Source organism: Tauraco erythrolophus, chromosome 4 (genome assembly GCF_009769465.1).
Source record: "Tauraco erythrolophus isolate bTauEry1 chromosome 4, bTauEry1.pri, whole genome shotgun sequence".
Classification (NCBI taxonomy): domain Eukaryota; kingdom Metazoa; phylum Chordata; class Aves; order Musophagiformes; family Musophagidae; genus Tauraco; species Tauraco erythrolophus.
In genome coordinates, this window is record NC_141468.1 from 75,722,321 (window position 1) to 75,844,216 (window position 121,896).

The window sequence follows — 121,896 nt, forward strand, 5'->3', positions numbered from 1 at the left end:
TAACTGGCCCTCCTGAACAGCCTCTCCCCATCTTTCCTGTAGGCCCCCTTGAGGTACTGGAAGACCGCTATAAGGTCACCCCGGAGCCTCCTCTTCTCCAGGCTGAACAGCCCCAACTCTTTCAGCCTGTCCTCATAGGAAAGGTGCTCCAGCCCTCTTATCATCTTCGTGGCCCTCCTCTGGACCCTCTCCAACTTGTCCATGTCCTTTTTATGTTGGGGACTCCAGAACTGGACGCAGTACTCCAAGTGAGGTCTCACGAGGGCAGAGTAGAGGGGGAGAATCACCTCCCTCGACCTGCTGGCCACGCTCCTCTTGATGCAGCCCAGGACGCGGTTGGCCTTCTGGGCCGCAAGAGCACATTGCCGGCTCATATTGAGCTTCTCGTCCACCAGTACTCCCAAGTCCTTCTCCTCAGGGCTGCTCTCGATCCAATCACCACCCAGTCTGTATTTATGCCTGGGATTGCCACGACCCAGATGTAGGACCTTGCATTTGGCCTGGTTAAACTTCATGAGGTTGGTACGGGCCCACCTCTCCAGCCTGTCAAGGTCAAAAATTTGAAAAAGCCACGTGGCCACATGAACAGGCACAGAAATCCATAGTCTTGCTTGGCTAGGAACAAAAGTAACGTTTGTACGGACAGTAAGTATATAGGGTGAGGATATAGCCCTGAGCACTGGCACGAAATTATCCATCCACAATTAAGTTGTCAGTACAATTTGTTGCATGCTTTCAGCCCAGACCAACAGCACTCCCTCAGACATTACAAGCAAGTTAATGCAGCTCAGAGACCATTCCCAGTAGGGAAATTTGGAAGTTCCCATACTTAAGTGGCAAGAGTATTTAGCTTTGAGTGCAGACTGTCATAAAAATTACCCAAAAAGTAGACCCTGACCTTTTTTATTTACAAGTATAGACATAGCCAGTAAGCCCCAGAATCCATAAGTCTTTGTGTACAAAGAAATCAAGGGGAGAATAAACTCTAAATTGTCATAGCCTAGGTTCAAAATGTTGGATGTTTCCCTTGGCTGTTGAACCATCTTGACCCATGAAGTTTGCTTTTTTCCTTACTTAAGTAGCTTTGGGGTAACCTTTTCTGACCCTACTTAAAATCAGAAAATAAAACAAACAAACAAAAAAACACAGGCAAAACTTCAGAACTTCACAAAGTACTCAGTTGAATATAGACAAATATTTCATGATATGTTTCTTTTTCTTGATAAAAACTAAGCATTTGGAGTTAAAATCACAGGAGGATTTTTGCTCACTTTCCAGAGTCACGTTGCAGTATTACATATATTCTCTGGCCCTTTTCATGAGGAAACCATGAAACCAACGTCCCTAAAAATCACTAAATTCACAGGTGTTTGGAAGGTAATTTTGTGCGGTTGCACATTAGAGACTCTACTCGGACTATCACCATCACTAACAAGGGACCTTATGTTGCATCTTTGAAGGACACAAAGGGAACTGTTTCACTTTTTTTTGATCAGAACCAGACGAACTCTAGTCCTTGCTGCTTTTTCCTATATGAGGGAAAAGTAAAAGATGACTATTCAGTGGGTTTTTCTGCCACTTTCTTCTATTTGCGGCCATCCTATTGACAGATTCAAGTCACCCAGCTTTTCTGATTTCATATTCGCACAGTCAACAAGGTCTCCCGCTCTTAGCCTCTTTCTATCCCTTGAACTTTCAGGATTTGCCAGAGGTTCAATCACTCATTTAAAACTCTGGAGCATGGAATTGCGAACACTGCAATGTCTGTTAAAAGGTCTACATTTAGCATCATTCTACTTAGGCCCAGTTGATTATGGCAATGTACATTTGACAAGGTAAGGGCTGAAGACCATTTCTGCTATCTACAGAGCTTCATGTGCTCAGGAGCCACATGAAATTCACTGTTGTTTAATCTCACCCTTAAAGTAGTGACTGGCTTGATTTCTTAAACATAGTAGATACTATAGGTTAAAGATGCTGTATCTTCATAGACCTGTTAGGACAAACTAATTCCATTACCACACTGTTTCCTGAACATAACCAGACCAGAATTACCAGTACTTTCTTTGCTCTTGTATTATGTGCTAGGTAGTGGGCCAACATGGGAAATCTGAATAGTCATGCATCCTGAATACCAAGGCATTTCAATGAAATTAGTATCACAGGTGCTGTGCTCATTTCTTCTGTTTCTAAAGTCTTCCTCATTACAGGAGTGGATACTGATGGATGATAAATAACTCCCAGGTCTTCTACCTCAGAATAGCACTTCTGCTGTCAACCATTTTGGAAACAAGTGGAAATACCATTAGTGTGATCCACTCTTGACTTTAGAAATGGCACGAGACATCTGGATGCAGTTGCCTAATATCATTAACATCACTTGTCATTCTGACCAGATTGTAAAGACCTAATATAAAGGCAAAGCTTTTTTTTTTTTTTTAATACGCTTTTGACAGTGCAGTTCCAAATCACGTATTTATTGGCAATGGAAGGAGCCAAGGCCTACTCTACTGCTGGGCTGAGAAGCTAGATTATTTTCTGTCACTAGATTTGTCCTTCCAGACCAAGATTTAGATACATTAGGAGAAGTATGGGAAAGCTTGTATTGAATTTCTGCCATATGTATCGTTCACTGCTTGAAATAGGGAGCTTCCTCCTTTTTAGTATTACTATTATGGCGCTGCCTAAAGGATCCACCATGCTACAAGATCCTCTATGCTAGGCCCCATATGTGTGAGTCTCCTGAAGGGGAGAAAAAAATGGATCACTGCTTACTGTCTATACAAGTTTGAGACAGAAGAGGTTGGAAAGGGAACAGGCACACTGGTCTAACTCATTCAGGACTGACCAACATGTCAGTGGCACAGCCAGGAGCAGAATCTAGATTTCCCACATTCCTAGCTTGCGAAGGTATTTCTGATCTTTGCCACACATGGATTGCAGAGCCTCGTTACCTTCCTACTTTGCATTACAGTAATCATAAAACACCCCGCAGAACAGCACATGCTGCAGGGTAGCCAATAATACCTTTGAGGACTAGAAAATTGTCTATTGCTGCAACAAGCGCCAGCATTATGTATGGTTGTTTGGAAGGTGGAGTTCCTGCAGATTTAACGAGGAACAATCTATGAATTCATCTGCCCTGAATGTTCGTTTTTCAGCCTGTGCTAATGACCAGAGACTACCTGACAGCAACTGCAAATTCTAGTATAGACACTTTTGAATGTGTTGTCAATGTTTCTGTAGTGTCCATGCTACCGTTTTTCATTTTGCTATGCTCTTTTCGTCTGTATCTGTTAATTTTCTCTTAGCTTTGTATTTGTAGAATACAAATTCTTTGAGAAAGAGTTTGTATTTCTGTTCTGTTTGTACAACACTTAGCATAAAAAAGATCTGGGAATAATAATAAAAAAATACCATTATTATGGTAAAAATGACAGCATTTTTTCATTATAGCCAGGAAATAGCCTGTTGTTGCTCACAAAACCATCTTTTTGTCATTCTTTTTCCTTTCCTTCGCCATCTCATTTTCCTTACACAGTCAGCCATTTTAGTCGCTTATAAAGGAGCCACAGTTATCTGTCACTGTGCTGGGTTTACATGATGGGGTTTTGGTAGCACGGGAGGGGCTGCAGAGAGAGCCCCTGTAAGTAGCTGTAAGAAAACTTCCGCAGCTCCAAATCTGGTCAGATGGGCCTCTGGCCAGGGCCATGCCAGCCAGAGCCTCTGCGAATGCCCTATTTAAGAAGGGGACAAAGGAACCCAAACAGGGCTGGACCTACAGTGAAGGGAGGTGCGAGACAGAGGGCTGGCAGCTCAGCCTCCCAGTCGGGCAACTGCCCACACCTGGCCACCACCACTCGACTGGAGATGGCCGCAGCGGCATTGCTTGGAGGGCTCTGAAGTACCCCTTTCCCAGGACAATCACTGGGCCGGGTTCAACGTGCCAGGACTGCCAAGGTGCATTGGGCTGATCACCTGCAGCAGAAAGAGGACTGAAATTTGAGAGAAATGGCTCTGCAGACATCAAGGACAGCAAAGACGGAGTGGGAGTTGGTGTGCCGGAGCTGAGGTTTCCCTGCAGCCCGTGGGGAGACGGCAGCGGCCCCCCTGCAGCCCGTGGAGAATAACGGTGGAGCAGAGATCCACCCACAGCCTGTGGTAATACCGAAAATTTGAAATAGTCCACTTGTATTCTTTTTGTATATGTCCATCCATATTCGTTCTATATCTAAACAACAGATTATTCAAGAATGTTAACAAGCAGAAAACTAATCACTTTGAACTCAGAAAACTAATCACTTTGAGCTGAGCATAGACCAGATCAACCCTGAATACTAGCCAGAACTGGTTAACCATTAAAATCAAAATAAAGGACACCTGGATTCTTCCTCAGAGCGCATGCTCCAAAGAAAGTTCAACCAAAGGACATTTAAAAAACGACCACCAGAGGGTCCTGAAGACCCCAAAAGACCCTCACAGAAGACTCCAAAGGACTTAGGGCACATGTGTAATCAGGATGCAAATATTATAATTAGTTTTCAGAAATAGGATGAATATATATAATCATTCTTGAAAATCTAATACATATGTATACAACTGACTTATATGAACTCTACTAATTTCAACCAAAAGCAGACACGTTCAGATGAATTATCTCCCGTGTCTCCAGTGCTGCAATAAAGAAGGCCTGCCTTCTACAACTTCAAAACAAATCTTAGAGAGTTTTTCTCTGCTGACTTTTACGGTATCAGTGGAGAATCCAACGCTGGAGCAGAGATGCGGGTGCCCAAAGGAGGTCTTATATTGTCTCGTTGGGAAGGATTCCTCAGTGCTGGAGACTGACAAAGAGGCAGAGATGCATCTGAAGTCTGTGGGAAACCCCATGCTGGAGTGGGTTACTGCTCCCTAAGAAGCTGTTACTCTGCGGGGAAAAAGCCCATGCTGGAGCAATCTGATGGGTAAGGATTGCATCCTGCAGGAAGGATTCACGTTGGAAAAGTCTGTGGACTGTCCTGTGAGGAGGGGATCCACCTGAGCAGGAGAAAAGAGTGTAAGGAGTCCTCCTCCTTTAAGAAAAGAGCAGCAGAAACAATGTGGGACTAACTGACCTGCAACTCCCTCATTCCCTGTCCTCCTGTGCCACTGGGGGAGGAGGCAGAGCCAGGAAGAAGAAAGGAGTGGGGGAAGGTGTTGTTTTTAAGATCTGGTTTTGTTTCTTGTTACCCTCTAAAGTAACTGGTAATAAATTAAATTGATTTTTTCCCGAGCAGAGTCTCTTTTGCCCGGGGCCATGGTTGATTGGTGATCCCTCTCTGTTATCATCTTGACTCTCAGGCCTTTTATTACACTTTTCTCCTCTCCACCTCTCTGAGGGGGAGGAGTGAGTGAGCAACCTCATGGTGGCTTAGCTGCCAGCTGGTTTAAACCAAGACAATCACCTAATTTTTTCAGGAATTATCTCAATCTGCAAGAGGAAGACAATCTCTGACATGAAGATGCATGTTTTCAGAGCTCTCCTTAATCCCTGGTGCACATTCAGGATGTGTCAAAAACTCTGCGTTGGAACTATCATCACAACATTGAATGGTTTTCTGACAGAAAGTTGTTTTGTTTTCTGATAGAAAGCTGAGAAAGGAGGGGAGAAAAAAAATAAAGGAAGTTTCTGTGAAATGTCAGCTGTCCCAAACAGTCCCGTGCAGCTATCTATATTTTTTAACCAAAATCTCTTGTTAAATAAAAAGGAATATATTTAATTTGAAAACAAAACATTCTGTGGAACTGGTAACAAATATTTCAATTAGCCCACACTGCGTGGCACCCCCTCAGTGCTGGACCATTTGACCAGCAGACCCACAGTCCTTCACATCAGTGTTTGTTTCAAAACAAAGTGTCCTACTTTCATGCTGATGTATTTTAGTGTAAAAAAAAAAAAATTAAAAAAAACCCAAAACACAACATAATTTACTGGGGCAACCTGCTGTCATTATCCAGTCAGCAATATCAGATTGTTACATGTACCTACCACATGCAATAATAGCCCTCAGGAGCACAAGGGTCTGATGTCATTGCAACAGATTTCATCATCTTTCATTATAATAGCTAGGGGAACATTGCATCAAAACTTCTTTACATTGGCATGTGTTCCTCATGATTGGAAACCTCTCCAGGGTCACACACTGGTGAATGACTACCAAAAGTAGCTCTTGTCAGGGTGCTGAGACAGGTGACTGCTTTGCAAGAGGAAAGCCATGAGATGCAGGGGATACTCACAGAACTGGCAGTGCCGGGTCCTCGCTATCTAAAGCTTGTCCCACCACCCCCAGCCAGGGAGGAAAGCACATCTAGGGGCTGCCCAGGCACCATCTCTAACCCAAGACCATCAGGCAAGTTCATGGCAACAGGCTGGAAAGTCAAGACCACAGGTCTGGGCCAGTGCCCGAATCAGCAGGGTACATCAGGCACAGCTGCAGCAAAGCTCAAGCTATTGAAGGTGTGAGCCTCAGCTCCCAAAAGTAGTGTGAGGAACTGAGATGTTCACAAGGAGCCTCTGCTGGGGCTCCTTATTTTTCTTTCAAGGCTACCAGCTACATCAACTTGGCTGGCCTAGAGCCCAAGCACCAACCGCTCTCCTGAGCAGCTTTTCAATGTTTTTATGCCGTGTCAGCTCTCTGCTTCTTTTCAAGGCTCTGCTTACTCTTATTTTGTTCCTTTGTGAGCTCTTCAGTCTGTTTACATTTTTATTATACCTCTTTAACATTTAAGGATGTGGTACGTGGTGCTTGAATTCAACTACATCAAGTTCTCCAGCCTGAAGATGTGATCCCCTGCTATTTTCCTGATTGAGTACATTTCGGTGAAAAGCCTTGGGAGACATGTTCAGTAGGTCTTACTGCTCACTAGTTTGAAATTCCCCTACTGAGCTTATTTTTACACTGAATTCTTTCTTAACTCCTGCATCTTCAGAGGCTAGCACATAAAACACGACAAAGACTCTTCTCTGTGCCCTAGACAAACTGGCACAACTGACATCCAGGCAGCTAAACTCCCTTATTCTCCAGGACAAGGTGTCACCACCACAAGTCACTCTCCTGTGCAAGTCCCCACATCACAGCTGGGAATCATGTCTGCAGACCAAATCTGCACTGGTGACTCTTACCAGTATGGAAGAGTTGCATGCCATGGTTCAGGGCCAGTCTTCTGTCTGCTCGGTTTGCTAGTAAAAACATGGTAAAACATTTCAAGAGTGAGCAGACTAAGCTGTAAACACGTTTCCTTTCTCTCATGGGTTGAAGGATTTGTCTAGGTTTGACAGCAGGTTGGAGAATGGGAAAAACAAAACAAACCAAAACAAGAAGCGAGAGTGAGGCTTGCAGCCAGCTGTATGGAATCCAGCCTTGTGGATGAAATGTCACGTGACATCCAAGCTACAGCAAAGACCTCATGCTTTGGGATGCTTTTGTTACAACAATTTCTTTCTCTTGATTGCTGCCATGTCTGATTTTTGAAAGACCTCTAACATCTAATTTCTAAAGCTTTATGCATAAGAAATAACTAGTCTGTTTAAACTCTTCAGGACAGGGACTCTCTCCTCCTTTGTGCGTGCATAATAATTAGGCTCGATATAATTTAGAGCCTCTAGATGTTGCTTGGGAGACTGGAGCATTCAAAGCTCTATGCATGGCATTTCTCCTTTAGTTTAATTTAAAGACATCACCCTTACTCTTTTCATACCGCCCAACACGCCTATGATCTTCCTAAGTGGAATGGTTTCTTTACCTATTGCAAACACTTAGAGCTCAGTTTATGTTGCTCACCAGCCTGGGCTGCAGCACCAAGGACACTGTTGTATCTTCCACAGCCAGGAGAAAATGGCCTGCCTCTTGTAGGCAGGATCGGTACCTTGAGTTGATTAGTTAATTAGTTTAGTTCTTTATATTCAACTCAGTCCAGCTGGCTAATAATGATCAGATGCCATATATTTACACCTCTGAACACATGGGGCTTACAGTGGAAGTCCTGACCCAAGTGTATCTGCAAAGGTGCAAGCAAGCCACTGTAATAATGAGCTGGTTTGATGCCGTGCTTTAAGAGCAACTCTGACAATTTTCAATGACAGTGTTGAATGAAAGCACTTCTCAGAGCTGATATACATCCAAGCATTCATAAACAGACAATGAAGTACTGGCTAATTACCTACCTAGGCTTTCCATTTACTTGGTTAAGTGCAAGCACTAAATTCCTGCAGAATGGTGGTTTCACATGCTGTATCTACTTGCCAAACTCAAAGACATCAGCTCTTCCTGACAGGAAATTGCTTTTCTCCCTTAATGTTTCCACAAAGAGCCAGTAATGTTTTCACAATAACGGAGTTCGTTCGCCCGGTGTGCATTAAGCCAGTCCACACACTGAGCTGAGATATTGCTTTACTAAAGTTGCACAAGCTTGGGTGCCTGTCCCAAGACAGCACACCCCTTCGAAAATTCAATAAACATTTATCCAGTGTGTATTAGCATATTTACATATTCAGTGTTATTCTCTTAAACAATTGGTTAATTTCCTCTCACCTAGCATGTAAATCAATTCAGATGCTCAGTCTTTTACCTCTGCCCCTTTCTTTTGGGTCTGGGTTGTGTCTAGGGTAGATGATCCGTGAGTTGGTGGTCACGATCTTGCCCTGCCGGAACTACCTTTCCCCCAGTCACCGCTGTTTCTTGCTTACTTAATATTTGTGGTATTCTTCCAATCTCGTTAACCTTTTCTCATAGAAAGATGTTTTCCCTATCAGTCGTTGAAGTCCTTGCTTTGGCTTCTCCTTTAGTGATTAGCGGCTAGCAGAGTCGCTTACACTTGCCAGATGTTTTGGACTTACAAGGGCGCGTGCCCTCCGCTTGATGTATATTTTAAGGCTCCTCCACTGTCCCTCATTATCTTAAAGGAAGCAAAGTCTAGTACGCTTTTGCATCAATACGTATTTTTCCAGGATGTTTCTCTTTTAAGGACGGCTTGACAATTCAAGGATGATCATCCTGGTTTCAAACATTACGTATATATTTGCTTTATCTAAGTACACGCAAACAGGCTACTATGTACTTGCAAGCAGGCTGCTAACTTAAGTCTTAGTAGATTCGAGCAAGCCTTGACTTAAACCTTTAACTTTTCCATGGCTAGGCAACAGTAAGACATGGGAAATACTTCTGTGCATCTGGCATCTCACGTTCATAAAACACCAGTCCCTGCAAGCAGCTACAACTTGATGTAAGAGTTGGCACTCACAGTAAAGTCTTCAACTCAAAGCAGCCATAGCAGCACCCCCTGGCACTCCTGACACGCAACACTTACTAGATAAAGGATTTTCCAGGAGAGAAACTGACAACAACACTTTGGGTGGACTGAAAAAGACATCTGTGAAAGAGAAAGTGGAAAGTGTCCCTGCCCATGTCAGAGGAGTTGGAACTAGATGACCTTTAAGGTCCCTTCCAACCCAAACCATTCTATGATTCTATGATTTGCAATACACTGTTGCTTTTGACCTTAGGAATAAAATCCATGTTTCAAGACTGAAAAGTTTCTGTCTGAATGCATGACATCAAGAAATGACTCATAACACTCTACGAATAATTAGAACAGTGAAATTCAAATTGATGTTCTTCAGCTTATTTATGTTGAATATGCTGAGAAGCCTTTTTTCAGTGGAAGGAGGCACCTTGTCTCCTGAAGCTCCTTAACTGCCTATTTTTCCATTACACTGCATCAGGAAAAGACACCCCCATAGCCTTTTACCCCAGGCAAGCATATAAGCTCCCCTAAATCTAACAGATGTCTCTACCTTTTCAACTGATCTGGGGAGCATCTTTTTTTTTTTTTTTTTACTCTAAAATAGTTGGCTAAGGAAGAACACCACTACATGAAGGAGTAGAGTGCTGGGGGAAGCCTAGAAACCATGAACAGCCTTAGACTCTGCTGTTGATGTAAACCCTCTCTTCCTGTTCTCAGTGCTTCAGTCAAATATCAGCCTCACTCCTCAGCACTAGTAACAAGCAAAGCCGAGATGGACACAAACAAGTTTCACAACAGTCACAGCTGTGGGAAAGTAGGGCATGTCATCTCTGACAGTAATTAACTTGTAGTTATTCGTTTGTGCTATTAACTCTGGCAAAATAATCTTAACCTGTAATTCCTAGAATAGGATAACTCAGTCAAGCTCAGCATTCTCCAGGAAGTGTGGGAGTGTACAGTTGGCCAGTGAACAGCCTGCCACCAATACAGAAAGAGCACTAGGCACCTCAGTTCAACTGTTTCAACTCTTTACTCCCAGTGTGACCCAGATCCCTTACAGCAGAGAGTAAGCTTCTCTACAAACAGTAAAGACACGCAATCCCTCCAAAATACCATTTGGGGAGTTCTTTATGCATTGTGAAAGGAGGCTGCAAGCCCAGTTAAAATTTATACATATATATAAATTGCCTTTAACAGGAGACAATGTAGGAAAACACACATACACCCTTCATAAGTAAAACCATAATGTCCAGAGAGCTCTACTGTATTTCAAATAACCTGTGGTTTACATCAACTACCAATATGGCTATAGAAAAATGGAAAACAAAACTAATTTCACTACAGCTCAGATCGGTGGACCTTTGGATAAGACATTATATATTCCAGACTTATGCTTTTATCAACATGTTTTTCTTTAAAAAAGGCTATTGAAATTATTAGCATCCTCCTTTGGTTCTATTGAGCTTAGTGCAGGGTTTATTGCATGAAGTGTAATGGCCTGTGACATATAGACAACTAAATTAGATGAGTTATTGACCCATTTTGTCCTTAAACCTCTGTATGTTGCTAAACCTATGACTATAGAATAGCAAGGTGAAGAAATAAGAGCAGCAAGTTCTCTGCTTGTTCAGCAGATACCAGTTATTTATATCTCCAGTTTTAGCCTTTATCCTTCCTATGAAAGCATCCTTGTGGTGAACATGTTCACCAGTCAAATGACCATGTTTATGTGCACCATATGTAGACGAAATAAGCCAATGTTACTCAAAATTTGTCACTTTAGCCTGGGCATTGTTTAGCACTTAAAGATTCAAGTTAAGCACCTGGGGAACTGTATGTAGAACAGGGGCCCTAGGACAAAGAGACCCAAGACAGTCATGTTCAAGAAAAGGGAATGAGAAAAGAACAGTGTCTTGGAAAGAAAGAAACGATGCACTGATATAATATGCGGGGTTTGAGGAGTTGGAAGCATAAGGCTTTCAAAAGAGGGAGCAATGTTATCAATGAGTAGAAGGAAATGCCAGGGTAAAAGTAGTAAGATGGAGACCATAAGGAAGAACAATTTCAGTGATGACTTGAGAGAAGCACAGGGAGTGAGGTGAAGAAGAGGAAGAAATGAAACCAAAGATGCTATCTTGGTATTTAAAGACATTTCCCTATAGGTTGCCCTGAACATCAGTAGGCAAATAAAGGTAACAAAGGTATAAGCCAGTCATTAATTTTTTTACTCTAACTTTCATGATTTAGGATGACATTTTTCAGCAGTCTAGACATTTTTCCCATGTGAAAATGTTGAAAACCAGACATTTTAATAGATCCTGAAAGCATTATTTCCATTCCACTGAGAAGTTTGGCTGTATATGCAGAATACACTTAAAGACAACCTGTTTCAGAAAATCTGAGCTTCGTGTCGCCTCCAGCTGTAAATACCAGGCTGGCATGAAGCACTGGGAACAGCTTTTAGCTTAGATCAGTTCATATCAACAGGCTGGGAAAAAGTTAACAGGTAAGAACAGGCCATGCAAATCTAGTTCAATTGACACAGACTGTTTGCTTCTGCTAAGTTCAGAATTATTATTTTAAAATATTTCCTCTCTCTCAATAGCCTGCTTCTGCTGAGAATTTCGAAATGCCAGCAACTGTTAATGAAGTATTCAATCAGTAAGACCACACACTTACAGGGAACCTACTTGGAACTTACACTTACTTGGAACCCAGAGCTCCAAAAAGGTGAGTAGCACTAAACACTCCTGTCCTTATGATTTGTACAGACATGTGATATGTTCTTATACCTTTTGCCTCACAGTCCACTGCTCTAGCTCTTCTGTAAAGTGTATGTCCTTCATTGTCACTAATTACACCTGTGTAAATAACTAAGGTTTGTGCTCAAATACACCCACGGCTCTTCAGATTCCTTTCACTAGATGCAGGTGGTCTTCGTAAAGGCTGACTAAACTTTCAGTCCAGGTCTCTTCTATAGCCATTACTAGAATTTCAGATTTTTTTTTTTCCAATCAAAATAAGTTATCTTTCAGCCTCAGAATAAGCTGATCAAATGACAGGCAATTTGTGCCACTGAGGCCAGCATAAAGTTTCTTGCACTTTCACACCTTATGGATTTAGTGCTAACCACCAAGGCAAAATTAGTCTAAAGTAATCCAGACTAATATGATAGTTTAAGTGACATACCAATTCCTGTGCCCATGTAAAAAAACCCAAATTATGCCAGCCAGAGGCTCAGCTAGGCAAGAATTTAAGAACTAGTGTATGGTATCATTAGACCCACATTTGTCAAAGGTAGTGGTCTGGGAGGCTAGGTGCTGGCCTTCTGGCAAAGCAAGTTCTTGGTTCTGAACGTTCCCTGACCTCAAAAGTCACTGTCTTCCTTCTGCTGCAGTTTCCCTTCTCACTCTGTTAAGTTTTGTGTTTAGTAAGGACCAGCTTTTGCAGGTGTGTACTCTGCTTGGACTAGTAAGGTCAAAGACTTCTTCAAACATCCAGACCTTACCAGGATTTAAGTCTTATTTATCTATTTCCTTATGTTTCACCTTGTGAGGGGGAACTTGCTTGATTTTATTAAATATAAGTTCATTTTCAGAGGTGCAGTTGATTCAAATACAAAGTGTAAATTTCCAGGTATTTCTGTATTTAAAACTTATTGTATAATACACTACAAGTACAATGTGTGACTGTCAAGACATATAGTCTGAAACTTAGGAGGCAATTGTTTGTAATTAAACTGGATGAACAAAAGTTAGGATGATTTGAAATGATCACAAATTGTTGTTGTGAACTTCCTAGATGGGTACCAGTTTAAGAAATACATACAGGTATAATTTCTATAATTTTCTGCAAGAATAGCAGATCCTATGATTTATAAAAACATTTATTGAAAGGAGTATGGCTAAGAGTTCTCAAAAGTAATAATCACTCTGGGCACTAACAAATGCCTTACAAGCCACTAAATAGCTGAGAACATTTTCACAGCTAAGGTTACAGCTACCCTAGCTAATTGCATTTGCTAAGTTCACCACTGGTGAATTATTAGCACTGATGGAAAAGGAAGATCTCACGGAGACAACTGAGTGGGCTTAATAACTTAGCATCTAACCTTGAGCTAGTGTGGAGAAAAATGCATAATGTCATCATGAATAAGATAATAGAAATCACCAATGTACCATAACAGTTGGAGACCCATCTTCAACATAAAATCCCTGTTTTCACAGATTTCCCTTCCTTACCTCTGACCAAAATAAAGGTCATTATGTTTTGACTCTTGAGAAATAAAGGCAACATTTCAAATATTTTCCTTTAAGCATTAACTGTACCTTGAGCCTTCAGCTTCTTTGTTTTGCTTTACAACTTGAACACAACTTTTCCACCACAAAATTAGAGACTGAGCTCCTTGCACACGTAAATGACGATGCATTTGTAAGAGACATTTACTATCTATATTCTACAAAGGCACAGAGAAAAAGTATTGAGTAAGTTTAAAAACCACAAGATGAAGTCCTGACCTCACTGATGCCCACTGGCATCTTCCTTTTACAAACCTGAGTCAGTAAGGACGTATTTCACCTAAGATCTTCCTGAAAATAAAATTGTTTTTTTCTAAGCAGGAAAGAATTTCTCTAATTTGAAACTTGATTGCCCTAATTCATGTATTATATTATATATATTTATATGAGTATCAGAATATTTTGCAAAGATTAAGAAATATTCTGATTACGTGTCAGCGAAAGAGGGTCTGAGCAGAGTTCAGTCAAGTGATCTGTAGAAAAAACCTTTGTCCTAGAGGTAAAGAGTTGAAAATTACCTGAATTGTCTTGAATGTAGTTGACCCACTCTGAATGTTTGCTTAAAGAACTATCAGTCCAAAAAACCCCACCATACTGAGTTCTTTATCTAGAGCTGCTGCTTGTGCCATTTACTAGAGCAACTCAGCCTATAAAAACAGATCTTCTGGAAAATATGGTTTCTTTTACTCTCTGCTCACAGGTTCTTTCTTATTTTGCCTCTTATTTAAAAGATTAGCTGATGTTCATTAAAATTAATACTGAAATATTAACATAACTATACAATATAGTATAATCAACATAACATTAAAACCAGTAAAATAAAAATATCGGTCTATTACAAAAATGGTAAGCTTTTCAAATACCCTTTTGGTTAGATATTTCTAAAAATAAAAATGATTCAATCATTACTAGTTGCATTCACCCAACTGTTTCTCATTCTCAAATTTGATTTTGCCCCTACATTTCTAGAAGAGTACACAAAAATTCATGAGTTTAAAATCGCATTTTCAAATTCCAATATAATGATTTAGAAATTACTGCTGAAAATTCAGCTTATTTTTGGAAAGTCATCACACATCTTTTTCCCAAAAGAATTAAGTTAATCACCACATTCTTTATAAACTGTGCATGATTTGATCACTTCTCTGAACAAGTAATTTCCTTTATACCCTCTATTACTGTTAGGATTTAACTTTCTCCTTAATCACAGAATCACAGAATGTTAGGGATTGGAAGGGACCTCAAAGGATCATCTACTCCAGTCCCCCAAGGCAAGCTGAAACCTGTTCTTCATGGTTACAAACAGATCTTGCATAAGCCTTCAGCATCATTCGAAGTGTACAGCAAGCATCCAATATTCCAACAGCAGCAGCAGCTGCCAGATTGGTACAGCTTGGTGTGACACAAAGTCAGTTCACAACTCCAACTTGTCCTGCTGAACCACTGTAGACTCAGACCCATCATCTCAGAGGCTATGGGTAATACTTGAGCACTCATTTACACATTCACAGTTCAGAAATCCTGTGTCCCTAAGAGGTGGTGAACATTTCTTTATCTATTACTGCCTATGCACTCAAGCTGTGCCACATACACGTAGGCGAAAGAGCACAGACGCATCAAGACATAGATAAGGTAAACACTTCAAGGAACTCAGCAATATATTAGCATCAAGTAATACACTAGTGAAAAGCAATGCTGAGTTTGTCACTGCTTTGGGCAGGTTTCTCAGCAGATACTTGGCCTGCACAAGCTCCACCTTACCTCTGCTGTCTGAGGCAGCTTCCCAGCCAGTTCAGTTTTTTCAGCAAAATCCCGTGCCCTGAATGCAAAGCCATGTTCAGACTGGCAGTGGCTGTGTTCCTGCAAGGGGCTTGCCTTTACCAAGGGAAAGCCCAATTTCCTCTTAGGAAAGAGCTTAGCTGTGTAATCAAAAAAATTCATGAATTCCTACTAGGACTTAAAATTTGCTGAGCTGATGGAGGGCTTGGGGTGGGTTCATAAGTGGTGAGGTGTTTCTGGATACAATACAAGGACGGCTCAAGGAAAACAATGAAACATGGATTCTGTGCAAGTGGCTCATAAAGCCCAGGAGCTTGTTATCACAAAGGCTACAGTTCACATCTCAATTCTATTAAGATAATTGCACTCTCAGGAACAGCACAGGAGCAACCTAGGATAAAAGGCATATCCCGTGGCAATTAACTGATGAAAGTAGTGAAGGATGACAAGAGTAGTATAAAGAAATGGGGAAGGGCAAAAGAAAACTAAATGGGTAGAACATCTCTAACTTAAGAAATACATGACCTTAAGTACTCTGCTATGTATTCAGAGGAGTAAATACAAAGGATAAATTTAGCTGAAAAAAAATCTTTTAACATTCTACAAATAGAACTTTCAGAAGCTTTAATTGTAGGTTTAATCTTGGGAGCAGAATTAGTCTTGTGCTGAACATTGGAAAGTTCCAGAAGTAACTTTGAATTATCTTTCAAGCTGACCAATTTAACACGATTTGTAATGGAGGCCCAAAACTGCTGTGTCCTAAGTCAAAATGCCTTGACGCAGATAGGAAGGCAATTAGGTAAAGACTGCAGAATTCATTTTTGTGTATAAACTCATTGGATGACCTCCTGACCCATGAGCATGCCTTCAGCAGAAGGCAGCAGACTGTTGAAGATACCCCGATTTATGACCAAAATATGATTAAGATTTCTAAGGGAATTGCTTAATCGCTTCAGCACAAAACTGCATTTCATGCCCTGTATCTCTAAAGTGGATGTAATATTCATTTGCCACATGTAGCAGTTATAAATCCGAATTCACTATTGTCAGTAAAGACAGTAGACAGTACTTTGCATGCTTGTAATGGTTTGGATAGGACTTTCAAAGCTTCAGAAGTACAAAGTCTATTTCTGCAGAAGTTTATGCACGTACAGAGCTCGAAGCACATAAGTAATGCTGATCTCTTTGACAGGCTATTAAGTAGCTACACAAGTTTTGACAGGGTCAGTACTGTAAGGCAATATAGAATGGGACTCATCCATCAGAAACATATTCAAATGCATTAAATAAGCCCATATCTGCTCACTTGCAAACTCATTTTAATTGTTAGAGATTCACACACCATGTGAACAGGCTAAATCAGAGCCTAGGTCAAAAGGTACCTCCATGGTCATAAGGCAGGTCCATGGCCAAGCTGAGAAGTCAGCCTGCAAGTCAGGATCCAGATTAACAACATCCATAACCAGACATAGACACGGCTGTAGCAGAACCAAAGACTAACACTACTTCACCACAGCTCAAGTAGAGCCTCAGGGCTGAGATTAGATAGAGTCCCCAGCCTGTGGGTGTGTGTGGGGTCCCCAAATGAGGCTAGCCAGGGTCATTAAGGCCTGTTATAGATAGGCAAGATAGAGAATTTATTATTTTGTATGTAATTGAATTCAGTGAGAGCGCGCATGGTAGCATAGGGCTCCTGATACCCATTATAGTGATAACATGGTGCTGAAGTGTCAGTGAAGACAACCTTTAGGAGCAGTCTGTAAAGACAGAATACAACCCTGCCTCTCCATGAAGAGTTTGCCTAGACGGAGGGATTTCTTGCTTTAAAATGTACCATGGGATCTTTAGAAACCAAGATCAATTAGCATTTCAGATTTCTAACTGATCCTAAGGGTACTTAATCAATAGCCTGTTTAAGAAAACAGCCTTTATTTCTCTATCTTGCGATCAAGAGCTGTGATCTTGGCTGGGGAAGTCTACAAGAAAAAAATAAAAAAAAACAGAGGATTTTGTCCGTGGGCCTGTTTTGGTAGAAGCCAGAGAAAACTGAAGGTAGAGCTCGGAACTGAATAGGGGTAGGAATCCCATTTTGTCCTACAGAAGGCCTGAATGGGGCAGCAGCAGGTTTGCTTAATTGCTTTTTTTAAGCAGGATTGCTGGAACTGGAGGGTGAGCATTAAGGGCTCAGCAGAGGGGCTGAACTGCTGGAGGGTCTGTAGAAACGGCTGCAGGTTTGTCTATTGGCTGGTGACACAAGTATCATGTAGTTCCTTGTACGCCTAACATGATAGTGGTGTTGGGATCGAACAGTAATCTACTGGGGGAAAATGCCTGATCCTTAGCTAGTACAGCACAGCTCGAGGTAGATGAGCTCCTCTGGCAGCAGAGAGACTCCTCCCTCCTGCCTCAAGTGTCACATCTTGGCACTGTCAGGAACAACTTGGAGGCTAACGATACAGGGCAATCTTCTGCTGTTCTTCCCTTTCGTGAGCCCGTGGGATAAAGAACTCTAAAGCATTCATTTCCAGGGCCAGTGTGGGACCGTAAACCTTCATTCTCTGAGAAAAATTTATGAGATTTAACAATGGAAGAGGTGCTTAAGTCCCATGATTGCACATCCACACCTTCCCGTTGTTTTGTAAAAAACTAGATGTTTTGCTAGGAAAATGCAATGTCAACTTCAAATTTCTCTCATGTGTCCAATTCACCATAGGGGCTTTCCATAGAAAATACTCTTGTTTATACTCCTGTAATGGGAAATCAGTCTATAGTTGTAAATAGCATTCAGCAGGTGTCTGGTTGTTAGTTTACTGGTGTCAGAAGTTGACATGAAACTGAAATTGGAAACATGAAGTAAACGTGTGCTATTTTGGAGAACTATCGGGCAGCATTTGAAACATTTTTTTCTTACTAAGCTGTAGCAAAAAGCCCAGCTCTCGAATAATGTCCATCTTAAGTCCTCTGTCCTCTTCTCTCCTTCCCACCATCTCCTTGAAGGCCTGCTCAGTTTCAGAAAGGACTTCACAGAGAAGATAAGGCTGCCTAAGCCTTACCATATTTTTAGGAACTGAGGAGAGCATAAAGTAATATTATAAATAAAAAAATGTTGAGCGAGTTGTTTGCAGAAGAACTGGGCAGGCAGTTGTATCGCTCTCCATCTGTGGCTTAGTAAATCCTTCATTTATGAGCTGAGGAAGGTTTGGCTGTTGTTGGTATCTGTGGGAGTACAACCAGCAGCAGCAGCAGCAGTGGGACGTGGGGTCCAATGTCAGCACAGCACAAGTTGGCTTATTCCCTGAGATCACCCATTCCTGATTTGCATTACACCTCACGGGCAAGACGTGCTAACGCTAAGGGAGAGGTGACCTGGCTCTTGGTAGATGCTTTGGGGGATTCCTTAGGTTGGGTTTTGTCCCCGTAGTGCTGTACACATATGGTAACAGCTGACGGGGGACAGGCAAGGAAGAAGGAAGTGGCAGCTCAGGAGATTTTATGTCAGTGGGCCAGGCAGGAGAGCTCTGCCTGCAGTGGCAAGAGTCTGGGGGCAAATCTGTGGGACACAGAGAGAGGGAAAGATGGGGAAGGAAGTGGCCAGAAAGCTTGACTGGAAGCAAAAGATCTTTAGATGGGAGGGACACAGGACGGCATGAACTGCCCTGGCAGATGACCATAGAATCATAGAATCGTAGAATGGTTAGGGTTGGAAGGGTCCTCAAAGATCATCTGGTTCCAACCCCCCTGCCATGCCTGCAGCTGGAATTTCTGATCTTTCTGCTTGGCCTTGTGGGACAACAAACCACCTGAAATACTGTGTTGCATTTTCTGCTTTGAGATGCTTGGTACTTTAAGCAGGAAAAGGTATTTTGCACCAACACAGCAGATGAAAAGCAATATTTGCAGGTGGGAGCGTGGGGGAACGAGCAAGGGGGTTTATCCTGGGTGAGAGGGCTCTTGCCCACGTCCTCAGAAGACCAACCCATTGATGGAATTCCTGGGGTTTATTACTCGGTTTAGAGCTTCCAGAGGAAGTTGTTTTCCCTCCTAACCCACACAGCTGAAGGTGCGTTTGTGCAGCGAGGAGCCCGGGCTCCAGCAGGTTTGCGTCGCGAGAGACCCGCGTAAATATTTTCGCTTTATATCCAACTACCGCCAGGAAAAGCGTGGTGGAGACCGAACCGGCGCCACAGGGGGCGTGGCCTCGGCGCTTGGCCACGCCCCTCCACGTGGAGGCGTGGAGGGGGCGTGGCCAAGCGCCGAGGCCCCGCCCCCTGTGGCCGCTGTAGCAGGAAGCGGTCGAGCGCAGCTGGGCAGCGTCTGTGGAGCCGGTTGCGGCAGCGGCGTTACCGGCGGTGCCCGGGAAACTTTCCGAGGGGGAACCGCGTAGGGTCGCGCCCTTCGCCCGTCCAGAAGAAGCGGGGCCGGGAGGGTTTCTCGTCGTTGCCGCCGGGCGGCCCCCGACTCCGCCCGCCGCTGCCGGGAGAGCCGTGCGGGCGGCGGGGGCGGCAGAGCCGGGTGCCGCGGCCGCCTCCGCGGGGTGGGGGTGGCGGGGGACTGACATGAGATCATCGCCGGCGGCGGCGGCGGCAGCATGGCCTCTGCCAGGAGCGGCGGCCGCGCCGCGCCGAGGGACGAGGAGGCCAACGGCGACCTGGACCGCTCCCTGCAGCAGATGCTGCGGGCGATAGCGGAGGAGCGGAGCCGCGCCGGCCTCCGCCAGGAGATCAGCGGCCTCGGTGAGTCGGCGGCCGGGGCCTCCCCGCCGGGCGGGGCGGGACGGGACGGGGAGCGGAGGGGCGGGCGCGGCGCCCCGGGGCCGGGCGGCCCACGGCGGCAGCGGGAACCCCCCCCGCCCCTGCGCGGCTGCGGGGTGGGTCGGTCTCCCGGTTCGCCGTGTGCAGCCGGCGCCGGTGGCCTGGGAACCTGTTGTGTGCTGTCCTGGGGATGGGCCGCTTTTCCTCCCGAAGTCCCTGAGAACCGGGGAGAGCAGCTGTCTGCTCCATTGTCTGAAATGCCCTTGGAGAAAAATGGTCAGAAGGCACTAGCGCATCAGCCGATGTCCTTTTTTTTTTTTTTTTTTTTTTTTTTAACGTATAAACTATGTACCGTGTGTTTTGGAGTACAAACGGAAAAATTTTTTTGCCAAGTCTTGCCAACCCATACGATTGTATGGCTCTCAGGTGATCTCTGTAGATTTTTTCCCTCTTCTGAGTCAGACACCTCCCTTCTCTGAGTAAATGACTTCATGCTGCTTGCCGTGGTCTAGTAAGCGTGTAATGTTGTGGCTCTTGGTGGTCAGTTAATTTTTTAAATTGTGGATGTTTTCTTTAGCTTTCCGGCTATCCTGTTTATTTACATCTCGATTGATGCAAATTTTACATGACACCTTTATTTAGCTTTTGGCAAAGCTTGCGCATTGCCAAATGAAAGTTTGAATTCAGTTGAGTTTAGGCAAGAGCGGTACGACAGCTTAACCAAAATACATTGCATCAGGAAACTCTTCTGACTAGGCTAACGAATAGAAATCATTCGGGTTTTCATGCAACAATAGAGATTATAGACAGAAGTTTTTGATTTAAGGAAGGGTTTCTACCTTATTCAGAACTTTTGTGTGTCCTGATCTGGACCTGTGCTCTAAGGGGATGAACATCCAGAACCCCTTGCAGGGTCAGGGCTTTAAGTTATGAACACTGATGTGCAATACTTCTCTTGTTTCTTCCACGTGGCCTTTATTAAACGGGTCCTCCTTCCTCAGCTTATTTATAAGATCCCAAAGTGTCTGTTTCTCAGTCTTCCTTAAAAACTCAGAATGAGTTTTATTTGAGTTTTACTGGCTTTGTGATGTGGATCGGCATGGGAAATCTCTGGTTCTCCATCTGACCTTTATGCATCAGTTTGCCTGCCAGTGCTTACTGTGGTCTCCCCAGAGAGGAATGGGTTCTCCCTTCTCTATTTTTGCCTTGCATATAATGAAAGCTTGCGCAAACAAAGAGAAATGGCAAGTCTTTCTTGTTTCTTCATGCTTTTTTCTAATGGAATTGGATCTCCAGGCTTTACTGTAGTGTAAAAATGTTAGAGGCCAAATAAAGTGTTGTGACAAAGAAACTGTAAACAAAACAGGAAAAAAACCCATCAAATATAAATGCCTGTGAGATTGCATTCATTGAAAAGCTGTTGTCAGCTCATGTTTGGCCATATCATGTTTGAATGAAAATAAAGACTTACAGGAACTGAAATATCACCATCGCTTTCTTTTACTGAAATTGAAAACAAGAAAAACTGTTGGCTCGTAAGAACATAGAAATGCTTCCTCTCCACTTGTGTTTGAACACATATGCACAATAGCTCATCACAAGAAGTCCTGCTGTGTAACTTTGGGTTAATCACACAAGTAATAGAACACTACTGCACCTCTCTTCTACCAGATGAAGGCTTGAAAGGAAAACCTCAGGAGAACTGCTTAGCTCCTTCCACTGAGGGGCTGATCTTGGCTGAGGCGATTTGCCTGTGTATGTCTATACCTGTGTGGAAATAGGTTGTATATCAGCACAGGAGTGCCTCAGGTGTTCAGTTTTTATATCCAGGGAATGGAGCTGAACTTTTAGCTGAAAACACTGCAGTTTGCCAAGCTGTTAGGCCTTTCCCTCACGTGCAGTGTCCTGCAGGTGAAGTTCCCTAGATCTCCCTGCCCTGAGCAGCTGTGGGTGTGATGGACCTTCAGCTGTGGTGGTTGTGGGACAGCATGGTGACTTTAATGCTGGGAGAATCTGTTCTGTGGTGGCTATTTCTGAGGGCAGTTGCTGAATATCAGTTCCCGCTGGCACTCCCCTTGCTAATCCCCAGGCACAGCAGAGTCACAAAGTGGGACCCCTCTCAGGATTAGAGGTTGCAGACTCAGGTTGCCATAGGGACATTTAAATTGTCACAGCATCTGACCAGCTTTTCTAAATCTATACTTAACGTTTGGGAGGAACATATTGGGAAGCTTCCTTAAAGCCTAGGAGACAGAGAATCTCTCTGTGTGTATGGATCCCGTATGGATTCAGATGACCAACACAGAGGTTTTGTCTGGTCTTTGTCCCTTGGTGCTCTGTTCGAAACAATCCCAAAGATCCAACCTGTGGCACGTCACCTGTTGGGCTGCAGGATGAGCGTAGCCACAACTGGTTTTAAATTAGTGGTGTTTCTGTTTGTAATGGCCAAATACTTTTCAGCTGTGTCAGTAGGTTAAATCTGTTGTGAGTTTTTCTGAGTTCTTTTGAAATCAGCTGGCAAAGACTTTGACCATGTTAAATTCTGGGCTTTCCCTGAGTGCTGTTAACCCCTCAACAATAAAATGAGATTCACTGGGTCATAATTTGGATGGCCTCTCTCCTTTTGTGTATTTCTTTTAAGTGAGCCCCTACTCCCCAGCCTGAGGAGGAAATCTCTGTTTTTGTTGATGCTGGATTTTGGTAAAAGGAATTGCTTTATTTCAGGAATATCACATGAGCATCTGGATAAGTATCATCCAAAAATGTAAATCCCCTTGCATGGGGTTTTCTGTGTTGTCCTGCTTGTGTAATGTAGAAAATACAGGAAATCTGACGTTGCACTTAAAAATAATGACTCATGTGTGACTCCTTCCCAAGCTGCTTAGAAGGAAGGATGATGTCTCTCTGAGAAGAAATCTCGGCTGGATGTTGGTGTCATCCAGCTGTGCAAAGTATTACACTAGTGTTGTGCACAAAGCTCATTCTGAAATGCCATTTGTCAGAACATTTCTCTGGCTAAATAGTTCTCCTTCTGGGGGGATGTCAGACTTGATGTATGTCTCCTCTGCCAGACTACACATAAGGCTCTGAGGTTACCTTCTTCGGCCAGAGCCCTGAACTGGAAGGGTTTTATTTTTTGATGTGCCTGAAACGACTGTGTGATGTTGTCAGATGCTTGATTTCCCTGTGTCCTTCTGTCCTCCAGTGCCAAACTGCCTTGCCTTTAGCACAGGGTACTTGGGTGGAGGTGTGACTTTATGCATACTGGAACTTATAAGGAGTAAGGAAAAAATAAATAGCTAGATCTGAATAATGTCTTGAACCATGGCTGATTGGTAATGGAGGTGTGTAGCCAGGCAAAAGGTAGAGAAGCCTTAAAGATCCTGACAAGCAGGTGACTGCCCCGTGGGCTGCAGAAAACGGGCAGTAAACAAGCAGTTGAAAACTGCTGCCACCAGGCATTGAAGGTCTGTGATGGTGGTGGTCACAGGTGCTGGTGGAGAGGCCGGGTAGTCTTATCAGTAATGAAGTGTTCCTTCTATTTGGTTTTCTGGTGGTAGAGGAGGTGTTCTTGTATTTGACTGCCTGTTGATGAGAGGAAGGCAGAGGAGGTTGTACTTGGAGTAGGGACAGCAGAAGGAGGAATGTTCGTCCTCAAAGTCTGGGTATCGCTTGGACTTGTTTGCGCAGCAGTGCACCTCAGGGCTTGTCATGTGAGTAAAGTCAAGGGGATGATTCATGTGCCAAATTATCTCGGTGAATAAATCCTGGAAATAATTAGGTCTCTAGCCTTCCTGAGAGAAGGGAAGGTGAGGTGGCATACAGTAAGTGCTCGTGCGTGTTGAGTGTTGTGAAAATATGATGGAAACGTAAAGAGCCAAGTGGGAAAATATAGGTAGAAGGATGAAGAATAATTGAAGAATTTTTGGAAAGCAAAAGAAGTTAACATGAAGAATTTTGATTTGAAAGTACTAGATTCAGGCCTTAACTCTATCATAGTGTAATAACTTTTAATTACATTGTAATATTCAAGAAGGATACGTTTGCTTCTGAAACTTTGAAGAAAGTGTAGCCACTGAGTAGGTGGAAGTCTCTGCTGAGAATTTGCTGCAGTACAGAACTGGTTGGACAAGAGTAGCTTTCATGCAGAAACAAAACCTATTCTTCATTTATTATTCTTCCTGGAGTTAGTTCAGTGAGTTGTTTAAAGGTGAGAAACTACAGAAGCTGGGAAGCTTTATTTTCCTTTGATCTATGGATAACAAGAAGGTACAGAGATCACACCTGTCTTAACAAAAACTTGATGTGCATATACAACCAAATTCATTAACTACAGGTGATGTCCCCCGAAATGAGTAGTTTAATATATAAATATGTCGATAAATTGATTTTCTTTTCATTCAACACATTTAGAAGGATATAACTTGAATATAAATTACAATTTTTATGACTTGTACCTTAATATTTGTACAAGTTCTTTTGTCCTATTTATAAAATGTTTTGCAGCTAATGAATATGAAACATTCAATAAAAAAATTAATAGTCAAATACTGAAGGAAAAAAGATACTAGTGTAAGTGACTTATAAATAGTAAAATAAAAAAAAAATGTTTATAGAGTAGCTTCCTAATAAGTAAAAAAGAAAAATGACAGTGTTCCAGCCAGGAAGAATCTGTATTTCTTTCCAGGAAAAGTTCTAGAAAGTACAAATGCAAAGCAAGATCAGAACAGATTATTTAAATCAGTTAAAGTAGATACTTGGAAGTCAAAATGATTTAACCAGCTTACCCTGGGTATCAAACCTCAGATTTGTTGGAGAAAGGTGAGCAAATAGCAAAGAAATTCCAGTGCAAAAATGGGTATAATGTGATTTTTTTTTTTGAGGTAGAAGGGGAAGATGATTTTAAAGCTGCCTTTTTTTTTTTTCCTGGCATAGAAAACTGTCTGGGACAAATTCCTGAAATCAAGCGTGCATGTAGATGTTTGACATGTAGCTGATTACTTGGGTAGGATGGTGTAGGAGAAACCACAGCTGGAGCCAATTGTGAGACCCAGTGGGTTTGGTCATGGGATAGGAACAAGTTTCTGCTTGTGCAGCAGCCCTGTGAGCAGGACCAATGGGGTGAGGGTTGTGCTTGCTAGGTCCTGCAAGGGATGTGTCTTGCTTTCTCTCCCAGCTAGGCCCAGGGGCAAGGAGCTGGGCTGGCTGTGCTAGAGAGCAGAGGGTGGGAGAGAGGAGCTTGTGGTGCTGGTCTGGGATGGGCCTCAGCAAATAGTGCTCAGCAAGGACATCAGACTCAGGCAAATCTGATGGAGGGTGATTTTTGGATGCTTGTGTCAGGGCTGGAGCGGGTAATTTTAAAACCAGGGTGCACTGCTATTTTTTAAGGTAACATCTTGCTGTAATGCGTCGGTGAGAACAAAGTCGTTGAAGGCGGCTGCTGGGAAATTTCCTGTCTGGCAGGGCTGTGCTAGGTGGCATGGTTTTTGTTGGTGAGAGAGATTTCTTTCTATTAGTATCATGGATCAGAAGAGAGGCTGTGATTTTGCTGTGGTGTGTTTCTGTGGCGATGGGGACTGAGAGGAGGACAAATGGGAATCTCATGCTGGGACTGGGAGACCTTATGATGTTGGGATAGGATTGTGTAGGATTACAGACAGAGGCAAATAATGATCTTTAATTATAAGGCTGAAGAGAAAATAACTGGTGTCAAAAAGGGTATTGAGATCTTGTGCCCTAGGATCCAATCCTGCCACTTCTGCAGTCAAGCATAGGATATTTAGGCATATTCGTGTAGGATCAAGTCATGCAGAGAATGGCAATCTGGGGTAAACTCCAGGGCTTCAGCCCTCCAGTGTAAATACCTTTTTTTTTTTTTAATGGTGATTGGTTTAAAATTCCATTTCCATTGTTTATTAGAACCTTGTTCATGCTGTTGTCACTAATGGCCTGTCAGGCTTTCCATTACACACCAGTGTTTTCAGGGGACTTGTAATTTGGCTGTGAAGGTTAGCTTCTGTCAGGAGCTTGACAGGCATCATCCCAGATCAATAGTATAATGTGGTCTTTCTTTTATTACAGCTTTTACATATTTTTTGAGCAGTTGAGTTATTAGTTTGTTCTTTTTAATGGAGATGAAGCTTTATGTGATTTTCATGTCCTGCTCAAGAGTGTACATGTTGAATTGTCATGTTCAAATTGTCATCTCCAGTCAGACTGGAGATGCTGAAGTAAGGAGACAAGATTTTTTTTAAAAAAAAAAAAAACAACAAAAAAACCTCCCTCCCAAAACCCCATCTCAACAAAAAAAAACCAAGTACCCTTCAGAACATTGTTGCCCCAACTAAATAAGCAGTTTAGTTTTTAAAATGAGGCATGCTGCTGTTTGTTTTTTGATGCTAGCAGAGGTTGCTGGATATCCAATTGTTTGAAAATAAGAGTCCCTCAGGACTGAATGAGGAATCTGTAAGCCTAACAAAGGGAATAGTTGGAGTATTTTAAAACACCCATCTCTTATGTATGCATTGAGAGCAGCCCTGAGGAGAAGGACTTGGGAGTGCTGCTGGATGAGAAGCTCAACATGAGCGGGCAATGTGCACTGGCAGCCCAGAAAGCCAACCGTATCCTGGGCTGCATCCAAAGAAGTGTGGCCAGCAGGTCGAGGGAGGTGATTCTGCCCCTCTACTCAGCTCTCGTGAGACCCCACCTGGAATACTGTGTTCAGCTCTGGAGTCCCCAACACAAGAAGGACATGGAGCTGCTGGAGTGAGTCCAGAGAAGGGTCACGAAGATGATCCAAGGATTGGAGCACCTCTCCTATGGAGACAGGCTGAGAGAGTTGGGGCTGTTCAGCCTGGAGAAGAGAAGGCTCCGGGGAGATCTTATAGCAGCCTTCCGGTACCTCAAGGGGATCTACAAGAAATGAGGAGAGGGGCTTTTTACAAGGGTATGTAGTGATAAGACAATGGACAATGGATTTAAACTGAAAGATGGCAGATTTAGATTAGATCTAAGGAAGAAATTTTTCACAATGACAGTGGTGAAACACTGGCACAGGTTGCCCAGAGAAGTTGTGGCTGCCCCATCCCTGGAAGTGTTCAAGGCCAGGTTGGACAAGGTTTTGAGCAATGTGATCTAGTGGAAGGTCCCTGCCCGTGACAAGGGCCTTGGAACTAGATGATCTTTAAGGTCCCCTCCCAACCCAAACCATTCTATGGTTCTGTGAAATATTGTAGTTCTAGTTGACAGGTTTGGGTTTGTTACTCTAGCATTATACTCTCTATGTTTTTAATAGGGTACTAGTCGCAAATCCATTTCGAAGTCTGGGTTCTGTTTTGAACTCTAAGATGGATGGGAGGTCTGCCTTAGCTTACCTTTACAGTTCAGGATGGATCTTCTAAGGATTTAACAGTAAATCTGACTGGATTCTTTCCAAAGAAATTAAAAATTGAATGAAGGATGAAGCATGTTGGTCTCCCCTCTCATCGTCAGTGTTGAGGATGCTGATCAATAGAAGAAGATCAGAGGATGTGAACTTTTCAAAAGTTGAAATACAGTGTCTTATGTTCCAGCTGCCTTTTGGAAAAAAAACAAAACTCTGCAATTAAATAGATAGTAATTATTGTTGCACCTACTTATCCTTTTAAATGAGCTAAGTAGGATCAAGGTAGCAGCTCACTGACATTGAAAGTGTTACCGTGAAGTGGATGGTGAGGTGTAAGGAGAAGGTCTGTACAAAATCAGTTCATGCTTTCAGGAGCCCACTGAATAGTGAAGCTGCTTTCTTCCAGTCAGTATTCAAAAGAAGATGAAACAAGCTGCTTTTGATCTGTTTGCAGCCCCTTGGGCTAAGCAGGGTGAATGTCTGTGAATCAAGGTTGCTCTTTTTTTGTGTATGTGATCCCAAAGAACGTATTGATTGCTCTGCTCGATGCAGGAAATCGGTTACAGTCAGGATACAGAAATACCAGATAACAGCATCATACTGCTCCGGTAGAGGAGCTGCAGCAACCTGAGCACGCTTCGACAGCAGTCCTGTTGTCTGAAGTCAATCAGATGCAGCCACAACCCTGAGTAATTTTTTTTTCCCCTAAATCCTTACTGTTGAAGGCATGTATGCAACATGTATGGATTTACAGGGTTTTCTGCAATCCTGTTTTAGAAACAGGGCTTTAAAACCGAAGTTCTTGTCATTTTGATTTGCCTGGTCTCTAGTGCTGTAGTACTGACTGTGTGCTAGTACTACTGCAGAAGTTGAACCCTGAAAACACTAATATTATCTTCCTTCTCTGGGGATTCCTTAAACATATTTCATTAGGGGGCTCAGAGTTAAATCTCTTTGAGGTTAATGTGTTGTTTTGCAGGCAGATAGGGTGTTGTGACATGAAGAGCAATTCTTTTTGGAGCCATGTCCTTCCACTGCAGAATGAGGGAGCAGCTACTGGTGCTGGTATTTAGGCTGTATCTGGTGTTTCAAAATACTCTTTGCATAATGTTCTTTCTTACAACTGGATCTGTCGGAAAGCATAGCATATGGCAGGCAATCAATAGTCTTTCACGTTAAGGATCCATTTTGAAACATTCCAAGGTGTTTCCAGGTACAAATGAAAATCTTCATGGCTCAATAGTGACCTAGCGTTTTAAGCTACCATGCAGTGGAGAGGCCCTATATTCAGGTAGTTGCCAGAAGCTGCCTCCATGCCTGGATTCTCAGTTTCAGGAAATTTGCATTAGATGTTGCTACCACTTTATCAATCCATTTGGGCCTGCAACTTTTAGGGTCTTCTGTAGGAAGATCGGCAGCATTTAGGCTTTGAATGCTTGGGTGGTGTTTCCCGTGATCAAATAGTTGTGGAAGATCTATTACTTCTGATTATCTATATCTGGAAGTAATATAGATAGTTTTAGCTCCAGTCTCTGTTTGCATGTCTAACTACCAAGCGTGCGGGGTGGGGGGGGGGGCACGCCGGAAGTGAGTTGGGAGTTCTGGGTCCTGTCTCACAGGGCTCCATGTGATCAGCGGGAACCTGGGATATGGATAAAATGCCAGTGAAGCTTGAGCTGTCTTTGCGCTATGAAGAGTTTGATTTAATTGCCTGGAGGTGCTGCAACATCATCAAGATGAGGGAAGTGTGTTGAAATGGATTTATAGTGTTCTGCTAAGAGCTGTGAAAGATTTCACCAGAAATGTATTCCTCTGCTTTCTCAGAGAACAAACATAGGTTCTTGAATGTCTAGCAATGTTATATTTTCAGTAAGGAGTATGTTTAACCTGCCTTAAAGGACTTTGAGAGGCATATTTTAAACTTCCGTAAAACTCAGTGCTCCATAATAATACGCAGGGTGTTTAGTGTGATTTAGGTAATGGGTCTGGAGGAGATGGGTTTGTTGCCTTGTAGGGTCGCTTCTGCTTAGTTATTGCCTGAGCTCATCTTTTCAGAAACAAAGCAGCAAGCTCATCGCAATATGTCTTGGAGATAAAGCTCTGTGTAAATCCAGAGGCTTCCGAAATAATCATGATCCAGCTTTTTGTATACTTCATAGGAATTCTTAAATACTTTTTTCCTTGGTTTTAATGAGAAGTTTAACTCTGCCTAATTCATGAAGACCTGAATGGATGACCCATGTTTTTCATAACAAGGGTGACTAAACTCTAGTCAAAGCATCATGTGAATTGTTAGTAGTCCATGTTTTACGTGAATTTCATCCTCTTTGATCTCTGCTATTACAAGCATAGATTACATTATGCTGTGTTCTTTAGTCTGACTTGTCAGATTCACACTGGATTGTGTTTCATAAGTGACTTTTTTTCCTTTCAGTTAAAAAAGAAACGAAGATATAAAGGTGTACGCGAGGTACTTTGGGATGCAAGCGCTTTAAAAGTGATCCAGGATGAGAATAATTATTGTGAAATTTTTCACTTTCTTCTGTTCAACAACTGTCAGGCTAACCCATTTGTTTATATATGTATATATATACATACATGCATGTACGTATATTTAATTCTGTGCATTGATCCTATGACATGATAAAACTATTTTTCTAATTGGAAAAGTGATGCCTTTAATATGTTTGAGTGTGCCTGGTTGCTCCTAGAAGCCAATGGGGAAAAAGTGATGGTGAGCCTAACATGAAAAAGTAAAAAAGCAGGGAAAGTGTAAGAGCCAGTGTAAGCTGTTTGCTACTTTGAAAATTTTGCTGGTTTGCATTTATTTCTAAAATAACATTTCTCGGTGTATCCAATATAAAGAGATTAAAAAGTTTGGGCTTGTTTGGAATCCTGTCTTGATGCTCGCTCTAATGTTTTGCTCTGAGGCTTTTTGATTTGGCTCTTGTAGATGCTGCTAATGATGTAGGTGTTGCACTTCTGAGCAGACTAGTGTCCCGTTTCTGGAAGCTATGCAATCCTCTGCAGGAGAGGCAGTCTGCCTTACATCCTGTAGCATGGCCAGGAGCACCACCTTCAGCTAGTGATATCTTAGTCATGAAAATTTTCAGGTGTTGCCAGGGTATAGAAGACTGTCATCTATCTGGTGCTTGCTTGAGACTTCGAGTCCTTAGTCAACCTGAAGTTTTATCGTTCATAGTTCTTTTTACTGGATGTTTCTGGGGCTACAGAAGGATGGGGAGGAATGAGTCACTCTCTAAACTGGAACACAGTTGAAGCCTATAACCCTGCATGCACGTGCCGAGGACAGATATATGAACTATTAATGCTGAACTTTAGAGATCTGGATTTAGCGTCTGCTCTTCTGTGGATTTCTTTTGTCATTTTGGGTAGGTTGCTGGCACTTTTTGCACTTGTGGTCTCGATCTGGCTTTGGGAAATAATAAGCCGTTACTTCCGAGGGAAGACTCTCCTGTGGTTGACAACTCTACTAATACCTTGGGGACAAAGGGTGAGAGGGAGCTGAGAGCTCCCTCTGTAAGCAGCATCCCAGAGGAGTGGAATAGCATAGCCACAGTGGAGTATGCCAGGGAAAGCGTGGGTCTGTCCAGTGTGGACTGTCCTCTTCAGTCCTGAGCTCGTTGGTTTGGCAGAAAGATTGGGCAAATGAGAAAAGCAAAGAACACAGAAGGCTGACAGTTCGTATGTTGCAGTGTTAAGTGATTTAATGGCTTTGTTCCCCAACTGAACAAAAACAGTGCCTGTAAATAACATAAATTTTGCTTTATTAACAAAAACTGTAAACAGAGAGTTGTCTGTGGCATTTTTGGGTCAGAACTTGAATTCTGAAGTCCTTTCCAACCTGAATGATTCTATGTACTTGCCAGAGATGAAGAAAACTCCAGGTTCAAATTTGTCATCCAGTATTGTTATGAATGGGACAAAAGGGGGAAATCAAGCATAGGCATGTCCTTCCTCTTTCTACTTTCCTGCCAAGAAACTTTAAAGGGAATCACAAATGTGTCGTCTTCAGCAAAATGCTGCGAAGAATGCAGCAATTAAAAATGTAATGCTTGCCTTGTACTTGTTTGTCACTGTCTCTTAAACCTGAGGTTGAGGGCATTTTCAAAAAATTACAGAAAACAAAAGGACAGAAGGGAAACGGGCGCTTCTGTGACTGTATCTGGAGCCTTTATGTGTATCTCTTCAAATGCAAAATCTATGCTTTGGTGCTTTGATTGAACGGAAGAATATTAAGATTTATAATCTTTACTTCAAAACTCTAGTGGCAACATCAAACGCCAGTAAACTCTGTAATCAAAACCACAGGGGAGGGTGTTCATAAGCCCAATGGTGGGGAAAAGCAGAAGAAGACATTGCTGCCTTGTGCTTTTGCTGAGAAATTTTCTAAATAAGGTCTTTCTTTCTCAACTCACATGTTCCTGCTTGAGACCTTGTAACTGTCATGAGATAGAGGTAGACGTTTCTCAACAGATAAAGGTTACAACTCTTCTTGGTTTTATAAACTGTATTTCGTAACGATTTTTTAGTCTGGAGAGAGTGGCTGGTTGAGGATGATGTGGCGGGTGGGAGAGAGACCCAGGGAGGGAGGGAATGCCAAAGAAACATAGCTGAAGTGTCAAATCATAGTCATGTTGCAGGTTGGAGGCAAAAAGCTTGGAAGTCCCTTAAATATTTAGTCCAATATCATATTCCCTGGGCTTCTTCACGGTAGTACACCCACGCGTAAGCTTTTCAGACCTATAGGGATTCGTAGCTGTGCAAGTCTCTTCTTTGGAGAAACTGGGAATAGTAATGCTGGTTGCAAATGGAAAGGGATGGCCTGTTTTCAGCAGCTGACATGTTAATGATAGGCTGAACCTCCGTTTATTAAACTGAACAGTAGCTTTGCAGCAGTTGCTCTGTCTTAAGGAGTAGGGTGCTGCTGGCTTTAGGGCAGTTGTTTTTGGTTCTTTCTGGCTGAAGTTAGTATGTCACGGATGTTACTCCTTTTTTTCTCCTTTCTCTCTTTTAAACGATAGTGACCGTTTCCCCAGCAAGCCACTTTTTCGTATTTTCAATTGTTCTGTTGTGGATTAAATTAAAATCCTTTGCTTTACTTGGGGCTGTCAAGGAACAATACCTTGCCTCACACATACAGGATGCCTCCAGCACATAAGGCTGGTGTGCTTCAAGGGGATTGACGTTCTCCAGATCTGCGGTTCTGTAAGCCGTGCGCACTGCCTACAGGCCAGCCTTGGACTGGTTTCTTGTGCCTTTGATGGTTCCACAATAGGGTAATAAGCTGTTAGAGGAAACATTTTTCTTCCTTGTATGAATGTGGTTTGTATATAGAGAGGGACCTGCTTTTGCAGTAAGAGGAGGTTTCGCTGGGATGTTTGTGAGTGGGCAGGCACGCTTCGTTATTATTTTTAGCTAAAGAGCTATGTTTGTTATCTTAGAAGCCTGTGTTAATAATAATGGAAATGCTAAAGGGAGTGCTGCCTAAGCGTTCAATTTGTTGGACATAACATTAAGTACCACTTTGCTTTAGCCTAAAGACTTCAGAAAGCAACCCAAAGTGGGATTTTTAAAGGGTTTATTTTTTCTAGGAAGTACCTCCTTCTGTAGGTTAGTTTTCTTACATATGCATGTCCGGTTGGACACCCAGTTGAGAGATGCAGAGCCAAACAGTTTTGAGTGTTTTTTAGAAATCTTGGCCATAAGATGGATGAAAGTGTTGGTTGTCAGCTTCTAAAAGTGAGTGGGTTTGTGGTCTAAAAGGTAAGTGAGAATTACGGCTTCTAGTGCGAAGTTGCCAAGTGCTCACTTGGAAAGCTGCTGCCAGTGTTTCTACTTAGAACAAAGAAGCTGAAATGGAAAATACCAGTGTATGATAGTAGGCATGTGTAGGAAATAGCTCTGCTTCCCTGCAAACTGCTGTTGTAATAATTACTCATTCTTTCTGGCATGACAGAATGATGCTAACTAGCAGCCCACAGCAAAGATAAGATGCTAGCAGAGGTACATACATGAAAACATCAGTAACAACCACACTCTAGGTAGTTTTCTAAGGCTGGAGTTCTTAAAAAATGTGATTTACTGGTTTTACCTGATCTGCCGCAGTAGTTTCTCTGATACTGCTTTGACAGTGGTATTTATTAAGTATGAAAATAGAGACATTGGATGTCATAAATTTACAGGACTATCAGTCTTCGATCAGAGTGAGTGCTTTGGCAGAGAACAAAAATAGGGGTGCGCATATAGCATTGAAAGTGCACGTTTAGCCTGCTATAGACAAGTTTCTGTGCGCCAGCAGTGCCGGCATACTTCGTAAGTTACCAAGTGATCTTCCTAGATTGGATTTAGGTCTTGGAAAGTTTGGGACTGTTGCTGGTAGATTCTGGAAACAGCAGTAGGGAATGTGTATGCATTTGTCCCTCTTCCATTGAGTTTAAAGTGATTGCATCCAATGGAATCAAGGTTGCCCCTGTTAAGAGAGGATGGTTACACCTGCACTAAATTCCCACAGTTACGTCAGGAAACACACAGAAGCTTTCTGCATTAGTTTCTTATGTGAAAGTCATAACTAGCTGATTTTTTTGGTGTTATCCTAATGAATACATTAAATCTATGGAAGCAATGCTTCAGTCCCTTGCGGAATTGCACGTGGGTTTGAGCGAGGTTTGGATGCGGCTTCTGGAGAGCTGAACTACCATGTGCTACGAGAGGCTGAAGTACAGCAAAGTAGCTGAGCACTGCTGGATGAAAATGAGTTTATTATTTCTGTGCACTAGAGTTCAGTAGCAGGTAACTGTATCCTGTCAATTGTGTTGACCCTTGCTATGATTAGATATTTAAAATAGACTGGCAGATGCCTGTAAGATGGTGTCTGGATTTGATATTTCATACTGACTTATGATATTTAATTATTTCTCCCTAAATTTAACATCTAGGATTGATAAATATTTCTCAAATTATTTATGATTCAGTTTGAATTTCAGTTTAAATTCCCCTTTTTCGAAGTGGATGTCTGCAGATGGTGCACAGTAGTTTATACTTCTAAATTCTGTGGGTTTTGATTCAATACTAAGTGTTAACTGAAATGATGGTTTCCACAGCATATGTAAGTAAGAGAAGAGAGAGACAGGAAGATGCTTTAACTTTAAGAATATGTTTTACAGTTGTTTTTTTTTTTTATTCTAGAGGAGGTTGTGTTTGTGTTCCATGATGATATGCAGCAATCTTCTGCAGTGGGAGAAGAACAAGTGCAAATGGAAGTGGAGAAATGAAACAAATGTAGATGAGAGAAAGTAAGGTCTCTCTCACCTTCCCCTCTGAGTAATACAGAAACCATCCCAAGGAGAATAGAAAACCACAGCACTCAGGGTCCGAGCACTGAGACTTCTTGATGCTTTTGTGTGAGCAAACAGTTGTTTTTCTTCAATATTCTCATTACCTGCATTAAATGAAGTAACAAATAAGCAAGATATTTTTGTCAGGATGGGAGGAATCAAAAGAGGATCCAAATTTGAGGAAGCTCTGAAACCCCAGCCAAACTTTGTGGCTAGTGTTCAATTGAGGCATGTTCAGTTATACCTTTCTCTGTCACTTTTAATGGTTTTTCAAAATACCACACAAAGATTTGTATGTCTCTTGCATTTTGGCAGCCAGCATCAAATGTATTTGTCCTGGTTTCACCTGGAACAGAGTTAGTTTTTCTTTTTAGTAGCTAGAAGAGCTCTGTGTTTTGGGTTTAGTCTGGGATTCACTATGAGAAGAATGTTGAGAATGCACTGATGTTTGTAGTTGGCACTGAGACATCAAGGACTTTGAGCTTGCCGTGTTCTTGCCAGCGTGCAGGAGCACAACAGGCTGGGGGGTGAGCATGACTGGGACAAGCAATCTGCAACTCCCCTTACAATTTAAAGTTAGGATTGAGGGCTAAATTGGCCGATGGAATATTCCATATCATGCAATGTCATGCCCAGTATGTAGATGACAGTTGACCAGAAAGAAGGGCGTCTGCTCTTCCAGGAACGCTCTTGGGAGTGCTCTCTCTTGAACTCTTGCAGTGCTGTCTTGCTCTTGTTCTCTTTTCGGGCCTCTCGATTGTCCAGGATTGCAGTGTCAGGACTTAACCTGTTTCGGAATCATTTGCTGGAATGGGGCAGGTCACTGGGTGGTGAGCAATTACACTGTGCATCGCTTGTTTGTATATATTGTTATTATTATACATAATATATACTCATATATTATTAAATTGTCGTATCTCAACCCATGAGTCTCCTTCCCTTTTCCCCTTTAATTCTCTTCCCCATTCCCTGGTGGTGGGGGAGGGTGAGCAAGTGTCTGTGTTGCCAGCTGGACTAAAGCATGACAGTATTACAGCACTGTAATATAGGATATTACATGGCTGTCATGTAAAAAACAAGCATTTGCCTTAAGGTTTGTGTTGCTAAGTGCAAGTATTCACATGCTTAGAATATACTTTAGCATGAGTTACGGGATCAGCTGACTTGATCTCTTCGCATGACTTTTACAAAAATGTTTTGAGGAGTTGGACTTAAATAATACATGAACTTGTTCTAGCCCTCTACAAGGGTTGTTCTGTGCTCCTCTGAGAAGAGGAGAGAACAAAGTTTTTCTGGGAGAAAACAAAATGAAAGCAAATATGATAAAGGTGATGTAAGTGGCAGGTGGTATGTGAAGTTTAGAAAGCAGAAATCGAACTGTTCCTGAAACTGAAGTTTTCTGAGGTGACTGGAAATACTTTAGAAAGCAGTTGAGAATGTAGATAAGATGTGTTATTGGTATCTAGAATTGTGACGGGTGAGTACTGGGCAGAAAATCTTAGTTTGGTAAGAAAATAGGAATAAAAAAAGAAAACCCGAAACTACAAGAGAATGCTTACCGAATCTAGTATTTGAACCCTGGTGTCCTTTCTCTCACGAGGTTAACAGCTCTTCATGGGAAATGTTCTGCTGGTTTTTAGCTGTTTTCTGTATAGGGAGGTGCTCAATTTGACCTAGAAAAAGAATTCAGTCCGTGAAAGAACTTCTCGTCATGTTGTGTGTTGTTCCCCTTTCATTGTACATTACAGATGTGCTTGAAGCCACACTCAGGATAACTTCTATGTATCACTTCTCTCTTGGGTGAAATTCGATAAAACAAAACATAATGGAAAAGAATGGTTTAAATTCAGAAAGAGCTGTTCAAGATCTCAAAGAGTAAGGAGGCAACTGAGAAACATGTTGTTGTTGGTTCATTGCTCTTCAGTTCCAAGGGTGTTCCTCAGGTGGGTGGAATTGTTTCCATTGCTGATGCAGTGGGCTTTTATGAATTTAATCATGGAAAATTAAAACATATTAAATACTGAGCTTTCCTTTTTGTTATGCCTCTCTTTCTGTGTTACCTATTGTTGATAAAGAAGCGTTCAAACCGAAGAGCCCTGAGCTGAATTTCCTTAATACAAAGCTGTTGGATTTCATACTGTGGTTGCATTTGAAGTGTTGCCTGTGAGGGCTCTATTATATCCTCTTCTAGGCCTGTGAATATGTCCTCTTGTACAAGAGCACAATTGGAATTTTGATCGTTGTTCTTGGCTGTGCATGAGGGTAGATTCTTTCTTCTAGTCGTGCTAGAGCTCTGCAATGAGAAGACTGGGAGAGCATGAAAGAAGGAGAGAGCTTTGTGGAAAGGCATGTATGTGCCTGAAAACTAGTTGCATTAGAAACTCTGCTACTGAGTTTACCTGATTTACAAACATTGTGTTCACAAAACAAGTTGGTGTTACCTGGTTTTGGTATCGTAATAGCTCCATAATATTTTCTGTTCCATGTAGTCAGAAGAGGAAGTCAGGTGTTAGAAGTTATGAGGGAAGGGCTAGAAATCCATGTTTTGCCACAGAACGATTCCATGGCACGTGCACATCTTTAGACTTGAAAAGGTTCAAAGAAGGGTAGCAGAGGTGCTATGAGGATGGCTTCTGTACAGGGGATGTTTGTCTGGTAGGCTAGGAGTTCTCAACCTGGAAAAAGGATGCTTCAGGTCTTGTGTGTGATGGAGACTTGTGAAGTGGGTGGTGTGAATACAGTGTATAGGTATTAATTAGCTGCTGTGTCTTCCAGTGAAGAAAGCCATTGCATTAAATTGGAAATTGTTAGGTAAAAAAAAACCCAAACAACCCAAAACACACAATGTATGGTAAAAGCTGTGGGGTTCGTGGTCACAGATAGTTGTAAAAGCTGACGTGTGTCCAAAGAGAGCATGAACAGGTGAGCGGAACAGAGATCCAGTGGGAGCTGCCACATATGCAGGTATCTGGCACAGAAGGTCACTGACCTGTGGACCGTTAGAGGCTGTGAGGGAACTGAGAAGAAAGGTAGTGTTCTCCTGCCTTCATCGTATGCTCATCCCTGTCCATCTGTGTTGCCTACTGTCTGGGATAAACAACCTTTAATCTTGACTCACAGCTCTTACGTGCTGGCTTTGTACTCCTTGGAATTGAAAGGAAAACTTTCTCAAAGGGATTTCCTCATCAGGAATGCCCTGTAATAGCATTTCACTAGGTAATGGCTTAACACAGAAATAATCTGAAATATTTCTTTATTTTCATACTTTGCAGTTCTCAGTTACCTGAATTTTTTCTTTTGTGCTATTTCTATGCTTTTCTTGTAGTAACTTTGTAGAGTTACTGGGTATATAACCTCGACCATTAAACCCAGTGTAAGAAATTGTGCCGGAGATTAATACCCCAGTGTTAATCCCAAGTAGCTAATAAGAGGTAAGAAAAATACACTCTTTTGTGTCACTGTTTAATTAACCAAGGCAGATCAAGGCACTGGCATGGAGCCGGTTTAGGAAGAGGTTAAACTGCAATTTTGTGATGCCTTGTCAGTACACCCGAAGTGGTAGTTCTAGACAGTTGATGACAATTATGTTGATAACCAGTGTCTAAACAGATCTCTCTGGTGTCTTTCCTATGTTTCCCTTGATGCTCTTAGGCTCCTGTATGCTTATGCTAGTTTGGAGTCAAAAATCTGCAAAACCAAGAGCATTTTTGACAAAGAATGACTGAAAGCACATTTTTCTTTAACTACAAATGAAATATTTGGAGGACTTTTTTTTTTTTAATGAACCGATCTGACTCTGGGACAGGATGAAAATATTGCCTCATCCTGGCAGATGGAATAGTCTCAAACAGGGCTGCTAAGTGACTTACTTAAACCAAGAGTTGGTGATGGGGGGAGACAACCCTCTTCTGGTGGTTTTTGCCTTAAGTTTTTTTCTGGAATGCTAACTTTTTCAGTAAAATCTTGGATTCTTATGAAGGGCAGCATACTGCATTCAGTCCCTCTCTTAACATGTTGATGAGGTTTGTCTGAAGACCATGGATTTTTTTTTCTGGTTCAACTTTGCAAAAGTTGAATCTTTAGTAATGTTATGAAGGCAATCCTGAAAGCGAGGACATCTAAGTTTTCATGCCTCTTGTACAAAACAGGAGCATTTAGGAATGTTTCTTTTTCAACTTAGTAACTAAATATGTGAAAGAGCTCCCCCCAGATGGTCAGATGCTATAGTTATAGCTATCTGACTCTGCTCCCCACTGTTTTATCTCCTGATTAGACTCTTTTCTCTTATGATTTAGGTGTGTAGAAGCGTTGTACCTGTTCTCCCCCACTTTGCTACTGAGGAAGTACTTAAACTTTTGGGCCCTAAAATAAATGTTGAAAAAGACACTTCAGTTGCTGAGATGTTAAGCCCTGCTCATTGCTTTGCCCTCTAGTTTGTGTTCCCTCTCTGGGGAGGTTTGCAAGGCCAGAACCTCTTTTGATAGCTTTTTTCTTCCTTGGAGCTTTTCTCAGGTGAGCTTTTTTTTTTATCCCAAAGTACTGTATTTTGTTGTCGAAAACCTACTGAGACCTTCTCTTTACCAAACTGAGTGCTGCAAATGGTAGAATTGTGTCTCAGGATTTTCTTTGCACTGTGCCCTCCTCTTCTGTTCCAGAAGTCTTTGAACCTGGTAGTAACATGGGAGCTGAATTAAGTCCTTAAATGTATTAGACATGCATTAAGTGTTGTTTCTTTGACTAAAAGTGCTATCACTGTGTTTTTATGCAAAGTATTAATGTACAGTATCTAGAAAGACTGCATGGTATTATATTAACGAATCTAGAAGCTGTGGTCTGGTATCGTTTCTGTCTAGATGGACAGAAAGGAGGCAGTTTCTGTTAGGAGAAGGAGCAGAGGTTAAAACAGTAGGAGCTGCAAAAAAAGGTAGGTAAACAGATTGTAGGTTTACCGCACTCTAGAAGTCAGGATAACAGCTATTATACTTGGGAATAGTAATGTATAATTAGGTCCCTGGACTATATTTAAGCACTTTTATACAAAATCATCAGAAAGCAGTGGAATAAACGTACTACCACTTCTTTATGCGAAGTATTTCTTTTGCAAAAGTCTGCAAAGAGGAGGTCAGTGCTTTCTCTATATTTGGTTGATCGTTACCGATACTGTTAATAAATCTGAAATAACTGACTGATCAACATCCTTAATGTCTCTTTTCCACTAAATGCGCTACTGAGTGAGATGAAAGCAGCTTTATGAAGAAACTGTGTTCCAGTCTCTCAGTATTGATTGTGTTTGCACTCCTCTTGCTGCTCGCCAATGGCAAGTTGGGAGATAGACCAAAAATATGTTACAGAAATACTGTAATTACAGTTATTAAGCAGTCTGTGCACGTCTGTTAGATTAGCACCAGCTATCCTTGTCTTTAATTTTCTGATTTTGGTAATTCAGTTCTGCACCCAAGCTTCTTGTTAATCAAGGAAGATTTACGCAAAACCTTAGTGTAATGCTGGAGTATGGGAAGGCAAGCAGGGGGTAAAGATTTGGTACTCCTTCCTCCTTGCCTGTAGCAGTTTCAGGAGGGGGATGGGGAGAAGCAGGTCGTGTGGTGGTTGAGCTGTTGGGGAGCAATGCACTGGCAGTTCCCCTGTGGAGCCTGCAGAAGAGTCCCTTGTCGTGATTGGGGTAGCCAGGCTGGTTGTCATGATCAAGGCTTCTAGTAAGAGCCAGGCTGGTGGTGGTTCTGTGCATCTGCTTTTTTTGACCCATACATGCATACTGGACTTGGGGGACAGAGCTCAATTGCTGGGCAGTCTTGCTGGGCAGTCATACTGGGAGGATGGACTGGTGTTTTGACACCTATGCTTTCTGCAAAGGTTTTTGAGAAGTGAAACTCAGTTCACCTTTGTAAAATTGTATTAGAAACCTCACTGTAATCTGGAGAAGACTTTGGGCAACTGATCTCAGTGTAGGTGATGTTTCAGAGTTGAAAAGAGTCAAACCAATTAGCGACAAGTAGTAGACAGAAGCGAAGGAGGACGGCCCAAGTAGGGAAAAGCAGTGTTCCTGCTCTCGGTCATGGCCTGTGCTGCAGGGGCAGGAAGGAGGAGGGGAGTGCTCCCTTGCTGGGTCCCACTGATGATCGAAGGAGGTCCTGCCACTGTTGGGGTGGGCTGGCTGGGACTGTGCTGTAGCTCTGGACGAGAGTTCCCCCCACATGCATGTTGTCTGCTTCAGGCACTCGGTGAAGGCAGGGCCTTCCTGAACTTCTCTCCCCTGGGCACTTGGGTCGACCAGTGGGTCTCTCCTCTGTCTTTAGAGGATTTCCTCCACCCTGGCTTGCCACAGCTTGTGCTTATATTGGAGATGTCTGGCCTAGATGCCATGTAGGTCATCTCACCAGATAGACCCATCTACTGGGTCTGGTTCAGTTGGCGTCAACTTTCTTCATAGCAGCCTGCACGGTGCTGTGTTTCCAATGCTAAAATAGAGTTTCCAGTGTGCATTTCCACTTCGAAAGGTCTGTAAAATGGTATGACTTGGTCAAGTGCAGTGTCCTTGATAAGCCAGTCTGCTTATGCAGCTATTGATTGAAATTAACATACATGGGTTAAAATCAACATATGTGGGTTGAAATTGTTATTTTTACTTTTGAAAATGTGTGGCTTTTTCATGCCTTGTGATGCGTTTAGAGGTCCCGCATAAGCGGTGTCCTTGGCATGGTACGTCGAGCTTGGTGAGCTTCCTGTGGTTCCTTCTGAGTTGAGCCCAAAGGACTTTGAAGTTGCCCCAAACGTGGGGGTTGTCTGGGGCGCTGGGGCGAGCCGAAGCTGTTGCCCTGAGCCACCAAGCACTGTCCGAGGCACTGGGCGAGCAAGAAGCCACCCAATTTCACATTTCTGCTGGGGCGAGCGCGGTGCAGCTGGGCTGCTGCCTGGGTCTTGGTGTGCACAGACAGTCCCTTAGGGCAGGCTCCGGGGGCAGCTGGTCAGATTTCAAGCAGCTTGTTTAGTCCTCGGCTTTCCTACCCCTTCCCTTGCTTGAGGATAAAGCATTCAGCGAGAATTGGGTGGCAAAGGGAGATGATGATAGGTTTTCTGAACTGTTTTGTTCAAGTACAGTTGATGATGGTAAATTCACTTTAAACTCTTTTATAGAACTGTCCTTGTAGCTGTGTCATCTGCGATGTCTAGGGATAAGTAAAAATCTGATCTCAAAGAGGAGGAGATGGGGGGATGTGGAAAATCACCTGAAGGCTGAAGAAAAGACAATTCATGCACTCTCTTTGATTAGGCAATTTCTACTTTTTCAGACACTGAATTTTTATGCTGCAGGGTGGAGCAACATTAGAAATCCCGTTGAGTTCTTCAGTATCTGCTTCTCGGTAGTGGTACTTTCTGCCGATCGCTTTTCTGTTTACCTCTGTGAGGTTCTTCAGTTTCTGAAGCTAATGAAAAGGAGGAAAGAAGCTGGTCTTCCTAGAGTCAAGTGGAAGAAGGGGAGCTGATGGCTTTCTCACTTTTGTTAGGAGAGAGGGAGCAGCTGCTTCTCATTCTAATTCTCTCCAGATAATTTGATTGGTATCAAGCCACAAACTTGCTAAGGGGTTGCTGACTGTGTGGGATGACTTCCTCGATTTGTAACTACACAGCTTTATAGCACAGTGTAGGTCTGGATTTCCTTGAAATCAATAGTTGCTTGGCGGCAGCCAGGTTACACACCCTTTTATGGATTTCTTGGCTCATCTCCAGCTGTTTTCTGGATAAGCGTTAGGCTAGAGATCTCAGTTTTTCTTGCTGGGATGATATTGAGTCTAGTTATTTTATTAGCTTAGTGCCTTTCAGTTGCTGTCTTTTCTGTGAGATCTAGAAGGCAGTTCTCCCCTGTACTACTTACCTGTGAGGTTGCTGGCTCGGGCCTCTAGAGAACAGGTTCCTGGAATTAATGTGAAAAGACATGTAGTAGATAATCAGCAGGTGCAGGCTGAGAGGATTTGAAAGGCTGCTGGCCCCACCTGTGTCCACCCTGCTGTCTGCAGAGGTTGCAGAATAGTCACTAGGTCTGTTCCTCAGGTGCTTACAGCCTGACAGGCTCTAAAAAAAAAAAAAAAGGACATTAATGTTCGTTCATGTTAATACTCTGAACTACAGCTGTTGAGGGGCAAATTCAACACCTGTTCTCCAGTCTCCACTCCAAGGGCAGTGACTTATGGTGGAAGAAGGGGAACCATCAGCCATGGATAACAACTCTTGAATTTTTTCCAACAGAAATTGTGAAGGTGTATTTGGAGTAGCCTTGCACACATCCATGGTGGAAAGGTGATGCTTTCGTGTGTTCCCTCCTATCCCCAGGATACTTGTGCTAGTGTTCAGGATTTGAACTTTAGCTCATCCCAGGAGAAAATGTGTGATCCAAATAGTGCACTAGGCTTTTTTCACTAAGTGCTGTGGTTTTTTTCTTCCATTTTTCTTCGTGACACACTTTAGTCAGGAGATTCATGTAACTATGAAATTCTAACATATGGAAGTCACTTCCTCTTGGCAATTTGTCATCCTGACACATCAGGTTTAGGAATAACTTTTTCTTTATTGCAGAAATTACAATCATCCCTGTTAATATTTGAAGGAGAAATAATTTCGTATATATAATTTTATATTGTCATCTGGTTGGAAGAGACCCTCAAGATCATGGAGTCCAACCATTCACCCTGCATTGTCAGGGTCCCTAAACCATGTTCCTCAACACCAAATCCACACGGTTTTTAAACACCTCCAGGGATGGGGACTCCACCACCTCCCTGGGCAGCCTGTTGCAATACTTCACAACCCTCTCTGTAAAAAAAATTTTTCCTCATATCTAACCTAAATTTCCCCTGGCGTAACTTGAGGCCATTTCCTCTCATCCTGTCATTCATAACATGGGAGAAGAGACCGACTCCCATCTCCCTACAACTTCCTTTCAGGTAATTGTAGAGAGCAGTAAGGTCCCCCCTGAGCCTCCTCTTCTCCAGACTAAACAGTCCCAGCTCCCTCAGCCGTTCCTCATAGGACAAGTTCTCTAAACCCATCACTAGTTTCATTGCTCTTCTCTGAACCTGCTCCAGCACCTCAACGTCCTTCTTGAAGTGAGGGGCCCAAAACTGGACACAGCACTCCAGGTGTGACCTCACCAGTGCTGAGTATAGGGGGACAATCACTTCCCTGCTCCTGCTGGCCACACTGTTTCTGATACATGCCAGGATTCCATTGGCTTTCTTGGCTGCTTGGGCACGCTGCTGGCTCATGTTCAATCGGCTGCCGACCAGCACCCCCAGGTCCTTCTCTGCTGTGCAGCTTTCCAGCCACACTTCCCCAAGCCTGTAACGCTGCAGGGGGTTGTTGTGGCCCAAGTGCAGGACCCGGCACTTGGTCTTGTTGAATTTCATACATTTGGCCTCGGCCCATCGATCTAGTCTGTCCAGGTCCCTCTGTAGAGCCTCCTGGCCCTCAGGCAGATCAACACTACCTCCCAATTTAGTGTCATCTGCAAACTTGCTGAGGGTGCACTCGATCCCCTCATCCAGATCATTGATAAAGATGTTAAAGAGGACAGGCCCCAACACTGAGCCCTGCGGAACACCGCTGGTGACCGGCCGCCAGCCTGATTTAACTCCATTCACCACCACTCTCTGGGCCCGGCCGTCCAGCCAGTTTTTGATCCAGCGAAGCGTACACCCGTCCAAGCCATAGGCAGCCAGCTTCTGCAGAAGAATGTTATGGGAAACAGTGTCAAAGGCCTTGCTAAAATCGAGGTAAACAACATCCACAGTTCTTCCCTCATCCACTAAACGGGTCATTTTATCATAGAAGGAGATCGGGTTGGTCAAACAAGACCTGCCTTTCATAAATCCATGTTGACTGGGCCTCATCATCTGACTGTCCTGTACATGTCGCATGATAACACTGAGGATGATCTGCTCCATGAGTTTACCTGGCACTGAGGTCAGACTGACAGGCCTGTAGTTCCCTGGGTCTTCCCTCTTACCTTTCTTGTAGATCGGCGTCACGTTTGCCAACCTCCAGTCAGCTGGTACCTCCCCTGTTAGCCAGGATTGTTGGTAAATGATGGAAAGTGGCTTGGTGAGCACTTCCGCCAGCTCCCTCAGCGCTCTTGGGTGGGTCTCATCTGGCCCCATAGACTTCTGCACATTTAAGCTGTGCAGTAGTTCACTTACTGTTTCCTCTTGAAAGAAACCTTGATAAAGCTCTCCATCTCCACCATTTGGTTCTAGAGGCATATCACCCAGTGAGTTAGTCTGACCGTTAAAGACTGAAGCAAAGAAGGCATTGAGTACCTCAGCCTTTTCTTCATCCCCAGTCACTATTTCATCCATTGCATTTAGCAAGGGGTGGAGATTGTCCCTAACCCTCCTTTTACTGTTAAGGTATTTGTAGAAACTTTTCTTATTGTCTTTTATGTTAGCTGCCAGATTAAGCTCCAGCTGGGCTTTAACTCATTATGTATTTTTGGTTTTCTTTCCTTTTTATTTTTCATGAGTTTAATTAACTCATGATGTATTTTTATTTTTCTTTCTCCAGTTGGGAATCCTCTTTCACAATAATTTCTGCTATTTTCTTTTCTGTATTCTAATTTGACAGAAGATTTCTGACAAATGCTTTTAGTGCTTAAACAGGACAACAGTAGTGATGTGGCAGTGATGTGAACGTTAGTCATCTTGACAGCCTGACAACTGATACACTTTGAAGAAGGCTCATTTTTTTCCTGCAGAAAGAAATGCATATGTCAAAGGTATCAAGATGTCAGATTTCTTACGCAAAAGAAAGCTGGATGGGAGAGCAGATATGACTTGAGGTTTTTAATTTGTGAAGCACAAGTGCTGAGTTTCAATGGTAACTTTTTTTCCCCCTTCTCCCTTTAGCACATCAGAAGCTGTTTATCCCTACTCTGTCATACTTGTTTTCTTGCTTGCAGTTGCCTTACATGCCCAAAACACCAGCTGCTTGCCCAGCTACATTTGCTGAAGTGTATTCTCCAGTGGAACGAAGTTCTAGTTTCATCAGAAGCAAGAAAGGTTCGAGTCCTTGTTAGTAAAAACAGAAATAGTTTCTTTTGTCTGCTTAGCACATGCCTTTCAGGGAAATGCCTGGCATTTCTAAGCTATGTTGAAAGACTGTGGAATAATTGTTATGTATTTATGTCTTTTAATATTAAATTCCCTTTTTTTTCCCCCCTTGCTTGGATCTTTCAGATGTTCTGAATCTTGGTGTTTGGCTAAGAACAACTGACTCAATAAATGCATTCCTTCCCCATAGTCAGAAATATTTGTGTCAAAATGACATTCAAAGGCTGGTGGTAGATTCCGTATTTTCCGAAACATGCAGGAACATCTGTGGCTTGGTCCATGGTCTCAGGTGATACAAATACCAGAGGAAGCTGGATGTTGGTATGCGTGGAAGGTAAATGAATGCAGGTTTCACTTTGCAATGGTGCCATAAATCTGGGCTTTATGGGAAGAAAAACAACAAAATGAGGTTAGAAGGAGATGAATCGTGATCCGCTTCCTTTTTATTGTTTCTGTTGTACCTTATCTTGCATCTTTCATTGAGGGTAAGTTACACTGGCTCTAGGGCAATGTACCAGTAAAATAAATGTTGCTGTGCACTGCGTAGTCCACTCTGGCTGCTTGGCAAGCAGGCTTGTGCTCAGGGCTCTCCCCTGGCAGTTCCCTGCTTGTTGATGTCACCACAGTTTTTATTTTATTCGCACTCTGCTTCATCTTTTCTTGAAGTCGGCCCAGGTAACATTCAAGCAGTGTTCAATAAAATCTCAGCAGAGTTCCGATACCAGAGCAGTTACGCGTACTAAATTTGGAAAGGAAAGTTGGTTCTGGCTCAGTCTCACAGCCAGAAGGCTAAAAAGAAAAAGGAAGAAGAGAAAGAAAACAAGTCAGGAAATATATTCTTTTGTGTCCTTCGCAGCCTGAGTGTAAAGAATTTTAAGATACTCAGACTGTGAAGAGCTGGCATGTAATTCTGGTGTCACTGTTGTGCTGCAAATGGGAAACAGTATTAGGACGTCCCAGCAGCCAGCAGCAGATTGTGCAAGCATCCCCATGGACACACTGCCCTACCTCGGCATGTTGTGCAGTGGCTGACATCCATGCAAGGGTCGAGTAGAAAGAGCTGGATCAGGCCTTGGAATAATATCTTGAAGGTTACAGAGTGGGACTGAAGTAGGGGTGGGGCACGTTTCAGTTTCGCCTTGTTGTTGTAGTCAGCATAACTTTCCTTGTGTGCTTTGTTATACTAGCAGAGAATTCAGAGGCTGCTCGAGATGTACACAGACTTCAAAAGGAAAAACAAAATTCAAAAATCAGCTGTATGTGTTTTTTCAACTTAAAGAAGCAAAGCTGACCACATGGGAAAGCATCCCATACCCTGTTTTCCTGAGAGGAACCTGGGCAGCTTCCCAGGGTAGCCAGAATAGCCTGTGACAGAAGCCAAAGCAAAAGCAAAGGTCAGTGAGCAATGCAGTCGTGGCCGTGATGGCAGCCCTCCTTTGTGCCACCTATTGCTCTGAAACGCTCTTGCTTCTTTCCTTCTGCATGGTTGGTTTTAATGAGAAAGTAAGATTTGAAGGAGCATCTGCAAGTAGATTGGTGCGGTCCTTTGTTAGCATTGGAGAAGAAAATTTTAACGGCTACCTTCAGTTAGTTGTTTGCTTTGAAACTAGCCTTTTTTCTCCTGACATGTATGAATGTCACGATTTGTAAGACATAATGCTGTTCTAACAGGATGTTTTGTGGTGCTTTCTTTTTATTACTTACTACCCGTGAGTGCTTTTTTTAAAGAAATACTCCAATTTACTGAAAGAGCTATTTTGTTTATGTCTTTTGCATTACATTTTATAAAACATTCAAGGCTTCTTACCTCTTGTTTCATCCTGTGATGTAGGTATTTACTGTTCAGCTGTCACTCCCGGTCTCCGTGTGTGCTTGCAACAAATCACAGTCCATTTGAAATTGCTGGTTTGTAGCCAGAGAAGGTATATTGAATGTGAGGCATTCAAAAGGTTAGTTTTTGCTATATTGATAATAATTGCCCATTATTATCTTGTGTTCTTCAGTGACATATATTTTAAGTATGTAGCAACTAGAATAGTAGTAGAATTTACACCAAATCTGGTAATGATGGCAGCTTGGAAAATCCGGCATCATTTGTGGTGGGCTTTGTCTTGGCTCAGCAAATCTGTTAGCATTTCCAGTAACCTTTCTCTTCTCTTGATTTAGTCCTTCATTTTCATCCCAGATGCTTTTGCTTGCGTTTAAAAAAAGAAGAAATCTGTTCATTTCTTTTTATGGAAAAAAGCTTAAAATAAATCATACTTAATGGAGAAATTGAGGGATCTGGAAGGAGAGAAAGTGTTAATTTCTAGATTATATGCATGAATGTATTCAGATTTTAAAAGATTCTATGCATTTCCCTCCTGTCTCTTAGCTGTTTTGATATCCTGATTTTCTTCTATTTGTTGTGTGTCTTTTCAGGGAAAAATGGGAATTTTGAAATAAAGCCAAGGGAGGGACCAGAGGCAAATGTGTATAGTGTTAATAACAATAATATCACATAATAAAGTGGCACTTTAAAAACCTAAGTCCTTTGATTCCATGACTTTCTATGAAACTTACACATCAAGTGCTTGCAGTTGCTTGGAAATGGGATCTGGATTTCTAAGTTAGATGTGGCTTTAAAATATTACCGTTTCCCATACTAAGTGCATTTTGTTGTCTTTCAGAAGCCTAGTATGTGCTTGGATTGTACTCGCTTGTGCCAATATGGAAATGGCTATCTGTAACCACTTGGAGAGTATTTTGGGTGTACACTGAAATTTGTTATGTTTGTCCATGGTTGTTGCCCTGGAAATTATACATTTATCACCTGCTACTGGTAACCAGGAGCTAGTACTGCTAATCTGTTCCTATGACAATACACTCGTTTCCCCTATAAGCCACAAGAGGAATTTTATCTTCCTCTAGGAACGTTCTAGCTGGCTGTTTTGCAGTGTGTTTTTTCCAGAAGTGGCAAAGTTAGTTTTGACATGAGCAGTATCACTTTTTCTGTTATTCCCCTCATCAAAATTAGTTCTGCATGTTACAAAATATTAAAAAAAAAACCAAAACCAACAAAAAACAACCAAACCACAACAAAACCAAACCACCACCTACCTCCCAAAACAAACAAACAAATCCAAAAACTACACCACTCTTTTTTTTTCCCATATCACAATAAATTAATCGAGTCCGAGAACTTGCCGATTTGTAGAGGGATTCCTATATTCATGAGATTTTTTTTTCCCCCAAGTTATTGAGGCGAATTAGGGCAATTCCAAGGTTTTAGAATGGACAAAAATCTTCGTATTTTAAGGTGCAGCACAAACTCCAGCTGCTAAAGTGTCAGGGTGAGACTTGGGTGTGCAGTAGGTTGTCCCATACCTACCTGTTGTGAAATGATTCTGACTTTTCCTGAGGCTCCTGATCCCTGTTAGAAATGAGACGTGGCACTTCACAGTTTCGCAGGCATGAGCTGGCATGGCAGTTCTTATATTTTATCCTTTATATGTTTCCGTAACAGTATTTCCCTATGATCTCTTCAGGTTCAAGATACCTTTTTTTTTTCTCTTTCTTTTTAGCTTTATTGGCAAATATTTCTGGTCTTCAGTAAGCAAATGCTCCACATGGAGAGCTGGTGTCTATGTTCCTGTTCACGTTAACAGCTGCTATTTTTATACTGCTGGCGAGAGGGCAAACAGTTTTTAACACTAGTATGAAAAAGTAGTATCTTTGGTTTCACTGAAGGGAGTGCGTTATTACATGGTATTCATTTTGAAACCTTTGAATTTCTTTAAAACTTTGTAATGAAGATGAAAGTGACCAACTTCTCTAACAAGTGATTTAATTAGATCTGTAGATCCTTCTCCATAAAGTAATCACTATTGCTTGTGTGACCTCAACATTTATATCCTGTCTATGTGGCTAAATTCATTGTTGTAATACTTGACTTGGAAGACTCAGAATGTACCACTTTATAGCCTGATTTCAGTGTTTCTTACCAAAAAGTGTAGAACATCAGCTGATGGTTGATCTATATAATGTTAATTGTTTGTTTTTACAATTGGAGGTAATTAGTAGTGTTAGAGCACCGAGAACTGATCCCTCAACGTAGAATCATAGAATGGTTTGGGTTGGAAGGGATCTCGAAGATGATCTAGTTCCAACCCTCCTGCCATGGGCAGGGACACTGTCCACTACACCAGGTTGCTCAAAGCCTCATCCAACCTGGCCTTGAACACTTCCAGGGATGGGGTATCCACAGCTTCCCTGGGCAACCTGTTCCAGTGCCTCACCACCCTCAATGTAAAAAATTTCTTCCTTATATCTAATCTAAATCTCCCCTCTTTCAGTTTAAAGCCATTGCCCCTTGTCTTACCCCTTCAGGTACTGGAAGACTGCTATAAGATGGCCCTGGAGCCTTCTCTTGTCCAGGCTGAACAGTGCCAACTCTCTCAGCCTGTCTTTATAGGAGAGGTGCTCCAGCCCTCGGATCATCTTCGTGGCCCTCTTCTGGACTTGCTCCAACAGCTCCATGTCCTTCTTGTGTTGGGGACTCCAGAGCTGAACACAGTATTCCAGGTGGGGTCTCATGAGAGCAGAGTAGAGGGGCAGAACCACCTCCCTCGACCTGCCGGCCACACTTCTTTGGATGCAGCCCAGCATACTGTTGGCTTTCATAGAATTATAGAATTGTAGAATGGTTTGAGTTGGAAGGGACCTCAAAGATCATCTAGTTCCAATCCCACTGCCATGGGCAGGGAAGCCCTCCACTACACCAGGTTGGCCAAAGCCTCATCCAGCCTGGCCTTGAGCACTTCCATGGATGGGGCATCTACAATATCTCTGGGCAATCTGTTCCAGAGCCTCACCACCCTCAGAGTGAAGAATTTCTTCCTTATATCTAATCTGAATCTACCCTCTTTCAGTTTAAAGCCATTTCTGGGCTGCCAGTGCACATTACTGGCTCATGTTGAGCTTCTCATCAACCAACATCCCCAAGTCCTTCTCCTCAGGGCTGCTCTCGATCCATTCTCTGCCCAGCCTGTACTTGTGCTTGGGATTGCCCCGACCCACGTGCAGGACCTTGCACTTGGCCTTGTTGAACTTCATGAGGTTCTCACAGGCCCACCTCTCCAGCCTGTCAAGGCCCCTCTGGATGGCATCCCTTCCCTCCAGCGTGTCCACAACACCACACAGCTTGGTGTCATCTGCAAACTTGCTGAGGGTGCACTTGATCCCACTGTCCATGTCTCCAACAAAGATGTTAAACAGCACATGCAGAATTTCCTCCTCATCTTGCTGATACAGGTAAGAGCCAAGGCAATGGATGACCAGTTTGCTCCCTTACAAGCCTAGTGGTTTAAGTTCAGTGAATTCAGGATTTGACTTTCAATTTATAGCTATTAAAAAGCAGGTTTCTCTAGGCCCTTTCCAGAAACATGATGGTGGATCTACTATCTTTTCCTAAAAAATAAGTCAAGTAAAGGAACAAAACTAATATTTTTTCATTTTTGTCTCGTGAGGAAAATGTTGCTGTGAATTTTAGGTCAAAATATATGTCATTTTTGGGACAGATTATTTCTCTGGAGATTGTTATCCTTGTTGTTTCTTGCTGTTGGAATGTAAGCAAACACAGTCAATATTAGAAACATCTTCTGTGTATAATACATCTTGTATTTTCTGCAGACCCTTCATAAAAGAAGGAACTTAACTAAATGATAGGTGGATGTAAATTTTGTTTGGTTCTTGTCTGTCTCCATTCTATTAGATATTTTGATAAGGTATGTTTCGTGGCATCAAAGTTGTTCATGGATGATTCTTAGTTGGGAAGAATATGCACTTCTGAGAAGCTTGGGAGATACCGGGAAAGTTTAACTTGTATGAATTATTTTTCTCTCCTAAGCAGAAAGGAAAAACTTGTTTATGATACCCAAAGTGATGCTGCAATATAAATGAACTATTTCATTTTCCAGGGAGACAGGAAACTGGATGTAGTTGACATGCATGCTATGTTGAAGAAGGTAGTAAATTGTGGTGACAGAGATAAGCTGTCTGTGAAGTGTCTGCTGTTTAGGTGTTTGGAAATTGTGCTATATTGAAACCAAAGCCTTCCGTCTTAATGTTTGTGGCACAAATCTGTCCCATCTAATGAGGGAGCCAGTGACTAGGGATGGCCATGGATATGGTGCAGGGAATCTCTACCTCCTAAAAGCCATCTCTGTGACAGATTTCCCTTGACACGTCAGCCTTGATCCTGGTTTTACAGCCTCTGTGGCTGAAAGAGAAAACTTGAGGATCTAGGCCAAGTCTGTATCTGATTACATGAACGAAAATGCGTTGTATTAGGGTTAGGGGACAGTCTGAGGGGGAAGGAGGAGCATGGGGCAGTGGAGAGCCGTCCCTAGTGAATGTCAAATATACTTAATGGTTATACTTGGGTCCTCAGAATCAGAAGTTTTAACGTTCTGGAATTTCCTTCTTTTTTTCCTGAGGGATACAATTCCATCACTTTGCAAGTGGGGGCTAGGTTTGTGATGTGATTGACTGGTGCTTTACAAGTACAGATCATGAAGTTGCATCGCTACAACCATGGCTCAACTTTATTATATGGAGTTTCAAAGTTAGAGTTCTGTGGTATAGGAGGGAAACTATACTGGGTAGGGTAAAGTGTGGTCTTTAGAATGGAATTATATTTTATTGACTGTTTTTCAGTTCAGCATAAGGCTTAAACACAACTCTGTTTAGTCAGCTCTGAGTCATTCCTGTGTTTTAGGAAATTGAAGTTATCAGTTGAAAACAAGCTCAGTTTCTCTGAATCTCAAGTGTTTTAGACCTATTATTTCATGGAATTGTTCACACATCTTCCTAGAAGACTTTGTAGTCTATTCTTGAATGTAGAAATGTGTTTATCTTTCCCTCTCTGCACAGAGGACAAGGTTTGTCTTTGATCCAAGTGGCAGCTTCTGGCTCATGTTACTTTGGGCTTTTGAGTCAATTATCTGGTGAGAACAGGCTTTAAATTTAGGGTGTGTACTGAAACTGCATGTTGATTCTGGGGATTTTAGTGATGCCTACCATTTAGTTGTGCTTAGAGAAGGTGATAAGTATGAGAGAGGTGATATCATTTATTGGCAAATGAGTAAATATGGCACAGCAACTGTAAGAGTAATTGGCCTAATGTTTTTCTCAGCCTTTTAATGTTGATGACTCCATGCTTGAAACTCAAATTTTATCAGCTCCCTTACAGATATGCCATGAAACCAAGGTTTAAATCAATTATATTGTTTTTAAAAAGTCTAATATATGTGTGCAAGTTTGAAAGCATAATAGAGGATATATTCTTAAAATGCCCACGGAAAGAAAGCGAAGAGCAGCAACGTTTCTCTTTGGTTTAGGCTATTCTCATTCAACTTATAATGAACTTTGATCCATCCTCCTTGTAAGCTACTGTCTGTTAATAAAGAAGCATGTGCTGTATTTGTTATAAAATGATTCTCTCATCTTTATATTCTGCTTATCCTCTTCATATTATGTTAACGCATGTGTGCATGCAACACATAACGGGGTAGGGGAACAGTTACTTCCGTTTTAGGGTGAGGAAAAGAGGAGGGTTGTGTCTGTGGCAGAGTAGGAGGTTTTATCTGTGGCATCTGTCTTGTCCCTGTCCCTGCTGTTACCGTGATGCCTTCCGTTTCTAGCTAGAGTTCTGCCAGGAAAACTTAAGTTGAAACTCTGTGTTGTCTGTTCTGACAGATTTAGGACTTCTGTGCTTGCAAAAGCGCACTTCTCGCTGTGCTGTGTCATTACAGCTGGCATCAGTGAAGGTGCTCCTTTCCCAGCCCCAGTATTTGAGAGAGAGATGTGCTGCAGGATGTGCTCTGTGGGCCTCTCGTTTGGTAATGCGTTCTCCCTGTGTTGCCTGTTCGCAGATTGGTGGTTGCCAGTGAAGTTCTGAAAGTTGGGTGAGGTCTTGTGTTTGTATAAGGTTAAACTGAAGGGATTAAACGGTGCCCTTTTATGTAGGTATGGGAAGAAGAGTGAACTTTAGATTCCTAATGATATGGCTAGTTGGCAACTATCACTGGACAGAGAATGTCCATTCTGATTTTATGCAGTCGTAATTATAACTTTAATATCAAAGGTAGCTTTAAGCTATGTGAAGCATTTGTCATATTGCCCTTGCAGAATATTTGGATAAACTCAAAACAAAATTTAAATATAGTGTGAATCGCGCAGACACAAATTTTCTTTCCATGCCGGGGCTGCAAAGATCTTTGTACGCATTTAATTAACGCTTAAACATCCATGAATGCTTATTTTACAGATGATAGCACTGTGGCAGAATTGGATAAAATTAGTTTTGTGATGTTTCACAGGTAAGAGTAGCTCATGGCAAGCTAGAGGAATAGAAGCATAGGAAGAAAACCTTTCTAGCTGAAATTGCTATTCCTCTAAGCTCTGAGTGGTGCATGCTGGAAAAAAAATGATTATCCACCAAATGGGAAATCTCTTCTTCTATTCTTTTGACACACAATAATATGCTGACACTTCTCTTTATCCACTGATTTTTTGGAAAGCATCAATTAAAAAAAAAAAAAAATCACAACTTCTTATCTGGATCTGGAGTCAGTTCCTCGAAATGAATGCTCAATATAAAAATCTAATAGGTAAAAAGACAGACATTTATTACATAGCAGCTGGCATAAATCTTGCTTCTAATGAGGATAAAATCCATGTAAATGAATCATTACAGTAAATTGTTGTAATTAGGATTTATTCATGACAAAGGTCTCATAATTATATAATCAACTTTTAGTGTATTAAGATTTATATTCTGAACTCTTAATTCCATTTTATTCATTTAGAAGCAGAATTTGGTAGGGGAGGAGTGTTTTCAGGAAGCTGTCTTGCTACACGCTCTCAACTATAGATGGGATTTGATTCCTTTGCAAATAACCATCTAATTCTGGTGTTGCAGAAGGCTCAAATTCTCCTCTGGCAAAAATAAAACTGTTACCGTTATAAAAGGTCTCTCCAAATACTGAAGTTCAATCTTCAAGGGCTTTTGAGTGCCAAGTGTTTTATTAAGGGCCTTCCAACTTGACAGCGGTGTATGTGCATGCATGCACATCTTCTGAGCGTGGTGCAAATGGCAATGGACCAACATGATAGAAAGCTGCTGCCAACTCATAGTTGTCCAGGCTACGAAAAGTTGGCTTCTCTTTTTCATATTCGTTCTTGCCAGGTGGATGGAAGCAGTATTGAGTGTAATAGCAGAGAGTTAAGGTCATCAGCAATTACAGCTGCGAGCTGAGTCTGTCCACTTCTTTGGTGGGTGGCACGTAATGGGGACAGAGCTGCTCTCTGAGCCCTACTATCTGGAGTGCAGCTCAGGCCTCACAACAGGGTGTTGTGGCCAAGGCTGAGAAATTAAGGCTCTGTGCTTTCTTCTGTCTGTTGAAAAGAATAACTTTGTTTGCTGGGTTGTTAGCCTGACAGTTTCAAGACCATTACCCAAAACAATTTTTAAAGCAGTTTTTAAGTTTCTTCTCAGCAAAGCTGGAAGGCTTCCAGCGAGCTGCTGTAAACCACCAAAGTGTCTGTAAGGGTACACTGTGCTTTTGGGGAGACGTCTAATAGTTGAAGGCAGGCTTGGGTGGGATTGTTGGATCTGACAGTTTCTGGCTTGAAATTGGAATAGATTTTTTTCCCCCTCTCAATTTTTAAGAAGTCTGGATTACAATTACAAATTTTCTTGTCTCCTTTCCAAGTTAATGCTGTTTAATAGTAGATTTTAAAGGCTAATTCTTCTTGTGTGCTGTTCCTCATCATTCCTGCTTTTACTAAAATTTAATAAAAGCAGCTATGCTGCAGTGATTTGGCTTTTTTTGGCTTCAAGAAAAGTCCTTTAGCCACTGCAGTCAAAACAGTTAAACATCTTCAGGCTGGTTTTAATGACAGCAATGTCTGCAAGTATCCCTGAAGCTTGGAGAACAATTTTACATCTCATCTGTTGCAGGTGCGGTTTTTGAATTGACAGCCATCCAACATTGCTAGAAGGGATTTCAGGTGGTTTTTTTTCTCCTGCATTATGCTGCAGTGCTGAAGTAGCTTTACTGCCGCAGCAATTCTGTCCCCTGGTTTTCTGTTTAGACTAATGTTGAGTACATGGAATCGGTTAGTCCTGTGTTCCCCAGCAAGGGTAAAGGCCCACACAAAGTCCTGGTACCTGACCCTGTTCTGCTGTTCACCTGCTTGTATTAATGCTCTGTTATAACCACCCAAAATAGTTCAGAAGAGCATATTAACTCCTGTGCTTTATTGTGTAAAACATATCTGATGTAAGCGGCTCATATGACAGCTTCTCGGATTTTTGGAAGTACTGTCAGAATCCAGAAGTGGTTTAACCCTCATTTATAATGCTGGGTTTAGATAACTTGATGATTTTTGCTTTCTAAGGGACAAATATTTCCCCCCAATAGCAAAACATTCTTATATAAATTTAGGAGCGGCTTTGCTAGGTTATTTTGTTTACTCATTTATGAAGCAAAACCAAAGTGGTGTACTTCTGAACACTAGATCTTTTTCTGAGATGATTCTTACAGAATGTAGACTCTTTCTTTCTTTTTCCTTTTGATTTTCCTAGAACTCCAGATGAACTCAGGGCAATCCTCTTTACCCCTTTCCTCCTCCTTTCCCACTTAATTAAGGCTGGGAATTCAGGTACTCAAAACCCATGAGATTTAATAAGTTTCTTTGAGACCATTAATGAATCACAATGAATGCATGCCCTGTTTTCTACTCTTTGCTAAATATAGAGGTGGGACTGGGTCATGGTGTCCTCAGCTTTCACTGGTACCACATGAATCTCCTTAACCAAGTTGAGCTCTATCTTTACAGCTGTAGGGGTTTTTGCCCTCACTGTTCCAACTGAGGAGGCTGCTGCTGAACTTCATGGCTTCAATGCTTAGAAATTGTCTTTGAATTTCCAGCCTCCATGTGTGTTGGTGGGTAGTTTAGAGCCATTTGTCCTTGTGTCAGCAGTATATCCTTAAACCTGAATAGTTCTTTTTCTCTTCTCGGTGTTTATCTGTGAATGTACTGACCGATGATAATCCTGTCGTTTCTCAGCCTGGTTTTGGGAGTCTGAACGCATCTGAATCCACTCTTATGTGGTAGGCTTTCCAGTATAGCTGTTTGCCCTACAGCCCTGTTCACTTGTGCCCAGGGGAGGGGTTCAGATGATGCAGATGCCCAGCATCCTGTATCTGATCTCTCCAGTGCTTGATTCCCTTTCTCTGCTGGAAAAAATGGATAATACTTAAGTGCATTGCAGATCTTATTGACGATTGCATGTTATGTTCTATGCTACCTTAATTGAAATGACTTCACTGCAGCCATGCAAATAAAGCAATTGCAGTGTGGCCTGGAATTAGCCTGCACCGTGAGCTAACTACCTTGGCCTTCCTCTGTTCCCTCTCAGCTTCTTCATTTTTATTTTTTTTAATATAATCAACTACATACATATTTTCAGATACCATCCTACTTTGTGTTCATTAATGTATTCTGTGCATGGTCCGTCAGTGGAATTTCATTTTGTTTTCAATATTACTTTTGGATTTAGTTGGCGAGACCTAAGATTCTGATTTCTATCACCTGTTTGTTTGCTAAAAAATTGAAAGTCTAATTTCCTGCCCACCACAGTAATTAAAGATTGAAAGAAAGATTTGTCTTGCAAATATTGTACACGCTATGAAGTACAAAAATGTGCTGAGTTACACTTGTGGATTAAAAGATTTATTAATTGTTTTATGAAGTCCTGAAATTAGCCACCAGCGTCTAAGAAAAATCATGTTCGTTATGGTGTGTGTCAGCTTTCTTGGCAATTGACTGGAAAATCTTCTAAAGTTTAATCCAGGTATCACTGTAAATAAAAGTCACTTCTGTCTCGCACAAGATTCTTCTCTTTGCAGAACTATTTCCTACACGCAGTATGCTGCTGGGAGGGAAGCACACCACCCTGAATGGTAGCCAAGGGCTGGGGAGCAACGTGTGCTGCAATCTGGCAGCCAATGTATAGCTTTTAGGGAAATAAGCCTCTATAAAGGATAGTTGTTCTGGAGGACAGGTTGTCAGCTGCACATGTATACATACACACCCCCGACCTGTCTTGCTCTCTTGTACATAACACTACCATCCATCATCCATTTCAGGTTTTTGCTGTTTCTCAGCAATATAATTTGTGAGGTTTTTTTTAAGCATTTCTCTCTTCACAGGTTTTAAAACAGCTAGACTCTGACTAGCAGCCACAGTTATCTCTCCGTAGGGCTTTAGGGAGGGGATGCAATTACTTCATCAAGAAACCTCCGTTAGGACTGAGGAGCGGTGGAGAAATTCAGCTCCCTTGTCAGCAGGCACAGTAGTGACTTCTCTCCTTGTCTGTATAAATTGTGGTCTTTAACAGTGTGCAAGCATTACAGCACAGAAGAGATGGCAGCACCTTTTGCTGTTTTATTACAGTTAAGTGCTTTGAACAGTTTCACAAAATGTGATGTCATCTCTACAGTGCCTCCTTTTCCTGGTGAGAGGCCAACTGCTATGCTATTGCTGATGTAATTCGTCTCCTTGAACAAGGCTCTGTTGCATCTTTCTCTTCCCATTTTTTCCCTTCTCCCCTGCTTTTTCTTGTTTAATTGGGATTCAGAACTTCAAAACTCCTTGTTTACTTGAGGAAGAGCTGTTCCTTGTTAGAGAGAGGGTGAATTACAGTCACCCCTGCGCGGGTACATTCTTGTTCCTGTGCATAGATTTAAGGAAGATATCAGCTGCTAGATTCTGAAGGATTTGGTACACTCCCTGAGAGCGTGTAATCAACTTGTTGGCAGCTGATGGCTTCATGTCATTAACTGAGCATGTATTGGCACTATATGCTTTTAAAATTACTCCTTGAGTGCTTCTTTGATGTATTGTTTCTCAGCGTATGGGTCCTGTCCTCTTCCATGGCACAGGCATAGCCAGGGTATGCTCATGGGCTCTGATCTGTGTTTGTTGTGCACAGGGGCAGATTGGTTGGCAGAAGGTGACTTTGACAATGGCCAAAGACGGGCTGTGGGTTTATGCTGGCTGGTGGCTGTGCTGTACACTGTAGAAAAGCTTACTCTGAGCTGTGCAGGAGTATTTCTGCTGTGGCTGGGCTTGACTTCACCATGTGTAGCAAACACTTCAAGTGTTGCGTTAAGCACAATCAAATGTGACACGCAAATTCCACACTCTTATTTCTCCTTTCTTTTATGTCTCTTAGGATGTTTCAAAGATGACCGTATTGTGTTCTGGACTTGGATGTTTTCAACATATTTTATGGAGAAATGGGCCCCCCGGCAAGATGATATGCTTTTCTATGTCCGTCGAAAACTATCCTATGTCAGTGGTGATAGTACAGAGGGCAAAAAGGTGAGTAATGATATTCTTTCACATGGGTGAAAGTTTAAGGTAACACGGGATTTGGTGTTCTGGAGTACCTGACACATCTGAAGAACTGCAGACCAAAGATAAGGAATTTCCAGCTCTGCCCATCACAAGAAGTTATGCAAAATTGACTGATGGAGAAATAACGTGGTTAATGCTGTGAACATCCGCAGCAGCGTAAGTGAGCTTCACTATCACAGACTTCAGGAGATCAGAGAGTTTGCATACTTTTTTGAGAAGCTTTTATCTTGGTCAGCCTGTGTTTAGGGGGAAAGGGAGGACATCCATGCTAATTTTTGTTTTCCTTTTCAATGGTGATACTTTCTATGGATTTAAACTTGTAATTTTTAAAGAGAGGTAAAAGGAGGAAGAAGATGGTCACTCCAATATTTCTAGAAGAACTTTTTCCTGAGATACCAGAATTTTAACAATGAACACCTATTGAGTACACAGTAGCAGAATACATGCAGCTTTCTGGAGCTGGGATACAGTAGTGACAAACAGTGGACAAACAACTGTATTCTCATAATCTACGTGTGAGACTGTATGCCCTCCCACAGAAGTAGCATTTCTTGAAAACACATAATCAGGTAGCCTAGTGCTGCTGCACAGGTATTTTCCCATTAGAGATTTGAGAAATGTCTCAGCATTTCATGGCAGTTTTCATCTTAGTTGGGTGAAACAGAAGCAAGAGAAATGAGTATTTTACTGGGAGTTAAGGAGATGGCTGCAGAGGATCAAAAGCTGGAAGTTAATCCCAGTCTTTTTTTCTTCCATTTAACTTCCTGACATATGTAAATAATTTACAGAGAAGTTGTGGCTGCCCCATCCCTGGAAGTGTTGAAGGCCAGGTTGGATGAGGTGTTGAGTAACCTGATCTTGGGGAAGGTGTCCCTGCTCATGGCAGGGGGTTGGAACCAGATGATCTTTGAGGTCCCTTCCAGCCCTAACCATTCTATGATTTAGACTGTTGTTGAATCACAGATATATGAGCATGGTGTATACAAGAGTGTTTTTAACCAGGTATACCAGAGTTCTCTGAGTTTAAATGTGGTGATATAAAAAAAATTCATAGTTGTCAACTCTCTTGAGAAAAGGATCCCTCAAGATTTTCCCCCGTTTTTGTTGGAGATACAGGAAATAGGCAGAATTATCTTCTGTCTTCACCCCACCCCGTCAAGTTCCATCATGACAACCACTAAGGAGAAAATGGCAAAATATTGTTCTTCCTCTGTCAGATTAGTGGTTTAGTAGACTTCAGCCAGCGTACTTGGAGCTTTAAGACTTTTGGAGGAAACTTGCATCCTAATCGTTGTTTAAATTACTATAAATGCATTCCTGTTTCACAGCCAACAATATTGTGGCTTTGTTTAGCCTAATAAAAGCACCTCTTTAACCTCTTGTCCTTCCCAACAAGGAAGCTGAACCTCAGAGGAAGCCTAGCCACTTAAACTCATTCACAGACCCCTGATCAATCTCTGTTTAACTGATTAATCAGTTCAAAGTGTTTGAACCTCTCATGGAGAGGAGACGGTGAATAAACCCTTGCATTTGCTTTCAGAGCTTTATTTAAGCCTCCTAAAAGCATCATAAATAATTTCTATTTTTGAGGGGGTTTCATAAGTGGTAGTGAATCAGCATTAGTGAATCGCTTGCAGTAACAACTAAGATGGGGAGTTTGCCTTATAGCACGCACAGTATGTTATAAATCCCCCTTGACTGTTTACATTTTGCTCAGCCTCTGAGAATCAAACCTTTCCTGTGCCTTTGAAGTCCTTCAGATGCTTTGTGAAACTTCACAGTTTTGTGATTCTTTGGTATCTGTGCAGCTCTCTTTCTGTTTGATTTTTAGCTGACTGCTTTGCAGTTCCAGCTCCTCTTGTATCTAATTTTCAAGACTACCCTGTGCAGTGAGATACCAAACAACTACCTCTACTCTTTGAATTATGACTAGACACAGTTTTATTTTACTTTGTAGATTTGGCCATTCTTTCTTGAAAGATGATGTCAAAATACCAAAGTCCTATCATTAAAAGGGAAGGAAGCTAGAGACTGATATTTATAGAAGCCAAATACTAATGTCAAGCACCCCTGCCACCCACCAAACTGTATGCTGTCATTTACATCCCCAGAGGTAGACTGAAAAGGTGGATGAAGAGGAGAGGTTCAGAGTTGTTTGGGAGCATGAAGGGCTGGAACTGGAGCTGCACCATTGGCCTTGTTCCTAGCCTGTCCCAAACAGCCTGGTGATGATTTCTCCATGGGCCACGCAGAAGATGACTGGTAGGTAACTGTAGAAGCAGGTCTCTTTATAGCTCAGGTATATAGCGAAGCAAGTTCATTGCAGTTCTTCCAGAGACGCTATCTGTGCGCCCTGTGTTTGCCTGGTAATTGTAGGTTTTGACTGAAGAACACTGGTAGAGACAAGTGAGGCAACTGCTTGTCCTGTGACATCTCAGAGCATTAGTTTATATTCATGAAAATAAGATCTGCACAGCTTTGAGTATAGTAATCTTCTGTAGGACTGATTACAAAGACAACAAAAACGGATTGAGCGAGGAGGGGCTGTTTGTCTGAATGCTGACAATGGTGATGTTTGTTTTCTGAAATGGCAAGCTCACACAGCATGTTTGCATGCCATGGTGTGATGATTCATGTCAGTGAGAAACAAGTGTCAATTTATTGAACGGTTTTCAGGTTTTGATGGCTCTCCTGTGTGTTTAAAAGTCGTTTCTGTTTTTTTTTCTGTGCTTACTGGAGCTTAAGAGTGTCAGCAATAACATTTGATTTTAAGTTGAAGTGTAATGAAGGATAAGCAGGAGAAACCTGATAGGATCAAGATTAGAAGTTCTGTCCAATTTTAAGGCTGAATGAGAAGGGCTTTGGATGCAGCTTAGTCACAACAGCTCGAAGTAATAAATGGCACAATTTGGTATATCAGTAAGTGATGATGGTAAACTTCTCTACCATCATAATTTAAAATGCCTTTTAAAATAAAATTGATCTACTTTGTGGAGTGCTTGGTGTTAGCGACGTTCTGTTTACTTCTCTTTTCCACCCCACCAATTTCTAAACTGCACATGTATGGGTGAACCAGCAATTAAGCTCTTAATATTGTCTATGCCAGGGCAGAACTGCCATATCAAAATCTGGGTTATGTCCATTACACAGACTCTTGGATCCCAGAGAAGTGCATTCAACTCCTTGTTTCCTTGGCATGTAACAGTAACACTCTTGCAGTTTTTCATGCCAAGTTTTGAAGATCTTCTCTCAGTGTCTTTAAGCAAAACCACAGACCCCATCTGTCAGGATCTTTGCAGGCAGAGCACTGTGGAGCATAGTTCACTGAAGGTTAAGGGATTTAGTAGGCTCTTTTAAGGTGGAATCCTCTTGACTTGTTGCTCTTTATGCACTGTTAAGTCAAGACTCAAAAAGCCTCTTAGCTGCTGCCTCACATACCAGCTGATGTGACCTACTGGAAAATGTAAGTCTTGATCCTCACTTACAAAGGGTCTTGTACATTGCCAAAACCTACATCCTTAAAAAGTTAAAGTGATTGGACTTTGGGATTCTCATTTTAAAATGATATTAGATGAAGATTTAATATCTTCATCTCTTTCCACTGCAAAAGGTGTTTTTAAAGGATTATGCTTTCTTACAGCTGCAAGCTTCTGATATTTCCCATAGAGAGGAGCTTTACTTTCTCATGAGACTATGGAAGATGCTAGTATGGTGTTAACAGAGACAACTGCTGAGTAGGGGAGACTAAGGTAAAACCTCAGTGATAGACAGCAGAGCTAGGCTGCATTAACCTCTTCGTGCTTTTTCACCTGAAAAGGATGCTGTGTTTGTAGGGCAAAGCAATAAAAAAGATAAGTTTAAGACACTGTTGGTATATGTTCTGAGGTTGCCCAGATTTTGGAGTAGGTCCTGTTTTCTTCAGTCTCCTATAAACATGGAGGAGTAGAGCTGCTGCCAAATGTATGAGGTAGTCATTCAGGGTGTTGAGTCTTCAAAAAGCTTAAGCTACTGATGTTGTGGCTGCACCTTCAGAAACAGAACTGAAGGGGAGCCATAGTTTACACATTTATGTGCATCTGGACCTGTGACACAACAAATATTGACTGTGGTGGGAGAATAGTTGGTTTCCAAAGCTAAATTACTTTAACCACATGACTCCCACTGAAAATCACAGGATTTTCATAGCTGAATCTCTAATTCACTGTCACCATCTGTCTGGCTGGAAGATTTGACAACCTGAGCTCAGCATCTAGCAGAAATGCAAGTTTTAAAAAAATCTTACTTTGCTGTCTCTGTTGTACCTTTCAGAGCAGTGGTGTGTGTGTGTTTTTTTAACATTGCAAGCAAGCAGGATGTGTCTGGAAGAGCTGTTTGGTATACTACATGGCAGTTCCACATCACCATCTGAATGCCAGAGACACAAATGGCCAAAACATGCATCTTTTTTGCCAAATAAATTCTCTCCTTGTGCATGGGTAGTATGTGGGAACAAACAACATTTGCAACACTACAGAGACAGTTGTTCTGCCTCAACTCTTCTGTTGTGTGAAGTTCGTGGAGGTGTTGCAGTAGTAGGAACAGTGGCTTCTGCAGAAGAGGACAGCATAAGTGCATTGCTCTCATTTTGAAGCATGAAAAAGGAACACTGGTGTTATCAGATTGGTATTAGGATTTTCTGTAAGGAGCTCAACATATTAAATGCAAAGATTTGGCTTTTCTTTTACAGTTATCCTTCCCAGAAATTCTTGTCCTTTCTCATGCTATTTTGCTGATGTTGGTTGTCTAAATGGGTGAACATAAAGGAGCTGCTACTAGAGAGCCTCTGCTCATAGTGCATTTTTTTGCAAGACCATCTCCATTTCCTGTGTGTGATGTGACAGATTACTTGGGAAAAGTGAAGAGAAGAATACTGTCACAGGTGTGACAAGAGCATCTCTTTCCCACACAGAAGTGGATCTGGCTGTCTGTGACTTGGAATATGCATGTGACCTACCTGGCAGCTTAATGAGCATTCAGGGTGGAGATGTTTTCATATTCTGTCCTATTTCTAGAACAAATTTGTGTCTGAGACAAAGCTAGCATGCAGCTGAAACATCCTCACAGTGTCACAGTCTGTAAACTCCAGACTCGGGAAGGGTTTGTGGGCTGTGGGGACGTTTTTAATGAACTGCTTTTTATTGCTTCCAGTCTCTGAAGAGCTCTCCTTAAGCAGTTCAATAGGGTGACAAGAAAGCCAGGATCTGAAGTGAATTTAGCATGAATTGTGCTGAAACATGGCAGCCCTGAGTCATGTCACTGAGAAGGTGCTCTATTCTCTGCAGCAAAGAGAGTCTTCATTGGGAAGAAAAGAAGCCCAGACCTGGTTCCCGCATCTGACAGAATTGCAATGAATAATTCAGTATCACAAATGCAGCATATCTGAGTCACTGGGGGATAGAGGGACAGAATAGCACTGCTAGGCTGCACTTTGCACCCTGGAAAATGTAAAAGTGTCTGCTTGCAGCTTCCTGAAAGCCTCATGAGGCTACTAGTTCAGCTGAGCACTTTTGTGTTTGATCGGCAGGTTACAGTCAGTGTCAGCCGGAAGTATGGAAATGTCTGATTTCAGTGTTGAAATTAATATACAATTGAATTGAAGTTCTGGAACACTGTAATCAAGTCTCTAATAACACTAGTAATTAGAACTTAAATGTCTAGTCTATCCACCCGGCTTTTTCCCCCCCACATTTTCTGGTCAGTAACCCAGTTTATGCTTTTCCATGTTCAACAGAGATGGTTTGAAATACAATGCTTTATTAACGTTCTGTAATCTTATTTCTCCCATGTTTTTGTCTGCTGCCTTTGTTACTGATATAGCATTCCTTCCCTTGTTTTCCTGACTGCCTTCTGAAGGAGCACACCACGTGTTGCTTCAGGCGTTCATGCTTTTGTGGGGAGGAATTCAGGAAGTCTGGGAAATAATATTACAGGAATAAGGTAACAGTGAGCAACCTGTTTCGTCTGAAAATATTGGTTACTCTGTGTTCTGGGGCCATGTTCAATAATGCTTAAATAGTCACACGTGTATCTATCCTTTCAATTTTTGAAAGCTGATTTAGCAGATTTATGGAGTGCTTGAATTGGGGAATGAAAGTTGATGCGAGTATCAGGTAGCAGCTGGGATTACTTGGTCTGTATCTCAAACACAGTAATTCTTGCTTATACACAGCTACAGTGACTTCCTTGGTGTCAGAGCTATTCTGGGGGAGAAGTTTCCACACCCTGTGTGTCTTATGATTTGTATGTTGTTGCTATCCTCTCCTTTGTTTGGTGAGCATCATCAAGCATTCAGACTGTTACAGTAATTTGAACAAATTGCACTTTTCTTATTTTTAATTTTTTATACCTCTTTTGGTATTGCTAGAATTGCAAATACAGAACTAGACTTTTTGGTTTCTTTTCACATAAGTAATTTCAATTATGATTGGTTTAAGTCGACTTTTAACTCTGTGGGTCCCACTAGCTTTTCTTAGTCTTATAGTTTACTCATACTTATTGCTTTAGGTTCTCCTTCTTCGTGTACAATATGCAGATGCAGGAAACACACAGATGCGTGGGCTTGTTAAATCTTTGTTACTATGACTTGCTGATCCGGGAGGAATGTCTTGTGCTTATTGGAAAGAATCATAGAATGGCAAAGGCTGGAAGGGACCTCAGAGATCATCTAATCCAACCTCCCTGTCATGGGCAGGGACGCCTCTCAACTAGATCAGGCTACTCAAGGCTCCATCCAACCTGGCCTTGAACACCTCCAGGGAGGGGGCATCCACAACTTCTCTGGGCAATTTATTCCAAAGTCTTACCACCCTCGTACTGAAGAATTTCTTCCTAAGATCTAATCTAAATCTGTTCTCCTTCAACTTAAACCCATTTCCCCTTGTCCTATCAGTGGACACTCTTGTAAAAAGTCCCTCCCCAGCCTTCCTGTAGGTTCCCTTCAGGTACTGGAAGGCAGCTATTAGGTCTCCCCAAAGTCTTCTCTTTTCAAGGCTGAACAATCCCAGCTCCCGCAACCTGTCCTTGTAGCAGAGGTGCTTCAGCCCCTGGATCATCTTTGTGGCCCTCCTCTGAACACGCTCCAACAAATCTATGTCTCTTATGGTGGGGACACCAGAACTGGACACAGTATTCGAGGTGGGGTCTCACAAGAGCAGAGTAAAGGGGGAGAATCACCTCTCTTGACCTGCTGACCATGCTTCTCTTGATACATCCCAGGATGCGGTTGGCCTTCTGGGCTGCATGTTGAGCGGCTCATGTTGAGCTTCTTTCTCATCTATAAACACCTCCAAATCCTTCTCTTGAGGGCTACTCTCAACCCACTCTGTGCCCAGTTTGTATTTGTGCCTAGGATTGGCCCGACCCAGGTGAAGGACCTTGCATTTTGACTTGTTGAAGCTCATGCGGTTTGCACTGGCCCAATTCTCAAGCCTATCAAGGTCCCTCTGGATGGCATCTCTTCTAAGAAGAAAACAGAATATGTCTGGTAGGAATTTCTTGTGATTAAGAATTACTTTTGCAAGAGCTATTATTAATTTTAAGGTGACTTCTTTAATAATGAGATATAAACTTAATGTAAGGAAGAAAGTAAGTGAGAATTCAGTGAGAAAAGACAACCTCAAGGCAGTGCAGGATCTAAAAAACTAGCATTTGGTGTGTGCCCTCAAATGAGGGGGCAAACTGTTTTTTGCTACAGATTGGTGAAGTGCAAAGGTTACAGGAGGGTGTTTTCTGTCTTTGAAGAGGGAGGAAGCTGCTGCTTCTAGCTGCCAACTGATGCTATGGATTGCCCTGTGTGCCTTTTACTCTTGTCTCATTAGAGATAAATAGGGTCTGTCTTTAAAGTTTTCAGTTCAGATCTAGTCATAGACCAAAGTCTGTTCTTCCCCCAGAAACACAGTTGGGTGGAAGTAGAGGATGCCAGTGGATTGAAGTTGGGTGATGTTTGCAGTGATGCCTCATCCTTTTTGAAAGAGGTTGGAATGATGGGCAGTGTAATTAACTTAGAATTTCAGAGGCTGGACTTCACAAATCGGAGCACTTCTCACTCTAAGGTAAACTAAAACGTTGACTTTAAGACAGTCCTACACCATTAAGCCATCAACTGCAGCCATATCAATAAATGACAAGAGAAGATTAGGTTGTAAGGAATTACAGCAGCACTGAAACCCATGTGAGTAGAGAGAGTAGGTCTGCAGAACTGAGTATCAAGAAGAAAGGAACTGGGAGAGAATAAAGGTTACGTGTAAGCTGATTTTTGCTGTTTTCAAGTTGAAACTGCAACTGTGCTTGTCCAGTGAACAGACGATGAGTCAACTGGTCTGTGGGTACAGTCTCCTCTGTCCTCCCCAGCCTGAGCCTTCCAGCATTACTGTGCATTAGTCTGTGGAAGGTACAAGAGGGTTGTGTAATGAAGTGGTGCAAAATGAGGGTTTTAATCTATCTTGCTCAGCACTTTTTTCAAGGAACAATCTTGAGCAGAAATATGGGAAATCTCACTCTTCAGAGTATTTAAAAGGGACAAAACAGGGTGCAGAAAAACATGTGGCAGGAGAATCCTCTTCAGGAATTAAGATAAATAATCCATGATGGTTTTTCTATCCTCCCTTGCCTTTATCTAGTGTCTTACAGAGCACATCAGCACTGCTATCAAAACACCCATGGGGAAAGGCACAGCAGAGCCCTGCTTTGCTCTCCTTCATAGTTGTGTGAGGCTTTCTCCCTAAAAGCTCTTGATTAGCACAAGAAAAAGTTCCCAAGCTGTCTAGTTCATGATCATCTTATTCCCTAAGGATTTAAGTCCTGTTTGATTATTAGAAGGCAGAACAATCAGCCTGCTGATTTAAAATCCTAAATTAACTATCAAAAGAAAGCATACATCTAGCTCTTTGCCTAATAAAAAATAAACTTAAGTGATTTGGAACCATGCTGAACCTTATCACATATGGTGAAATCACTGCCTGTTTTAACCTTCTTAAAGAATATCAGTCCTCAGGAATAAAAAAAAGTAATAGTACGTATCATGCAAATCATGCTAGTGGTTCTCCTTGTAATGCCTGTCTTTCCCAAACATATCTGTCCAGTTTCATAATCGCAAGTGGAGCATCTAAGTGACAACAAAATATAAATTAAATTTTTATAATGCAATATTTTACTTCCTTTTGTATTTTTGTACCAAATAGAAATGTTTTATACAATCAGATGTTTTCTTTTTAGCTTCCCCAGCACTCATTACTTTATTTTTTAATATTCCTGTTGCTTACATGAAGATTAATAAACCTTACAAGGCCTATGGCTTTTAGTGATAGGACTGCAAACTGGTCTATAAATGCAGCAAATTATTTTGATCCAAAAGAAAAGGACCTGTGTGGTGATTCTTCTTATTAATGAATGTTATGTGTAATTATTCCTCTTTGGAATCTGAGCATATTTACAGTGGCTTGCCTGTTTTTTAAACATTTCAGTCTAGACTGTTGTAGATACACCAATGTGAAATTTACTTTGAGTCATGTGTGTAGAAGTTACAAATACTTAGAAAATCTTGAGATGAAATCCCAGCTCTTCTGAAGTTGATGAGGATTTTGCCATTCCCTTCAGTGGGCAAGAATTTCATTCTCACGAAATACAAAGGGTAAGATAAACTGTTCAGTGAGTTGCAGAATAATACAGCCAGGCCTGTGGATATGTCTGATCTCTTGTACAGATGCCCCGCCACTAATCTTACTTCTCTTCTTGTCTGCTGTGACTCCATTCCTGCAGTATTCCCTGGGCCCCTCCGAAGTAGAGCCCCTCATCACCTTGCTCGGTCCCCAGTGTCCCTCCAGCAATGTCCCATGCCTTTTACCCTGTGTAGTTTTTTGTTTGTTGTTTTTTTTTTTAATTGCTACCAATGCAAAAGGTAGTGGCACTGTGAGTGGTTCACAGCAAGTGGTGGCTGTGAAGTTAGGAAAAGACAGAGCTTCCCTGGCCCTTCTTCAGCAGTAGTAATAACAAGAGGGTGTCTGATTGACAATTGTCGCGGTGATACGATCCATGAGACTTATCTCTGTCAGGTTTGCCTGAAGCTGGCCAGTGTGTTTGGAAGATGGCCGAGAGCAGGAAGGAACTTGGTTGTGTAAGTCACGTTTTCTTAAACCAGATGCTGTGGGTTTTTTCCCCGTTATATGCACCGTTACATGCACCATTACATCAGTAGCTCTACAGCTTTCTATGTATATAGCAGGTTTGCTCTAAGATGACATCTGTCTGGTAATCCCACATTCACATGAGATGATTGCTGCTGTTGTGAAGCCCTAAATACATGCAAGAGATGTGAGAAGGAGGACAGGAAGGGAGAAGACGTTTTGCAACAAGTTCAGCTGCTTATTTAAACGAACACAGCTTCTTCAGGATAGGAAATACTGCAGCTATTCTTGCAACCTACTCTGGATGATTTTGACTTGAATGGATCTCCCATTTATAGATAAGTGTGACAAAACAGAGTGAATCATTTTGTTTCCATTTCAATTTAAAAAGCGCGTTTGCAGGTAGATCATGGAAAAGATGAGCAACTGCTGTTGGGTAGGTGACTTATCCCATTTGGACCTTTGAAGGAACATCTGCAAGACACTGGAGTCTGAGGTATCGTCTTGCTGTTCTGATTAATCCAGAGACAATAGAAATTACAGTCAGCTTTTAAGATCATTTGCTGCTCTTTCTGTTCGTTTGGTTTTTGATTATACCAGAGTGGTTGGGGGAGAGAATTCCAAGTAATCAACATCAAAGCAAATTTTTAGAAAATGAATGGCTTTGTAGCTCAACTTTGCATCTTGCACGAAAGAGCTTACAGTCATTTTATTGCAGTGGGCTTTGTTTCAGCTTTATAGCTAAGGTGGGTGTCAAGTTGCCATAGCTACTGGGCATTATGCTGCCTTTATGTGGGCTCCAGAGTGTGCTCCACGAGGATCAGGTGCAACTCCTAAATAATTAATGGTATCCAGGAAAAGGAAATTGGAATTTTGTTTTGGAGGACTTTATTCTCATTGTCCTTTACAGTTGCTGGCAGTGAAAATTGCAGTAGCCATAATCCGAAGAAGAAAGCTCCATATGACATCTGAAAAAATCTTTCTTTTTCACTTTAGTATGTTTTTGCATTGTTAAATACAGTTGTCCCCTTTTAAATATTCTCTTGGATATAAATATTCTAGGCAAGGCTTATAACATAATCCATTGTTAATGTCATTGTCCCTTCTGCAGCTTCTTTGTGACAGGTCTGGGGATGCACCCTTCCCAAAGGGCTTCTCTACACGCTCCAGAAAATACCATACTTCTTTGATTTTCTTCTCATTTAATAGAGCCAGGTCTGTCGATGCCGAGCGGATGAGTGAGCAGATGGATTTTCATGGGTGACTTGGTCAAATCAGTTCATGGTGTCTTATCGGGTGTATGCTCTACAATGGTGCTGGCAGCCTGTTATGAAACACAAAAACACTTTTTCATAGACAGGTCTGTGTTATTGCGGCTTCTGTCAGCTTGTTAAATACACGAGGCCAAAGTCTTTGCAGATTAGAGTGGTGACCTCCGCCTGCGAGGGTTTCTTACTCTGAAAAAATGCCTTATTTCTGTTCCAAAGAGCCCTGGAAGCTCCTGGGATGCTGTCTTTTCCTTCTGAATTGCATCATGTTGTTGATACGTTCTAGTACGTAGGCAAGGAATCACCTGCATCACGGTGATCTGGAGGTGAGGAGGTTTTGCTCAAAGAAGCGAACGCTGCTGTAACAGAGCTCCTTGCTGTAGAGAAAGCTTGCACACATTCTGGCAGATTTTTGGCAGGCCAGTCTCTGTGCAGCCAGCCTTAATCCAGTGAGCTGGAGAAGGTGCTAAAACCAGAGACACTGCAAAGATTTCAGCATTTGTCACACAGATCTATATTGCTGTTGGGTTTCAGGCAGCAATCTTATTTTCTGCATTTCCTTTTTTTATCAATTACCTCCACCCCCTCCTCAAGAGCAAGATGAACAGGAATCATTGCACACAAACCTTCTTCTGGTAGTGGGTAGCAGTTTGCCTCAGTCTGATTCTACTTTCTCATATCTGCTAACCTCAGACCTGATACCTGCTGGTAAAAATACCGTAAAATGTTCAGACCAGGGTAGAATACTCTGCATTAAATCAAGGTCATGGAGCTTATCGATTTATTTATTTATTTTTCCAGATGTAAAAGTCAATATAACTCTTTTCCCATTACCAGAGTATTAAATTAGCTTGAAACATTTGTGAGGCTGATTCAAAAGTTAGGGTTGCTGCATCTTTAAATTAAGTAATATCCTGAAAGTTATGAGGGAGTGTGCATATTTGGGTTTTTTTCTTAGTTTTTAGTTAACATTTCGTTAACATTCTTTGGTTTTTAGTTAACATTGTTATGACCAAGCCTACTGGGATTTGAAGTGTTCCAGAGCTACAGTGAAAGTACAACTAGAAAGTGAATGCCCTTTATCATTTGCATTCTAATGGAGGTCCACATCTATCAGAGGACATGGATTTTTCTCTTAATGCCTTTTTTAGGACTTTTCTAAGCGTTCCAGTGGCTTATCACAGCTTGATTGCTGTCTCCAAAATGCATTTGTATCAATGATAGCCTTTGTGACATTAGTCATGGAGATGATGTAGAAGATCACAGGTATGTTGGGTTTTGAGAATCCATTGACGGTATTATATTTTCAGGTTACTGGAGGCTGAGGCTTGGGAGTGAGAATTAATGTCTTTGCTTAGGTTGGGGAAAAATGGTTAGTTTTTGTGGTGAAAGGAGCCAAAGATGACTGCTTATTCCTCAAAGTTTGTTCTTGCTGTCTAACCAGTAGGTTCTAATAAAAAGCTGTTGTAGTCACAAATTCTCTCTCCTTCCTATCCATAAACTGTCTTGCTACAGTAGCATTATTGGTGCTGTATGACGTCTTTCAAGTTACTTGTATGTGTTCAGAGGATCCAGAAAGAAAAGGGATTTTAACGTTCTGCCCAACTTGGGAATATAACTAAAATTTACATTAACATTGCAGTTATAGTTAACTGTAATTTTTGTCCTGACCTTGCTTAATGGCTGGTTTTAACATTTAGCACCACTTCTTTGTTGTACTTCAAGTATTTTCTCTGACTTTTTTAAAGACATCTTTTATTCCCCTAAGAGAAAAGTTTTGTTGTGATTGTTTATACTGGTAAAATGTGTCTTCTTTTGGTCAGTGACTTCAGAAAGACTGTTTAATTTGGTTTAGTATTTAAGATACCATTATAGAATTATACTTTTTTGCTACAAGGAAGACTAGTAAAGGGAAATACTTGGATAAATGTGAGAAAGATGCTTCTAATGTTGAAAGCCACTGGGCTTCAGAATAGTTGGCACTGTGTGATGGGAGCTTTTTAGAACTGAGTGCAGATGGGCACATGCTGGGAGATAATTCTGCTTTTGTAGATGGACCAGTTTTTGAAAGAAACTTTTTCTTTCACTGATTTTTTTTTTTCTTTTTTTTCCCCCCTGATCTTTTGAACCAAACCTGGCAATGTAAGATCCTAAAAATCAAATTTCAGTCTCTGTACTGCAGCTGACTCTGGAGAGGGTTGGAGTATTTCCTAGCTGAACTGTAAGTTTTGTTGTGGAAAAAGTCTTGAATTTTGTTCTTCCTCTCCCTTTTCACATTCACCCGCCTCCCCTTTACTGTTTTTTAGTGAATGTGGTCTGAAACCTGAACAGTGATGCTACTACTAGATAGACCTGTAATCCCATTAGACTTCTTTTTATAGAAGAACAGAATTTGCTTTTTTTAGATGGCTTCTTGAATGCCAACAAAATAGTGCTGCTTGTAAACCCTGTTCTTATTACCCCACTCTTTTTGTGCTGCCCAGCCTGTATTGATTTTGATTGTAGACTTCTTTTCAGGAGTTTTTTAAAGGCTTATGTGCTAAGCTGTGCAAGCAAGGTGATTTTCAGTTCACGTGGGTTTCATCAAACACCATCTAATGGCTTGGGAACTATATAGAATTATGCTCTTCTGTGTAAGGTTTTTTTTTTTTGAGGGGTGCTAAATGTCCTAGTGTTCAAATTATAAATATAAATTAAAAAGATAAATCATGTATGGGAAGTTTTGGGGAGCAAATAGGCATGATGGAAAATGTGCCCAGTTTATAAAAAAGATTTTTAAACCTAAACTGGGATCTCAGATGTTTTTTTTTTCCTGGGTTTTATGTTAAAAATGTTCCAGCTCTCTGTAATTATAAAGCTAACATATGTTTTGTATTGTCTTCCAGTGCAAGATGTGTGATTCTGTATGACTTGGGTTCTTTTGTAAAGATAACCAGTCCACAATATATACATCTCTGAAAGGCATATTTCTGTGAATAAAATACATTAGTTTTAATAGACGCTTTACTCCTTTGCACTTAGAATGTTCCTTTTGTGCAGATGATAGCTCTTGCCTACGGTTGTGTGTTCCTTGTGGATGTAGCTGTAGACAGGAGTAGCTGTGAGGCTCTCCAGGACCTCTGGTGTTACTCCAGAGTAGGCACAGGCATTGCATCACAAAAGCTCGTGAAGTCCTAGAGATGGACCATAGCTTGACTAGTATGCGAGAGCTGTCTTAGAAGGTACCTAGAACATTTGCCATGCATGGAAGAGAAATGGGCTGAGGAAAAGCAGGATGGCAGTCAGAGTCCTGGCTCACAGGAGTGGCAAAACGGAGTGAGTGAAGGGGAAACTACATTGGTTGGAAGTGTTTGTAAGGAGACTCTGCAGGGACTGGCAACTGGGATGAGAAAGTTACAGTGGATTCAGATTTGCAGATGATACGCATTGATGCTGCATGAATTACAATGAGGGCATGACCATTGGACTGTGCAGCTTGATCTCTGGAAAATGTGGATCCATTTATTAATGTGGTTCAATACTTCAGTGCCAGGAGTGCACCCGAGCTCTGGAAAGGACAGGCAAGGCACAGAATACAAATTATTTAGCATACAATCATGTTGCTGTGCAGAAAAAGTGCAGTCCTGTGGGAATAGGGAGAGCGTGTACACCAGTGCCGTGCCAGCACCAGAAAACTCCAGTACTGGTGAAATACTGAGAGGATGGTAAAGGAGCACAAGGATCTGCAAAGTTGCCCTACTGTGAGACCTCCTAAAGGAATTCTGTCTGGTTTGTCTGAAAGATTAACAAATGATGAAAAAAACACCTCACAACCAAGTATTAAAAGAGCTTCTTAATATAGTGGAAATAGGCATGACAAGAACCAGAGGCTGGCAAAAGGAAAGCAGCTAAATTAAATGAAGTTGCACACTTTCAGCCAAGAGGATGATTAATCATTGGAACGAGTTCTCAAAATAAGGTATTTTCCCAGGCACTGTCTGGTCAAATGTGATTAACTGGGCTTTGTGAAGAAGTAACAGGGTAGAATGTCTGTGACATGTAGGAGGTCAGCCCAGATGATGTAATTCTCCGTTACAGCCTGAGCTCAGTAACCCTGTGAAAACTTTTATAAAGTGGCATAATGGATTTCAGCTTGCTGAAACTGTAGAAGAGTCATCATCTTGACTTGAGTGAGGAAATACCCAGCTTGGCTTCTGGATTTCACTGGGAATAGTTAGTATTTACGTAGTTCTTTCTATTAATAAATTCTCACGTTTGCAGGAAGGCAGATCTAATTTAAAGCCAGATAAACAAGCACAGAGGTGAGGCATGGCCAAGTGAATCAGCAGCAGACCTGGAAAAAGACCCAGTGCCTCCTGGATCCCTGGCTGAGACAGATTTGTTTTCTTGGGAGGACTCAGCTGTCTGAAATCCAGCACGTGTCCATATCATTTCGTAACTCCAGAAGGCCAAACACGACAACATTATTTAAGCCTAGAATATCACAAAACGTTGTTCTGATGAAAAGCACAAGGTATTCTAAGAAATTCTATTTTAATTTGTTAAATTTATATATATATATTTGATATATTAATTTTTATATATTAAAAAAAAGGTTCACGTTCACCATGTGATTTCTATGTAAATATAAGGCAACACTTCTGTAAGGCAAGTGTTTCTCTTTATTTAGGAAGCGCTGTGCTCAGCACTGGCAACACTGACTTACCTAAACTCACATAATGGTTTCTGTTACTGGGAACTCATTGAAATTTTGACAGCGCTTCTCTTTGTTGATGTCTGAGCACTCAGAGGTCAGAACACCTAACACGTAGGTCTTCTCTTTCCCATGCTGTCAGTCCCAGATGCTGACATTCACTCAAAGTGGTTCACTTAAGTTGAAAAGATTAGTACTTACCCCTTGATTTTTTGGACTGGGACTTAAATGGTGACAGCTAAGGTAGCTACTTCTACACTATTCATGTGATCTTACAACTGCAATTTTTTTGCACATAAGGAGCCTGAGTAACAGGGCTCTCTGAGGCTTCAGGTTTTGTTTTTGCGTTCTTGGCATATGTGCTGTTTGTACATAGTAGCAGGAAGATAAGCATACAGATGCTGAGCAAGCTTCCTTGGGATGTGTACAAATTAGGTCAGCCAGCCAAGAAATTTAGACTGCTGATTTTAAACAGTAGTGATTAAGATGTAGGGAATGGTGAAAATTTGTGTTTAAAGTTTTTTGTATGAGGTTTTTTAAGTTTTATATTTTTTTAATGATTGATTTGAATGCCTCCTTTATTGGCTAATGCTGAAAAAGTGGCTGCAGGGTCTGAGTGGAGTCATCCCCGGTCTTTCCTACATCCTTGGTCCCACCTGAGACTCTGCAGTGTGCTACTGACAGTGGGATCGTTTGCTACGAGTTGAACTGAGCCTGTTGATTTATTTCACATAATATCTCTTGGCCACCTTCATGTGTCCAGCACTGTGGCAGTAGAGTGGAGCTGAGGTTAATTTTGTGACCTACAGCACTTGCATGGGACATTGAGCCTCTGGAAAGTGCTGTTTGTTTTGGCCAACCCAGATTTAGGACTTTGCTTTATGCTGAGATGCTGTATGGATGCCTTGCTATTTCTGGAAGAATTGTGTAGAAGTGAGTAAAAGAGGTGTTGCAGATAGAGATGTTCATGAGAGAAGAGGTGAGATTTTTTTTCAAAAGTGAGTTTTAATTTGGATGCTTGCACTGTGAAGTGCAGTATCAGTCAGATGGGGAGCAGTAGCGCTGCTTGTTACAGCACCTTGGCGAGAGCTCGTTGCGTTCTTATAAAGCAGATCCTTTGGTGGGGCAGGAAGTACGGGATCCGAAACTACTGGCTGCTGAAGCAAACGCTGGCGTCTTGGTGTAACTACTGCCCCAGTGCTGGGTAGGGCCGGTTCGTTCTCCTGATGCCCACCAAGGATGCTCAGCTGGGCACAAGCAGGAACTGCAAAACATGTCCAGCAGATGCCAACACCATGGAGAGCATTTGGAAGTCCATTTTCTGTCTTTCTAGGGTTGGACGAGTGCTGCCCCTGTCACTTCTGGCTGCTGACAGCTCCTTTCTCTCTGGGAAGAGGTCACCCCTGTCCTGCCTGGTTTGACCTGTTGAACAGAGATCTGTACCCCATACAGTTTATTGCCTGGCAAAAAAAAATTGAATTCCCTAAATTCCCTAGATTAATTTGCTTTGGAATACGTTGTGGCTTAGGCACTCGGCTTGGGGAACAGACATAGTGGTGATTCACGGTGATTCACGGTGATCCACTGTGCCCTGACCCACAGGTTGTACTGCCCGGGAATCCTACCCTAAATTAGTGGTTAGGGAAAAAGTGATTAGAGAGAGGCCCTTTTTCTGTCATTATCTGTGAGAGGGTGGGGGATGGTCTGTGAAAGAGCTGTTGTGCAATGGCTTTGTAATTTCTGGGGAGAAGTAGTTCAGCGTGTGAAGCAGAAAACATTAGTGGCCAGCTTCTGCAAAGGGAGACGGTCATTAAGAGGCGATTAAACTGCCTGGATTAAAATTAAGGCTCCATGGATATGGAGGCAGAAGACTGAGGCAGTGTCTGCTGAGCACTGGGTCTCTCTTAACCCTGGTGTGCATTGGAGCTGGAGTTTTACCCTGCGGTTACTCAGTCCTGCCTTCGCCCGTTCCTCTCCCTGTGTCCTTCCTTCGGAGACAGAATGGCTTTTGTTTCTCGGGGTATTTCTGGAATCTTGCAAATGCGATGCTTCTGTGCTTTTAGGCACAAAAGTGCAAGTATCACCTTTGTTTATTTGGAGATGAATTTAAATTAGATTATTTCCCTCAGCTGCTCAATTCTTAGTGTTTTTACAGTAACTCTCATTTGTTTGTGCAATTATATTGCCAGTAGAAAGATTCATGGTTAGGAGCTTTAGAAGGGAAAAAAGAAAATGCAAGAAGACCTTTTTAAAAGATATTTGTAAGGTAAAAAAATTAATTACAGAAAACAGTGCATTCAGCTTTCATGGTATCTGATGATGGTGTTAACCTTGAAATATTGTACTGTTTCAGTGTTCTTCATTATATTTCAGTCTTGTAGCTTTATGCTTCCCAGAGGAGTTGAAATAAATACACAGTTGCTATAGGGGTTAATCTTACTTTATTTGATTGCATTCACATATTCTGACTTTTTGACAGTCTGTTTTCCAACACACCAGCTCTATCCTTCCTTCTCTGCCCTGACCAACTGGTCACAATATCCAGATATTTCTTAAACATCTTTTCAAGTATGTTACTGTGTTATCCCAAAAAGATACTTGACAAACAAAGAGAAAAGAAATGCTTTTCCAGGTATTCTGTCGAGACATCTGTTAAGTGTGCTACTTGTTACCCTATTTTGTATTACACACCCCTTCAGAGGTTAAGCCGTGCTGCAGCTTTTTTTTTCTGTAAAGTATCAACTGCTGTTTAATTCTGTGTACTACGTCAAGTCAAATTTTGTATTTATCTCAGTTGCTTCAATACTTTAGCATTGGTAGAGTTGTTTCTGCTTTCTGGGGTTATTCAGGATTTTTTGTCTGCTTGTTTTTAGTACACTGAAAATCTCACATGTAGTGGGGGTCCAGTCAGTACGAAACATTTAGAAGAGAGGTTACCAAAATGTCTTCTGTGACGCATTAATTAGTGGACTTTGTTTTCCCAGAGGCTCCCACTGCACCTGGGAACAGGCAACTACCAGCGAGACAATGTTGAGCGTTAGTCTAGTGACATGCTTGGTTCCAAGGGATCGTGTTAAGAGAAGTATGTCAAGAAGTATGCCATGTGGATGGCAAATTTTATTTATTTCATTTTTTCTAAAACACACCCATCATAAGGAATAAATGAAGCTGCGGTACAAAACAGATTCCCTTGTACAGACCTGTCTTTCTCACCTGTTCTCCTTCATGTCTCCTGTCCCCCCAGCTTCACTTCCATGCAAAGCCTTCCATGAGGGCTGACCTTCCACAGTCAACAAAATCTCATCCTGACAGAAAAAAACAGCAGGAAGCTACATGACATGCAGCTTCTGGTGTTGGTTTTATGTATGCATATAGTACCTTTAGGTAATATTTTTCAAGGAGATGTGGTATTTTCTTAGCAGGTTGAAGTTGAAGTTTACCGGAGAGATTCTAAGAAGCTTCCTGGCCTGGGAGACCCCGACATTGACTGGGAAGAGAGTGTCTACTTGAACCTCATCCTACAGAAGGTAACAGTGATGCTTAACTAATTTTCATGGGCTATTTATGCTAGAGAGGTTTCAGGGAAGGCTTTGTTCTGTCCCCTTTCCTCCCTAGCTTGGGTGATTTGAACACTTCTGAAGGATAGAAATGAAACATGATTTTAATTTTGCCTTTCAGAGTCTAAATGAATATAAACTGAGATGTTTATTATTTTTCAGTAGAGTCCTAATAGCTTTCATCAAAAAAAAATTAAATATATCCAGTGAAGCTGGGCTTTTATGCTCTGTAACAAAGTTTTCCAAAATAGAATGCTTTGTCAAGTTTAATATCAAGTTTAGTAGTTTCTGAGAGTGAACAAGACTGTTAGACAAGCAACATTTCTGTTAGAGTTCATAATACTGGTGCAGCTAAGGCAGGGAACTGCTAAGTGGAAATGCAGTAAAGGTGTTATGTATTACACTGGGAGTGTGCTGCTCTTGACTTCAGAAGTTTAATAAAACTTTTTTTTTCGTGGTGGAAACATGAAGCTAGCACAAATTATTTCTTTAATTAACTCATAGATTGTTCAGTTATTGCATATGTTACATTGGCACTTAGGGAAGCTGAATGTTACTACAGTCCTTTGAGATCCCTTAAAAGTTTTCTTGGTTATGATCTTGGAATGAGAGACTGCTGGCTCACTGCACTCATCCTGAAAAATAAATTGTTTTCATTCTCTCCTCTTCCTCCCAGAAGTCTCATTGCAGAACTTCTCTGCAGAGAGCAGTTTCGGCCTTTATTTGGTGCTGAATAAAACCAGAATCCATTTGCTGCAGTCAGAATTCAGAGATGTGTTACAGCTGAGCATTGCTGCCCAGAGCTATCATGCTTGCTCCTTACAAGTTTTTTCGTGTTGTTCAGCAGGCTACGTTAATGGCTTCTGACCTCTCTAATGTGTTGCTTGTGTTCATTAGTGTTTCTATTTTTCCCTTTTTGAAGAGAGAATATCTTTTCCATCTCTACCTTGAAGAGTGTGTGTGTGATGCTTATTCACCAGTAAGCTAGTGTTAAACAATATTGGTAGGAGTTTCTTTACCCATAGGTTGTGCACCTCAGCAAGCATCTGTGCAAAGGATTTCAGTATCGAGTTAATCAACAACCACAGGCTCAAAAATTGTAGGAGTTTCAGTGTAGTAAAGAGAATAAAGAAAAAGGCAATACCAAACCATCTTACTTTTTAGCCAGACAGCTAAAAAAATGAAGACTGAATGTATTCTGCTTCATACACATGAATACTTTGGCTTTCTAACTCTAAAACTTTATTTCTCTATCTGGTGCCCTCTTCTAGCTGGATTATGTGGTGACATGTGCAGTGTGCACACGCTCCGATGGAGGAGATATTCACATTCACAAAAAGAAATCTCAGGTGAGGTTACCATGTTATTACTGTGGATAAGAGGTTAACATCCAGTATTACCTAATCCTAAAAAACGTATCAAGACCAGAGCAGCGGTTCTCAGGCTGTGCTGACAGATGCATCCTTGTGAAGCATCTCAAGTCTCTCTCTAGTAACATTTCCTGCCAGTCATCTAAATGTGAGATCTAAATGTCCATTATAGCCCCTCTCAAAAAATTGTGAAGACGTCTGTATGCTTTCAGATTTATATCTTTGCCTACTGGATGGAGGAGAGGGGGTGGTCTGCTGGGAGGTATACGCCCAACTGTTAACCAATCTGAGGGTAAACCTGAAATTGTACGAGACCTGAGTTATAAGAAGCCTTCAGATTAAATCTATAATATAGGGCTATTAAACGGTGAACAATTTACTACTTACAAAATTATCTTTTTATTGTCTTATGAGATTCTCGTTTTCTCTCTTAAACTGCTCATTCCTTCCATCTCCACACTGAAGGCACTTATCACTTGCTTGTGTGCAGCATACAGTTAATCCAGGGTTTAGCACAGTGGGGGAGACTGAATAACATGGAGGGGATAGGAACAAGAAACCTTGGACTTCTTCTCTCAGTTTCCAGCAGATCTTGCAACAACTTCTCCTACTTGGCAGAAATTTTTCTTTAAAAAGCTCCTTTTGCCTTTAAAAGGCTGTTTCTCCCAGACATTTCCATTCCTTTAGCTCGTTCAGCTGCTTCCTGACTTTTCATAAAACAAACCAATGCTCTTCAATCCTTTAATTTTGTTTTACCATTTTAAAACAATTGTTGCTTTGTCTAGGAACAAAACTAGCAACACTGATTATTGTATTTGTAATTTGCATTAGTTAGGCATGTAATTCCCTTCTGGTGCTGTTGAGACACCACATTGCACCACTGATGTAAGTAAGCCTTTTATGTCTCATTGCTTTTTCCACTATTTAGTAGTCCAGATTTCACCCCGAGTTAACTTCTGCAAAATTCTTTTGAGAAAAATCTGTAAATATTGCCTGCAGATTTGAAAACTAGGCAGATGAGGATGAAAGAACTGCCCTCACTGCGTGTGAGCAGTGTTCAGGATAAGGTGGGGTTTTTCTGTTCCTCGTTCCTAGAGGAACAGAAAAATACTGTGAGACTGCTTATAAATTTTTCTTTATCTCCCCTTTTCTAGGAGAACTTAGCGCACGTTAAAACTTACCAGCACATACTGGTAACGTTTCAACATCATAAAGTTGATCTATGGAGAGAGAAAAGGCAATTCCATGTACTGTGGAAAGTGTATTTGCAGTAGGGCATTTCATTGTAACGTGCACTGTTGAGGCTCTTGGTTTTGAACGAACAAAAGCCAACTTTCTTGGTTCTCTATTACTGCCCTGATGGTTCCTGCTTCAGAAAGCATCTATTATCCTGTCAGTGTGCAGCCAGGTGCTGAATAGGTAGAAGCCCTATTCAGACATAGGACTGACTGTGCTGCTCCAGACCTATGGCAAAGCTACTGTGTTCATACCAGTAGAGCACCTGAGACATGAAAGCGGTGTGAAAAAGAGACTGACTCTCCCCTAAATTATCTTGCAGACTATATTAATTCTCTGCTGCCTTGACAATAAGATCTCTACAAACTGTGCCTGCCTCAGGTGTGTCTGACTGGAGAGGAGTTTGGGGGGTGGTTTTGCTTTGCGTTGGATGGTATGAGAACAAGGATGGCTGGAAGATGTCCTTGTTTCAGGCATTGGCGCAAGTGTCGTCTTTGAGGAGTCTTGTTACTTTCTAATACTGTTTCTTGTCATGAAGCAACCTTTCTTTTTATTAATCTGTATTTAAATTTGCATGTAGGCTTCGAAAGTACAAATAAGGAAAAGCAAACCTCATGAATATCTAATATCCTACCCGTAGTCCTATTTCGTGTTGAATAGTTTATGGCAAGAGTATCACAAGCCTGACAATCTGGGCAGATTCAGGGCTTTCAACACATTCACAGTGGGCTAAGATTTGGCAGGTTTCTGTAGTTCAAAGCTTTGTTTGTAAACAGAGGTGGAAGCAAGGAAAGCTACTTGGTATGAATTCTTCTCCCTCTTTACCTGCTTATTAATCTTGTTGGAATGATAAAATCTAAAGCCTTTGGCTGTTTAAACATTGATTGTTTTGAGGAGTGAAGTGACCAAAGGAGTTCAGGAACTGCTTCAGAGGGAGGAACATGCAAGAGGAAGAAGCACAGTGGCTAGAGAATGAAACAGAAGCAGAAAATGAGGATGAGAAATCAAGTGCTTGTCCTCCTGAGGGCCATGCTTCCTTTTACTGAGTGATGTTGATCTTATCATGGTACTAAGCAAACAATAATAATAAAATTGACTGTGCAAACAAGAAATGTTAGGTCAGCTACTCCACAGTAACTTTCTTACTGTGTGTGCTTTTACTTGACAGCACGTTGCAGTAACTTAAGGGCAGGTCGAGGTGGTTTTCTCTGTTAATAAAACGGAGGATACCTTAGCTGTACTATAGGACAGGGAAAGGTCAGGTCCAGACAGGGACATTTACTGTGGAGCAGCCAGTAAATGAAAACGCAAGGATTTCACAAGCAACATTATTGCAAAACAGGCTGTAGTCAGAAACCAACTCAGCTTTGCCTGCAGGATGTCCAGCATCTCTAGTGTCAGTGAAAATACTGACTGCGTAGTGCTCAACTGCGGTGTTCTGGTATTGCTTGCTTTGTACTCAGTGCATCCGTTCCTGAGCATGTTTAACTGAGAAGAAGGTTTGGTTTTTTTCCGTATCTTTCTCAGCAAGTGTTTGCATCTCCTAGCAAACACCCAATGGACAGCAAAGGAGAGGAGTCGAAGATCAGCTACCCCAACATATTCTTCATGATTGACAGTTTTGAAGAGGTGAGTTCCTCACTGCAGCAGAGTTTTGTCCTCTTCCAGTCTTACGTCCTGATTAGCTGTTTCCTTGTACCTTTGAACAAATGGTCTTGTCTAATTGAGCGTTATCTTCCAGTAGTTTTTATTTTATTTTACCTTCCTCTTTTCTTTAATGTTTGAAATCTGAGCTTAAAGCTGGATTTTGGCATCCGTCTTTATGATGGGCTAAAGCAAGACAGGCTGATGTGAGAGCTGCGTATCTCAACACAGTTTGCAGTGTGCGCTGCCTAAAGGCTGAGGTGGAACATAGCGCTCCCTTGCTTTCTCCTATTTACTTTGCAAGTGCCTTGGGCCTCTGGAGAACCATGGGAATCTGACTATGTTTGAACTTTAACAGCTGCAGTTTGCCTTGAGGTGTTTCATGTTGCATCTTTGGCAGGTTTTCAGTGACATGACTGTGGGAGAAGGAGAAATGGTCTGTGTTGAGCTGGTGGCCAGTGACAAAAGCAACACCTTCCAAGGGGTGATTTTTCAGGGATCCATCCGCTATGAAGCACTCAAGAAGGTCTATGACAACAGGGTAAGGCACTTCTGAAGGACAACGTCCTTTGCAATAATGATACTCTGACCGCAGTTTTAATTTGCTGCTGAGGCTGTTAGCTTTTGTCCTGTTAGATCATCTGCATCGTAGTCTGTCCTTTTTGGCTTTGAAAGTTAGCTGAAAGCTAATGCTTTTGGCTCAGACAACTGAGAGTGTTCAGATAAAGACCTATTACTCTGGCGTTTGCCAAAAAGAGTGAAGTTCATAAATAGGCAAGAGCGTAACACAGGAATGGATCTGAATAACGGAGTTCTGGGAGCTCCTTCATTTTCTCTGAAGTTCATAGATACTTCTAGTTACTTCAGAGAAGGCGTGTTTTTCAGGGAGCTCTTCAGCTCTGATAACTACCTTGCTATACGTAAAATGTGTTTTTCTTTAGTTTGTTTTGTACTCATGGTACTTTCAACAGGCCACTGTAGTTTCACTGCCACAGAAGGAAGCTTTCTTTGGTTTCCTATAGCAACATGAAATGCCAGCACTTTTGGCTTCAAATTCAGTACTTAGTGCTGAAGTTGAGAGAGCGCAAGAGCCAATAAACTTCAGTTTGTTATAAAGACAGACCTGAGGGTTTTTACAAAAAAAAAACCCACAACAACCAGCCAAACAAGAAAACACCACCGATATCTGCTGTGACTGTAAACTTAATTTCCTTTTCTTCCTACCCTTTTCAGGCAAGGTCCTGAATAATTTCCCTTCACCCTGTTTTAAATGTGAGTTGTTTATACTCTTAAAGCAGTTTTTCAAGAGAACACGAAACTCAAATTGTTTCTTTGTCCCACCATCATCTTTTGGCCTCTTACCATCAGCAGGTGGGTTATTAAAATACATGGGAATGCAGAATTATTAAAGTCAAAATAAGAAGAAAGCCCTGCAGTGGAAAGACAGGATTTGATATGGTAATGTCACCTTATAGTCTAGGAATATGCTGTTTGACCACACTGTTACTCTACGTTGTTTTGTTAGATGAAGTAAAATTGTTAGATCTTCAAATACTTGATTATGGCCAGAGGAAAAATTTGAAATTTGACCTTTCTTAGAACAGAAGCAAGCTCTCTATGCTTTTGAAGGTTACTCGATTTCAGTTGTGTCTATTAACTCTTAGCACAGTACGAGTTGTGTTACACAATGAGCATCTTGGCCCTTTCAGGTGATAAACTGCTGAAAGTTGTGATAAACCACTTAAACTTATGGATAAGTCCTACTTATTTAACTTGGCAAAACCTTGACTGTTTTCATATTGGTCTGTTCCTTTTTTCAGTTCTCAGTTCAGTTTTCAGTTCAGTTGTGTTAACTGGAAATTGAGCCCTTCTGTCTGTTGAGAGGGTTCAAAAGCGGTCAGGGTTTTGCGGTGAGCAAGGCGATGCAGGTTAGTTGTGCATGGGGACTGGTTCTTTATGCTTTGGGCTTGACAGTATGGACACAGAAATGTCTGAATTGACTTGCCACAAAGTAGTGCCAGAGTTGTGCAGTGTGCTTTGCTAGTTTGGGGCATTTTGTGTGCGTGTCTATTGCTTTTTGGACTCAAACGAGCGTCCCTGCGGCAGGCTGAGTTGTGCACGTGCCTGCTTGTGCTGCGGTGTGCCGCATTGTGTGGGTCTGGATAAAGCCTTTTGTTTTATCTCAGCGTGTCGTTGGGTAGCTCTACCTTTTTAGATAGCCGAAGGAGTTGATTCTTCTCCAAGCCTCTGTTTTTGTGACTGTAAAATTGCCTCCCTTTTGGAAATCACTTCAGATTGTGGCTTAAAATGCTTCTTAAGAATCAAGATAATGATCATCATCCACTATGTATTTGACTCATTCTTAAATAACTACTTTCAGAGAATGTTGCGTTTTTGAAACATGGAGATGATATTACATGATTTTTCCCTCCTGTCTTTATGCATTTTAGGTGAGCGTTGCAGCTAAGATGGCTCAAAGAATGTCTTTTGGCTTTTATAAATATAACAACATGGAGTTTGTCCGAATGAAAGGGCCACAAGGGAAAGGACATGCGGAGATGGCAGTGAGTAGAGTTTCTACTGGTGACACTTCACCATATGGGACAGAAGAAGATTCAAATCCAGACTCCCCAGTGCATGAGAGAGTAAGTAACAGACTGAAATACTGACTTACAGTTAAGCATGAATGTGTTTTGTTTCAAAGCCAGGAGATGGACTGAAGCTGGGATTAGCTCACATCAAGGTTCAGAACTTAGTTTTGCCTATGTATATTTTGAAATTACTCAGTATGTGCAGATGGATTTTTAGTGGTTTCCCTTGAGCAAACACTGAACACGAAGATGCTGGATGATCCATGCTTCTGGAGGAGTGTTTTGTTGAAACAGCAGCAATGTTGATGCCAGGGAAAATGATGACTCTGCCTGTTTTCTATGAAAATGAGTAGATTCCATTTCTGTACAAGATGGGATTTGCCTAGAAACGTGAAATTCATGTATTACGTAGGTTGCTTGCTGAACCTCACAGGAAATGGTACTGTTAGGAGATATTGCCACCGGTGAATGCTGCCAATGTGAAGCCTGTATAATATTGAAGCAAAGGTTATGGATCTAGATGCAGTACCATATTTATGCATATGTTTAATTTTAATACAGGTACAGTAAAATACCAGTAGAATCAGTCCATAGATGATGATTTGACCCTTATTCAATCCTGAGCCTTGTTTTCCATTAAGGCGTTTTACCTAGTTAGTGGGAGTTGGGAACATGTTTTCAAAATGCCTGCACAGATGTATCCTGAGCTGGGCCGGGTAGTTCCTGATGGATTCTAGTCTGGTTTCCTGTTTCTGGGTTTCCTTCCAGGTGTGATATGAAATGGCTACAGAATTAAAAGTAGAGACAAGCACAAATTAGAGCTCAAGTGCACTAAACAGAGGATTAGTTGGGCGATAGAATGCTTCTAGGTTTTTTTAATAGCATTAATGATAGAAGGACGACAGAGTGTTTGTTTCTGCAGTGCAGCATTAACCTGACTTGACTGTCATCCTCACTCACATGTTACCTCCCTCTTTATTTGTATGGACAGATATGAGCGATATCAGGTGTCATCTCAGGAAGAGTTATGAGATTGTTAAATTAACTTTGTGAAGAAGGAAGTACGAGATTAAAAACTACTCACCTCCATTAGCAAAGTAGTTATCCCTATTTTTTTCGTTTGAAATGGAACTATGGACAGAGCCTTAAGTAGTCGGATCTAGTTGAGAGGCATCCCTGCCCATGACAGGGAGGTTGAATTAGATGATCTCTAAGGTCCCTTCCAGCCTATGCCATTCTATGATTCTATGAAAACCAGTACATAGCACTGCACTTCAATTCTTTCTGAAATAGGTATGGTGGACTTACTTGTGGCTTACTCAAGAGCAGCTACTGCTCCGAAGGAAGGATGTCTATAGTTTCATCCCTAATCTGTGTTTTGCCGTAGACAATTATATCCTTGTGTTTGTCATCACTTAGAGACTAACCTAATCATCAGGGGCATCTCAACTTGTTCTCCATCCTATATTGAAATATGGTATACATAGAATTGTACGTTGACCTCACTGTTGCATCAGCATCTTGGGTTAAGTAATTGCCTTGTGACCTTGCTTCACAGAGACACCGCAGCCTGTCACAATAATCCCATGTGTCATCCTTCTAAGCAGGGAAACTACTACCTTGTGTTTGCCAAAGAAATGAAGATACCCAACTTTAGTATGTCCAGTACCATATATTCTTAGCCTATTAAGTCTTCTGAATTTCAACATGCAAAAATAAGATTGACATTCTTGGTGCCTAAAGTATTAATTTTGTTCCTTTGTGACCGTAAATCCATGTTAAAAGTGATCAGCTGAGGAGAGAGGTTTTTCTTGGTTCAGGTAACCATTGAGGGTGATGATATATTAAAATATTTTCATCTCGCTGAGCATCTTGAAGCTGAGATGACTGTTCAGTTGGCATTCTTTGGTCCACTCTGATAAAACTGAAAGCTAGATACCAGTCATGAATCTGATTTTTACACATGTGACTGCCTCATGGCACGCATTTGAGATTGATTATTTTTTACTAGAAGCATATCACTTTTTAACACAACTTTCTTAGTGTTTCTTCTGTTTCCCTTTCAGGTCACTTCTTTCAGCACACCACCAACACCGGAACGCAACAATCGCCCATCATTTTTCTCCCCATCCCTCAAGAGAAAAGTGCCCCGAAATCGAATTGCTGAGATGAAAAAATCCCACTCAGCAAATGACAGTGAGGAGTTCTTCAGAGATGATGATGGAGGAGGTGAGAGAAGTAATACCAGCTAAGCAGACTTGTTTGGGGAGCACACAGAGCTATAGAAAGGGATCCCAATGCTGGATTTTCCAAAAGGTTTGCAGTGTGAAAAACCTAGCTTCACAGAAAGTCCCATGCCAGTGCCACTCTGAAAATGGGATTATTCACAAGCTTAGCATCTTTTTGAAGGCTGGAGACCAACAATTCTTACATGTGTTTAAAACCTATTTCCCCTTTTATATAGACTCATTTGAGAGAAACTTGAGCAGGAAAGAGCCAGATATCACGATGTAGTAGGGCAGAGCATGCTGTCATGGACAAGTTCTCTGAATTCATTGATTTGATCCAGAGTTGGTTGAAGTTGTTGAAAAGGCATTTACTTCAACTGGCTTTGAATCAGTTCTGAACTCTCTCACAAGAAAACCTAATGCATTTGTTTATATAACGGTTTAATGTTTTGTGGAACTCTTCCTTTGCTTTCTAGTTACTTAGTGTGAAACAACCAACAAGATAAAAAATTGAGTCTGATTCAGAAGATAAGAAGTCTTATTCAGTATAAATCCAGTCATATCCCGTTTTTTTTAGGTGGGAAACTCACAATTGTTGAAGTCCAAACTGCTTTTCATATGTTTAAAAACAAGTCAGTCGAAAAGCTAAAAAATCTTAACTATCTGTTGGCATGCTACTAGATAAGGTAATTTCCAGATCACAAGTTCTGTTTGTAGTAGCAAAGGTATTACCCGTCAGTGGTACGGGATCAGCTTAGCTAACAGGGAATTGCACATTAAAAAAACAAGACTAAGTGATAATATTTAATTCAAATTCTTCGCAACTTAAACTATAACTGGTTGTAACTAATTCAGGGTTCCATCAATAGAAACCTTTCCTCATCTCTTTTTCCTTAATTTGCCTAGTCAAAACATCTGTTACTACAAATGAGATGTATTTTAACATGTTCTACTAGGCAAAGGGTAGGACTTGGGTCAATTGCTATGTAGTGTGGGGAGAAAGGCAGCTTTCCCAGATGGAGTCCTGCTTTGCATACCTTTCTCTTGGAGGTTGCACAGGATAGAATGGAGTTCAAGGCATTTATCTGGCAGCCCTTGTATGTGGTGGTAGTGTCTTCAGTGTTGTTTTGCAGGGTCTGATCCTAGCATATTTAATCATAACGATGAACATTCTATTATTTTAATTTTCTTTTCCTTCTAATATATTTATGGAAGGAAACAATTCCAGTTTTTCCATACATTTTATAGCACGTATATAAAGTACCAAGAAGTGTGGTTTCACTTAGTTATAAATGTTTGACCTTGTTATTCCTGGTCCTAAAACAGAAGAATATTTTTAAAAGCTTACACTAGGAAGTTTAATTTATTCAAATACGAGATTTCTACAAGAAGTAACTAAAATGAGATTTCTTTACAAATTTCAGAAACCTGAGTGTCCTACAAATGTTTTGCTCAGGAGTTGCAGTGATGAATTTCTCTTGATTTGGAGGGAAACAGATGTCTTCAAAAAGCCCGTTACTGGGTGAACTGTAGAAGCAGAGATACGTGGGTGCCTTTTGGTTTTGTGGATGGAGGAAAACGTGGTTTTCTAAAGATCAGCTGTGTCCTTGGTCTGACCAGTGCTGCCGCAGACCTGTCCCAATGCAGACAGACGTTTTGTGGATAGGAACAACATGTGAGGGTCCACTTCACTTACTTTTGCTGTGTGCAAGCATGACACAGAATTGGACTTATTCCAGCTACCAGAGTCAGGACCTTCTGACGTGATCACCACAGTGCTCTTGGCATGGTGGCAACGTGTGGAGGGAGGGAATAGACTGCTTGGTTATACACATTTGTAGGAAAGGAGGAAAATAAGTTGGTTGTGGGTTTTTTTTTCTTTCTTCCAGCCTTGTTATGCATCCTTACTAGAGTTGCTGCCACTATGTATTTTTCCTGTGCTTTAGGACCTCTTTGTGTGGATCAGGACCTGCTTTGAATCAAATGAGTCCCAGAGCTTGGATTGTCTGGACCAGAATTGTTGTGTTCACTTGAACATCTGCTTTTAGCATTGTGGGACAGGGCTGAGTTTTACAGGGGAATGGAGGGAAAATTTAGAAACACTCAAAATATGACATGTGCATTCCTGGCTGTGGGAGAGACCTGCAGGTGTAAAAAACACCTCTAACCTACCGTGGATTCAGCATGCTTTTGTTTTAAAAATTACTTGTGGACCTTTAAAGTAATTATGGGAAGAATGGCACTGCTGAAGGGTCCAGCTTGGGGGATGCATGGAAATCTGCAGTGAACTGGCTTATTAATACTGACTCTCCTCCTGTCTCGTAGATGTCAATTTTCTTCATAAGATAGGATTTCCTTCTCTTACACCTGTGAATTTCTGCATGAGTAACTTCTTAATTGTAGGGATATTCTATTATTTTGTATATGAGAAAAGGCTGGGTTAGGATTCTGCATGTGCAGTGTGATAGCAAAGGCTTCTTTCCCTCTCCTGGCTGGTCTGTTAGTGGATAATGGTTTACTACTGCGTCCAGCTGCTGATATAATTCATTAGCTTCAGTGTAAATGGTAAACTCTGTGCTGGGCAAGATCTGAGTGATGTGAAACAAATAAAAATAGCAATAATAGTGAGCTGTATGTGATTTCATGTCTAGACAATGAATAGTAGGCTTTTTGTTTTTTGACTTTCAGAAGCTTTCATTGGATCTTCCAATAAAACAGAAAGCATAGTCACTTCAAGCTTGCTATCTTCTACTTTTACAGATCTACATAACACAACAAATCTGCGGTCACGGTCCTTATCTGGAACGGGACGGTCTCTGGTGGGCTCATGGCTGAAACTGAACAGAACAGATGAAAACTTTCTACTCTATGCACACTTAACTTACATCACTTTGCCATTGCATCGAATTTTAACAGGTGAATTTTAACATGTATTATACATAGAGTCCTTTGATTCCAAGACGGCCTTCTGTGTGTGGGATTTTGCTCCTAAGAGAGAGGAACAAGTATTTCTCTGCGAAGGAAATACTGTAGCGGCAAATGAATGTGAACAAGTGGAATGGTGTCAACCTGTTCTCTGGCTTTGGGCCAGTTCGTCTTGGTGACGATTCAAACAAGTTGGTAGATTGTTCTAAGAAACTTCCAGAGGAACACTAGTTGCTTTAATACTGAAATTCAAACTTCATCTATCTCATGAGTGCAAGGCAACTCATTGTGAGCCCATCCACTGACAGCATAGTTGTAGCTGAGGCCTATGACTGAGAAGGTTACAGAAAGGTAGCTCTGGAATTTGGAGTGACCGACCTCCTTTGCCAGTTTCGACTCTTAGATTTAGTTTCCATATAAGTTGCTTGGTCTGATCAAAGTGCCTACACTGATGCCCATAAACTTGTCAGGTGCCCGATGTCTTTAACTAGACATGATGTTTGTGTGTTCTGCCATCAGTAATCAGCATCCTCCGTGTTGTTGGTCTAGCTATGCCAATTACTTACAGTGGTGACGGCCACTCTGCGTTTGTTTTACCTGGGCTAGGGTAGCACAATAAGTTGGGTTTTACAGTCTGCAGGCGGTACTGAAGTTTTTGATTTCGTCCAGATAACTCGTCTGCCTACATATACAAGTAGAGTAGAGAAACAACTGGTCTATTTGAACTCTATCCATCAGCAGCCTGCTAGCCTTTCAGGGATACAGCTTGCAGTATGAGGGTGCCCGTGGGACTCTTGAGATAAGTCTGAAAAACTGAGACAATTGCAGTGGTTAAGGGCTGCTCTTCTTTGTCTAAATGCAGTGGTGGGTTTCTTTCATGTAGACATTACTAGTGCTATTGTCCACTCGCTTCAGTTCGTCCTAGGTAAGCCCTGAATGCCTTCTCATTGACCACTGTGGGCAGAAAGAAAGTTTTGATCCAGCTGCACAGCAGTATCTTGGGCAGAACTATTGCTCAACTCCAAAATCTGGACCAGATAAAGTTCTGATCCCAGAGCAGTGTGAAGTCCTGTCTCTGAACCTTGGAAGATCCTTATAACTGTTACTTTCCTCTTAGAACTTCATCTTTTTCCTTATCTTCCCATCCAGCAGATGGGATGGCTTCTGAATGGGGTTGTCTGGGTTGCACTGGACTTTTGATCAGTGCCTGGTTTTTCTTGTCTGAGTCTAAAAAAGGAACACACCTGAGAACAAAACCCATCTATTACACAGTGATTATTTCCAAACTCTTCCTGAAAGGGTAGCTAAAGGAAAGGAGTTAAGCAATCTGTTGTTAAACAGGTTAATTTGCTGCTAAAAGAGATAAGAAGATAGTATGGTATTATTGTCATACTGTATTGTGTTAGTGTAATAGTAACAGCTGCAATCGTGTCCTCGTTTGCAGGCTGAGATCTCGGAGCCTGTTGCCAAAAGCAGACTGGCTCTTACTCTACAGGGAAGGAAATTGTAGCTGATAAGGTAGAAGTGGAAATTATACTTAGCAAAGAGGAGTTTCTACATTTGCCCTTTCACTGTATGTGGAGATTTATTTCAATTTAAAAGAAATTATAGATTCCAGAAGAAATTGGTGCTCTAATTAAGGTGGATTTTGAACAATGTTTCGGCAAAATATGTAATTATTCCTGATCATAGTACATTGATTACTCCAGTTAACTAGTTGTTAGATTATCAAGCTCGTTCACCTCTCTCACCATAGGCATTTTGGAGTTCATAAAAGATGTATTGTTCCTGCTGGCATTTAATACTTGCTCAAGTGGGTGGCATAAATGCCTCCGTGCTCAAATATTTCCTTTGAGCTTGAACATCCTTTCTGAGACTTAATTTGTTTACATCGACTCCTGCAACCTTATGTGTACTGGGATGCACAGAAATAGGATATGAAAGGTCTGAGCTGTAAAGCAGAATTTTAATCTGTATTTTTTCACGACCTGTGTTTGCTTTAGCTTGGCACATCGGGTAGAGCCCGTTTCCAGTGCCTTTTTGTAGTTAATGCACCAGTGGCAGCTTTCCAGCAAGCCAGGAGCACTACACGTGGACCAGGGTGAAGTGGGAAAGATGCTCATCTCTGTTGAGTAGTTTAGGAAGCCTGTAGTAAGAAATTAAAATCCTAGTGATAGGGATCAAAGTACATTTTAAAATGTCTGGAGTTTATACATGTTGATAATACTTGCTTCACTCTGACCCTTCTCTCCATGCTGGATAATCCCAGTTCTCTCTGCCTTTCCTCGTATGTCAGATCTTCCAATCCCTTAATCATCTTTATGGCCCTTCACTGGACTGACTCTGCTGTTTTTTGTTCTTCACAAGTGTGGCTAAAGCCCTCTGAAGCTGTGGATCAATTTTTACTCACGTCATCCTCTTCATGCAGCTGTATGTGATCAGCCTCTTAATTAAGCGTGTGCTCCCTTTTCTCATGTTCTTTATTCTACATGTAGTCTTGAAAAGGACAAGCAGCCTGTTTTCCAGATATTTCTATGTACTGCTGTGCCAGTATGCTGGTTTTACTGTCCACATTTGGCAAGATGCCTGTGATTATGACAGATATTTACAGGTTAATATTCTGTCACATTTGGACGATATGGAACTGAGGAACTAAAAAAAGGAGTGGGTTTCGTGGCAGCTTTTTGAGTGCAGAAATGTAGGCTTCGGGCTGTGGAATGGATGAAACAGTTGAATTATTTGTATCCATGTCTTCAGAGCCAAAAGCCTCTTTAAGGGTCTTGGGGATGGTTCACTTCTCCCTCCAAGAAAGGGAAACCCCTTGGCATCTCCTGTAATGGCCATTCCACCTGTTTCTCTGGAAGATTCACCACTCTGACACACGTTTCTTCATCTCACTGTAAATAATACTTACTAGATTAGCCGTCATCTCTATGTGATAGATATATTTGTGGCTTACCATCTCTCAAGTAGGATGCAGCTGGGGAGGAATTAAATTGGACTTAGTTAATAGGCAAAGTCACATGCTCGTGTTTTAAATTCCTTTAGCAGTGTAACAGGAGGACTGCTGCAGTCCACAATCTCTGGTTCTTCATGCTTTCTGATACTGCGGCTACTTCCAGGAGCCCCTCCTAAGTTTGCTGTATCTTTGTTTCTCTCCCTTGCCCAGATATCCTGGAAGTGCGGCAGAAACCAATTCTGATGACATAGCAGAGAGCGGGCACTGCCTTGGAGCCTTGTTGCCAAGTGCCTAACCACAGCGGTTTTCTGTGCTAACACTACCATCTAGTGTCAGGAACATAAACCTCCGCAGGAAAAAGGGAAGTCCAAGAATACCAGCCGATCAAAAGTGCCTCTTTCTTCCTTCCTCTGCTGTCATACGCCGTATGCACACTTGCAGTACATCGCTTGAGTGTTTCGGACTGGAAGAGGACTTTCAGCGAGATAAAACGAGAAGGGGCTGTGTTTCAAACAACTCAACGCTTTATGGACAGTTTGTTACTGTGTTTACTTTATAACAAAGAAACCAACAATATGTACAGAATGTGTTAAACTTTATATTCTTTGAGAGAAACAACCTGAGAATTTCATAATGATGTACTAATGAACGTCGTTCCATAGACTCTTGCCCATACCCTCTCCTTGTCGGTTTGGCTTAATGTATGTGTGAGCGCGTGCGTGTGGGGATTGAAGGGATGAGAGAGTAATTTCCTACTGAGGGAGGAAAAGGAAAAAGATGCTACGAAGATAACATCACCGTTTTGGTATGTGCAGTGGGTCAGGACAGCGCTTAAAAGAGGCTGAAAATGTTCCCATTTGTTGGCGTGTCAGTGTTAGGACAGGTGAACTTCTGCTGACAGATTTCCGTATCTACCAAAGAACAGCAACGTTTTCATCCTCGAGAACTGGCTAAGAAAACGAGCCGGTGAAAATGAGGGCTAAAATGTGCTGCTATCGTGAAGCTGAGGTTCATATCCAGTACTAGTGCTGCTCATCTCTCTCTGTCAGCTGAGTCGATACACCTTTGAGCCTAAAGTGGAAAAATAGGAGGCCGTAATTGGACTCCAAAACGTAAAAACCTTACCGATAACCAACATCCTCCTGCATGCACTGGACTTGAGAGTACGTAGAGTCGTCTTGCGGTCGCGCGTGCAGCCAGGGAAGGCATGGGAGCTGATTAATGGTCGGGCAGCTCGCCCGGATTCTTCATCGCCTGGTGGTGTTCCGCTGTGCTGTTACATGCTGAAGCCCAGAGAGTTTTCTTGAAAGACAAAAGATTGAAATGTAATCCTGCTCTGAAAAGTGACTAAAAATAGCATAGTGGGAGGTCTGAAACTGTGTGTCAGGAGCTCTCAGGAAAAAAAGCCTTATGTTTACAGGTAAAATGCAGCTTTCCCTAAATAGCAAACGCTGCTGTCCTTGACATTTGAAAGCTAAATTATTAAATACTGAGACTGCTGCAGTCTGGTTCACTGTTCTGATGTGGGAGCCGGTCAATACTTCAGTTTATTTGCAACTGTGTAACTGGCACAAGAAAGGAGGGGGTTTCCTGTCACTTAGAGCATGTGAGACTCCAATACATGCACAGAGGGAGAGCGAAGATGCCATTTTTGTCACTTTTCAGACTCTGAGCACCTAAATGCTGTTGCCACAGTTAGCAAATGGCATGTGCTCTAGCCTGGACCTTTGTCTCCCTCATACCCAATCTTTCCAAGGGCTTTGTTGTTATTCTCTCAATGGCATCTGATGACTTAACATCTCAAATAGGACTTTCTGCTTTTTTTCCTTGGCCTAGGTTCCATGGAATAGCTCCACTCCATCATAAAGGTAGACTAACTTTATCATTCAGCCCGACATGGTGAATCCAGCATGGTAAGCAGGTCTTTTTTATTTGAGGCTAGGCCTGAAAGCAGTCAGCTTAGCGCAGAGTGATGGCACTTTTAACACCGGCAGCATGAGTGCATGACAGGGATGGCTGACCAGTTTTTGGTTCACTTCAAAGCTGTTGCAGCAGCGTTAGAAAAAATGTTCACTTTGTCATTACCAGCACAGCCACTTTTCATGTTGCAGCCTTTGAATCTTGCGCCGTGGGAGCGTGCAGTTGTGCATGTGTCTGTGTGAGGGTGTTCATGTGGTCTAACCTGAGGAATGTAGCTTGGGTGCCCAGGCTTTCATCCTGAGCCAGGGGAAGCGGTGGAGTCCTAAATCAGCAGCTCAAGTGTCCTCTCAAGGAACTTCCTAGTCAGTATAGTGCTTACCTGAGATCTCTAGGTAGTGTGCCTAATGTCAGTTGATACAAATGTTCTCCCTATGCCCATGCTGAGAATTAGACCACTCTTCAGCTAGAAGACCAGTCCTACTCTAAAGCTTCTCAAGATGCTCCTTATTCTGCACTTTCAAACTGTTGGGCTGGGCAAATCAGTGTTCAGTTTCCCTTAAATACTTACTGGAAAGGGCGAAGAGAGGGGGTTAATATTGTACTACTAGTACAATTGGTACTTTTCAGTCAAACAGTCAGAGGAATAACATATGTGAAAAGGAAAAGTATCCAGATTGGAAGCCGAGTGCTAGGTGTAGGTGCCTGAACACTGCTCAGGTCGACAGCAGTTTGTAATGCTTTCTTGGAATCATGTAGTATGTTTAGGTAGCTTAATTTTATGTCATCTGAAAGACTGAGCAAATCTTGCTGCGTACTATTTCAGAGCAAACGAAGAATGACTCTAAACTAGTACCTTAGTATAAAGGCAATGTTGCAGAAAGTACAGTTCACGTACCACGTCTATTACGCAGGAGTTATCGTCTGCTCTGTCACATGTATGTGGGCGAAGTTTGATGTCTAGTTTTTGAAGGGCTACCATGTAAACGTCCTAAAAAAAGTCAGTTCATTTCTTGTATCTTACTACTGGTATGCTATAGGTACATTGAAGACTCACCTTTTTTAGTAGAAAAGGGCTACAGGTATGCCAGATGGACATCCTCAGAAAAACAGGTCAAAAAGTCCTACTGAATGTTGATAGTGCTTTTTGGAAACGAGTAGATTCTCAGTTATTTCTTCTCTAAACAACTGACCTTGACTTCTTATGGATAGCCCCTGTTCCCACTTTCTGCCATCAAGTGGGGGAAAAAAAATTCCACATTTTGTTCTGCTTTTAGACAAACTCTGAAATTGTAATTTAGTGTCCTTGTATAGACATATTGACATGGAAGATGATCAAAGTTTTGCTTGGGTCAAGATGGCGCAGCTGAGCCCTTAGCATGCTATTGCACTATACCAAAAAAAGAAAAGGGAATGCTAATAGGAACCTCTCACCCTTTTAATTTGGAGGAGGTTTAATTCCGTACTCCTAAGCAGTAAAGCTCCTAAGCAGTAAAGCTCCTAAGCACCAGTTTGGAGCCTCTGTTGGCCATTTAAAATAAGTGTTGAGGAATGAACTGGTGTGTTCTGCATGCCATAAAGCCTGTATGGCTGTCCGATGTCTTAGCTGTTGGAGCAACAGTGGTTTTCATTAGTTATGTTGATGTGGAGAATGCAGTATGGTTAACAAATTTGGGAAGCTTTGCAGAACAGCTTTATTTATTTACAGAATGCCACCATACCTCATTACTCAATTAAATTCTTCCATCCTTCTGCCTATTCACTCCCTCTGGAGATCAAGGTTTATCACTTGAACTGTCCATAGATGAGGTGTATTGAGATGTCAAATGCAAGGATTTAAATCTTTTCACCCTTAACAGGTTTTGTCACTGCTATCAATTTAACAGGTAAAAAGCCTTTGTTTTTTTAAAGAAAGCTCTTAAATCAGTTATTTTACATTTGCCGATTATTGCTCTGCCTTAGAGACCACCGTGTATGTGAAATCACATTCTTATTGCCAGCCAGCACAGAGTGGATTCCAAGTCTCCTTGTAAAAGAAAAAAGCCATTTTGAGAAATGCCACAAATCTTTCATGTTCCTTCTCTTTTTATTCTCCTGGTCTTCATTGTTTACAAGGCTTGAACATGTTGGACTCTGGGTCACTGTTACTTAGCTTTTCAGTTTTGGGCACAGTGTGCTTTCCTGAAAAGACAATTGTTTGCCTGGGTGACATTTTCACAGTAAAGTGGGTTTTCCCAAAGTATATTACTGCCAAGTTTTAATTTGAACAGTGAAGTCCTTGGCTCTGCAGACGGATTTCTTCCAGCAGACCTTCATGTACAGAATCCCATCTGGTCACTGAAGTTCTGTATGAATGTGGAGTCCACATAACTAGTCTATACTTTAGACTATTGACCTGCTTCTTGCCAATCATTAATTTTTCCCTTTCCAGATGATTGCTTGTCCTGTATTTTGTAGTCTGAAGCTTTCCCTTGGTTAAAGATAGATATAAGATAAATCTTCAGAAGTGCCTAAGCCCTGTTGCTATCCAGTGGGGTTTAAGAACAAAGTTTTATTTAGGAATTAATAAAGTAGTTGTAAATTCTATCTGTGTTGTGTCAAGAAATGACAAATTTATAGTTCTCAGAAGAACTGGCAGTCTCCTACAGATTCGCCCTTCGTGTTTGAAGACTCTCATGGTCTCCAAAGGGTCGTGGCTGAAAGCTCTGGAAAATGGATTTCTCGTCATCACAGCAGTCAGCTGTCTGCGAATGCCTTATCTTGTTTTGTGAGGTGTGACTGAAAGTGTGTGGGCGCTGGTGTGTAGGAATTCTGTGTCAAAATAGGTACGGTAGAATCCAGTTAAAGGCATTGTGAAATAAGTAGCTTTTACACCAAACCTTAAATGAAAGAGTATTTACAACCAGAATGTAGCTGTTTGGATGCTTGGTCAAGATAATACAAGGCTGCAAGCAGGTTAAAATGTTGACATTCTCTGTGTAAATATATAAATATCCTCTGCCTAAGTTTATCGGACATGTTGCATGGGTTTGGTTATTTTGCCTCATTGATCATCAGTGTTGATTAAAAGATGATGGGTTGAAAATCATGCTGCACTGTACCGAGCCCTTTGAACAAAGAGCAAGGAGAACCTTTGTGCACCAAAAGTAGAGTTGACTTTGTGTATGGCAGCAGTGCAGAAAAGTGTTGGACCCTGCAGCCAATAAACAGACCTCTTAAACAATCATGAGCTTTGTTAATAGTGTTTTTCTCTCTACCATGCCTGGTGGTGTTTGAGTTTGAACGTGTTCCTTGCTGGTGGCAAGCATAAATGGCAGAGTAGGGCTCAGTGGCACTCATGGTAGCATTGCCAGAGACACACCCGAGGGGCAAAGGAGCCTCTTTACTCTTCGTTCTTACTCCACTTTGAGCGATGCTCACTTCTGACCCTCCTTACTGAATCTGTCATGATTAGCCTCTGACAACTTGACATTGTATGAAGAAGACGAAGTCAATGTACGCCTGGATTTGTTTAAAAAGGCTTTTTGTTTTTTCCTTTAGCTGCTACCATTAAAACAAAACAAAACACACAAAAAAAAACCCACCACCCTAAACAGTTCTTTAAACTGATCTATGTTTTGTTTTAAGCTTGATTTTGCAGGCGTCAACATTTAGGTTTGTGCAGAGTGTAATATTGGGAGACTGACGGCTGTATGATTTCTTCCTGATAATTCAGGGAAAACTTCAGTATGGGTTTGTGCAGTGTTGTAAAAATGAGATTGCCCTTTAGCTCTTAACTGCTTATACTGCCTTAAATGGTGCGTACCGACGTTGAATCTGTTTGGTTTAAAGATCCCTCTCCACCTGATTTTGTGACTGACATTTCACAGTAGACTTCTTTGGGGGTTTTTCTATCTAAATGAGTTAAAATGAACGCTCATCAAACAAATGCTTCATATATATAGTTGGTAACAACTTGCTGATTATTCCATTTCAAAGAATCCCAGACCAAGGCTGTTTTATGAACCATGTGTGGAGTGACAACATCTCTGCTAAGCCATGCATGATCATTGGAGGTGCGTGGTATGTTAGGCAAAAGAAAAGAAACGAAGACCCAGAGGTTGTGGGAAGGAGCTCAGGGTGTGTTAGTTCTGCATATGGATATTTGGTAGATTGTGGGCAGTGTGTTTCTTGTGCGTGCCCATGCAATTGGACAGGAACCTTAACAGGTTGGAAAGGAGCAAAACAACATGCTTAGAAACAAAAAGTGTGATTTTTTTTTCCTTGAATGCCTTAAATTGAAAGCTTTTGAAAGCAGCCATAGTGGAGAAAGCTTTTTTTTTTTTTTTTTGAAACGGGTGCGAAAGACAGAGAGCAGCAGATCGTGGGGTCATAAACCTCGCCTGCCTGGTTAGTCTTTCAACATGAGTTAGTGACAGGAAAGGCGTGCTGCTTTTGGTTTTGTTTTTAATCCAAATGCTGGTGGGACAGAAGATTGTCACATCCATCTTTGAAAAGCTTTCACACTTAGTGAATTAATTTCATGAATATGCTAAAAGAAAAAAAATCTTGTTCAACAGTGTGGCAGTGTATCTCGTCCAATAGAGCTCCTGCTTTGGGGAGCCAAGTTAACTCATGTCCTTTGTCCTGCTTGCTTGTCCTCATCTGGGGAAATACTCCCAATACATACTGTAATATTGCTTCACAACAAGTTTATCATCAAGGTCTGATTTTACAAAATAAAATCACACTTTGAAGATTGAACTAAAAATATGCATCTTTCTGTGCTAGCAACTAGTTACTTGTGTACTCCTGTCAGAAATGTTGTTTCTGAAACTTGTAATGAAAAATCTGCAGAAAGCGAAGGAGTAAAATACAGGAAGACTCTGGATCCCATTTTCCATTAACAGTGTAGATGAGAATCTGAGAGTAGCAGATGCCACTCAGTGAAGAAAAGATACTAAAATCAAGGAAAATATTAGTTGATTCAAGTTCTGTCCCTAGCTTGGTTCCTCACAGGGGTAAGGATGGGATCTAGTGATCTCATCATGGGAAATAAGTCATTTATGATTGTTAAGCCAGAAGACTCTTTCCCTGAGTCAAGTTAATTGGCTTTCCCTAGTAGGGTTAATGTTGATTGAGATGGCGGTATGAAAACCAAGGTAGATGATCCATTTCTTGTTCAGATAAGATAGAAGCGTTTGTGTGCACAGATTGGATTTACTTACATGTGGGAAGTGTGGACTTCTTCCCTCTACTGCACTTCCCGGTGCAGAAGACAAAATTGGCCAGCCACATAGCTGTCCTTGTACCTGCATGTGATACATACCCTGCAGCACCTACGCAAAAACAACGGTCTTTGGCAAAACATCCTTTTTGTACTGTAGGATGAACGTGAGGAGTGGGAGAGGGTGAGGATGCATCCTATTAAACAAAGCAGACTGGGGTGGCCGCTGCCTGTAGAGGTGTGAGTACACTGCTAAAAAACGCTGAACTTCAGGCAATAACATAAATTGTGAAGACAAGTATGCAAGTAGCCAACTCACATGGTTCTGAATTCTCTTCAAAGAATTGGTTCAATGGAGATGAAATAAACAAGTTTTAAAACCCTATTGAAATGAATGGAGCTGGCTGATAATTTTGAAGGCCACCAAGTCTCCACTGATCTGTGCAGGGTGACCACCTACATTCAAAACCAGCTTTGCCTCTAAGCTTTGGTTCCAGCTGCTTTAAGGTTTTCCTGTTACCTGTTAATTGCCAACATTCAGTTGATTCTGGTGATTGTAACTTAGTATTTCACAACCTGTGGTTACTCAACCTGTGCTTTTCCACCTCCCGTCTCCTCGTGACAGAAGAGGGTGTTTATGTTAACGTTTCTGCCTGTTCCTGCTGGAGCAATATTGCTGCGGAAATTCAGCAAAAGCAGTTTACTAGTCTACAGATTCTTCAAACTCAACCTTTAATTCAGATGCAACTGCTGTGTTCATCAAAACCCTTTGTCACTTAGAAACAGAGAATGCCTTAAAGCCTGCACCAAGCTTAGAGGCATTCCTTTGCTCCTGAAGGACAAGAAGGTCGGCAGAACCCACTCTTCCGTCCTTGCTCATCGCTGCAAGTGTCATAGACTAGGGTTTGCTTTGAAAATCAGAGTCATAGATGTAGCATCAGGAGCAAAGAAGACTTACTATTCAAGTTTCCTTCTCGGCAAGAATTCTGAATTATTAATTATGTGCTTCCTGGTGAGTAGCTGCATGGTTTAACCTGCCCAGCACATAAGGAGAAGTTCAGCATAGGTGATTGTTTGCTGTAGTCATGTCTGACTTCGTTGTAAAGGTAAGGAAACGCCTGTTTCATAAACTGCCAAAGTAATTAAATTGGTATGTGATCTTCCGTTTCTCTTCAGTGTTTAGGAGTTTGCTTTTCACAATGGAGAAACCACCTTCAAGTTTTTCCCCAGAATTGCAGTCAACAGAATTACCATTTGCAGGTAAGAAGAATGCCCTGAGTGCCCACCAGTTCACATAGGGCTCCAAAGCTAGCTTTGACCATAATTTAGACAAAAGTTGTACTGTATTATGTCATCTGTGATAGAAGGTAGTAAACTAAATTCAGAGACTTTTTACTCATATTACTGCCCAAGCAGGGACACTGTATTCCTGTCTCTGAAGCCTCTACAGACTTCCAGAGATGATCCATTTCTCTGCTACCTCTCAGTAAAGGTTATGATGTCCCTAATAGTAAGTAATACCTTCTAAACTGATGATTATGAATATTTATTTTTATTACATACTTACTCAGGATGGTCAGACCCAAATAAGAATTTGTAACAAGTATGATGCCTTAAAAAATGAGCAGTATACTACCCCAACAGAACTTGGATTATATCAATGCTACTTCGAACGTACATACTACTTCTACCGCTTTACTCATCTTGTGCAGCCTTTGGTTCTTGTGTGCCGCTCCTCCTGCGTTTCACACAGGCCGGTCAGTTACGGGTGCTCACAGTCACACGCTGTAACTGTGCAGTAGCGCAGAGGATTGTAATCCAGTCGTCATCTGCTAAATATCCAAAGAGGTCTGTGGCTCTTCTCCACCTGAACTTAGTTGTCTGTCTTATGACCTTTCTACAAAGCAAGTATTTGACCAAAGCAAGCTGTTTACCAGACTTCCACAGCTTCAAATGCCATGTCACGTGCAAGGCTACGTTACTCAGCGGGCCGGTGCTCTTCAGTTCTGGCTTAGCAGGATGTTTACAGCAGGTAACCTGTGTCAATGGATCGTTTGGATCGCAGTTTACTTGTCATCTTCACTATTTTGTAGCCGATGACATGCACATAGCTGTTTGCTTGTGCTCGATGTGCTTTTCAGATGAATCAGCTCTATCTTCTGTATGACTTGGTTGCTGTAACTGGTCTGCTGAAGGGTATTTTCATGCTTGTTCAGGAGAGAGACTGATTTGATTAACGCAGGCACGTCTTGGAGTGTTGCGTTTTCTTCGTCTGGATGTTCAGGACTTGCTGTCTTCTGCACTGTTACCTTTGCCCCTTCCTGTTGTGCAAGTGGCAAAATCTTTGGGGATTAGCAAAGCATTATGCGTTGGATGTCCTAGATTGCCCCACCTGAAATGAATAAGAAGCTTGTTTCTGCTCTTGAGAACTTTGCTTTCTTTTGTGGCTGCTGAAAGCTAGGGAGGGATCTGTAAGCAGTGCTGGCTGTCTTTTCAAGAAGGAAGTAAGAGATGTCCGAAACGTGGAATGATGCCAACATCCCAGGGGCATGAAGTTCAGTTTGAGGGTTGTGTTTGTGTTTGGTTGTTTGTTTTGTTTGCGGTTTGTTGTTTTGTTTGTTTTTTTTTTAAAGTAGTGGGCATTTAGGTAGAAATGTGGCGCTCTATTGATAGCAGCTGCATCTTTAAACTGTAACATAGACTCTTGTTTTCCCAGTCACTGTAATTGAGGCTGATGGTGGGGGATGTCTAGATCATCGCTAACCAATAGTCGTATCCTCATGCAAGAAGCAGCTCCCATTCGTGGGCATAAAGTAGATGGCTCCAGAAACACCGAGAGAATTAAGGTACAGCTAAGCAGCATGGTAGTGGCTAATAGCAGAAAATAGTTGGATAACAGGCACTCTGATAGTCTCAGCAGTTCATGGTGCATTGGGAAGATGGTCTACACTGTTCATGACAAGTCTGTCTTGTTTTTTCCTATTGCCAAACTGTCACAAACCAACGAAGAGAAGAATCGCTGTGTGACCTGGCTTTAGGATAGTGCTTTTCAGCTAGATCGAAAAGAAGTCCTACATATGCCATCAGGCCAACACATCTTACTTTTGCTCTTCAGTCTTTTAAAATTCAAGTGGAGGGGTTTTAGAGGTCGCTCTCTACAGCCGTGTTCTCTGCATGCGCTTTCTCTCTAGTGGCAGGCAGCCCTCGCTCCTCCCTCTGAGCTGATTCAGCTCACTGACCATGCAAGAAGAACACGTTCTGCTGAACTGGCTCGTAGCAACCTGACAGGTTTCCCAGCCAGCTTGGGGAAGGGGTGAGGGAAGGGAAGACCCTGCTGCTTTTAGCAGCAGCAAGGCTGTGCACAGGATTTTCTAGGCAGGAGTTCACCTGCAAGCAACTGATTTGTAAAATTCATTTTATTAATACAGTGTTTTCTAGATCAAATGAAAGGGATACACGCGAGACGCTTAGTCTCCCATTCATTTATTCACATTTTCCATGGATTTTTGTACACTTCCTCAATGTATTAGAACTAATGAAACAGTTACAAGTATGTGAAACTTCAGTATCCACTGAAAAATTCAGAGCAGTTTGAAATCTATTAACAATTAACAAATCATCACATTCAGCATTTTCATTGGATTTATACTAGCTCATGCCACTTTAAATTGTTAATGTCAGTTAATTTCTGCACACAGGCACCAGCTACAAAATTTAGCAAATGCAATAAGTTAAGGCATCAGAAAGTAAGTCTTTTAAGGACATTTTAATGTTACAGTGCTGCAAAGGGAGCTGAACTGAAGTTCGTAACAGTAAAGCGTACCTCCTAATTGGTTTACGTTCCACATGTTCATTTGAACTGTAAATTAAATTTAAACTTTCACATCCATCAACCAATGGGCTTATAGGAACACATTGTGATGCCCCCAAATAGATAATTTAAAGTACATTAACCCAAAAACAAACAAACAAAACAAAAAACCCCTGCATATAGCAATTTAAAATTTTAAAATAAAATTAAAAAACCAACTGTAATAACCTCCTTTACAGATTATTTCTGAGAATTAAAAGAGGCAGAGATCTTGATTTTCTGTTTTGGGGAGTGGGGAGGTGAGAGGGAAAAGGAAGACTTCTAAGCAGCTGAAACATCAAAACTTCAAAATTGCAGCAGAAGAACGCATGAGACACTCCACATAGGTACAGCTGAAACAGTGAAGGCATTAACTCAAATTGGGGAGGAAACTTACATCTTTAACATCAGGTATCTGATATCCGCTGTTGAATGTATTAAGTATCTACCAAGATACAGGAATGCCTCATTGAGTTGGAATTCTAATCAAAATCCCTTCCTTATATAGCATGTGCTACTTTGTTATGAAGACATAAGTATATTGATTTCTACGCTCTCCACTAACTTCTGCTTTTTAACTCATTTTAGGCCTTTATTCTATGTGACAATCTCTGGCCTTTTACAGTATCTACGTATTTATTTAGTATTTCTTAACTAGAAACTGAGGCATCATCAAAAATTTATTTTTAACAGTGCTGGAGAAGGGTTGTGCTTTATAACTGAACACCAAGTCAAGTGTATGACTTGACTTTTCCAGATAATCATAGGGTCACTATGAATGATGTTGATTAAAATCTCTAATTGCAGTGAAATTCTTCCCTGTTGTTTTAGTGGCAACTTTCCCCATGGAAATGTTCAAAATCATTATGTTTATGCATATATTTGACATTCTAATTAACATGAGATTCCAATTATATAGCTTCCCCTAGCTTTACTGATAAATGTGTATGCTGCTGAAGAAATCTGGGTGTCTCATCTCAGTCTTTCTCACAGCTAACAGAAGATATTACTTGCTACCACAGATATTTTAAGATTTAATTTTTCTAAGTTTATTATTCTTCTACTTATTTTTCCTTACACTCTTGTGCTCACCCTCGAGTCCCACCCTTGGAAACATGACAGAGATGCACTAGCCATTATTCAGTTTGCCGGCTTTAGAATTGGGCAAATACATCTGTGCAAAACCCTGGCACGGCCTCACTTCGGAGGCAAATCATAAGGATATACAGAAAGCTCCATTCCTCGCTCGCTTGTTTAAGTTAGTTGGTCCACACTTCAATGGATGAAGAAACAGTTACGTATCCATGAGCTTCTGGAAGTAAACAAACACAAACCCAAGACCATCATACCATCTGTACAGTTGCTCTTCAAGTGAGATGTGTAAGAAAACCGCTTACCACATCCAGCCCTCCAGTCTGTAAACCTCTCTGCATGGAGACGTGGTCAAGACACTACAGTCAAACAACAAATGCAGAATTAACCGAGCCCTTAGGCATGAAACCTGAGCCTGCAGTGAACTTCCAGGCAATGTTCTGCTTGTCATTCACGCACAATTAACACGCAGCCTTCAGCTTTTGGCCTCCAATTTAGGTATCGAGCACTTTTTTTTTTTAAAAAAAAAGCACATTATTCTGAGAAGCAGTGTCACTTACTTTTAATGGTTAAGTACCAAGCCAGATGCAAAAAAAAAAAAAGGCACCATTTTGTATTTCAAATTATATTTAAAATTGTATCTGAGCTCCCTTTACTCTTGAGTGTTAAAAATGCAATTCCTGTGACCTCAAGCATAGCTGGAAATACAAGCAAAGGCCTTTGTTTTGAACTTTGGTCAAGAGGGCTATAGATCCTATAGTTTTCCTTCCTCCTTTTTAATTAAGACGGGGGAAAAAAAAAGGCCAGAACCTGAACTCTGCAGTGCATGAGGACTAAAGGCAGCCATTTTCCCCCTGCCAAGACCAGCAGTGAGCAGGTAAGATGTGCCACATCTAGTCACAGGGTGGGGCTGCTCCTTTTTCCCCAACCCACAGGATGCCACTATTGCAGATTTCCAGGTCCCCTGTGAGAGATTCTTTCCTCTGGCTAATGTGGCACAGAGGCAGGTTGGCATGTTTCTTCCACCTCCCTGGAGCTGGTCAGTGTGATTGTGTCAGAGAGCAGTTCAAGTTTAATATTAACATCTAGCTCTAGGATAGCTTCCAGAGCTGGAAGTGAAGCAGAAAAACAATTATTAGAGGAGGAGTTTCCAGCAAACAAGATTGGAAAAAGAAAAGGACTAATAACCAAACAAGGCCTGATAAAGTTGAGATGGAAACAGAAACAGAATGATGATCTGATCCATGAATTATTGCCACATGGTTATTTGAACACAGCTGAAAACTAAGCTACAGATTAATCCAGTGCTCCCTACTGTCAACAGAAAACTTGCCCTAAAGCTGCAAACTACTCCTTTACTTAACGTAACGCAGTAAAGCACTGGAGTTTTAGCGCATGGAAATTAATTACCGGCACACACACGCATTTATGCATGTATTCTTCATAAACGGCCAGAGGCAATATAAACATCTATAAAATCCTGAAATTTCTTTGTGAAAAGAGTTATCTTCAGAAAAGGTACTAGTAGCAAGACAGTACAAACGTTTACAACTCTGCCTCTGCTGGGTTTCAGTTTGGCCCAAGGGACTAGGAAGAGTATTGGAAGTGCAACCCTTGCCTCCGACTTGTCAGAAGTCAGCGAATGCCAGCTGCTGTTGTGGTCCAAGATAAGACAGTCTTCCAGTTGTCTGCTTGTACTATTGCACGTCATGAGCTTGTTGCTACACTAAGAACAGAACTGACAGTTCTTCTCTAGAAACACTACTGTCAACAAGACTGTGCAAGCAAATTTTCTTTTAAATATCTGGAGATGCATCTCTGAGTCCCAAAGCACACGAGTCTGTAAGAGTTAAAAGACAGTAAAATACGTAATATCATTGTTGTTGGGGTACATTGTTGTCACCAACACTCAAAAAAATTAGTCTCACCAGCATATGACAGACCAATTAAATTAAAAATCTGGAGTCTAGAAACAGTTTCAACAGTTAAGCTTCAACGTCCTCCCTTCTCAAAACAGGAGGTTGTCACATGCACCGCAGTCTGTGAGGAAGCTCTGGTACCATATTTTTGTATTCTGATTTCAGTCCATTCGGTCAAATCGACCACATAGGCTTTAACCTAATCAGTGTGCTTTATCCAGAAGAGGTCCTGCATTTAGATGCTGAAAAATGAGGAGCACAGTTCAACACTTATGTTCTATTAAAGCTTTTATTAGCTAGTTAGCTTTTCCTCACATAGTTTTTCCAGAATTCCTCTAACAGTTCTTATATCAGAGCAAAGAGTTAAGTGTTCAAGTGAAGTTATGGAAGAAAAAAAGAGCAAGCAGCAGTTTGGCAATAACTCTTCAATCACTGACTGCAACTTATTTAAGCCTCCTTTTTCTCCAGTAAGATTTTGTGCAACTCATCTGCATCCTCGCTTGTTTTCACCCTTATTAACATAGTGACAGGAACAGCTGATTCTTCTCATCAATATCGGTGGATTAGGAACACAAACTATAAGAACATTGTTTTTTCCGGTTCGTGTACATGGCATCTTAGGTGGAATCAGAACATTCAACAGTATGTTTCCTGCCGTATGAGGAGGGAAAAAGATTACAGTTAGCAATTTTTCAGCTTTTACTGCACTACAGCTGTTAGTATACTTACTAATAGGGATTTAAGTTTGTGTTTGGAAGGAAGGCAATTCATAACTGTCACGTATATTCGTCTTAATCTTCCCTAAGCATCTGCTTATGGCCACTGTTCTCACAGATTTTCTTCCTCATAGGAATGAGGAAATCTGAAAATACTGTGTCCTCCTTTTTTAAGGGAGGAGTCTGAAGAATATCAAATGATAGTAGGGGTACACAGGAAAAAGGGAAGGGAATAATAAGGGAGAAGCAGCAAATGAGGAATCCAGACAGTGTTAGTTACGCTATCTTAAATTACTCATTCCGACCATCAAGCACAGTTCATAAGCAGAAGCACAAAGTTAGCTTTAACACACATACAGACATGCTAATCTAAAATTGGACAAAATATGGTAGAGTAAATAGCCTCAAACTGTACAACACATCTGAGGTGGTCTACCACCAGGTTACTAACAACAGCTCTATGTCAACTTGTTAAATTATGTAGTGAGTTTGAGAGCTGCAGTATTAGTGGTCTATTAAAACAGTTGCAAACAAACTCAAATCTGCTTCCACGGAAGATGCACACGTTTTGTAAACCTGGTAAATAGTTCAGAACACGGTAGTAGTGTTTAGGGAAAAGTCAGTCTTCGCCCTCCTTTCCAGGTCATTTTTTCAACACAGTGAGATTTTAGGAAAGGGATTATAGCACTGTGTGAAGATAGCAAAAAGGAAGTGTGCATCATTATGACTGCAACAGCTTCTAGAAAGCAATGCTTGGAAAGACCAAGCTGAAATGTCTTAGTGTTATGAGCTGAAGAAAAAGGAAAAGACTTCCTATAACATCACCTCAGATGAAGGTAGAGGGAACATGATCAACATCATTAAAGTTATCATTAGATGAGTGAAAATCAAGACTTGCATTAAAGAGTAGGTAACTTGGAGAAATCAGGTTTCCATCTGCTCTATTCAACACATTCAAATCCCCAAGGAAATGCTGAAGCACTGACACCTCTGCCAGACATCTGCCTTTAGTTTTATTGCTAGAAATGGCAACTTTAGCTGGCAGACCTTGTCTCCACTGAAAGAAGTAATGATGTAAGAAGTGACTAACACAGGAGTCCCAATCTCACCACACATTTGGCAACTGCCCTAATGGGCCTGCAGGGACTTCAGAGACTTGCATTATAAAACTGGGAAGTGAGGTGAGATGTACTAATGGCCCACAGTGCAGTGTGGCTCAGTCCTCAGGTCTTCCATAGGCATAACATTCATTCTGTTTTATGGAAGCTGTCAAGTGCCTGTGAACCTCACATGCAAGTCTGCTGAAATTACGTACTGAAGCATAGACAAGTTTCTCAGCAATGACTATCAAAACATTGACTGCACAGTTTGAGTGTGTAAACACTGAACATTACACCTTAGAAACTTTAATACATCAAGTCCCTCTAACTTCTAAATGCTAAGAAACAGTTGGGGTTTGTTTTCTCTTTAATTAGCTGTATGTGTTAATGTTCATGTCAAAAGATATTGCTATCACGCTACAGGTTACTCTAATTCTGTGGAGTCAACCTACTGTTTGTGATCCAACTGAAGTTAGCTAAAACACAGTTCAACAGTTGGACTTCAGCATGCCTTTTCAGAGCAATGCATACAGCAAAATCCTGCGTGCCTGATCTACGTAACACTCCCTCCCCTTTAACCCCACACATAACGGATGTCTGCCTACATGGCCAACTATTTACAGAGTCAGGTTGAACTGAAGACAACTCCATCTTTGCACAAAATTTTCTCCTCTTCATTCATCACACCTCATACACATACACTTCATTGTGGATCTTAAGCCACATTTCAAACTAAGCCACTCAACAAGACTGGGATGGAGAACAGCTATTAAAAAAAGAGGTGGCAGGGAGGAACACCTGAACATACACCATAACTCTTCCCTTCCTTGCACTGCTTCCTGTGCGCTATTTCATAATACTCATTAGAGGCATCCAGTTGCTCATTCAGTACTTGAAATTGCTTTAAAAAAAGTAGAAAGGTTTTTACTAATTTTATCTGTTACGCTGTGTGACAAAAAAATCCTAATGCTTAGAGAATTTCACATCAAGACTTGCTACTACAAGGAATTTACTTACCTAATTTGGTATCTGCTCGGCCTAGGAGTTGAGTTTTTTCATTTCCTGCTGGGTTTAAGTGTAATGTTCCTACACCTTTTCTTTAAATTCATTATCCTTTTGTAGAACAGTTTGCACCTGTGCAAAAAAAAACACACCCAAAAAAACCCACCTTGTTTTTTGCAGATACGTAGAGATTAAACACAAAGATATCTCCCAAATACACACACGTATACATCTGACTCACATAAGCCAATCGTTTAACAATAATCAGGAGTTAACAGGTTGTGAGTAGCATAAATCTTTATTATTCTTGACCTTGTTTCATACGCTAACAGTATTTCCAGCTCAGAAAGAAAAAGTTAATTATTTCTTTCAGTATTGAAATGACAAACCTATTACTTTAGGGAAAAAGTAAAATGCACAGCAACCTGCAACGCACGATCTATAAGGAGAAATAACTGTAAGCTACTGTTTAAAAACACGAATTACAAACCCTTAAGAACTTGCTGTATCATTCTGAAGTTAAGTAGGACTTTTACATAAAATTTTAAACGTTTTTTCAGTGAAGCTCTAATAAACCTAATGCCATTCTCATACATGAGCATGCACCTTCTTTCAGATAAAGCAAGTGACTTTTTGTAGGACAAATTCTGTGCTAAGTGTTAAGCAGACACGCAGTTACTTGCACTACTGAAGGTGCTTTGAAAACTGCTTCTCATAGAGGTAGTCTCACTTTGAACTTAAAAGTACAACTCGTTCACGTCTTTCATACAACAATCAGCGTTTAAGAGTCTTTTTTTAAGCTATGTAAATAGCTGAGCACCCGACTGATTTTTCAGAAGTAGAGCACGTTATTTCTGTGGTACAAAGCCCTACAATTTAAACTTACAAAACCTGATGAAGGCAGAAACGTCTTCATTTGCAAAAAAATGATCACAAGTAGAACACAAACTAGCTATCAGTGCTGTGTCCAAGATACACAAGAATTCAGTAAGATAGTACACATTCTTACCTGTAATTAACTTTTTACAAGTGGAACTTCATATTCTATATGGCTTCCTAACAAGCTGTATTAACTAGGCCATCAAGAACACACAGATCATTAAGTATGCACTGCAGTGTTAAAGAATAACAGTATGCAGGTATGAATTTTATTCTCAAAGTTCTTATTCTATTCACTATTGAAAGTTAAAGTCACTTACTTCTTTGAGTAGAAAGCATCATCCTCTTTTATTTCATTAACAATGACTTTTGGTGGCTCTTCTTCCTCCTCTTCTCCTCCTTTAAATAAAAAGTTTAATACATTCCTTATGTTAATGTTGTGAGCATATAATGTGGAAGTATTTTTGGCATTGTATTAGAATTAGCTTATGCATGCTGTATGTGACGTGTATACGTGTAGCCTGTCAATGATTGCCAAAATACATTTAAATCCATGTGGGCTCTGAAGCAGCTTCAGCTACAGAAGAAAGTCTTAAGTTTCTTTTCATTCAGCTGCACCCCTCAAGCAACTTTATGCTTATCTTCAATTTAAATGGGATGAAAATAGCCAATCCCCAACAAATAATCAAAACAAAAAAACCACGAAGCCTAACAAGTCAAACTTCAGTCAAACCTTCTGTCAGGGGGAAACAGTTACATCACTTCAAAGAACCTTTCCACAAATGGGTCCAAGTAAAGCACAAGAAATACTTCCAACAGCCAAATTTAAATTTGGGGAAGGGTCATCAGTTGCAGGAATGACAGCCAAGAGACAGTGGCAGGATTATACCTTTCCAGTCCCTCAACTGCTAGGATTTCTCTCAGCTTACTGTACTCAGCTCAATAGCAGAGTAAAACTGTCAGGTGGTATGTATGTACCTTTCTTGCCTTACAGTCTTGTGAGAAAGAGGTATGAAACTGTTCCGTATCTTCTGCATTTTACTGAGGCATCTCTTGACAAACATACTGGGAAAAGCAGCAGGATTGAAATGTCCTGCAGGCTCAAAGATGAACATACTCGTTCATTTGAATTCCGTCATTTCAAGTCTTGCACTCGGCTAAAGAATTATATTCTATTATAGAAAGTATAAGTCTGACATAAATACATAGGTTTTGGTAACCGTATACTTTTAGTGTTACTTAAGCAGCATGCAAGACTCAGAGATTCCAGATTGGTGGTGCACTTTTAAATTCAAGAGCAATTATGACCTGTTTCAACTTAGTACTGTTTCATCTCTGCAGTATTCTTAAGTCACATACATTCAGTTTACCATTAAAACGATCATTTTAAACAGAATTTACCTTTATCATCGCTATTGCCACTTTCTGTCTGAGCTTCCAACACATTGGTGGATACTGCAGTGACAGACTTAGCCTGGTTGGCATCCTTTCCAAACAAACCTGCATTCCCAGGAGAAAATGAGAAACTACTAAGCGTTCCTGAACCAAGGGAACCTAAAACAGAACTGTCGACGCTTTTGCCAAAATTAAATGAGACGGTTGATGTAGCTCCTAACGATGGGTCTTTCTTTTCAGATGCAGCTTCAGGTTTTTGTCCGAGGTATCCTCAGTTTTGTTGCTGTTAAACAAAAACGTTGATCCTTGCTGTAGCTTTGAATTCCCAAATGCAGAAACAGACTGAGGGCCAGGTGTCTTGTTGCTTTCGTTTTCAGAGCCGCTATCACTACTGCTTCCATGTTGCTGTTCGATATTTGCTAAATATTTCTCGTAGTCTCTAAAGATGGGTGTCAGGTCGCACAGTGGGTTTGTGTTTACATGCTTAACTATCCAGTCACGCACAGAACAATTTAAAGCTGCTAACTGTTTGTGGTAAACACTAGAGCTACAAACTTTACTCTGAGCGTAGCCAGATGAGGATGGTTGACTGCCACCATTAGCTTTGGGCTTGCAGCCTTTTTCTCAGCAAATGCAGTAGTAGAAGGACCATTTGACATTGTGGATCCTATTAGAAGAAAAACATAGTTAGAATACTTTTTTTTTCCCCAGAAAGCTGAACTACGTGTTCTCAAGATTTCTTTATCAAATCACTCATTCTTGCTCAGTGAGGTACCTTGTCTTTTATGACAATGGTGCGTACCAGAGTGTGGGGCAAGTCAACAGACAATGCTGTGAAAGAGACCTAAGCTTGCCAAGTTTAGAAAAGTTAGATCAGAGATAGACAAAGTAGATGGAGCACAAAGTTGTATAAAAAAAAAAAATCCAAAGAAATTGCACAGAATAACATGAAAAAATAGTCTCGTATTTCACCAAAACCCTCAAAATCTTAATTCAAGCTTTACCAAGCTGTAACAGTTATTAAAACAAAGTATTCTGTTATCTCTTGCTACTTGTGCTTTAAAAACTCTGACCAGACAAGCCCATGATTCTGCATGGTTTTGAGTGGCATCTGTATAAAAACCATAATAAGCAAATTAAGAAAATCCTCATTAAATATTTAAGTTTCTCCTAATTTAGTTAAGCTCACTGAAATCTAAATTACTCTAAACTTCAGACTCCACCATTTCTACTCTGTGGCATGCTGACTCTAGAACAGTGGCATGGCGAACATTTCTGCATCTGCAGGGACAGAACTACTCCTCTTCAGGGACTACCAGAGCATGAGACTATAGTTAGATTTGCCAAAATAGTTCAAGTGTCTTAAAAACGTAGGTATAAATAAATAAAACAGGTAAGATCTAGTAAGACTGTTTGCAATGGAAGACGTGCAGGGAAAACATGTTAAGATTTCAGCTATGCAGCATATATTTACCAAGAACTGCAAAAAATAAAGAAATGAGACCTTAAAAAAAAAAAAAAATATCACACAAAGAAACTACAGTCCTACTAAATGGACTTTTTCCATCAGCTTTTTTTTTTTAATTAAATAGTTGTCCCAATTCTCTGAATTTAGCTGGAACATGTGGTCAGCTATTTTATACTATTTTAAATGTGTCTTATGTCAATGTCTCCCATTCCTATTTGTGCCTATAAAGCTTTTACCTCTGGTATGAGATCAAATACCTCTTAAAACTGCATGCATTTGGTATCTTGTCCCTCCAGTAGTCTAAAGTCTCTTTAAGAATCTTAGAAAGAGGAATAAAGTCTGAAAACCTTAAAAACAGAACTACAGGGTTGTTTTGAGTTTCGTTTTTCACTACTCAGTTAACGCTACAGATTTCATGGCTGAATTTGTTGATAAACACGTATGCTTATTTAAAACTTACCAAATGCTGATTGTGTTTCAGAGGTGGTCTTTAAACTGGTGAAAGAAGGACTGCTAGAGACACTACTGCTTCCATTAGACAGCCCTTCTAAAGGCTTTATTCCTGCACCATTACCAAATCCGCTGAAGCCTCCTCCTCCTTTTCCAGAAGGCAATGTAAAGCCTTTAAACCCTTTAAAAGCTCCTCCACTTTCAGACTAGGGAGAGAGGAAAAAAAAAAAAAAAGAAAAAAAAAGACAACCAGTTACATACATCTCCTCCACAAAAATCCTATGCCCACTTAATATTCCATTTATTTTCCCTGCTTCAGTGTGTCATTTCATGCATTATTCTAGTCAGCTATGTAAGCAAGGTTAATAGCTTCCTTATGACACATATTGCTACTATTTTTAAAGGACTCAGATGTCTGGTATGAAAATAAACAGGATCTAGGAAGTGGATACATTAGAGTTGTTCAGAGCAGCAGCTGTGTTTGACTACCTATTTAGACATTAATAGCATCTTGTTTTCTTTAAATAATTACATAGCAATATGTAATTGCAGGCTTATTTCAGAAACTTTTAGCATTTACAACCGCAATTAGAGTCCAACTCTTCAAGCCATGCATCAAAACGGCAAACTCTGTCATCACCTATGTAATGTTTAAATGATTTACCAAGAATATTCCAATGTGACTGATGGGAGAAGCAAAGGCAGACTGTACTTGATAACATCATCTGTATGTTTCCTGCAGCCTTTTCGTTTCCTAGGTCTGAACACTATCTTTACAACTGAATTGTTTTATGGTGTGGTTTCCTACGTGCTTTCAGAAGATGCAGTGTGATTAACACGCAAATAGGCACTATGCATAATGTGTTCTGAGGTAATGAGCACTTATTACCGGAAGCGGAATTTCAGTGTTTCTGGAAAGCCATCAGAGGAAAAGGAGAATTGCTTCTGAGTTTCATCTGCTTTTGCCACTGAAGAAACAGCAAAACTTACTCATTTGAGGTTCTAGTCCAGTATCTGGGCTTGTGGGTATGGGCTCTTTTTGTTTCCCTTTGTGCTTTACCTTTTCCAGGGCAGTCCTCTGTTTCCCTTTTCTAGGTAGCTATTTTTATTCTATCTCTCTTTTGATCAGTCCTCCTTCCATCCCTCTCTGGACATTCAAGTTAAACTGCAGTGTTTTTCTTGCAGCATTCTGCTGGCTCCATTTAGGGACATCAGTAAATTTTGAGTTTGTATTTTTGTAAATACTTCACAGATTTCTTACACAGCCTCAGCTGTCCTGCCATCTTTTGCTTTTCAGACTTTGCCTAGCCTATCCCAGCTCTTCTTCCAGCTTTGATCTCTAACAGCTGACCCACAGCCTCCTGACTATTTCTTCTACAATGCTCTGGTCCCCCTTCTCAGCCAGTTCTGGTTCTGCTATTCCATTTGTCCCTAAATCCCTCCTGTTGAAGTTGTGGTTTATTTCTTGCATCACCTCTCCCCAGTACATTCCTTTAACTGCATCCTCTACCACATTTGTTGCTAAAACTCCCATAGGCAAAAGTGGGACAGGACAGCTTCCTCGTTTACATTGCTTGGATAACAGAAGGAAAATCAAAAGCATAGGAGAAAACTGTCTAGCCCCTAATTGTGCCTAGTCCCATTCAATCCAAAAGCAATTTGAGTGATAGGTAAAGCTTCTATCCTATTTCTAACACAGTATATGCCCTGTGAAAGAATGTTTCATAGAAAGATACATACGACAAAGCATCTGTCAGGGATTTTTGAAGGGACTACAATTTGGTTGGACTGGGTTAAGGCTTTCACAGGGACCGAACCTGTAACAAATGCCAACTTCCTTTCAATTTTCAATTTGTTATTGCAAAGAGTAGGTGGCACTAAAGCTCTTCACAGGGAAAAAAAAAAAAAACCAACACGTAGCAGCATTCTTAACAAAAGGCATGTTTTTCATTCTCAGGACAGCTTAGTATTTTGGCTTTTACTTATTCAGCCTCTGCCTCAGACATCCCCTCCAGCCCTCCAGTATGGATAACTAGTAACTTTTGATTTCCAGGCTTCCATCTCTGCAAAGAATGAAACTGGAGCAGTTCAAATGCTATTTTACCCATCTGTAGATTATGTTGTGTCTGAAGCACTCTGCATTTATACTTTGAAAAATCTCTCTTCGCCCAGTCAATACTAGTGATTACCCATTTTTCGTTACAGCCTTATTCTTGCTATGGAACAGTAAGTGAAAATTAATTTCCATGTAGGAGCTGACTAGTTGCATACACGTTCTAAATGATAGCTTTATATAGTAGTATTATAAGCCCAAGTAAGTAAAAACCTGAGCATGGATGTCATATTTTTTTTTTTTTTTTTTTTTACAACTGAGTCAAACTGCAACATTAACGCTGAGTGGTTACAGTACCTCTGATCCAACATTCCGGCGCTTTGCTTTTTTAATAGCTCTGTTCTTCAGGACTTCTTCGCTAGCTACCGAGAACGTTCCCACCTTTAAGAAGAAGTTACGGAATCATTAGTGAAATTCTCAGAATGCATAAAGTCATCAGAGTCTGAACAGATGGCTGAGATCAGCTTTTGAACACAACTGTAACACTTCTCCCTAACAAATAAGGGCAGAAGTGGGGGAAAGAAAAGAAAAAAAAAACAACAAGAAACCCCACAGAAAATATAGTACTGTGATTAGCTTGCCAGCTACTTGGCAATCAGTTGATACTTTCAAAACCCTGTCTGTCTTCTCCTGCATTACGTTTCCCTTTGTGCAATCTCAATTTTTTTATGACAGATAATTCAAGAATTTTATTTAAAAAAAAAAAAGTCGGAAATCTTTGCTGAAGGTAATCTGTCAGTATTGCACTGTTACAAACAATCTTCAGTTTGGAGAAGGTATATTGAGATGCATGCTGTAAGTCAATCTCCTGCAATCTGTTGTAGACCAAGTATTAGCAGAGGCAGCTAATGAATAGTAACTACCCTGTAATAAACGAGGAAATTAAGTTTTCTTATATTCAGATTTCTGGAAGAGTACTGTCAGTTTTCTTTCTCACGTTTTATAGGCCTAAACATTTAGTACATTTAGCAGCACAGAAGCTACCACAGTCTGTTGAGAGAGAATACATGAGCCATTAAGTTATGAGACACTAAGCATGAAAATCTCTTTTTACAATCAGATGAAACATATCATTTGACTGTTTGCTTAATTCTTCTGGCTGTGTAGGGACATTCAGCTAAGCACTCCAAATTAACATATTTCTGAAATTAACTACTACTGACCTTTAAATAAAAAAGAAAGAGACATGAAGAAAATTTGTCTCAAGAAATTAAAACCACTTTTCTTGTGAACTCAGTAAATACCCATCACGCATTTGCAGAGTTCAAAAGCATTATGCGTTTTAACAAGTCTAGGGTTCCCTTAGAAATGTAAAGTTCCTTTCCCCTGAACTGCTGATGTCATTTTAACACCTAAAGCTGCTTTTGCCATATGGTCTGCATATATTGGAAGCTTTATTAAAAAATAAAATCACTTATGTGAAATTGTTTTTAATTGCTATAGTTTTAACCAATTTTACTGTAGACTTCACCCACAAGATAAATAGCACATGTAAATGACTACCCTACTACCTGCAGGGGGTGGGAGAAATCTAATGTATATCTTACCTCCTCAGCTTCATCCTCCTGATCCCAGTTTCGGTCAGTCAGTTCCTTCTCTGCAATTCTCTTTGCCATTTTTCCACACCTGTGTGGAGGGCAAAAAAAAATTGCGTAGAGTCAATTGCACAGATATTTAAATTGCTAGCAACAGTGATCTTCCATTTCTGCTACTTGGAACAAATAATGGGAATCAAAGTCCATCTGAAGTAGGTCCAAATTGTAATGACAGTTGAAAACCAAGTGTTTCTAACAACTGTTATGGCAACAACAATCAACAGCACTTGATATTGAAGTTGTGGTGATAAGCCACGTTTGATCTGAAATTTATGCAACAATAGAAACATGCAGTTTAATTATGGGATAAGTTCTCTTTAGCAGCAATGCTGGCTAGAGAAATTCAGTCTCATAACCCATATACCTGGTCACCACTTACTCTGAAGGGCTGCAAAAAAAAACAAAAATATGGAAAAAAGATCTGGTTAAAACATTCCATATTCCACTCCATCTTGCCTCAGGATACACATGTAAGCAGCTTTATGGCATCTTAAATAAATTATTTTAAACCAGTGAGGACCTACTGAATCAACTGGACAGAAAGCTTGGGTAAGAATGAAGGCAACGCTCTCCTACAAAAAAAAAACAGGATCGGTAGAATATCACTGATTAGAAATTTGAAAAATTCTATTACAAATAATTTGGATTATTTTTCTCCAAAGGACACAAAGCGTATCATGGATTTTATAGCAATTACTGTACGCAGCCAATCATCATTTTGCTAGTTATCTCTGCAACGTAAAGGAAAACCAAGTTTGGAGAAGGAATGTCTGTAATAGTTCTAACTTCTGATTTCCATTTTACTAAAGTACAACTTATCAGCTGTGTACAAAAACAAAGAATGAATTCAACTATGATTTTTTTTATCTGAAAGACTTGGCAAGCAATCACATTGCTCACATTTTTATATGAAAAAAAGCTTTTTTTTTACTAACTATATCATATGACACTAAATATTAAAAGTTTTCAAAGAAAAGATGTAGTTTTGTAGCAATTTAAGTCTCAAGTGAGCACAAAAATTAAAACTCTTCAAAAAACCCTCTTAGGTTTGTGATCAAGACCTGGCCAGGTTTAAAAAAAAAATAATAAATAATCCGCAAATAGTTGAATTTCAGAGCTGAAAACAAAAACAATACATTGTTACAGAACATCTTGTTTAGCTGATAAAATATTTTTAAACAGAACAGTAAATCCAGCTGCACAGCAGTCTTACAGAAATCACACGTCAAAGCCATGAATTTTGATCTGACACACTTCGCAAATAAGGTCAAGTTATTAGGATCTTTTGGAAGTACAGTGACAAAGGATTGTTTTGTGTTAACACTTTAAAACGCCCTAATCCACACCACCCTGAAAGTAGAGGTCCTACCATGCCCTGCTTCATTCTCTGCAGACTGGGAAACTATGGAAATCTAACCCATTGGAATGAAAAAAACCCAACTTTATAAAGTCATATGGGCTCCCCAGTCCGGTTTCCCACAAAGGTATACAAACACTTGCAACCAGAGGAAGACAAGACTGCATCTGTTTGGCAGCAGCCAGAGCCCAAAGGCTAGTAAGACCTGGAATTACACCGGTGGAAGATCAAATTACCACTCTTGACCCAGCCACTGAGGCATGACAAGCGCGACCAACAGAAAGCCTGTTCCCCACTGACAGAAGAGGGGTGAAGCTCTCGGCCTCACTCCAGGTTCTCTGCACCCACCTGCGTTTACACCATTTCTCTACATGGGTACTGAAAACCGGAGCAGACAACAGAATCCAACGTACGTGAAGACACTAGCAAGGAAATTCTAGACATGTTTTCTAACCTGCGAAACAAGAAGCAACGCAAAACCACCTCCGTCTGATAGTCACAACCTTCAAAAAGTTTTTGTAGCAAACGTTGCGAATAGGCAGAGATGGGAGTATTTTGAGAAACAGCTCTTTTTATTAAAAACAAACACACACACACGCAGTACAGACGTTTAGCTGAACTACCGCAATCCACCCGCAATCCACGTAGTTAACTACAGCTGCCCTATTTCGGCGGAGGCCGGGCTGCCTCCCGGGAGCTGACCCACGTTTCCCCCTTCCCGAGAAGACCTTCGGTTCCGGCGTAGGCTCTTTCGGTTTAGCAGCTCGCTTCCTCCCCCTCCGAACTTCCTCCCTCCCAGCCTACGGGCATTACCGGGCTGCTCCGCGCTTTTAAACCGACTGGACGTACCTCCGCCCGCGGCCCCGGCGCGGCTCGCCAGAACGCCACGGCCCGCCAGCCCCGCCGGCCGGGCCCTGCGCAGCAGGGAGGCTCCAGGGGTGAACTCGCTCCCTTGCCCGGCACCCTCCGGCCCGCAGTCCGGTGCCGCCGGACCATCCCTTGCCCGCCGCCCCGCTTGAAACCCACGCGCGTTTTCCAGGGAAGGCGGATGACAGCGGCCGGCCCGGGCCCGGAGACAGCCGCCCGCGGCGGGACGCGCACACGGCCAGGCGCCCCGGGGAAGGCACCGACTCGCCGGGAATGCGGATGATCTCCCTCCAGGGACGCGGGCACGTCCGCCCGCCCCCTGCCCTGAGCACCCCACCGCGGCCGGCCGCAGCCCTCCCCCGCGGTGCGGCGCGGCCCGCCCGCCCAAAAAGCACCAAGGCGGGCGAGCCCGGGAACGGCGGCGGACGCGGCGAGCGCTGAAGGGACGCGAGGAGAGCGCAGGCACTTACCCTGGCGGGCGCGGGGCCGGGCGGGCGGCTCTTCCCCGCAGTACCGGGCTGCGGCTGCGGCGGGCGGAGTCTGGTCACAGGCTGCCGGGCCCGGAACGCGCTCACCATCCCCCGGCTGGGCCCTCCGCCCCCGCGGCTAGCCGGCGCCGCTCAGCCCGCCGCTATTTCACCCCTCCGGGAAGACGGCGGAGAAACTGTTGCGAAAAAAGAGAGAGGCGCCGTCCGCCGCCGTCCCCTCGGCCGCCGCCACCGCGCAGGCGCTGCCCTTCTCCTGCGGCCGGTGCTGCGGGGAGGGAGGGAGGGAGGGGTGGAGCCGGCGGCGACCCGCCACCGGCTGCTGGGGCGCGGGTCACGTGGCTGCCGCTGCCCAATGGGCGGGCTCGCCTCGCCAACGGCCGGCCGAGCCGCGCATGCTCCCTGCGGAAGGTGAGGG

General features: G+C 41.6%; 2 protein-coding genes across 4 annotated transcripts; one reads left to right on the forward strand and one right to left on the reverse strand.

The window, feature by feature from the left end:
• Nucleotides 1–19,944: 19,944 nt before the first annotated feature.
• Nucleotides 19,945–95,886, forward strand: KIAA0930 (KIAA0930 ortholog). 3 transcript variants are annotated; one of them, XM_086611203.1, is made up of 10 exons: nucleotides 19,945–20,089; nucleotides 59,252–59,400; nucleotides 78,977–79,084; nucleotides 80,386–80,463; nucleotides 83,248–83,349; nucleotides 83,765–83,905; nucleotides 85,815–86,009; nucleotides 88,022–88,184; nucleotides 90,944–91,099; nucleotides 94,278–95,886. In XM_086611203.1, exons 1-10 carry the CDS (start codon nucleotides 19,945–19,947, stop codon nucleotides 94,316–94,318), a joined length of 1,278 nt encoding a protein of 425 aa, XP_086467329.1. In that variant the 3' UTR covers nucleotides 94,319–95,886. The 3 variants fall into 3 exon arrangements, with proteins under 3 accessions (XP_086467329.1, XP_086467331.1, XP_086467330.1); XM_086611205.1 differs by lacking the exon at nucleotides 90,944–91,099 and having other exon boundaries at nucleotides 20,004–20,089; XM_086611204.1 differs by lacking the exon at nucleotides 80,386–80,463 and having other exon boundaries at nucleotides 20,004–20,089.
• Nucleotides 95,887–107,954: 12,068 nt separating this feature from the next.
• NUP50 (nucleoporin 50) lies at nucleotides 107,955–121,531 on the reverse strand. Its single transcript, XM_086611206.1, is given in 12 exon segments — nucleotides 107,955–108,594; nucleotides 108,596–108,702; nucleotides 110,885–110,964; nucleotides 110,966–111,001; nucleotides 112,069–112,147; nucleotides 113,150–113,395; nucleotides 113,398–113,767; nucleotides 113,770–113,810; nucleotides 115,072–115,267; nucleotides 117,472–117,555; nucleotides 118,722–118,800; nucleotides 121,464–121,531. Coding segments are annotated over 11 exon segments (1,404 nt in total). The 5' UTR covers nucleotides 118,791–118,800; nucleotides 121,464–121,531; the 3' UTR covers nucleotides 107,955–108,498.
• Between the last annotated feature and the right edge of the window lie 365 nt (nucleotides 121,532–121,896).

What these genes read in the sequence shown, in the direction of transcription:
- KIAA0930 (XM_086611203.1), top strand. Translation starts at nt 19,945, where the DNA reads ATGGCCTCTGCCAGGAGCGGCGGCCGCGCCGCGCCGAGGGACGAGGAG. An exon ending in CCAGGAGATCAGCGGCCTCG is followed by an intron (nt 20,090 to 59,251) that starts GTGAGTCGGCGG and finishes TATGTCTCTTAG; the next exon opens with GATGTTTCAAAGATGACCGT. An exon ending in AGAAGGTCTATGACAACAGG is followed by an intron (nt 83,906 to 85,814) that starts GTAAGGCACTTC and finishes TATGCATTTTAG; the next exon opens with GTGAGCGTTGCAGCTAAGAT.